General features: G+C 41.1%; 5 protein-coding genes, 1 long non-coding RNA gene and 1 other non-coding gene across 9 annotated transcripts in view; 5 read left to right on the forward strand and 2 right to left on the reverse strand.

Moving 5' to 3' along the window:
* Nucleotides 1-7,771: 7,771 nt before the first annotated feature.
* On the forward strand, nucleotides 7,772-20,003 carry INA (internexin neuronal intermediate filament protein alpha). Its single transcript, XM_065920101.1, has 3 exons — nucleotides 7,772-8,880; nucleotides 16,515-16,639; nucleotides 18,014-20,003. The coding sequence occupies exons 1-3, from the start codon at nucleotides 7,816-7,818 to the stop codon at nucleotides 18,321-18,323; spliced, it is 1,500 nt and encodes a 499-aa protein (XP_065776173.1). The 5' UTR covers nucleotides 7,772-7,815; the 3' UTR covers nucleotides 18,324-20,003.
* A 7,721-nt stretch (nucleotides 20,004-27,724) lies between these two features.
* PCGF6 (polycomb group ring finger 6) lies at nucleotides 27,725-54,459 on the reverse strand. The gene is made up of 10 exons (XM_065923249.1): nucleotides 54,007-54,459; nucleotides 53,173-53,272; nucleotides 52,984-53,080; nucleotides 52,152-52,207; nucleotides 51,992-52,051; nucleotides 50,964-51,072; nucleotides 46,441-46,468; nucleotides 38,399-38,497; nucleotides 32,278-32,364; nucleotides 27,725-28,972 (listed from the first exon to the last, which is right to left on the reverse strand). Exons 1-10 carry the CDS (start codon nucleotides 54,367-54,369, stop codon nucleotides 28,916-28,918), a joined length of 1,056 nt encoding a protein of 351 aa, XP_065779321.1. The 5' UTR covers nucleotides 54,370-54,459; the 3' UTR covers nucleotides 27,725-28,915.
* Nucleotides 54,406-57,919, forward strand: LOC136160099 (uncharacterized). Its single transcript, XR_010661555.1, has 3 exons — nucleotides 54,406-54,536; nucleotides 54,680-54,814; nucleotides 56,467-57,919. It is a non-coding gene; the product is annotated as an uncharacterized lncRNA (long non-coding RNA).
* A 26,642-nt stretch (nucleotides 57,920-84,561) lies between these two features.
* On the forward strand, nucleotides 84,562-99,624 carry TAF5 (TATA-box binding protein associated factor 5). The gene is made up of 11 exons (XM_065923250.1): nucleotides 84,562-85,123; nucleotides 87,384-87,621; nucleotides 91,666-91,981; nucleotides 92,737-92,900; nucleotides 93,012-93,147; nucleotides 93,875-93,995; nucleotides 94,736-94,865; nucleotides 96,011-96,175; nucleotides 97,738-97,915; nucleotides 98,102-98,279; nucleotides 98,587-99,624. Exons 1-11 carry the CDS (start codon nucleotides 84,565-84,567, stop codon nucleotides 98,802-98,804), a joined length of 2,403 nt encoding a protein of 800 aa, XP_065779322.1. The 5' UTR covers nucleotides 84,562-84,564; the 3' UTR covers nucleotides 98,805-99,624.
* On the forward strand, nucleotides 96,855-96,957 carry LOC136162110 (U6 spliceosomal RNA). The gene has a single exon (XR_010661958.1). It is a non-coding gene; the product is annotated as a U6 spliceosomal RNA (small nuclear RNA).
* ATP5MK (ATP synthase membrane subunit k) lies at nucleotides 99,619-105,036 on the reverse strand. Of its 2 annotated transcripts, none has more exons than XM_065923251.1 (4): nucleotides 104,907-105,036; nucleotides 101,517-101,612; nucleotides 101,337-101,429; nucleotides 99,619-99,730 (listed from the first exon to the last, which is right to left on the reverse strand). In XM_065923251.1, the coding sequence occupies exons 2-3, from the start codon at nucleotides 101,601-101,603 to the stop codon at nucleotides 101,340-101,342; spliced, it is 177 nt and encodes a 58-aa protein (XP_065779323.1). In that variant the 5' UTR covers nucleotides 101,604-101,612; nucleotides 104,907-105,036; the 3' UTR covers nucleotides 99,619-99,730; nucleotides 101,337-101,339. The 2 variants fall into 2 exon arrangements, with proteins under 2 accessions (XP_065779323.1, XP_065779324.1); XM_065923252.1 differs by lacking the exon at nucleotides 99,619-99,730 and adding an exon at nucleotides 99,752-100,281.
* A 113-nt stretch (nucleotides 105,037-105,149) lies between these two features.
* Nucleotides 105,150-142,788, forward strand: part of PDCD11 (programmed cell death 11) — a 43,109-nt gene continuing 5,470 nt past the window's right edge. For both annotated transcript variants that reach the window (XM_065923253.1, XM_065923254.1), the window contains exons 1-28: nucleotides 105,150-105,247; nucleotides 107,021-107,133; nucleotides 108,091-108,222; nucleotides 109,188-109,355; nucleotides 110,805-110,966; nucleotides 112,471-112,594; nucleotides 113,009-113,190; nucleotides 116,484-116,591; nucleotides 117,733-117,939; nucleotides 118,586-118,710; nucleotides 118,895-118,955; nucleotides 119,605-119,751; nucleotides 121,449-121,700; nucleotides 122,237-122,371; nucleotides 122,866-123,060; nucleotides 123,998-124,168; nucleotides 124,951-125,170; nucleotides 125,962-126,111; nucleotides 126,533-126,648; nucleotides 128,334-128,875; nucleotides 129,823-129,885; nucleotides 135,791-135,899; nucleotides 137,483-137,572; nucleotides 137,750-137,855; nucleotides 138,276-138,453; nucleotides 141,168-141,224; nucleotides 142,020-142,142; nucleotides 142,701-142,788. The exon at nucleotides 142,701-142,788 is cut by the window's right edge and continues 35 nt beyond it. In XM_065923253.1, the coding sequence (XP_065779325.1) occupies nucleotides 107,032-107,133; nucleotides 108,091-108,222; nucleotides 109,188-109,355; nucleotides 110,805-110,966; nucleotides 112,471-112,594; nucleotides 113,009-113,190; nucleotides 116,484-116,591; nucleotides 117,733-117,939; nucleotides 118,586-118,710; nucleotides 118,895-118,955; nucleotides 119,605-119,751; nucleotides 121,449-121,700; nucleotides 122,237-122,371; nucleotides 122,866-123,060; nucleotides 123,998-124,168; nucleotides 124,951-125,170; nucleotides 125,962-126,111; nucleotides 126,533-126,648; nucleotides 128,334-128,875; nucleotides 129,823-129,885; nucleotides 135,791-135,899; nucleotides 137,483-137,572; nucleotides 137,750-137,855; nucleotides 138,276-138,453; nucleotides 141,168-141,224; nucleotides 142,020-142,142; nucleotides 142,701-142,788 (4,113 nt within the window). In that variant the 5' untranslated portion in view covers nucleotides 105,150-105,247; nucleotides 107,021-107,031. The remainder of the gene's footprint in view (nucleotides 105,248-107,020; nucleotides 107,134-108,090; nucleotides 108,223-109,187; nucleotides 109,356-110,804; nucleotides 110,967-112,470; nucleotides 112,595-113,008; nucleotides 113,191-116,483; nucleotides 116,592-117,732; nucleotides 117,940-118,585; nucleotides 118,711-118,894; nucleotides 118,956-119,604; nucleotides 119,752-121,448; nucleotides 121,701-122,236; nucleotides 122,372-122,865; nucleotides 123,061-123,997; nucleotides 124,169-124,950; nucleotides 125,171-125,961; nucleotides 126,112-126,532; nucleotides 126,649-128,333; nucleotides 128,876-129,822; nucleotides 129,886-135,790; nucleotides 135,900-137,482; nucleotides 137,573-137,749; nucleotides 137,856-138,275; nucleotides 138,454-141,167; nucleotides 141,225-142,019; nucleotides 142,143-142,700) is intronic.

The following is a 142,788-nucleotide window of genomic DNA, read 5'->3' on the forward strand; positions in this document are numbered from 1 at the left end:
AGGCCAAAACATAGAAACTTTGGTTTTATTTTATTTTTAAATAAGAAAGGTCACCAAGAAACCCCTAATCAAAAATATAGAAGAAATGCAAGGGGACAAAAAACTGTGCATCAAACAATGCAATAAAAATCTGCATAAATATCAATTTGTGAGCAATACTACATCCACATAGATTGATGTGTCACCATCAACTGAGCCATACCAAAGGACTCACAGGTATTTTTTATCTTTTCCTGTAGATAGAAACAGTTTAATTTTTATAGATAGAGGACAAATAGGTGTGTATGACTTAGCTTGATGTCATGTTCTTTCACATGTCTTTGTTATTTAAAAAAAAAATAATCACACCTCTCCAGAAAGTTTGAGGCATAATCCTCCCTACTTGTCTTAATGATATGCTCATGCAAGCATCTTTTCACGGAGGCTAAAGAAACTCAGCTGAACAAATATGACTGTATAAAGTCAGATACAGGAAGGAGATGGGCTGAAGTACACAGCACATATGGCCTGCAGTCAAATACATAGTGTCTTATGTATTTATGTCTGTAAGTTACGACCTCAAATTAGCCATAACTCCTAAACTAATTGCAAGTTCCTCAGAGGTAATGACCACATCTCATGTCTTCTCCTACACAAACAGTACAAACATGCAGCTGGACACACAACAGGTGTTCAATAAATATTGGATGGCTGACTGTTTAAGGAAAGTAGAGGTGGAGGCTGGATTTCACTTGGGTAATACGTATTTTTTTCTTTCAGGTAATGTATTTTCTTTTTTTTTTTTTAAAGTATTTTGTTTTTTAAAAAATTAGTGTAAAAATTAGTGTATTGTTAATAGGGGAAAAACTAAAAACAATGTAAAAGTCCAACAAGAGACTGATGAAACAACTTATGGCACATCTATCTAACCAAACACCATACTGAATTATAAAAAGAAGTAAGCAAATCTATATAACCAATGTGGGTAAATGGCTACAATTTATGAAGTAAAAAATTAAAGATGTAGAACATCTATAAAACACATACGAGTCTATATTTACTTTAAAAATTAATCTGAGAAAAGGATACTTTTTATCACTTGTAGCTATATTCATTGCTATAATTCCAGCAGCTGGCACACAGCCAGGGTTCAGTAAATATTTAATTGTCTATGGTAACGCCAGGCTTCCCTGGTGGCTCAGATGGTAAAGAATTCGCCTGCAATGAGGGAGACCCAGGTTTGGTCCTGGTCCGGAAGATCCCCTGGAGAAGGAAATGGCAACCCACTCCTATATTCCTACCTGGAAATTTCCATGGACAGAGGAGCCTGGAGGGCTACAGTCCATGGGGTCACAAAAGAGTCGGACACGACTTAGTGACTAAGCACACACATGGTAACACCGAGGTTTCAGTATAGCACTTAAAATACTCCCAACAGAATGTCAATTCTGACATTTTGTTGTTGTAGTTGTTACTTCAGAATAAGCAGGATTTTCCTGTTGTTGAGCAGGAGGGCAAGGGGTGGGGAAGAGCACTCAGTAATTAAATGAAGGTGGTGGAGCACTAGAGTGGAGGTCATTAGTTCAATCTCAGATTTGGAAATACATTCTTTTTTGCTTACTTTATCTTTCTACCTATCTATGCTTACTTTATCTTTCTACCTACCTACATATTAATAAATCTTCACAACTTTTTATTTTGAAAATTTCCAAACCTACAGAAAAACTGCACGACTAATACGATAAACATCTGCATTCACCAATTGTTAACTTCTTGCCATATTTGCTTTACTTCCCCTGCATCTGTGTGTGTGTGTACTATTTTTGCCAAACCATCTAAGAGTAAGTTATATAAATCATGACAATGCAAACCTAAATACTTCATCAAATATCTCCAAAGAACATTTGCCTGTTTTTTTACATATTAATTATCTTCAAAGAACTATTTCTTATTTTGAAGTAGTTTAAGGACCCATAAGAAGTTGCAAAGACAGTTCAGAAAGTTCCCAGGTACCATGCATCCAGCCAGCTTATTCTTCAAGATAACATCTTACATAACCTTAGTACATTATTAAAACCAGGAAAGTGAAACTGACGAAACAAATTAATTCAAACACAGACCTTATTTGGATTTCACAGGGTTTCTCTCTCTCTTCTTTCATTCTATGAATTTTTATCATGCATATAACCTTAAGTGACAAAACTGTTCCCCCACCACAAAACAACCTTCATGTTACCCCTTTACAGCCGCATCCTCCCCACAACCCTAATCCATCAACCACTGATTTGTTCTCCATCACTACAAGTTTGTCATTTCAAGAATGTTATAGAAATGAGTCACGTAATACAGAGCACTTTTTCACTCAGCATAATGCCCCTGTGATTCATCCAAGTTGCTGAGAATTATTTATCAAGAGTTGATTCTTTTTAATACTGAATAGCATTCCATTAGATGGATGTATCACAGTTTATCTATTCACCTATTGAAGGACATTTGGGTTGTGTTCTGGTTTTGTCTATTATAAAGAAACCTGCTGTGAACATTCATAAAATTTTTCTGTGAACACAGGTTTTCATTTTTCTAGGCTAAATACTCAGGAGTGAGATTGCTGAGTCATACAGTCAATGTATTTTTAACTTTATAAGAAACTGCCAAAGTGTTTCCAGAGTGACTGTACCATTTAACAGCCCCACCAGCAGTGAATAAGAGAGCCAGATGTTCTGATCTTTGCAGGCACTTGATATTGTCAGTATTTTGTCTCAGCCACTTTAGTAAGTATATATCATTGTGGTTTCAATTTGCATTTCCCCAAAGGCTAGTGATGCTGAACTTATTTTTCATGTGCTTATTTGCCATCTGTATATTCCCTTTGGTAAAACGTCTGCTCAAGTCTTTTGTCCATTTTCCAACTGGAATGTTCATTTTCTTACTGCTGTGTTTAGAGTTCCTTATATACTATGGATACAAATTCTTTGTTGGATACATGACTTGCAAATACTTTCTTCCAATCTTTGGTTTGTCTTTTTATCTTCTTAAATGGGTCTTTTGCAGAGCAAATGATTTTTTAAAAATTTTATGAAGCCAAGTTTCTTTCTTTTATGAATTGCACCCTTGGTATCATGCCAGAGTTTTCCCAAGTGGTTGTACAGGAGAAAAAAATCAACCATTTTTTTCTCCTCACATGTGTTTAGTGCTGTGACAAATGCTGAGAGATACATAGATATAGAAGGGTTGTGCTCAAGAAGCTTCTAGTTCAGTTTAGACAAATACACAAATAATTAGAGCAGAAGATGGGAGGTGACTGTGAGTCATGTGAGTATTGCAAAGACTGAGTAGCCGGAGGAGAGTTCATGAGAAGGAAGGATCATTTTACATTGGAAATATCAGGGAAGGCTTCATGGAGGAGGCAGTACTGGGGCCTTAAGGATTTCTTTTTTTTTCCCATTTATTTTTATTAGTTGGAGGCTAATTACTTTACGATATTGTAGTGGTTTTTGCCATACACTGACATGAATCAGCCATGGATTTACATGTGTTCCCCATCCCGATCCCCCCTCCCATCTCCCTCTCCATCCCATCCCTCTGGGTCTTCCCAGTGCACCAGCCCTGAGTACTTGTCTCATGCATCCAACCTGGGCTGGTGATCTGTTTCACCCTTGAGAGTATACTTGTTTCAATGCTGTTCTCTCTGAACATCCCACCCTCGGACCTTAAGGATTTCAACAGTTGAAGTCAGGGCAAGAATTGCACAAGCAGTGGAACAGATGGGACAGAAAAATTAAGATCAAAAAGTGGTCTGAGGGGGAGAGGCTAGAGGGAAAGAAAAAATTAACTTTTAAATAACAGCACTTAAAGGGTAACAAGCATTCATGAAGAGATGCCCAAAAGGCAGTCGGATATGTGAGTCTGGAGTTGAAAACTGGAAATAGGGATTTGAGAATCAACAACATAGGTCAGGTCTTTTATTAATACATGCCCCATAGCATCTTGTATTCTCCTCTAGATCACCAGTCACAGTTTAGAGCACCAGTCACAGTTACAATTAACAATTAACTGTGTAATTAGTTGCTTAATCTCTATCTCTCTTGCTAAAATTCCAGTCTCAAGGAAGCAGAGTCCCAGTACCTAGTCCAGTGCCTTGTACTCAGTAAATATTTGCTGAATGAATGAACAAAAGAAGTTGCTACTTCTAATAGCCATCATTTATTGAGCATGCACATGGAGGCACTGTCATACACACTTTGTACACACAACCTCATTTAAGCCTCACAGTAATCTCATGAAAAGGAGGTCAAGGATTCTCAAACCTAAATTCAATGGGTTGGAGGCAATGCCTAGGAATCTGAATTTAAGTTCCCAGGTATTTCTAAAGAGCAGTCAGGTTTGGAGGCTCCTCAGGTCGATGGTTTTGTTGAGATTTTACAGATGAAGAGACTAAGGTTCAGCAAATTTTGTTTAACAAAATTTTGCTGTTGTGTCTCTCTCTCTGTGACCCCATGAACTGCAGCACGCCAGGCTTCCCTGTCCTTCACTGTCTTCCAGAGTTTGCTCAAACTCATGTCCATTGAGTCAGTGATAACATCCAGTCATCTTATCCTCTGTCACCCCCTTCTCCTCTTGCTCTCAATCGTTCCCAGCATCAGGGTCTTTTCCGATGAGTATGCTCTTCTCATCAGCTGGCCAAAGTATTGGAGCTTCAGCACCAGTCCTTCCAATGAATATTCGGGACCGATTTCCTTTAGGATTGACTGGTTTGATCTCCTTGCAGTCCAAGGAACTCTCAAGAGTCTCCTCCAGCACCACAGTTTGAAAGCATCAGTGACTTGTTCAAAGTCCCATGGTTAGGAAGAACCGTGATGCAAAACTAGAGCTCTGTGCCACAAGCATCCCTGCCTCTGGGAGATATCATACCTAAAAATGAGTTTATGAAGGAACAGCAGAAGGCCAAAGACTGAGTCCTTGAAATCCGAGTAGTGAGCACTGCCAAATGCCACAGAGAGGCCACAGAGGATGTGGCAGGAGGGAAAATCTGGGGATAACTGAACAATGTGTCTGCAGTGCCCAAATCTGCCATTATAGTAAAATGAATACACACCCCCTTGCATAGGGCAAGGCACTCGCTTAGGAGACCTGGCCAGCTGGAAGGAGATGTGGCTTGTGACTCAGCCAAGATTACTCTTTGGTAGTACAACTCTGTGCTAAAATAATTAAAGCCAAATATTTGGGTCTATGGAGTGGTATGCCAAAAAAGAGGAGGCAGGGAGGCCCTCTCTGAAATGCTAAGCTATTCAGCAATTGCAAAATGCAGCTCACTTTAGATTTTCCAGGGCCACTACCCCTTTGATGGATGATTCGGGTTTTTGCCTCACCCTCTTCTGCTCTATGTGATTTGCCTTTGGATTACTGCTTCTATTGGAGAATGGAAAAGAAAGGCAAGGACCTCCCTGGTGGTCCAGTGGTTAAAAATCAGGTTAAAATTGCCTGCCTCGCAGGGGATATGGGTTTGATCCCTGCTCCTGGACTCTTCCACATGCCATGGAGGAATGAAGCCTGTGCAACACAACTACTGAAGCCCACATTCTCTGGAGTCTGTGCTTTGTAACAAAAGAAGCCACTGCAATGAGAAGCTCATGCACTGCAATGAAAACCCAGCAAAGCCAAAAATAAATAAATAACAATTTTAAAAAGAAAGGTGATTTTGCTTTTGGTAGTACATTAAAGTGAAATTAGAGCCACAGCCCAGAAAATCTTCTAATTAAATGTGCTTGTTTCCACTTAGCCACAGTCACGTTAAGCCCTGGTAGCACAGTCAAGAGGGCTATACTCTCACTCCCAAGGGGCAGCCTGGAGGTCTGTGCAAGGATGCTGCGGGCAGTCTCATCACAAAACCTGACTCATTTGCTGTTGATGGTAGACGCAAAGCAATACCTATTTGAAAGAGGCCATGATGTTCATGATGACATGAACCCCTTACATCTGTACAAAGCACCTTCACATGCACCAACTGTCTTTCATGACCTTGGGGTAGGTGTTGCTATCCCCTCATGCTTAGTAAGTGGCAGGAGACACAATTCAAACCCATCACCTCTGATTCTTTGAATTACAAACAAGCCGGCTATTTTGTTATTGGCCCAAATCTTTCTGAAGCTCACTTACCCTTATTCTGGCTACATGGAGAGAGAGTCTCATTGCTCTAAGTAGAATTATGCAGTGAGGAAAGAAAATGTGTTTGCTTGCTAGTAACCTTATGTAGGGTGCTGTAGCTAAGCCTGCTTCTTATCAGTAAGATGGGGATAAAGGTCACCTTGAAGAGTAGCCAGAAGGAACTAAACCTATGCAAAATTCCTGGCACAATGGCTGGCAGAGAACATTCAGTGATGCCGACACTCTTCCATCCTTCACATTACCAGGTCTTTCTGAGTCCACTGAACTCAGAATTGAGTCCCTGCAGGTCAGGTCTTAGCTTCTGAGGAGGAACCAAGGACCAGGCTGTGGTAGGGCCTGGCCATCTTACATGACATAAAGCACAAAGACAAGAATACACTCCAAAGTCTCATAGGACTCTATACCCCCTCCCCTTTTTAGTGGCCTGTCTCAGGTAATATTTCTTCCACGAAAGTAAAATTTATCCTAGAACTACATCCTTGAGATTCCAAGATCAAGAAAGGCCTTCAGTTTGGAATTCTGGAATCTACTAAAAATTCCTCCCCTTCCCTCTTCAAAGTCATAGCCACATCCTGAGAGATTACAAGTTTGAAGACCCCACGCTGCTTCCTCCCAGCCTTCATCTTTACAGATCCCATTCTTGGAAATCCACCCATGCAGAGAAGCAGGCCAGCTCAGGCAACAGCACTCTTCTGCACTTTCGGAACTTAATGTTTGCAGGGACCTCTTTTGTCCAAACCAGATGAAGATATTCACAGACTGAAATCTCAAACGCCTACGGGCCAGACAGGTAAAGTAGATGAATTAAGAAGGCGGACATTAATCAGTGGAGAGTAGTGGGGGACTGTGGTAAACAGGAGGGCACACTTAACACGTAAAAGGCAGGGGCACCTCAGCTCCGCCCATCATGGCCATCCCAGCTTTTCCCTCTGCTTCTCTCCACTCCCTGCAACTCAGGTTCTCGCGCCGAACCTCCCTCCCCTCTCTTCCCTGGGGCGTTGCAGGCTTTCGGTGCAGCCACCCAACTCGGGCGCCCCCGAGAGCCGCAGAGGAACAGCTGATGCGATGCTCTCTGACGTAGACCCACTTTTCCCCTGGGAACCCCGAGCGGGCTGAAGGCGGGGACAAAGCCGCGCCCTGAGGGTCTACACGCTAACTGGAGAAACAGAGCCTCACGCCCAGGAGCTCCGGGGTGGGCGTGAGAGTACAACACACCTCTCAGAAAACACTAACCTCCCGGTGGATTAAAGCGGGCAAGGAGGGCAGGGTCAAGGGACGCGATAGAACCGCGCAGTGTCTAGATGGGGACGTCCCATCGTTCAGGCACCCCTCCACACAAGTCACTTCCAAACCAGACGATCCTCGGCGAGGGGCTCATCAGACAGGCGGTGACTCCTGCACAAATGACTCTGTCCCCTCGCCCTCGGTCCGGGGCGCGCGCAGCTGCAGGAGCCACTGCGCCTCCCCGCCCCCGCTCCTGGAGGCCCCCCTCTCCCCTCTCCGCCAGACCCGAGCAGGAGCTCCGCCCCCAACGCGCCGCCCCAGTCGTCCCCCCCACCCCCCACGCCTTAAAACCCGGTGCACGCCGCCCCACCGCGCCCCGCCCGGCGCACCTCTCCTCTCCTCGCCAGCGCCAGCCGCAGCCGCTCTCCCGGCCCTGGTCCCGGCACCATGAGCTTCGGCTCGGAGCACTACCTGTGCGCCTCCTCCTCTTACCGCAAGGTGTTCGGGGACGGCTCGCGCCTGTCCTCGCGCCTCTCCGGGGCTGGCGGCGCGGGGAGCTTCCGCTCGCAGTCGCTGTCCCGCTGCAATGTGGCCTCCTCGGCCGCCTGCTCCTCGGCCTCGTCACTCGGCCTGGGCCTGGCCTACCGCCGGTCCGCGGCGTCCGACGGGCTGGACCTGAGTCAGGCGGCGGCGCGCACCAATGAGTATAAGATCATCCGCACCAACGAGAAGGAGCAGCTGCAGGGCCTCAACGACCGCTTCGCCGTGTTCATCGAGAAGGTGCACCAGCTGGAAACGCAGAACCGCGCGCTCGAGGCCGAGCTGGCCGCGCTGCGGCAGCGCCACGCCGAGCCGTCGCGCGTCGGCGAGCTCTTCCAGCGCGAGCTGCGCGATCTGCGCGCGCAGCTGGAGGAGGCGAGTTCGGCGCGCGCGCAGGCCCTGCTGGAGCGCGACGGGCTGGCCGAGGAGGTGCAGCGGCTGCGGGCGCGCTGCGAGGAGGAGAGCCGGGGGCGCGAAGGGGCCGAGCGCGCCCTGAAGGCGCAGCAGCGCGACGTGGACGGCGCCACGCTGGCCCGCCTGGATCTGGAGAAGAAGGTAGAGTCGCTGCTGGACGAGCTGGCCTTCGTGCGCCAGGTGCACGACGAGGAGGTGGCCGAGCTGCTGGCCACGCTGCAGGCGTCTTCGCAGGCCGCGGCTGAGGTGGACGTGACTGTGGCTAAACCAGACCTGAGTTCGGCGCTGAGGGAGATCCGCGCCCAGTATGAGTCGCTGGCCGCCAAGAACTTGCAGTCGGCCGAGGAGTGGTACAAGTCCAAGTTTGCCAACCTGAATGAGCAGGCGGCGCGCAGCACCGAGGCCATCCGGGCCAGCCGCGAGGAGATTCACGAGTACCGGCGCCAGCTGCAAGCACGCACCATCGAGATCGAGGGCCTGCGCGGGGCCAATGAGTCCCTGGAGAGGCAGATCCTGGAGCTGGAGGAGCGACACAGCGCCGAGGTGGCCAGCTACCAGGTAAAGGTCGGGGCGCTGCGTAGAGAGGGGAGTCCTGTTTTCTCCGGCGCATATTTCTCGCACAGTTGGGGCCCTCGAAATCAAGGGGAGGATAAAGGAGGGGACGGAAAGCGCCCCGCCCAGAGGCACCGGCAAACAAAAAGCCCTGGAGCCTCTCTCGCTAATTTTAGGGGCCTGGACCCCCTCTTTCTCTGCCCCTCACTTGCGTCCCTGTCTGAGCCCTTCTAACAAAGAAGCCCTCAAGCTTCTATTCTTCAGCAAGTGGGCAAAAACACGCTGGCGACCTGAAGAACAACCTCCTCCCAAAGAGGGAGTGAGCGCAATAGGGGTGGGTCACAGCCTTCCGTGGTTGGCCGTGCTGTTTCCGCTGTCTGGCTTGTTTGATTGAAATGCTTTGAAATGCTTTCTGGGCGTCCTGGGAGTATTTCTGCCATTGGGTTGGGGGAAGAATGCGAGACTATACTGGCAAGAGTTATATTCCATTGTCTTGACTTTTGCCCTCAAAGGAGTAGAGACTGGCAGCCAAGGAGATGAGTGATTGGGCTAGTTATAACCGCCCTGCTCTATTCTCTCCCAGCACACACTCAGTTCCCTCGGCGACTAACGGTATTTCTTCCTAAAGAAAGTATTACAGACGTTAGCAAAGGAGGATGGTCGGGCGCTGTCCTCGGTGCTGATATCGAGTTCTTCCCATCTCAGAATTTCCCTCCTGTCTCATGTCCTAGTTATGACTCTCTAGGCAATTAACTGCTTCGATTTTTTTTTTCCTTTCTGCAACACCAACACATCAGTCTTGGCTACCTGCAATCAAGGGTCACCTCGTGGACAGCCTCAATTTTCACTTTCATGGATGGCTTAGCATTTAACAAAAACCACTTAGTCTGCCCCGCAGCAGTGAAGTCCTACTTGAAAATGACCATTTCCTTAACATTTTTCCATCCTAAGTGCATGTGATAAATCACAGAGATGAGTGCATCTTTGTTATAGGTCACTTATTTTTTTCCTGTCTTTGCCTGTCCTCTAAGCTCCTGTGAAGGTATCGATTGGCTCTTTCCTTCTTTTCTCTCCAAACAAAGGCCACTGTATCTTCAGTTTTACTACATGGAACATTCTGGGCTTATGACCACAAAGGACACAGAAGTAGGTGAAAAGTGTGGAAAAGAATCTAAATAGTGTGGTTCAGTTTCAAGGTGCCATAAAAGTTCCGTTGGATAGAATGCTAATAGTTCAGAAACTTGCAATAATTCATTATACCAAGCTCAAAGTTTCCATTTGATAAAATTAATAATGTTTAGGAACGTTAAGAAAATACAATCCAGAAAGCAGTGAATCCTCAAATTGCTATTTTTGTCTGGAGCCAGAGAATTATTATGGGTGTGCAGTATTTGCTGTTCATTATAAATAACTCCCTTTGATAAAGGAAGAAAGCTTGCTGGGGCTATTTGTTTTGGTGTTTATAATTACAGTAATATTCAAATAAATACTTTTATTCCACTTCAAAATCTTTAACTTGAACTTTTCGCTATGTGGCCTAGCTCTCAATGGCCTGAACTAATTATATTTATTTAATTGAGACTTCATGTTTTCTTCAAAGCTTCAAAGGATGGGCTTCGTGATCTTCTGAAGGGCTAACCCAGTATTTCTCTAAAAAGGATAACTTACCCATAATCACCATCTGAATTGGGCTTTGCCATGTCGTCTGTTTGCTTGGTGTAGCCCCTACATTCTAAGAAGTAGTGACAGTATTGTCTGGTTTGTTTTGTTTGCTTTAAAAGGCTTCCAGTGTTAGACAATAGTAGGGTCATCCAGACTAGCCTGCAGAAAACAAAAAACAACAGAAACTGCGGCATCTGCAGCTCTGCAGTGCTGCCCCCATCAGCCATAGACTCAGTGGACCTGCTGTGAATGGAAGAGGAGATCAGACAACAGATATATATGTATATATATACGAGGAGGGTAAAAGCTGAGGAGGGGCTCACATCTTTACCTGCAGATCCTGAAGTCCTGAAGCCACAAGGGTGTCATCAGGCTATTCTGATAATCTTAGCAGCGATGATTGATATGAAAAGCCTCCTTCCCCACAGTGAGATTCAGCCATTGTTTTCTTGCCCTCTAACCCCTCCCCCTCCCCTTTCTCTGCAGTGATGGGAGGCTGTTCTCTTTCTTTTGCTTCAGAGATTAGTGGTAGACCCATTTTCCTTTGCAGGTTTGCCACCCTCTTAGAGGCAGAGGAAGGCCCCATTAAAGTCACGTTTTCCCTGCCCCAGAGAGCTGACAGCCTATTTGAGGAAAGAAAGCTTATCACACTTTTGAAAGGGTGAAGAATGAGTCAAGGTGACATATTAATAGTGAGTATACAGTGGTGTATGCAAGAGCTTGAATCAGGCGACACGAAAAATTAAGAGGCACTAGGACTTTTGTCCTCAGAAGCCAAACAGAGCCATCCTCTTTAACTAAAGGCTTTCCATTTCTGACACAAGGTGATTCTGGTTCCTGCCTCACCACCATTAGAGTCCCTGTTCTACCAAAGATGTCTAAGGACATTTTTGAACATTACTGGGGGCCCTGGCCTTATACGACGGTCAATCTTGGAAAGCTGAAGCTTTCCTTGAAAGACCTTGCGGAACAATCAGGATCACACCATCAGTTAATGCTCTCCAGGGAGATGAGCCAAGTCTGCCCTCTTCTCTCCAGTATGAGATTGAAATGTAGCCTAATTAAATAGCAGGAAGGGGCTGGCCCCTTGGAGATTGGGGGTGGCAGTGGCTGCATATAAATCTATAACCTGATAGATCCATTTCTGAAATTAGAATTCAAGAAAAAGGTCTTCGTTTGGTCCCCTTCTCTCTTTTTTTTCCTACTCTTCCATATGCTTTTTGCTTTCTTTTGTTCTGTTTTTGCCCCCTCTCCCTCAGTATATTAGGGCTTCCCTGGTGGCTCAGTGGTCAAGAATCTGCCTGCCAATGCAGGAGATGCACGTTTGATCCCTGGGGATCAGGAAGATTCCCCTGGAGGAGGAAATGGCAACCCTCTAATATTCTTGCCTGGGAAATCCCATGGACAAAGGAGCCTGGTGAGCTCAAGTCCATGGGGTCACAAAGAGTCGGACATGACTTAGCAACTAAACACCAAACATACCACCTCACTGTATTATTGTCACCTGGGCCACCCTTTAGAGCCTTTACAGAAAAACTAGTGGTTCCTAAACCCATTGACCCACCAAGATTACTTGGGGGCTTAACAGAAAGAGTCTCAGGCTTACTCCCAAAGATATGGATTCAATAGTTTGCAGGTGGGGCCCAGGAATATGTAGTTTCAATAAAAGCACTGCAGCCTGTCAATTCCTCAGACTGATTTGGGGGTGCACTGACTTAAACCACCTTTCCCAGTGTAAACCAGCCTATAGAACATTTTTAAAGTATTGTAGAAAAATCATGGGATGAAACAGATAGGAGAAGAAAAGGCAGCAGAGTGACCTGTGAGTGCACCACATACAGAAATCCCCTCCCCACCTGCGTTATCAGGCAGAGCAGTCATTCTGAACAGTCTCCTTCAATCAGATGGCGCCGCCCTCACTAGTGTTTCCCTGGGTGAGGGCCCCGAAAAGTGATGAGCCCACAGCTCCGTCTGTTGTCCTTTGCTCCGTGGAAGAGGCTCTGGTGGCCTGTTCTTTCTCTTACTTCCAGTCCACACCCTTCCGGCCCTGAGGAGGATGCTCAGCCATTCCAGGAGAGACCCCTGGAATGGGAGTGCCTCTCTCCTCGGTCTAAGCCAGCAGCTGCTGCGTGGTTGGGGGAGGGGGCAGACTGCAGCGCTCCGCTCAGATTTCCAGCTGGAGGCCATCTTTGCAGGGCTTTTGAAGGGCAATGCAAGACAGCCTGGGGTGGGGAAGAAAGCGCAGACAAAGAGACTACATGTTGAAGAGCAGTGGTCAGCAGTCAGCATAGTTCCTTCTAAAAAGAGCAAAGTCATGCTTTATGTCTACACTGATCCATGAAATAGACCTGTGAAATGTGTGGCAGAAAAGTTCAAGGAAATCTCATCTATCTAGAACTCAGGTCCCCAGCAACCTCTTATTCAGAAAACAGCTGTGAAACAAAAATAATTTTTTAAAAGGAACTAATTAACCTACTGATGTGACACATCTATCTCTAAATCACATATTAGGAAGTTGGCCCCTCTGTTGCTTCCCAGCTTATTTGTTACATTACTTTGTGATTCTAAAGCATTTTGCTATTTGGATTTCAAGCCTGCTGCAAGATAGAGAAGAGGAACCACAGGAGTCAGGTATTGTCAGGAGTGGGTAGCAACAGATTAGTTCAACTTTCAGGACAAAGAAAACCACTAGCAGCAAACACTAGTTCAAATACTGCTCTCAGGGGCCATTTAGGGTAGAAATACACAGCCTTATATATATCTTATATGTACCTTAGTTGACCTAAAAGATAAAACACATCACAGAATTATAGAGAAATAATTGATCATTATCTTAATCCTTAGTTGCTGAGAAAGGTTGCATTTTGTTTAGTATCCTAGGAAAGAGTAGTACAAAGCACTTTAGAAAAGTTTTTATTTAGATTTGTTATTAAAAACTGTTATGGAAACCTGGGTGTCCAGAGCTGAAAAGCCTATGGCTGTTTTGAAGAATGAAGTATTAAATTCTGATATTTAAGGTTTTAACTTTGTACCTTCCTATCTGGAGAAAGAAAATAATATCCTTTAAATGAAAAAAAAACAAAAAACAAAAAACCAACTGTTATAGAGATGTACATCTTCATGAAAAACAAAAAATAATCCAGTGCTTCATGGGATTTGCCTCCAACTCTCCAATGTTAAAGTTTTATTATACGTTGCTTTCTTTAGTTATCTAAGCCAGGGGTTGCCTATCGCTTGGATCTAATGCCTGATGATCTGAGGTGGAGCTGATGTAATAATAGAAATAAAGTGCACAACAAATGCAGTGTGATTGAATGATTCCAAAACCATCCCCTCCCCTCAATCCATGGAAAAATTGTTTTCCACAAAACCAGTCCCCGGTGCCACAAAGGGTGGGGACCGCTGATCTAAGAGGTTGTAGGGAGGGCTTGTGATCAATTTGTCCATATCATTAAAAGAGTAGAGTCACACGGTATGATAGTAACAATAATAAAAATTACTAACATTTATTAAGCAGTTCCTAGGTACCAAATGCTGTTCTAATGACTATTATCTAATTGAACAGATAATGGACTCATCACATAATAATATGAGGTGCATTAAATTGAAATCCTCACTTGAAGATCTCGGAATACCTTAGAAAAGAATAAACATTATAATTTCCCATATAGAGAAGTGGAAGTTTCAAAGAAAGTAAAGTATAGAAAACTGAGGTATATTAGATGTTTGTGGCAGGGCAAGAAATGCAATCCAAAGATCTTGATGAAATCCTCTGTTTTCCCTCCTTTAACATTTCTCCTGCCCCTCTGCATAATCAGAATACTTTCTCCCCTTTCTCCTTTTTCCTTCACCTTAGATTCTTTTCCCCTTACCACAGTATGTTGATTCTCTTACTCCTAGGGAATCACTAGAAGATTTGCTTATAGCTCAGATGGTGGAGTCTGCCTACAGTTCGGGACAACCGGGTTCAATCCCTGGGTCAGGAAGATCCCCTGGATAAGGAAATGGCAACTCACTCCAGTATTCTTGTCTGGAAAATCCCATGAACAGAGGAGCCTGGCAGGCTACAGTCCATGGGGCTGCAAAGAGTCGGACATGACTGAGCAATTAACACTAATTTAACCTCACATATAGCAACCATCAAGTAAAATTTCTTGGCAAAAATCCCTTTAAAATCTTATGATCTCTTAACACACTTTGGAATATTTCCACCACTGTTCAGTGTATTATATATTTTCCTCACTGCTTATCATTCCTTGCTCTGTACCCATCAGTTAATTGGGTTTTTTCTTTGCAGTATTCCTGTCAATATTTATAGAACAGGTAGGTGGTATGAATTTTAATTCTTTCTGCAGATTCTTTTGATTTGGAAGTTTGCACCCCCTGACATATCAGCCCCGCCTTTTACCAGCATATTATCATCCCTACAAGGGAAGTTCAAAGGATTCCTCAGCACTTTCTTGAGGTTTCTGATATATTTATCTGCATGACTGTTTCATAAAAATAACTCTCAGCCACTGTACTCTCCATGTTGAGAATTGCAACTGAATTATATGAGTTATTTGCTCAGAATAAGAAAAGAAATTCATTCAACAGTCATTCGTTGAGCATCTCCAGTTTTCACTGTGCTGGGCTCTGGGCTTCCAGGGGTGAACTAACAGACGGCTTCCATGTAGATTACGTCCCAGGACAGTAGATTTCTAACAGTGATCTACCCTCCCAGGGCCATTGTTATGTCTGGAGACAGTGCTGGTTATCACAGCTGGGAGAGAAGGTGCCGCTGGTATCTAGTCCAGAGACCAGGAATGCTGCTAAAAATCCTACATTCACAGTGACATTCCCCCTCAACAAAGAATTACCCATATAATAAGAACTAAAAAGCAGAGTGGCCACTTTCAAGTGGGGGCTTTTTTCTGAAGATACTTTTTTTAAAGTTTTCACGAATTTCCTTCATGGGCTAGCAGCTGCCCTGGCTTAAGGTAAAAGTACATGCTAGATCAGTGTGGAGAGGGTACTTAAGTGGATGCCCAAGACCTGAGTAAAGGGTATTTGAACTGAATCTTGTGTGACATGAAGTCAGCCATGTGAAGACCCACCACAGAGCATTCCAAACAGAAGAAAGAGCTAGTCTAATGGGCCTGCGATAGCAATGAACTTGGTCAGTTTAAGGAGCAAAAGAGAAGGCCACCGTAACTAAAACATACTGAGCAAGGTGAAAAGTATATAGGCTCTGCTGAGAAGTTTGCACTTAATTCCAAAGCTGTTGGAGGGTTTTAAGTAGATGAGCAGATCTGCTGTGTTTTTAAAATACTCCTCTCGTTTCTCAAGAATCACAGATTTAAACCTTTTTTTCTTCTGTGCCTGGTTTTGCACCTGGAGGAACTTAAAGCACAATTATTATATGAACTTAAGTTTCTTATTTTAAAAAATTGTAATTTCAATCTGCTATTTGGATTAAAAAAAAAAAAATTCCTTGAAGTGTTTATGCTTCCTCCCTATCTGTCATGTAAAATTTGGTCAGTGAAGTGATAGAGTAGCAGACTTCCATGAAACCATTACAATGAATGGAGGAAGAGGAGACTTGCAATCCTCTCTGTGCTCTCCACAGTTGGAATTTTCTGAATCTAAGCTCCTAACCTGAGCCTTTGGTTTTGAAAAGGACATTCAACAACTGAGTGATTCAGCAATAATACAATAGCAAGGGAGGGACAGTAAGTGAGTAAAAAATAAATATCTTCCTGGTGTTTAGTTGAGAACCCTGTGCCCTGTGGTAGAAATGTATCCAGATCTCCTGGGACCTTTATGGAAAAATTAAAATGTTGGGACCCCATCCTGGGACAATTGAATCAGAATCTGGGCTGAGGGACAGGTATGGATTTTTAATGTGTAGGCAGAGTTGAGAATCCTTGCTTTCTCAATCTCGATGAATGTCAGCCGGTTTGGCCTACGTATATTGGATTTATGTTGCTGCTTTTCAGGATAACATTGGGCAGCTGGAGAATGATCTGAGGAACACCAAGAGTGAGATGGCCCGCCACCTTCGGGAATACCAGGACTTGCTCAATGTCAAAATGGCTCTTGACATTGAGATAGCAGCTTACAGGTACATCACAGGGCATGCTCACCTAGGCAGATCCCATCACCTAGGGCATCGCTACCCAGATAAGTGGTTTTAGGCTCCGATTTCTGATGGGTGAAGTGGGGGGTGAGGAAAGGCCTCACTGGCTCCTTCCAGGTGAGCTGACCCTTACGTCCCTCATCTTGGTTAGGTCCCAGTTCCACGCTGCTAGTACCTGGAGGCCTGGAGTAGTCTACCTACCTCTGCAGAGATTTAAGGGAATAATGTGAGTGCACAGAGGTTGAAAGAAAACCCATCAGACTCTAAAAACAGGGTTCATATAACTTAGGAAGTCCTCATAGGTGAGGTATCCCCCTGGATTCCCACTTAAACAATGTGTAAGTAAACATTTACCTTAAAAAAAAAAAGACAGCAGCTACTACTTTTTGAATGACTACTGTGTGCTAGGCACTATTTTAGGTTCTGCATATAAATTATCTAGGTATCAGGTTATATTATCATTTTGCAGATGAAGAAACTTGAAACATAGGCTGATTGTGTAACTTGCTGAAAGTCACAGTGTTTGTAAATGAAAGTTCAGACTCAACCTCAGATCTGTCTGAGAACTTTTTCTTTTTTTCTGACACTTTGTATACTACTTCAGAGCTCCCAGAGGATTTGACAGTGTTTTGAGTTTATGACTTTTTTTTTAAATGATAAAAGTTACTGGAATTATGAGAGGAAAAGAAAGATATTGGGGCCATTCTATTATGATGCTGTTTAGGCCAGGCTGGAAAAAAGCTTGGTATCTGAAACAGTTTAATTCCTTGGTTTCTGTTGTTGCTGATTCCATTTTGTTTGTATCCTGACATGCTGAAAAAATACAGATCTCAAGTTCAAGCTGAATTAGGCAGTTCCTTTATGGCTTTCTTACCTTCTTACCCCTGTTGCACTTAAGGTGTTAATTAGTAAATTACTTCTCCTTAGAGCTTTGTAGACTCTAAGTGCCAAAAATGAAACCAAGGGGAGTTGAAGGGTTTTTTTTTTTTTAATGTATTTGCAAATAGGATAGGTTTCCCCTTGACAATGCTTTAAACATAGCTGGTGCTAAAGGTGTGTGTGTGTGTGTGTGTGTGTGTGTGTGTGCGTGCTAGATGAAAAGGTGTGTGTGTGTGTGTGTGTGTGTGCTAGATGAAAAGGTGTGTGTGTGTGTGTGTGTGTGTGTGTGTGTGTGTGTGTGTGTGTGTGCTGGATAAAGTCCAAGTCATTGGCCTTGAAATTCAATATTTATTGGTCTAATGAAGAAACTGTGAAATCTGGAATCTGGAGTCTTTCTGAAATGAATAGGGGATAGAGGGTTAAGTTGTTTAAAAAGTTGCAAGTTGACTTCCTAAGAGTTTTTCTCTGTTGGATTTACAGGAAACTGCTGGAAGGCGAAGAGACACGTTTCAGCACCAGTGGATTAAGCATTTCAGGGCTGAATCCACTTCCCAACCCAAGCTATCTGCTCCCACCTAGAATCCTCAGTTCTACCACCTCCAAAGGGTCAGCCACTGGGCTGTCTCTTAAGAAAGAGGAGGAGGAAGAGGAGGCTTCTAAGGTAGCCTCAAAGAAAACCTCCCAGATAGGAGAAAGTTTTGAAGAAATATTGGAGGAGACAGTGATATCTACTAAGAAAACCGAGAAATCAAATATAGAAGAAAACACCATTTCAAGCCAAAAAATATAATTCTCTCGCTTAAAAAAAGTTAATGCTTAGGAGGGGATAATATACACTTGACTTGTTAAACAGCCTATTCCTGATCCAAAACACCTGTCACCACTCTACATTGTCTTCAAGGCTTCAGTCTCATATTTAGCATTGAATACATACTTTCTCTAATAAGAAAACCACACCTTAGATTGGAACAAACCGTAGTCCTAGAGCAATCACAGAGGAGTTATCTAAGAATGCAGCTTTCTCACCTAAAGCTCAGACTTCACAGCGATAGATGATTCAGGTACAGAGGAAGTACAAACTAAGGTGCTAAATCTGTGATCATTACCATCTTGCTGTGAATTGAAATTAAAACCTATATTCACTCACCATACCCAGCCTTTACCCAGCTATGTAATCTCACTCTAGATATCTAAAACATAAGATCACTGCCAGAGATAAACCCACAGTCCACACCCAACACCACTCAGATAGAATTGTTTCACAAATGATAGGTGTTTGTTTAATGGGTATTTTCCCTCTCACCCCCCTGCAATTCCATGTATCCTTTATTCCATTCAGGAAAAAAAAAAGGCTAGTGTAGTATTTGTCCCTTTAAAACACATCTAGGTTCTTCTCAAAAGAACTTAACCCCTTTAGCTCTCTCTGCTCAGTAAGTAGAATTAGATGCATGTTGACCATTTCTGTGATTCGTGTAATGACTTCTCCATGTCCATTTCATGTCCTTTTAATTATATACTTAAAAAAAAATGGCAGTGATAAGTTTGTGGGTTGTCCCCAAGAAACAATGAAAAGAGTCCCTAGGTTTTAGACTTTTAGCTTATTCAAATCCATTTAATTAGGAAAAAGTAATAGTTTATTAAGAATGTAGCTTTTCACCTTAACTTTAGAAGCACAGTCATAGTTAATCCCAAACTGTGATTAAGCTGACCTTAGATTTAGTAGTGCAAGCTAGAAGAGGTGAGTATTTGTATGAAGGGGAAAAGACAAAGTCTCATTTATCCGTGGCAGTTCATTTGTGGTGATAGAGAATTAGCTGTTTCATGCCTTTTCCCTTAAAATCCCCGTATTTCCCTCCCTAGTCTAGGTTCTAAAAAGGCCTTGTCTTACACCTATGCCTTTTAAGAGTATAAGTGCAGATTATTTTATCACCAGGACACAATACTCCTGCCCAAAAGTAAAAAGTCCCTTCTGGTCAATCAACACCACCAGCAAATAAATAAAAGAAATCTTGGTCTTCTAACAGAGTTTTGCCCAACAGATTTCCCATTGCTGCATAGTTGGTGGGGTCTTGCTTCCCTGCTGCAGAGACACTCAGACCAGAGAAGGGACACGGTTGTCCTGATCGAACGCTAGGAAATAGGTTCTGAGAAGTCCAGTTTTCATTTGCCCAGCTGTGTAGCAGCTGCATTGCCCAGTCTTCCACATGTGCCAAGTTTGATGCAGAATTAATTCTCTGTCAGAGTCACTTCCACAGATCTGACAAGTTGCCATATCTGTGTTACACATCTCCATTTCCGTGGTGAAAAGGACATGATGCTTTTACTCAACTTTCTGATCCTAGCACGTCCTTCAGCTGTTCAAGGAACTTGAAAGAATACTTTTCTCTTCTTCCTTTCCCTCACTCCATTCCTGTCTTTACTCCTTACACTTACTGTAAAACATTAGTAAAATCAGAATTAAAAGTCACACGAATCCCACCAACATAACTTGTGTTTTGTGGTTTCTGCTGCTTTAACTGAGAGAAGCACTGTTTTGGTTCAGTGAACAGTTGCACCCCCTGATAATTCAGAAATCATATGTTCTCTGTTCTGTGCATCCTTGTTTAGCGTTTCATTTTTTTTTTTCCCTGTCGAAGCCTTAGGGCTATAGTCTGCAGACTGTCTGGTCTGAAACATAATGCACTAAGTGGACAGTTCATGGCAGGAAGTGGAGAAATCAAATCAATCAAATGATGAAAGACAATGTATTCTGTGCCTGGATAATGATTTAACTAGCTTAGCTTGCTGAAGATTTCTGAGAATGAACTGGCAGAAGGCACATGATAAAAAAGTTCTTCAAAACAGTAAGAATCTTTTCCTTCTTCGAAAATGAGGCTCTGCTTTTGCAGAACCCACGTACCTAGGTAGAACATGGGCAGCAGTAATAGAATCTTCCTCTACTGTAGTGATTCTTAACCTTTTTTGGGATTAAAAAGACTTCTCTCCCTTGGAGAAAGCTATGGATCCTTTCCCCCAAGAAAATACATGCACAAAACCACACAGGTCAAGGGACCTGTGACTCCTTTAGAACTATCTACTTCTGGTATACAGAAGTCCATGGATGCCAAGTTGAGATTTCCTAATGCCATGCCAGTTTCCAGGATGGGGGCTGCCAATGAGGGGATATATGGATGCAACTCACAGCTGATGGTTGAAGCTGGAGCTTGCTGAATCCTGAACAATGTTGTCATTTTCAGTCCATCTGTCTAAAGGCACTTTCAGGCCACTTGAAGATACATTAGTGGTGCAGCTAGTGAAAGATGTTAGTTGCATACTGAGAGTTTTGAAATAAAACATCTTTTAGGAACTTCCATGGTGGTTCATTGGTTAACACTCCTCACTTCTAATGCAGAGGATACAGGTCCAATCCCTGGTCAGGGAACTATAATCCGACATACTGAGTGGCACAATCAGAAAGTAAAACACACACACACAAACATCTTTTAGGGCCTATTAAAGAACAGTAGACTCATCAGTACATGGGCTTGCAATGTAGACATTTGTTGCCACTTCTAAGAATAGTAGTATGTGGTTACTAGATCCTTCTCTATGCAAGGCCAGAGTTCTTTCCTTAATTTATAGAATTGCTCACTCTTACTAATCTGTATCTCCTATTTTCAGTGAGTTGCCACTAATTACCATGAGCTCGGTTATAAAAGAAAGACATTAAAAGCATATTATGAAGTTGATAAATTATTAAACCAGAACAGTTATAGTAACAGGGAAACATGGCATTCAGCATCACCAGGCAGGGAGGAGACGGAAAGGGGAGCAGCAATATCGACTGTTTGGACAGGACAGGACAACAGACTGAGTCTGTGAGACTATGGGGAAGCCTGTCCATGAAGCATACTAGTGATAGACTCAGTCACTAGGCAATGTGATCCTCCACATCCTGAAATGTATTAGTAACAGCTTATTTATTCAGTACCTACTTACCATATGCCAGTCACTCTACTAGGCAATAAACATAGAATGATCTCAATTAAGCCTCACAACCCTCTCTAGGTATAGTATTTGTATACCCATTTGACAAATGAAGGAAGAGAGTCTTGGAATGACAAAGTTAAACCCTTGTCTGATGCCCCATAGTGAGTAACAGAGCTGGTTTTCTGACTCTTCAGTGCCTGCTTTTCATTCCTATGTTGCCTTTCTATGTAAAAGAAAGTCCCCCCAACTTGAGGAAGTAAACATCTTTCTTTTCATCTTCCTTTTCACTCCTTCCTCCCAGGGTTTAACGTTAAGGTTTCTCTGCCCCAGAAACCCTTGGCAACATTGAGTCCCAAAGGCAAACTGGTACACATTGCAGATTTCCTGAGCCTACTGCCTTCCTGCACTGCAGTGAGGTGGTGGCAGCCCAAAACTGGGCCTGGGCCCATCCAACCATGATCCTCTGCATGCTCCTGCTAAACATTATAGAGAAGTGGATGCTATTTACCTATTTTTTTTAAAAGGAGCTTTAAAAATATTTTTGTAAAGGAATTCTATAGCTCAGTATCAAAGAGCTGGAATTAAGGGGCTGTTACAGAGGGGCCCATTCCTCAAGAGGTAATAAATCCAAGACCATACCACCACTCATGGATCTAAAGGCAAACATGAGATAGTTTTTTAAATGTATTTAAAATCCATTAGAACAGAAAGCACATTGGCAGTTGCTAGGTCTGGAAAAGAGGGGTATAGAAGAGGGGCTTTATTGTGGAATGATGGAAATGTTTTGGAACTAGATACAGACGGTGACTGCACAACACTGCAAATGTACTAAATGCCACTGAACTATTCACTTTAAAATAATTAATTTTATGTCATCTAAATTCACCTCAATTTTAAGAATTCACTGATAGAGAATTTATGAGTCTATCAGAAAGATAATTATGATGTCTACCATACCTTCTGCTCCAGCTGATACCATTATGTACAGCCACCTGGGTCAACCCAGTAGAAGGAATTCCATTTGGACAACATTAAGCGGATCTAATAAGAGTAGTATTGATTTCAAAATAGAGCCTGGAGAAAAAGCCAGAAATCTCCCTGGATGTAAATGAAAGAAAGAATAGCTAGAAATGTTGCTTGCTTATGAGTAGTTATCACTGATTTCCAGCTAATTTTATTTTTATTATCATATCATCAGAAATCTGTAAGTTCCTTAAAAACATCCAAATTTTAAGAACACATTTTGTTTCTTAGAACCAAATAAATTTATATACCTGAAAGCACAGTGCTAATTTAAAATGGAAATAACTGAAAGGAGCTTTGCAAACACAGTTCCTATGTGAAATTTTATTTTTCTTTCTAGACAGTACATTACTGGCTTTGCTGCATGTTCAGATTTAAATGTACAGGTTAGTTGCTGTCATCATGCCTTTTGCTATTTTCAAATATCTCACATGGCTATGCCATTTGCAAATGGAGTGAGTGCTCCTGAATCCAGTCAAACAAAGGGCTGTTTTTATTATATTACCAACCCTTGCTGCATACACTTAAAGGGAGAAAAGAATGGTTACTATGTGGATCAAAAGGCTGCTCTCCTCCTCTATCGATCTCTTAGAAGTTGATTGGATTGCCCTCATGTTTTATGCTATTTCACAAGCTTACTAGGTGGGGGTGGGAACTAGCTAAAATTTATCAATTCTTCCTTAAAATCCCTTGAAACACACACACACATACACACCCCAAGATTATAATAAAACAGAGTGAGTCATACCACAGATATTTAAAGAATTATGTTTCTACAGTGCTTCAATGATTCTGAATAAAACAAAACAGAGAGCGCTCAGGCTACAAAGAAAATGAAGACTGATCCTGGAAGGGTCTCCAGGCTTGCTTCCTCATTGATTAATTACTGTAGATCACCACATGGCTACCCTCTTCCCTGATGAGACAAGTGGTCTCTGTTCTGAGACTTTTCATTCCAGTTTTATCACATTCTCCTAGGGGTTAGAGAATGCTCAGCAGACTGTAACCAAAATCATTAGTATAAGGGCTGGAGTTTTAGAATATAATCAGCAGCAGTCTGGTTAATTGCTGATTATTACACAGGACAAAAAAGCAGCTCTTTCCTTAGAAGTGCTTATTAAAACAAACTTAACTCAGATTTGTCTGCTATGCCATATGTGTGAATAAATGAGAGGGGTAACTTCCATTCCTCATGATTTCTGGGCATACATAAGAATTTATACATGACATATAGAATTCCTGATGTCCTTTAGGACTAGACAATCTTCTATCTTAAGTCAGACATAAGCTCAGCAAAAGGAACCTGTCTCTGGCAACTGAAGTTGTCTGTCCATGGCCTAACCTAGTCTGTAAAGTAGAAACAGCAAAGTTAAGATTATAACTAAAATGAAAGCAGAATTCAGGCCTAGCTCCAGGGCCTGTATCCCTACACTTGGTCTGGTCATTAATAGAAGGAAGTGAATATAGACAATATACAGGACAGAAAATGGGGAGGGGGGTACATGGTTTAACTTTGATCTTTTAATATTAACAGGCCTACTTATTCATTGGAAACTAATTCAGCAAAGTAATCTAAGAAGTGACTACCAAGGAACCATAACTGAATTTGAAAACAGACTATATGCCAACCACTATTCTGAGTGCTTAACACATTCATTAATTATTGTAACAAGTCTTTGAGTTAGGTACCACTGTCCCAATTTACTGATATGGAAAACTAAAGCTCAGAGAAATTATATAAAAGTTCAAGATCACACAGCTTGCAAATAGCAAAGCTGGAGGTCAAATTTGTGAGTCTGGGCTTCAAAATTCATGTCCTTAACCAATGTGAAATACTGCCTCTAGGCCTACTGGGGGGAAAAAGTCTATTCCTGGCAAACATCTTCACTTTCTGATTTAAAATGTTGTTCAACCAGCTTTTCTTTTGGAAAAACATTTTCTTTTTTTTCTTTTTTTTCTTTTTTTGGAAAAACATTTTCTTAGAAACATTAGAAGAAAAAAATTTCTCTCACTTAAAAGAAAAAATAGTATCACTATAATAACCTGTGTAAAACCACTCAGTCATGTCCGACTCTTTGCAACCCCATGGACTATAGACTGCCAGGCTCCTCTGTCCATGGGGATTCTCCATGCAAGAATACTGGAGTGGGTTGCTATGCCCTCCTCTATGCAAATTTACCAAACTAGGGATCAAACCCAGGTCTCCCACATTGCCTATGGATTCTTTTAACATCTGAGCCACCTAGGAAGCCCTGTAAAACCACTGGTACCATCAAAATGAAACAAATATGCAGTAAAGATCAAACCATAATATCCATTCTATGTAAATAAATACTTGTCAAGCTTTCTGAAGATCAATATGGCATTTCATTTATGCATTGACTATTAATCTCAATAAACAATAAAAATTTAGATATCATCTGTCCAGTTTTGAAGAGAGGCCAATAATCAAACTCACGTACACAACAATATTATTGAAAAGGGTTAAAAATGAGGACCTACCCTTTGGCCATGATCTACTGAAGACAGCAAAAATTAACATTCAGAGTCAGCTTGATTATTCTCTATTAACAGAGCCTTCTAAGATAACAAAATACACCAGAGAGGTTGCCAACTATTAGAACTTGAAAAGGAAAAAATAATTTTTTATAATTAGTCACATACACATCTAATAAGAAATTATGATCTGGTCATCCTACAAGAATATTCACCTAGGATCGAATCACCAAGATTATACTCTGCATGGGCTGAACAGGAAAAGTAAACTGGTCAGTGGCATCACTTCCAAGAATTCAAAGCCACAGTTGCTGTCGTCACTGTGTGAGTGTGTGCAAGAAGTCTGAATCCAGAGGAGAGATTATCAGGAACTAGATAAGAATGTATCTGACTCAATCAGGAGGGAAGGGCAATGCAGTAGAAGCGGAGGGAAGCTCAGTGAAGCCCAAGGTCAGAGGAAATGATGACACCAGAGAGAAAAGACTGGGATGGCATTTAGGGAGGAACTGAGAAACCTGCCAAGCTCACATTCTGTCTGACTACTATTATCACAAATTAGCCCCCTGGATATCTTTGCTTAGAGAGGGCTTAAGCAAAAACAGAGAACCTACCAGCTGTGCCAAAGAAATCTTTCTCTAGCCATTGAAGCTAGACTCTGGAATCTGTACTTCATGTAGTCTTATTTGTGCAAATTTGAGGATTTAGTTTTGCTTCTGCTTTTTTTCCTAGCAAAAATCCCTCTTGAAACAGTAAAGCTAACCCAAGGCAACAAGACAGTGCATTTGTCTTGTTTTTGCTCGTGCTTTTTCCTCATCTAAGTCTTTGACCCTCTGGTTATTTGAAGACAGCTACCATATATGGCCTCTCACCACTAAGTTTTTTGCTTCTCCAAGACAGAAGCAATTGGTCAATGCTTGCTCTTGTTTCCTGAGTCTCTCCTTCTGAGTGTTCCCTATCCCACTGCCTTCCCATCTGTCGATATTTCTAAGGTATGCTGCACAGAACTGGATAAAAGATGCATTGGAGATTAGAAGTATTAACTCCCTTGATCTGAAACTGTATTTCTACTGATGTACCCAAGGTCACATTGCCTTTGGAAGTACCGATTTTTAAACCAGTCAATCAGTGTTTTTACTTAGTTTACTGTCTAACAGTAAATAGTAAACTCTCTAACAGTAGTAACAACAGGCCAAATAAAAATAACCAGATAAAATTCATTCTTTGGGTTTCCTGGAGGTCAAGTTCAAGAGGGAGGGAAAAAAGAAGGGGTGGAACTCTTTGTGACTAACATAGTATTTACTAGTATCTGCCTTTGGTAAAATTCTGAGATGTGAGTAATCCATAGGCTGCAAATTCCTTAAAAGGCAGACCACCTTCCTCTAATTTTAATTTTGTTGTCCACACAAGTGATATTCTTTTGACTTATTGCAAAAATATTTATCAAATAATTACATTTAATGTTGATGTTCAGTCGCTCTGTTGTGTCCAACTCAGTGCGACCTCATGGACTACAGCACATCAGGCTTCTGTCCTTCACCACCTCCCGGAGCTTGCTCAAACTCATGTCCGTTGAATCAGTGATGCCATCCAACCATTTTGTCCTCTGTCGTCCCCTTCTCCTTCTGCCTTCAATTTTTCCCAGCATCATGTCTTTTCCAATGAGTCGGAAAAGGTGGCCAAAGAACTGGGGCTTCTGCTTCAGCATCAGTCCTTCCAATGAATATTCAGGGTTGATTTCCTTTAGGATTGACTGGTTTGATCTCCTTTTAGTCCAAGAGACTCTTGGGAATCTTCTCCAACACCACAGTTCAAAAGTATCAATTCTCTGGTGCTCAGACTTCTTTACGGTCCAACTCTCACATTCACAAATGACTACTGGAAAAATCATAGCTTTGACAAGACGGACCTTTAATTAATTACATATAATACTCTGCTTTAAAAAAATAAGTGTCTCCCCATGCTACTATAAACCATTATTTCTGAGCCCTTGGAATAACCTTAGTATGCCTGAGAACTTGGTCACACCAGATAGTTTATGCTGACAATGTGATTTATGGTGAATGCCTATTTTTATGTACCTGGGACATGCCGTATCAGGTTGTCTACTGAGAGGGTGCTGGGATATCAAGGCTGCATGCCTATGTGACTGAATTCCAATAAAAACTCTGGATTCTAGGGCTCATGTGAGCTTCCCTGGTTGGCAACACTTCACATATCATGTTGGGAAAATTAAACACTCTCCTTGCACCTCCAATGGAAGAGGACAAATGGAAGCTTGTGACTGGTTTCTCCTGGACTCTACCCTATACATTTTTCCCTGTTGCTCATTTTAATCTGTATCCTTTTATAGTAATAAGCTATAACCAAGGGCATAATAACTTTTTGGGTCCCATGAGTCCTTCTTGTGAACTATTAAACCTGAGAACGGTATTGGAGATCCCCAACACAGATGTTAACACCAGGTAAGAACAAAAATAGTAAGTAATTTGTGCAAGAGACATTTACGAGGCAATGAACTCCATAGCTGTTACTTTGTCCACTGTCAAATAAACGCATCTGGTATAACCAGGGAACGTAAAGATGTTTATAAAATATTTATTTGATGGCACAGTTTAACTTTACTTTGGATGTCTTGTTCCTTAAAGAGTTTTAGTTATTTTTTAAAAATCCTCAATAAACACAAGCATTTCAAAATAGGTTAAAATAAATTTTTATTAAAAAATTGTATTAAATGTTAGAAGAAATTTATACAGAATTCATAAGTTCTTTATAAAACAATCACCAATCTTCCTCCAATTATAATTGCTTTTATGCAGATTCAGAAATTTTACAGTGAAATAAGGTCTACAAAACATTTCTTTTAAAGCATCACAATGCTAATTTTAGGCAAAATAATCTCTAAAATGGAAATTTTTGCATGCAACTGAGTGAGCTCTCAAACACCCGTATTCTTTATCACAGCAACAAATGGGAAAATGAACATTAAACTGACTTACTGAGGACACAATGAACAAGTATTCTGTAAACCTTAAATTCATTCAAATTTTTAAATTACTTTCAAAAGCAGTACCATTACAAGGTACTGACAATCATACTATGTACTCAAAATTAATGCTAATCAAACAAACAATCAAAAAAATGTTGCAAAGAGGCACCCCTTTGTTGTAAGGAATGTTAAATGTGCCTTCATTACACTGAAGACCTAAACCCTACAAGGGACAGCCTCCTCACACAAAAAAAATTATAATTCATCCCTTTTAGAAGTGGATAATATTTCTTTAGTAGTGTTGCTGGTTTGAAAAAAAAGACATAAGTTCAAAATATGATGGCAACATACAAAAGTGGCCCATAGTTTTGGTCTTTGTCTGAGAGGTACATTCTGTAATTTAACAAACAAAGTCTGGTTTTAAATTTTCAGTTCAAAAGCACACTCCTTTTCCAATTGGATGACTGCCCAACCGATGCCATTCCAAAGAGCAGAATCCCAATCACCAACTTGAAAGGGGTATGGCTCAATGAAGACAAAAACAACGACTGATTTACCTCAAAGATTAGGAAACAAAATCTATATCAAAGTATCTGAAATCATAAAAAGTAAATGCTTTAAAAAATTTCCCCCTGAGCTATGGATGCTTTTTATATAGTCACTTACTAGAGAGACTTTTTACTAAACAGATCTTTCACTAAACAGATGCATTCTATCGTTCCGAATTATACTTAAAAATCCTATGATTTATAAGACTCCTATGATTCTTGGTGCTGAAAATAGATAAGTTACATCCCAAACAGCACAAAATGATAGCAATTACATGTTTCATGGAAATCTTTGGTGAGAATGCAATCCTGCAGAAGCCTCCTTATTTTGTTCACCCACTCCTAATAATCTTACAATCTTCAAGTAATTTTCAAAGGAGAAACCACAAGTCCATAATGAAGAACCAGCAGACCATCCTGAAAAAAAAAAGTGTTCTGCAGTTACTTGAAAACCACTTACACATATGATCAAGTCAAAGATAGTTTATTTTTCATAACCCAACGCTAATGTGAAATTCTTTGATTTAAAGAGAATAAAGGTCCAAGATAAAGAAACTTGCTAATCTACTCACCTCATAACCAAACACTCCCTGCTAGTGTGCCTTTTTAATGACTCTTAGAAGAAAATCCTGAAACTACCAGTATCCACAGTTTGTCAAGGTTGTTTATGGCTAAACAGTTCTCCAAAAAGAACTAAAACTTTTCCTTTTGCAGATTGCTTAATATATCACCCAACTTTGGATTTCTCTAAGAAAGACTCAATTATCATAGAGTATCATGGGTCTGCTAGGAAATAAAATATTTATTTCCCATATAAATGCAGCTTACAACTAAAATAAGTGAGAAAACTTCAGAACTCTTACCCATTTAATACATGATACATTTTACTTCCTCCTTGAAGAATGTTCAGTACAATTCACCCTTCCTTTGATACCCAGAGTCATCATTATGAACTGTAACTATACTGAGCTATATAACACAGTGATGTCCTTTGGGGTTGTTGGGAAACTTAACTCAACACTAAATGACTCCAGATACCATGTTTATGAGTCTCTCTATGTCTCCTTCCTTGGTATCAGGTCTTGATTCTTTGTGCTCTCACCAAAGCTGCACCCAGCAAGCAACCTACCTTTTTAAGGTGCTATTTGTAATCTACTATGAAGGAAATGGCAACCCACTCCAGTATTCTTGCCTGGAAAACGCCATGGATGGAGAAGCCTGGTGAGCTACAGTCCATGGACTCACAAAAGAGTCGGACATGACTGAGTGACTTCACTTTATGAACTGAAAAACTAGCTTAAAAAGAAGACTCATTGAGAAAGTATGCCATGGGCAATGGGCCTACTTTGAGCAACGTTTAGCGGGAGTGGTGGCATACACGCCTTGCATTTCCAACCCTGCTCTAGCTATCACCCTTTCTTTCTTCTTTATTAAGTTTTTTCATGGCTCCACTTCCTCATTTCTCATTCACTATTCAACTCACTGCAATCTGGCTTCTGTTACTGGCAACTCTAGTGAAAACTCATCAGAATTCTAGAAAGGGGTTCACAAATTCAAATACCCACAAAAGCCAGAGAAGTACCATAAATGAATATGTGAGTCAGTTAAGTAGTCAAATACGATATGTTGAAACCAGTGGTAAATCATAGCAGATGCTTAGCTAAAGGAATTTAAACTCAAAAAATAATTAAAACACAGAATAAGCCAAATAAAGTATAATCAATCCCACACCATGTTTGGCCTACAGATCATCAGATCTCTTCTAGACTAATTAGTCTAATCAAAGTAAATGAATTTGTATTCTAACACACACAGAAGGATCCTATTAACACATTTACATGAATACAAAGTACATTTTACAGAATGTCAATTTTTTGCATATAGTTATGCTTCAGAATTACAAGGTGTTTAAAATCTCAAAACAACTTCAATACATGTATAAAATTACATTTTATGAAATGAGAAAATCTTTATAATTCAAATTTATATCTATATTTATTATGTTTATATTCTGATAAATATACAGGAATATATAAATATTATTTATATTTTATATTTAGATGTCTCCATTCATGGTCTTCTTAAACAATCGAACCAGAGTAAATCCTCTAAAAGATAAATCAGATTATGTCTTTTCTGTCCTTGGCTCAAATCTCTCCAATCTATAGTTTCCCACCTCATTCAATTAAAATCCAAAGTTCATACTACAGCCTATAAAGTCCTGCATGGTTTTATTCTAACTGTCAGATCTGAGCTCCTCCCACTCTCTCCCTCACTTGCTACATCCTAGCTTTCCCACTGCAGAGATGTATTATTCATTTAGCTAAGAGGTCCTGAGATTACATGACACTTACAGTTATCAATGAGGACTTTAATTAAAAATATTCTTTAAATTGAAGTCATACTTTCTACCCACTCCATTGACTTTGGGATTTTATGCCTAGCTTTTTATATTTCTAATCAAGCTTAACTTTAAAAAAGACAATATTTTCTAAGATTTCTGAAGTCTGATTTTATAAAAATCTTAGGAAATGTCTTGTTTATACCTCTAAGTATGCTTTACTTAGCCAACAATTTTACTTTTGTATTTTATGCAGATCTTTTGAATTATTTGTTACTAAAATGTAAACAATTAGTACAGTGCTATATTTCTAAAAGCATGTAAGAATAATCAAATAATTACCCAAATATTCAGCCACCCCTTCATTAAGACCCTAAGCTTTAAGTTCAACTTTTTCGACAGGTGAACCTTGATTCTACTGCTAACTAACCAAGTGATCTTGGGCAAGGTACTTAATCTCCATACACCAGTCATCTATTGGATTCCCCAATGGATTTCAGAACCAGAGGGCAAAATTCCAAAAGAAACTGGATTTTTGTCTTCATTAAAATCGTAGGTCTTATCTTGCTTTCATTTATCCTTATTAGATTTCACACTATACTTCCCACTCATATTATAGGCTACTTAAAACACCGTAACAGTTACCATGGCTTCTCACCAACTGAGCTAGGAATGGTATGTGAAATCTCTACAGACTAGTGAGTATCTGCAAATTTTTCTTAAAGACACGTCCTTGCAGGTACATTTGCCCAGCAGCCTTCAAAGCTCTACTGCAGAATGGGACAAAGAAGAAAAGGCTCTAGAGTCAAACTGCCTGGGGTTTGAGCCTGGCTCACACACTCACTCACTGTGGATGAGTTACAGGTCCTCTCTGTACCTTACCTGTGCGTGCTCAGTCACTTCAGTCACGTCCGACCCTGTGCTACCCTATGGGCCGCAGCCCGCCAGGCTCCTCTGTCCATGGGATTCTCCAGGCAAAAATACTGGAGTGGGGTGCCATGCCCTCCTCCAGGGGATCTTCCCAACCCAGGGATCAAACCCAGGTCTCCCACATTGCAGGCAGATTCTTCACCATCTGAGCTCCAAGGAAATTCACTTTACCTGTACCTTTCCTTATCTTTAAAACTGGGGATAAAAGAATACCTATCTCAAAAAAAAAAAAAAAAGAATACCTATCTCATAAAACTATGATGAGTAAGAGAGCTCATCATTACAAATCATTTAGAAAAGTACCTGACACACAGTAAGCATCCAGCAAACATTAGCTTTATTATAGTCCAGATAATTTTAATTATAGAATGTTTATTAAAACCCTGATAACATGGAACACTCTTCTTTCATTAAATAACTTAACCGTTGGGCATAAATATGGTAGACCTACCTGCATTGCTGCATCACCTATTGCACGTCGAATTTCCCTTAGAGTTTGATACCGTTCTAACAAATGATCACCACAGATGATGTCTACCTACAGGCAAATAAGAGTATAAGTTTGCTTTCCTGCTTCAAAAAACCATATTAAAAAAGAGGAAGATCGACGTAATTATTTTTAGACTAGACTTTGCTATTTTTATTTATTTATTTATTTTTTATTTTGGCCATGGCATGTGAGCTCTTAGCTCACCAATCAGGGATTGAACCCATATCCCCTGCACTGGAAGCGCAAAGTCTTAACCACTGGACTGCCAGCGAGGTTCTGACTTAACTATTTTAGACTGATTAATGCTCTCATGAAAGAGTTTATTTACAAATAAAATGGAATGAGCATAGAGGACATGGCACAACACAGAACACAGCAGATATTTCAAATGGTTTCCTTGAATCTCTCAGAACAAGTTAAATCATACTTGATATGTTCAGCATAAGATGGCACAGAAAATTACATTTTTAAACAGTTCCATGACACAATGACTAAGGGCTTATAATGCTTCAAAAGGCAATCTTTAGTTGTTTGAATGATTTTCTTATTAAGGAATATCTCATTTTCCAACAATGAAAAGTCTAACACTGATATAAAGTACACAATAAGGCATTGTGTTTTATGGGCAGAACAATCTTAACAAGGTCTTTTCAGCCTTTTCAGTAATGTGAAAGCTCTAAGATAAATCTACTTTTATACTGAATGCTCTAGACAGGACAATATGGTTGTACAGTCATATACTATATTGTATATGATTCCAGTATATTCACTTGTTAGAAACAGAAATGAAGTTCTTATATACTCTTTCACTGAGTACTTCTTTTCCACTGCTTTAAAATGGGAACAGGTCCTCAACACCTTATTAACACGTATCACTTAAGAGACTCCGTCTCCTAAGATTCCTATTTAGCTTATGGCACGAGATTCTTCCCTGCTCCAAACCAGAGTATCACCTCTTAACTCCTATTTTTCCTTTTCCTTTCTTCTCGCATGCAATCAGCTACACATGCAATCTCACATGCAAAAAGCTACAGGTGTAGCTTCTTTCTTCATAATACCTTTTACATTCATATCATTTTTTCAAGTGCTGCCTTCAGGCTTAAACCATTGAACTCATCTCCTAACCAGATTCCTAACTTCAAATTCTGTTTACTCTAAAAATCCTACACAATGCCAACATGTTAATCCCTCTAAAACCTTTAGCATGCTTGGGTAAGAATAAAAAAGCACCTGCATTTAACTGAGCAGCCACTATGCATAGCATACATTACATTTATTTATTTTACATATGTTATCTCATATTATTTTCACATTCCTGTGAGTTAGGTATTGTAATTCCCACTTTGCAGATAGGGATGCTAAGAAGTAAAGACATTAAATTTTCCTAAAATCACAAAGCCAGTAAGCAGCAAAGTTCAGATCTGAACCCAGGTCTATTTCCAGGTCTATCTTTCTCCAAAAATCAGTGCATGTCGGGGATTGGCAAACTTTCTAAAAAGGGCTAGATAATAAATATTTTAGGCTTGTAGGCCACAAGATCACTGTTACATGTGCTCAATTCTATCACTGTAGTATAAAAGCAGCCACAGAATGGCTGTTAGAATAAAACACTGTTTATAAAAAGATGGCAGGCTAGATTTGGCCTGTGGGTCAGTTTGTCAAGCCCTGTGCTATTTCACAATGAATAACCTCCAATTAGTAACAACTCTTGTTTTATGCTTACCAGTTTTAAAGTTGGTAGAGCAATATCTGTTTGCAAAGGACTTGAAGGCAGTAACAGCTGATGATGTGCACAGAACTTAGATCCAAGAAAAATTACAGAACTTAGAAACTAACATTATGTTTTTACTAAGTATCCACCAGTCCAGAGACCACCACTCTTAGTGGGCTTCACCATATGGTATACATTTATGACTTGGTTACTACAAATTTTCAACTTCATCCCAAGAGGTTAGCCAGTTACTAACAGTTTGATGCACATGGTCCTAGATGCTACGTGTACATGCAGGGATTTTATTTTTATAGAAATGGGACCATGTCACATATTTTGTTCTACATATTCTTAAAACATACACACACACAAACACCAAAACCTTAATATACCACAGACATCTTTTGGAACGCATAGTTAACTCTCCGACTTTAATAACTGCATAGTGTTCCATTTTATGAAATATATATCCGTTCTCCTCAGAAACATTTAAACTGCTTCTCACTTTACCTGTTGATTAACTTAGTTCATTCAAACAGAGTCATATCTTTGAGGATGTCACAAATATGACCCAAATTATTTGATAATTTGGTGGAAGGACTCAGCATATTCACAGTTATGATTTACTACAGCAACACAGCAAGGATAAAGTCAGATCATCAGCAAGGTAAAAAGATATAGGGAGAGTCTGCAGAAATCCATGCACAGGCTTTCTTTGCTCTTCCCTCCCAGTCCAGGAAGCAATACTCCCACAGTACTCTTTTCTCTAGCAGTAGAAATGAAGCCAATTTGTGCGGTGTCTCTGCCAGGGAAGCCCACTCGAGGCTCAGAGTTTAGGGTTTTTACTGAGGCCTGGTCATGCTGGCATTCTCTGTCTAGCAACTACCAAATTCCAGGCTCCCAGAAGCAAAGCAGGTATTCACTGTTTGTTCAGTCCAGGCACAGGGAAACATGCAATCGTTAGGTAAGTTTTCATAATAGTGCAGGGAGCTTTTTATAAGCCAGCTCCCTAGAGGCTAGGCAAGGGCCAACCTTGTAAGCCAGACCTTCTACAGACAGCAGCCTCGGCTCTGCTTTGTTAACTCTTTTCGGCATAATCTTTCTAACCTTTGGAGTATTAAGTCTTAGACAGGAAGGATGACGACAATATTTCTGAATCTCAGAGCAGAAATCAGAATGTGAAGATAGTCTTAAGGGAAAAAAAAAATCCTTAACTTTTTAAAAGCAAGATCACACTAAAGCTTCCAAGACAGAATTTTTCACTGAATGAGCCAGTGCCGCACTCATCCCTCTTTGTTCATATATACTCTTTTCTTTGATAGAAAGTTCTTTATCTGGCCAAAAAAATAAAAAAATCCATTCTGCAAATCCTCTGACAAATTCAGAGCTAAATCATTCACTCTGTGCTCCTGTTGCACTCATCATAGCCTATTGTCATTTTATATCTTTCCCACACAAGTCTGAGTTGCCTAACAGCATGAATTTTCTGTCTCATGTCTGTACTGGATGCCAAGCACATAGATTGCTCAATTTAATATTAACAAATAGTAAATGAATGGTAGGGATATACCATATGACACATTGGAATCTCCGTAAGATGAATGATTTGGAAACAATTCAGTGGTATGGTTAAGGGTTAAGGTAATATACTAAATAAATAATAATAAAAAGGAACTTATCAGGACGTCCCTGGTGGTCCAGTGACTAAGAATCCCCCTGCCAATGCAGGGGACACAGGTTCTATCCCTGGTCCAGGAAGATCCCACATACGTGAGGCAGCTGAGCCTGTGCACAGCCTCAATTACTGAGCCCGTGTGTCACAATTACTGAGTCCATGCGCCTAAAGCCCATGCTCTGCAACAAGAGAAGCCACCACAGTGAGAGGCCCGAGCACTGCAAGGAAGAGCAGCTCCTGCTCAGGGCAGCTGGAGAACGTCTGCGCACAGCAACAAAGACCCAGCACAGCCAAAAAGTAAAGTAAACAAATAAATCTTAAGGAAAAAAACCTATCTTACAAGATGGAATTCAAAATTTACTCCTACATTTTTTACATAGAAAATATTTAGTGATAAATGTGATAAGCATTTTATAAAACCAAAAATAAGATCAAATGATGTACAAAGGAATATCCCACAAGAGTTGGTTTAAAAAAAACACACGAAAAACAAGAAGATACAGTAAGACATGAATAAATTCAAAATACCACTAAATCAACCATGATAATTCAAAGACACTGGGGTCTCTATATGAAAAAAAATCCACTCAGATAATTATTGATTTCTGATTTGAATTAACTTAAATCTCTTAAGAACACATGATCTATATATATTTTTTTATCTTTCAGAACTATCTTCCTTTTTTATTTTTATCTGCCACAAATAAATAATATCTTTAAAGGTATTTTATCATTTAACAATCCCTTAGTAATCATTCATTCCTGCTAGTAAATAACCATTCATGAAGGTCACATATCTGTAAACAAAGCATACATTTTCTATTTGGAACTAAATGGTTTTAAAGAAGGTCAGCACAGAAGACTCAAGTGACTGGGTTGATCAAGAATTGTTTAATGGTTAACTATTTTGTCTAATGGTTAACTATTAACCATTGGTGTGCTCAGTCCATGGGGTCTCAAAGAATTGGACATGACTGAGTGACTAAACTGAACTGAATAGTTAACTAGCTCAATGTTTCATTCATATTAGAATTAACTCTTGTTTATTTTCTCTTGGATTTAGAAAGCTTCAACAATTTTAGTCACAAATGGGTCTGCATAATTATCTGTTCTATTATTTTAACATTTTGGTGAGATAGTAATTTATGAATGTTACCAGCTATATAGTACCTGAATTAGAAAAAAATATTTACCTAGAGAACCAAGAGCTGAGAGAGAAAATTAAAGACTGAAACAAATTTCAAAGTGTTAAAAGCCTTGAATTCTATGAAATGAGGAAAAAAATAAACCCACATTTTTATACAATAGAGTCAATTTAGAGTTTTGGCAACCAAATTTCTTAAAACACCAAATGTGAAATTTATCAATGGCTCCAATCAATATCTAGCCACAGAGGAAGTAATCTATACCCTAAAGAAAGCCTCTTGGGTGCCACTTCTTATTCTATATAATCAGGTGCAACTCTTCTGATTTCTGCTCTTAGAAATAATAGACTATTATGGGGTCACTCACAATTCTTTGTTCAGGAGTCTGCAAACAGCTATCTATTTCTCACCAAAAGACTAAGAATAAAGGTAATAAATAAGTCATTTCCAGTTTTCAGCTACCATGAGATATAGCTAGCATTATGTCAAAGTCAGTAAGGGAAGTCACATCTTACTGCATTTAACATATATTTGGAGGAAGGCACAGCAACCCACTCCAGTATTTTTGCCTGGAGAATCCCTACGGACTGAGGAGCCTGGCGGGCTACAGTCCATGGGGTTGCAAAGAGTTGGACATGACTGAACAATATGTATTTAGGACCAACAGATATTGATACTAAAAGCATAGCAAAATTTCAGCTAGTTTTAAAATATTTACTAACTTAATCTATAGTAAGTAGACATTTTAGAAAAAAGTTATTCTGTGAAATTTTACACATGATGAAGAATAACAAAAAATCCCTTTTAAATTTGACTAATGAAACAGCAAAACTATATAAATGTGCATTTTCACTGGCCCACATTACTAAACTATGAGTATATTTACACTTTATATTCAATAATACATGTTGTTTGAGATTTTCATCTTACAAAAGAAAGCATTATACAACTACAATGGAAGATCTTTTTCAATCCTTAGAAAAATAAGAGTCTATACTAGATAGATATTTCACTTTTCTAGGTGTCCTGAGCTAGATACTGATACAAGGATGGCCTCTGAAGAGACTGAATGGATAGAAAAGTATACTTTTGCTCTACTATCAAAAAGAAAAAAGCTGGAGCTGAGGCTCTAGAAGCTGTTTAATCATTCTCATATCCTCAGCTTTTCTTTGACACCCAGAGATGGTAATCAATGGCAGCAAGAGACAGCCAGTAAGTCAAATATGATTAAAATTTGGGGGTAGGGATCACTGTGTGCCAATATTCAATTACTACTTACAATATTTACAATGTCATAAAAACAAAAGCCACTGCATGAAATCCTGGAGACAGTTCCTTCTTCAATATGCTAAAGGTAATCTCACAACTTCCCCTGTCTTTTAATATTTATTTTTATTTGGCTGTGCCAGGTCTTAGTTGCAGCATGTGGGATCTAGTTCCCAGACCAAGGACTGAACCCAGGCCTTCTGCATTGAGAGTGTGAAGTCCCAGCCACTGGACCACCAGGGAAGTCAGTCCCTTCTCCTGACTTCTTATATACATATACTCTACCTGACAAGCTGGATCAAGACCCATTTTTCTTCTGAGGAATTTTTCTACATGTCCAATAGTTGCTTCTCCTGAAACTCGGACAAACTTCTTTTCCAATGGCTACAAAAGTAAACAAACCAACCAATTTCAGGTGAAAAATACATAAAATGCACAAACCTTAAAACACATTTTATAGCAAAGATGATTCAAAAGATTTACAAAAGAAAGTTTGAGTTAATCTATCTATCCCATACAAAAAAAGAATTTTTGCTTAGCTTCTCCTCTCTAAAAAATGTCAACAATTTTTTTTAATAGAAAGGCTTTAAAACTTAGAGCAAAATTTATTGCAGTGAATACCCAGGATTCAATGTCTAAAAGAACGTAGCCTCCTCAACAAAAAAACTGCAAGAAAAAAAAAACCAGTCAATCAAAGAGTATGAGGAATCCATAGACTAAAAAAGATATAAGGCCTATAAATAAGAGATATCAACCAATTATAATATATGGATCTTATTTGGATCCTGATTTTAAAAAATCTATAAAACAACTTTCATAGGAAATTTAAATAGCATGTGGATATTTGATTAGGAATTACTGTTAATTTTTAAAACTATAGCATCATTATTATATTTTTATAAAAAGTCCTCATCTTTCAGAAATAAACTGAATTATTTACTGATAAAACGATAGTCTTGGATTTGCTTGAAGATTATATAGGAGAAGTGATAAAGGTAAAGATGAACTGAGATTGGCCATGATTTTATAATTATTGACATTAAGTAATACACGTACACAGGCATTCATTTTACTATCATCTACTTTGTATGAGTTTGAAATTTTCTTGCAGTAGTGGAAAATAAAAAGATTAACATCTAAACACAAATGGCTGGAATCTGATCCAATGGTCTAAGGTGATGGGTAGAGAGACCATAGGGTTTTAAAGTAGAAACAAACTAAATGCTTATCCTGCTATTCTCTCTCTGAGGCAATTAAAAGGATATTACTATTTTTTTTCCATTTATTTTTATTAGTTGGAGGCTAATTACTTTACAATATTGTAGTGGTTTTTGCCATACATTGACATGAATCAGCCATGGATTTACATGTGTTCCCCATCCCAATTCTCCCTCCCACCTCCCTCTCCACCCAATCCCTCTGGGTCTTCCCAGTGCACCAGCCCCGAGCACTTGTCTCATGCATAAAAGGATATTACTATTAACAAAAATGAAAAGCTGGGGTAGTAAGAACTAAAAGGCATCTTTTAGGAAAACATAAAGTATTTTTCTAGAACTAGCAAAAAGGAATCCTAGAATTGTTACCAAAAGGACTCAGGCAGGTTAAGTACGTATTTGTCCCATGTAACAGCACTCAGCTCTCTTCTCTGTAATTTGGTTTCTTAAGAAATTTCCTAACGATAGCCTTATCCCTAAATATCATAGTGCAACAGATAGCATATTAAGTGCAAATATTCCAGAGGCAGACTGCCTGGGTTTAAACCCTGGTTTTGTAATTTTCTAGCTGCAAGTCTTCGGACAACTTGCTAGAGCTTTCTGTGTCTCCATTTCCCCATTTGTAAAGCAGAGATACTAGCAGCCCCTACCTCACAGAATTATCATGAGGAAAGGGTGTTAAAAAAGTAAGTGTGTGTGTGTGTGTGTGTGTGTGTTGGTTGCTCAGTTGTGTCCGACTCTTTTTGAGCCCGTGGACTGTAGCCCACCAGGCTCCCCAGTCCATGGAATTCCTTAGGCAAGAATACTGAAGTGGGTTGCCAATTCCTCCTCCAGAGGATCTTCCTGACCCAGGGATTGAACCTAGGTCTCCTGTATTACAGGTGGATTCTTTACCGTCTGAGCCACCAGAGAAGCCCTAATATATGTAAATAACTATAAATAATTCCTGGCACACAGTATGTACTTAGTTACTACTAGTGCATTGATTTATTGTGCTCCTTTATGTGAAGGAATGTAATTAGAGGGCCTAGTTGTCATCATGGATACTGATATAATGCAGACAAAAATGGTAAAGGTTCATGTTTTTTTAACACAGGTGTAAGAATCATCCTGAAAATCTACGGCAGTCTTTCTCACTAAGGAGCAGAAACAGCAGTGCTCCAAGTGCAATCTTGATGAAGGTACTGCACTGTAGGTACCACTGCCTGAACAGCCTGAATCCCATCAAGTGCCTTGAAGAGCTGCAATTCTGGGTCATCTAGCTAGATGCCTGCCTGGCAACAACTGCATTTCTGAAGGTCAATTTCTCATTACCATCTTAATAGTAGGCTTCTGGTATACCAACAGAGGATAGTTCAATATTCCTCATTTCTAGTTCTTGATGAGCACTTCACCCCTATGTGTTTGTTAAGATTAATCCAACTTAGTTGAGGTTATCGATACTGTACTTTTTAGATTATCCAGAACAGAATTATGAAATCTCCAACATCTGAAAGAAAACATTGGCCTTAGCTTTCAAAGTTGGGTTCTCACATGGTTACCTTTAGTCTTCATACTCCAGGCTCACAAGGTAACGCTTTTTTCTGCTATAATTTTCAGATCCAGCTTTTTTAGAAGAAAATGTACCTTCTGATTTTTGCTTTTTTTTCTTAAGGCTATATATAACCCAGTTTTCACCTAAATGGTCAACTTAGTTTTTTTTCCTGCTACATCTAATAGCCTCCTACCATCTGCACATAAACAGAAAAGTAAAATTTCTCAGAAGAATTATTTCTTTGAAATTAAGCACAATAATTTTCCCTACCACCTGTTAACACAGAAGGTCAATTTGATAAGAAAGCTGGAGTAATGAGATAAAATATATAGGGAGATTTAAGAGACATTCAGTTATTTCCTGGCTATAGAAAATGCATACTACTAAAAATATCTTTTAAAAAGATCAACTCATTTTACCTTGAAAAAATTCCTGCCTCTGTCAACTGAAAATAGTTACCAACCCAGTAGCAAGGTAAATCCCTAGCAACCAGATTGTAATTCTGAAATACCACTCAAGGATACCTTGGAGAAATGACCGATTCTGTGTCTGGGGCAAGAGATGTACGAGTTGAGTATGAAATATCTTGTTCTTACAGTCATGATTATCTTAAGATATAACAATTTGAAGATCAAAATAGATAATTAAGATGGATTTAAACCACAAATATATTTAAATGAAAAGTAAAACAAAAACACTGATTATGACTGGAGCATGCTAAAGAATCAACTCATTATTTTGAACCTGGTAAGTAAAGAGAAAGAATCAGCATTTATCCTTTCTTTCCTATATGAATGGTATTGCTGGCTAACCAAACAGAAGTTTCCCTTATAGAAGTATCTCAATAAACAGAGGAGGAATAACAACATCATTTTCCAAACCCTATTAAGTTAACGGACTTGACACTGACTACCAATACTTGTTAGCATTAAAACACACACACACACACACACACACACACACACAACCAGACATCATGTGCCTCCAGGTGGACAAAACACCCCCACCTATAAGTATTCTTAGTTCCCTCAAGTCACACCTGTATGATCAACACTCAGACTTAACTACCAGTTTATGAGCAAGACAGAAGAACTTGTTAAATTACAGAGATGCAACATCAAAACCCAATCTGTAGGAAACCATATAGCACAAATGACTCAGTTTTGTCAACAATGAACTGCAAGAAAAAAGAAACAGAGATGAACTGCGAGAAAAAAGAAACAAAACTTACAGATTTAAAGATCTATCAACCAATCACAATGTATGAACATTATGTGGATTTTGATTTAAAATAAAACACTCACTGCAACTAAGATAAAAATTTGTACACTGACTAGATACCTGGTAAGAAACATCTTTTTTTGTTCCCCACTTTCAATCTTCTGAAAAATCACAAACTTACAAAGAGGTTATAAGACTAGTAAAATGAAGATCCAGATAGACTTCACCTACTTAATGAACTAGAATATTAACATATTGCTATATTTGCTTTATCTCTTCCAACATATATGTATGTGTGCGTATATATATGGACACTTATTATTTCTTAAGTTGCTGCTGCTTAGTCACTCAGTGTGTCTGACTCTTTACAATCACATGGATTGTAGCCCACCAGGCTCCTCTGTCCATGGGGATTCTCCAGGCAAGAATACTGGAGTGGATTGACATGCCCTCCTCCAGGGGATCTTCCCAACCCAGGGATCAAACCCAGGCCTCCCGCATCGCAGGTGGATTCTTTTCCTGTCTGAGCCACTAGGGAAGCCCATTTTTTAAGTTACCTGCAGACATTGAGATATTTTACCCCTAAATATACCTGCAGCTATCTTCTCAGAATAAAGGGACTTTCCTTCATAACTACAATATAATTATTAGGAAATTTAGAGACACATTCAGGAAATTTATAACAATACAATGCAATTATCTAAATGGGTCCAAATTCAAATTTTTCCAATGTCCTAATAATGTCCTTTGTATGTTGTTCTTAGTTCAATCCAGAATCTAATGAAAGAATGCACACTGCATTTTGTTGTCATGCCTCTCTAATTTCCTTTAATCTAGAATAGGTCTGTCACTTTATTTTTATCTTTCACAACACTGACATTTTTGTAACTTGGTTTTTTTGGTATGATACATGGTCACTAAAAAAAAGGGACTCATCTTTTAAGAGTACTGAAATACTTTACAGAGGAAGTGGCAAAATGCCAGGGATTTGTTTCAGAAAAACATCAGAAAGAAGGGAAGTGTGGGGAGTCCCTGGTGGCCTAGTGGTTAGGATTCAGAGTTTTCATTGCCATAGCACGGGTTCAATATCTGCTTCGGAAACTGAGATCCCATAAGCCCGTGGCAAAGTCCCCCCAAAAAGAAGGGAAGTGGATGGAATTATAAAAGAAATTCAACTGGTCATTAGTTAAGTGGTAAAACTGTGTGATGGATGCATGGAGGTTCTATTCTGTCTACTTTTCAGTATGTTCAAATATTTTCATAATTAAAAGTTAAAGAAAAGAAGATTCCTGGGAAAAATTTTCTGACATGTATTACTGCTTGGTGAAATATTTTTAAAGTGAATGCAGCAAACAGACTTTATGATTGTCATGCCATAAGTGTATGTGGTGAAAAGTTTAACTAAGCATTATCCTAGCCAGACATATTTATTTGAACTTCAAATAAGAAATAAAAGCAGCTTTTTAAGCAGTAGATTATACTCAGCTATAATATAAAAAACTGTAACTAGAACTCCCCTATAAATGCAGAATTAAAAGAAAAATGATAAGATTGCCAAAGTGTTAGCTAAGAAAGTATTTTTTAAAAAGACTGTTTTAGCAAAGTAAAAACAGTCAAAAAATGCAAAAATAGGATCATTTGTTTCTAAAACAATACATTCATTACCTCATACAGACATATTCCTGCAAATTAACACGGGAATCTTTAGTTAACACTGAAAACTTAATGCTTCAAAAGTTTAATAATAGTATAAATAAACTCCTATAAACTTAGCTTTATCAACTCAAAGTCAATCTTGTTTTAAATAAATCCCACCCTTTTCCTAACCCAACTGCTTCCTGGCCCCCATTCCCCAGGCTTGCTTTGAAACAAACCCCTTACATATCGTTTCCTTTGTAAATACTTCAGCATGCATCTCTAAAAAATAAGAACTCTTTTTAAAAACATAATACTACCACCATACTTTAAAATTCCTTAATATCAGAAAATAGACAGTAAGTGTACAAATTTCACCAACTGTCTCAATTTTTTCACCTAGTAGAAAATAATTTTATTTTTAGGGTTGTCATTACAGGGAGAATAAAAATTTTAATTTATGTATCTATTATTTTTATCAGATATATTTTTGTTTTCTCAAAATGTATGCACTAAATTTATACAAACAATGCTTCTATTCGAAGTTTTCTTGGCCTTGGCTTGTTTTTTAACAGATTTACTGAGATATAATTCACTTATCATTAAATTCACCACATTTTAAGTATACAATTCAATGGTTTTTAGTATATTTATGTAGTTGTGCATCTATCACCATTACCTAATTTCCGAACATCACCCAAAAAGAAATGCATACCAATTAGCAGTCACTCCCAAGCTCCTCTCACCCCCAAGTGTCTGGCAACCACTAATCTACTCCCTATCTCTATAATTTTGCCTACACTGGACATTTCATATAAGTGGAATCAAAAAACACGTGGTTTTTTGTGCCTGGTTTCTTTCACTTAAATATCTTCAAGGTTCATCCATGTTGTAGCACGTATCACTACTTCATTCCTTTGTAAGGCCAAATACTGTTCCATTACATGAATATATCATATTTGGTTTATCCATTCATCAGTTGATGGATATTCATGTTACTTACAGCTGGGGGCGATTGTCTCATAAATTTTTTAGTTTTCAAATCCTATCCAAATAAACACTATACACTGATGTCCCTTGAGTCTCTTCTAATCAATATATTCTATCTACATGTTCCCTCTTTATGTCTTTCCCTTTTATTTGTTGAAGAAACAGAACTGTTTATCCTTGTCCTGCAGTCTTCCAGTATCTAGATTTGGCTTATTATATTCCTACAGAGTAATTAAATAAGTTCCTGTATCCCCTGGATTTCCTGTAAATTAGTAATCCAGGGATATGATCAGCTTCACATTTGTTTCGGCAAGAACATTTCATAGGTGGCAGGCAATGTCATATTTCTTTGATGTGTGAGGCTCTGAATTACATACATATTCTAAGTGCACATGTGCTTTTGTGGAATAGGTTAATATTCCAACTTAATTTTTAGTTCTTTCTTCATGAGATTTTTATATTCTGTTGGCTCACCTGGCTATTACAGGTCACTACACAGATGTCTTCAGTGAACTCTAGGAGCCTATGACTATACTTGTCCCATATAGAAACTTTTATGCTACTTTCCCACCCACCACACTATGAAAGGACTTCCTAAAGTTTATCACCGTAAGTTTGGTACTTTACAACTTAGAAGAGGTTAAAAGTTACTAAACCTAACACTGCATCCCCTCCATCACAATGATCTCTGGGGAAAACCTATAATATACTTCGCCCAAAAAAGTACTCATCTATTCCTGTGCGTCAACTCATGTCCTTTAAGCCACTACAGTCACAAAACAAAACACTATGTCCAACGAGGTATAATTCACCCATATTTTCATGCAGACTTTGACAAAGTCACTGAAAATCTAAGCAGATCACAGTCAGTTATTTTTTTATATTTTTATAATCCCAAGTAACTGTAAGGCCTGATTTACCCCCTTTAAGAAAGTCTCCTTTTCCTGAATGACTCATACAACAGGAGCTACAGTGTGCAATGGCACCTGTGATACCGAAGCCTTTAAGACAACTCTGAACTGAAGAATGGAGAAGGCAATGGCACCCCACTCCAGTACTCTTGCCTGGAAAATTCCATAGACGGAGGAGCCTGCAGTCCATGGGGTCGCTAAGAGTCGGACACCACTGAGCGACCTCACTTTCATTTTTGACTTTCATGCATTGGAGAAGGAAATGGCAATCCGCTCCAGTGTTCTTGCCTGGAGAATCCCAGGGATGGGGGAGCCTGGTGGGCTGCCGTCTATGGGGTCACACAGAGTTGGACACGACTGAAGTGACTTAGCAGTAGCAGAACTGAAGAATTCATTCTTACTGCTAAAGTTTCACTAAATGATTGAAGTAAAAAGTTGAGGCAAGTTAATCTGAACCAAAGGTGTTACATGAAAATGAAATTATAAGTTCATATTTAACTCTAAATGCCAACTATGCAAAAAATGCTTTGAAATATTTTTTAATCATCAAATCAGCACAGCATTTGGCTTCACTTTTAAAAATTACTCACTTATTTTTCCTTAGACCGTTGTTGTGAAATAATAATAAACCCCTACTTAATAACTCTTTTCTCAAAAATCTATTATAAGAAAGCATTATTGAATATACTCCAAATTTCAACAAGTTTTATTTCTAAAACACTTTTTATTGTTATCAAAGAGAGTCTCCACATGATTGTTAATCTTAAATTTGTGTCTTATAGAGCCCTCTTGTAAAGCAAATGAAAAATAAGAGTAAAATACCTTAAAATGTCCTGTGCCTTCATTAGCACTGAAAAATGAAAGCAAAATTAATCAATTGTAAACTACATCTTTAATTGTATAACACAGAAAAATAACATAATATAAATATTTGAGAAACATCAATTTAATCTTAAAACACAGTCACCTAACCCTTTATGAAATGAACAGATACAATTAATTGTCATATCTGCCACCTAGTGGTAAGGTAAAGGCAGTTTTATACCATAGTTTATTTTGCTTTGTATATTTTCTTCCAGGAATCAAAAGCAGTCTTAATATTTAGATTTCCTCCACATATAGCATTCTAACATTTTCCAGTTTAAAGTAAAACATCTTTTTCTTTATCATAATTAATGTGTTTTTTTCTCGACAGTAATATTTACAAGATAGAGTCCTTACAAGAAAGCTGCTACATTTCCTCTTGTTTTACTTGTAGCATAATCACCTGGGCATGATTTACTCAATTTGTCTTTCCCCTACAAGAACAAAGACTTTTGATTAAATCAATTACTCATATCATGAACAGACAAGGAACAAACTTTTTTGAGCATCTACCATGCACCAGGAGTTATATTAAGTCTTCATATATTATGAATGTTTTTCATTCAGTCCTCACAGTAGCCCTGTAAATCAGGCACTAGAATCTCCAGTATATAGATAAGGAAAACTAAGCTCAGAGATGATGAATAACTTACTTAGGGTTATAGAGCCAGGAAGTAATAAAGCTGGGTTTCAAACACAGGTGTACATATCAAGGCCCACATTCCTCTTTTTTTTTTGCCATGCTGCCCAGGATCATAGTTCCCTGAACAGAGATTAAACCTGGGCCATGGGTCACGGCAGTGAGAGTTGCAGAGTCCTAACCACTGGACCACCAGGGAATTCTTAAAGCCCACATGCTTTCTTTCCTATCATGTGAAGAATAGGAAAGGTCACAATAGCATCATCTAGAGTATTCTTATAATACAAATATAAAGACATTAAAATATACATGTTTTAACTATTTATAAAGTATGTTATATTGACATAAATATAAAACATAATTTATGTATACATATTATATATACACACTTAAACCTAAGATTATAACATAATCTTAAGAGTTACAAAATATTCTCAGGAATTCCCTGGTGGTCCAGTGGCTAGTACTCTGTGCTTTCACTGCCAAGGGTGTGGGTTCAATCCTTGGTCGAAGAACTAAGATCCAGCAAGCCATGCAGCCAAAAGATAAATAACATCAAATAAAGTAAAACATCCTCTTCTTTATCATAAGAATTATTTCTATAGAATCCATGATGCATGGGCATCTGGCTTCTGCTTAAATGTCTAAAGAGATAGCTTCTTATTGACATGTTAGTTCATTCCATTTGTGGGCAACTTTAGAAAACGTTTGCACTGAATCAAATGTTTCTCCCTGTAACATACCTACTGGCCCTAGTCTCACCTTTTGGTGCTCTTGTGAATTAGATTCAGTTTTTCTGCCACCACACATGACATGGTTTTCACACCTTTTACTATTCTGATTACACCTCCATTGACCAACAGCTCTTTTAAAATGTAGTGCCCAGAGCTGAACATGAGACCCTAGTTGGCTAGCATAGCATACAGTGGAATAGCAACTCTCTGGTTTACTAAACACCACTGAGCTTAAGATTACATTAAATTTTTGCTGTATCTTCTCTCATACACTCTCATGTGAGTCTATTTTCTTTACCAGGCAGATGCTGTACATATTACAGCACCAGACTAACCTTTATTTCTGAATGAGCCTGCATTATTTCAATATGCATATATTATAGTAATTTAGACATGTGAGGAATACCACATGTAGATTTTTATGACAATCCTGTGAGTTGGTATTATAATCTCCAATTTAGAAATATGGAAACTGATGACCAGAGAAGTTAAGCTACATCCTAAGGGTTACATACCTTGAGTTATGCTTTTCCTGTATACACTATACTGCCCGTCTAAGATTATTTCTTTTTATAATTTTCTACCTTGCACATAGAAACTGAAAAACAAAAAGCAGCACTGTACAAGACTACTTTAAGATCACAAAAGATGCATACCAAATTTGGAGGTGGAGTAGGGAATCTCACTTCATGCTCATTTCAGCAGTTGAAAAATCACTGTCCACAGGCTGAACCCAGCTAAGTATTTTTTGCTCCTCCAATTCAAGCAGGATCATTAGCTGGATCAAATTTACCCTTGTACTTGCATCAGGTTAAAAATCTCATCTGCAATTTGTCCTACCATGAAAGAGCTTCCTATGGGTTACCCTCAGTAGCCTGATTTCAGGGGTAACACCAAGCTTTTCAATGTAATAAACATGGGGATTTAACTCTGAGGACTGGTGACTTCAAAAGGACTTCTTGCCACATTAGAAGCTTTCTTCCCCATAACCATTTGAAAACAGATAAAAGGCTATTTTCTGATGTACACAGATTACCCATCATAATCAACAACATACAAGGGTCAGTTCTCTCGTTTTAGACAGGGAAGCTGAAGAAGCTAAAAACTACAAGTTACATGAGGGCAAGGGCCATGGCTGACTTATTTAAATTACATTCCCAACAGTTAGCAGACTGCTGCGCTGGCACACAGCAGCACCTTAATAAGCATCTAATGCATTAACTGAAAGTGGTTAGTTCAATTTTACAAAGCTATATAACAAAGAAGTTAGGACTTAAATAGAGATCTTATTCCAAGTGAGGGCTTCTTTTTTCCTACAGCAGGGAATGTGTTAAAAATGGAACAGCCCTGGTAAGTGGTAATGACTACTTTGAGTACTGTAGTCAAGCATGTCATGATTAAGTACTAATTTGTGCTGCTGGCAGAGGCAGAGATAATGTAGCACACTTGGAACATATTTGCCATCTTTACATTACTGTCACTTTTCCAAAAAGGTTTAAAAAAAAGTTCCTATTGTGCATTAGTGGAAAAGGTTACATTTCCCCAAAATAATGTTTCAGAAATACAAATTCCTTTCAATTTTCAATTTTAATGAACTAAACTTATTAAAAATCAAGTTACACAGTAAAAAGTCAAATACAATGAAAAGTAAGACTTTTTCTGATCCTAAATTCATAAACTCCAGTGCCCTTTTATAGAACTAACTACTATCAACATTTTCTTAAATGTCCTTTCAGAAATGGTCTATCCTTGTTGTGGGGGGGAATATATACACATACACACACATATGTCCACCACCCCCTTTTAAAAAAACATAAATGAGCACATGCTATATATTCTCTTCTACATCTTATTTTTTTTCACTTAAGAAAGTGAATTTTGGCAATTGTTCCATACTAGCACATATGTTACTAGCACATGCTCATATTCCACATACCATTAACTTACTAGTTCATTTTTTGGTCATTTAGGCTGAACACATTCTTTAATAACAGAAAGTGTTGTTTTAAAGTTTGATATTATATGATTTCTTATTCTTCTCAAGAATCTGTATTTTATTTATCATAAAACACTACTAAGTGGGCTCAGTGGAGGCATAAGGAAGGTTTCTCACCTCTCAGGGATCCATAATATTTGAGAACACAGGATGAATACATAAAGAGATAAATACAACATAGTACAAGCTAGATACTAAATAAATAATACAGGCAGCCTAGAGTTACAAGGCGGAAATGACTGAGAAGTCAAATAGTCATCAGGGACATAAAATGGAAGATCTACATTTTCCAAGAAAGGCATTTTAGTTTATCCTGCAAACCATGTAATTATTTCAAAAACTACAGTTTGATACAGGCCAACTCTATGATGACAGTTGGTCTAACAATGCTGTAATATAATGGAGTACATTATATGTTACAGCATTGGAAAGAAGCAACTTATATGAATTAGGGAGATATCCAATATTTGGAAAATAATTTGGCAAAACCAAGTGAAGTTGAAGTTGAACATATCCTAAGACTCAAGAAACCTACACTCTTAGAGAACTATCTCACAAAGACACAAGGAGATCTGTAAAAAAATGTTTAAAGCAACACTGTGTACAATAGCAAAAAAAATTGGAAACAACCTAAGTGCTCCAAAGTACAAGTAAAGATAAATTATGGTATGTTTATTTTAAGGGAACACCCAGTGAAAATGAGTGAACTAGTTATACATTTTAACATGGATGAATCATACAGTGCTAAGTGAAAAAAGTTGGAAAACATAGTATGACACCAGTTAAGGTTTTTAAATAGACAAAAACAATTCTACATATTGTTTAGTAATACATACACACGTGGTAAACACATAAAAAAATGCATGGGAATGACAATCAGTACTTTTAGTAGAGTAATTATTAACCTCTAAGGGAAGCAGGGAATAAATAGGGAAAGGTAGCCAAGTGCCTTCTACCATAATAGCAAGGCTGACTTTGAAAGCCAGATGATAGAGATATAAGTAGTTATTGTGATACTCTCTAGTACCTTAGATCAGTATGATTTTCTAACTGTTGGGACTTTAAAATTTCTTTATTTTAAAGTTCAGAGGTAGAGGTTTAGGGTACTCACCCAATAAACTCTAGTAATAAAGACATGTCAAGTTCAGGTGGAATACGAAACACTGATTCTAAGGCTTTCTTAGTTCTTCCTTTGCTTGAAGGGACTGGCTGTGGAACAGCTATTTGATAGCCAAACAAAAAAGTTGAGTTAGAATAAACACTTCATAAATTGAGATCTCTGAAAAATAATTGTACAGATTTAACTATGTTGACTATTTAAAAATCATAAAGCACTCACTCTCCTTTTTTAAAATAACATTAGCTAATCTGTCAAAGCCAGTGAAACTAGAGACAAGCCTGGGGAGCACTCCACAGTGGAAGGCAAACATATGTGGCTAGTTTATCAGGGCCACAGAGAAAGCTCAGCATAAAAGCAACAATAACTGCGAGTAATCCTTAATAAGCACTACTATATGCCAGGGCTCATGCTCAGCACTTTTTATATGCACTATCATATTTAACCCTGATTATAATTCCATGGCATAGGTACTACTGCTTTTCTTTTTAATTGAAGTACTTGTTATGTACTTTAACTGTAAAGAAAATGAGATTCAACTTAATGAGATTAGGCAATTTGCCTGTAGTCACCCACCTGTAAGTGGAAGAATGAGGATTTAAACTCAAATCTAACTTCCATACTGTGACATTACCATCACCATAAAAACTAGCATTTGAGCAGTTACTATGTTCCAGGCACTGTTTTAAGTGCTTTGCATTACTCAGTGAGTCCTTACAACAACTTTATAAAGTGCTATAATTATCCCTGCTTTATAGAAGAAGAAACTGAAACAATGAGGTCATCTGCCCAAGTTAAACACCTAATAAGGTGGCAGAACCAGGATCACAATCCAGCTCCAGAGCCTCTACTCATTAAGCCTTACAAATTGGATTACAGTAAGTCACTGCATTCAAAATCTTTCTCTCTCTTTGATCAAAAAATAACCAGCTATCACCAAAAAAGAACCTCAAAGGGAGTGAATTTTATTAAGTTAGTATTCTTTAATCTATAAATTCATTATGATATACACCCAAACTTACCAGGTTTAGGTACTTCTAGACCTCTTTCTTTATAGAAATCATGCATTTGCTTTTTTTCTCCTAAAAAATGATAAAACACAGACTAAATTACACTTAAAATGTAACTAGTAGAGTCAGAAGAGATATTGGGACTTACAACTAGGTAATAAAATAAACTTACTTTCCTCTAGATTGATCACTAATTTGTACACTATGTCTTGTAACTGTCGGTCCAACCTAATAAAAGGAAAGGATGGAGAATACCTCAGAATTCAGAAAAGACGCATTTGGTACAGAGTGAATGACGCTGTTTGTAAGTTAACTGTTTTCTCTTAGGAGTGAATATCTCCTTTCTCAGAGGTGCGTTACTTTTAGGTAGCACTAATGGTTCTCTTCTAAGAGAACTTCAAGTAATTACATGTAGTCATAATTACAAGTAATTATAGACTCTTGAACAGTTTGCTAAATTGTTCCATGTGAACTGGTCTTATTTCCTAAATAGGAATGTGAGTTTGAGGGCAGAGAAAGTACTTAAAAATTCTGTGTATCATCTGCAAAATACTCTTCTATGAAGTAGTAAAAACATAATAGCATTTGCTAAACAAATGAAAGCAGTCCACTTTCAGTGCTTTTCTTCCCTTAGCAAACTGAGCATGAACTGAAAATTTGATTAATAAGCCACAATGACCTATGACAGATAGGCTTTTCTAAAGAGGCCAGTTATTTGTTATTACTTTTAAAAACAGAGTTCTAGATACACATAAAATGACAAGCCTAAACTAGCTTCATCAACTTTAGTGATGGAATTAAAATTCTCAAGAAAAGAGGTCTGTACCTTTTTCTTTTCTTTTAAGGTTTACAGCAGATGTCACAGTGCCTGGTACACAGTAAGTGCTCTATATGTATTTCTTTAAAGAATATGCATTTCCCTTTCTCCATTTACTACCAACTACACAATTTCAATGTTTCAGAAAAAGTATACTTAAAATATAAATGTTACTTATTTTTCTTACCTTATGTTGTAAAGAGGTTGTGTCTGATGTACTACTATGTTGCATTTTGGACATCTGTTGCTATAGTAAAAGTGTCTGACAATGCAGCTTTTACAAACTGTTGGGGAAAAAATGTTGGAATTAGAATGTTTTCAAGACATTTCAAAAACTTAATATATTATTTGGAAATGTAATGAACTATACACTTACATGTATGAAGACATTCTGTAATGGTAGTTGCATCTATTAAATAACCTTTGCAAATGGAACACAAGATGTAGGGAGTCAGCTCAGAGAGATTGATCAGGCGCTGCAAATGCAATGGAAACAAGTTACAAGTCCTTGCCAAAAAAAAAAAAAGTCCTCGCCAAGTCATAATTCCTAAATTTCTTTATTAACAATGTGTAGTCTACTTTGCAACATGGAAACAAGTTGTAACACCTCAGACCCTTCAAATACTCTCAAAGTTACAATAATACAATATGAACCAATGTTTCAAAAAGATCTCATTCTTTTTGGAGCTACTGTATATTGCCAGATGAAGGGCATCTTACTTTATGAATTATCACAAAATGGACAAACTTTCCAGATACTGGTGTTTAATACACAAATTCTGACTGGCTCGGTATACTGTCTGAATTAATGAAGTAGGCGCTGCCCCAATTTAAAAAAAAAAAATCTTCCCAATTAGAGATTGATTAGGTGGGGAAGGGTTTCCCGCACACTCTCAACATCCCGTAGAACTGGACTGTACTCCCGGCCACTGTAAGCTCCTAGGAGGCAGGAGAACAGTACCGTTGGCGCCTACAGTCCTGGCACGTAGTAGCTTCAATAATGAGTGAGTCGGACCGAGGGAGCTTAAGTGACTGCCGGAATCTTACAAAATGAGTTGGCAGGGACAGAAGGCCAGTCCGCGCCACAAGCAAGCGGCGCAAGGAGAGGTGAGGGTGGACTCCAATGCCAAAGGATGCAGCGGCGAGCGGGGACATCCGGCCCGGCCCTAACGGAGGAGGGCCAGCGTGGTCAAACAAGGGCTATCAATACCTCCTCCTCGTCCTCGGAGTCCGGCCGGCCCCCCTCCAGCCTCAGCGAGAAGTGGCTCATCTCTTCCTCCTCTTCCTCCTCTTCTTCTTCCTCCAGGTCCTCATCTTCTTCCAACTCCTCGTCCTCGTCCTCGAAGGGGCCCCTCAAGCGGCCCAGGCTGCGCTCCGGCTCCAGCTCAGGGGGCCTGGAGCCCGAGCAGCCGGGATCCCCCGCCTCGGGTAGGGGCGGCGGGCCCTCCTCACCCGCTGCGGGCGCCGGAGTGAGGGCAGGCGGGGAGACGGGAGGCGGCGGCGGCATGGCTGCGGCTTCCTCGGCCTTGGCAGCGCCCGCGCTGCCTACGGTTACCGCCGGGACCCCCTCCATGCCGTAGGTAGAGAACAGACGAGGCGAGACCAGGTGGCTGGATAGCGCGGGAGTTCCGTCCGCCTGCCTGAGCTGCCAACGCGCAGGCGCTAGAGGCCTGCAGGGCCCGCTGGGAAATGTGGTTCACCGCCCCTCACCTAAGCCGGGCCGTAGGCGGAGCCACTCAGGTATATGGGGCGGGGCTTGCAGGTCACAACTTAGAATAACCTCACCCATTTTCTACTTCGAAAGACTGATGCCCTCCAAACTGCTTACTAAAAACGACGTAATTGGTTCCTTGTAGACAACAATATTCTGTTTGCATTGACAGATGCGCGGAGCCCTGAAATAGTTGCTATAACGATGTTGCATTATGAATAATAATGATTTCAACTTGAGTACCAGTGATGTTGTTCTATGCAAGAATATTTCCATTAGGAAGTATGAAATTTCTACTTGGAAATATGTAAGTTTATTTGGAGGAATTAATGCTGGTATTGCCGCACGGTGGGAATTTAATCATAATCCAAAGGCCATTTGTGATTCCCCATCACATAAAGGAATGTCCATTCTATTTAATTCAGCAAATATTTATTGAGGGCCTGCTGAAGCAGGAACTGAGACCTACCAATGCATCCCAACCCCCTAATCTTATTAGAAGAGAGATTTGGAGCTGGTGTTCTTTATTCTTGGTAAGATATTGGCAACTAATGTCGTGAAGTTTGGAAGCCAGATTCAGAGAGGAGTCAAATGTCCCTTAACGAAATAATGCTATGGGAAATGACATCTGTGAGAGAATGTGTTGTCACCGAGTAAAATTAATGCTGTCTTGGGAGTGGTGTACATACTTCTCAGGGAACAGGTGAAGATATCAAGTTCCTATGCTCATTTGGGTAAAACTGAGCTGGATTTGATGCTGAAGCCAAAAAACTTAGATTGGAACTCAAACCCCTATGTTAGAACTTCAAATGCTGCCAAAACTCAGATTGAGACTTGAATCTGTGGTGTTTTAACTGAGATCACACATCTGGTCTCAGGATTTAGTGAAGCTCAATTTCTTCTTTTTTAAAAAACGTATTCATTTATTTTTGGCTGTGCTGGGTTTTTGTTGCTACACTGACTTTTCTCTAGGTGTGGCGGGCAGGTCTACTCTTTAGTTAAGGGATGCAGGTTTCTCATTGCAGTAGGTTCTCTTGTTGCAGAGCATGGGCTCTAGGGTGAGGGTTTCAACAGTTGTGGCACATGGGTTCAGTAATTGTGGTGCACAGGCTTGGTTGCTCCATGGTGTGTGGGATCTTCCTGGACCAGGGATTGAATCTGTGTCTCCTGCATTGGCAGGTGAATTCTTTACCACTGAGCCACAAAGGAAGCCCTGAAGCTCAGGCTTTTTATGTCTCAATGCAGAAAGAATTAAGTGAAAGACAAAGTGATAGATAAGAGGTGAATTTATTTAGAGAGAAACACACTCTATTACCGGAGAAGGCAATGGCACCCCACTCCAGTACTCTTGCCTGGAAAATCCCATGGATGGAGGAGCCTGGTAGGCTGCAGTCCATGGGGTCGCTAAGAGTTAGACACGACTGAGCGACTTCGCTTTCACTTTTCACTTTCATGCACTGGAGAAGGAAATGGCAACCCACTCCAGTGTTCTTGCCTGGAGAATCCCAGGGACGGGGGAGCCTGGTGGGCTGCCATCTATGGGGTCGCACAGAGTCAGACACGACTGAAGCGACTTAGCAGCAGCAGCAGCAGCAGCACACTCTATAATGAGACTGTGGGCCATCTCAGAAGGCAAAATATGGGGTGGTTGTTTTTATGGACTGAGTAACTTCATAGGCTAATGAATAGGAGGAATTTTCCAACTATCAATATTTTGGAGAAGGGGTAGAGATTTCCAGGAATTGGGCCACCACCCAGTTACGGTCAACCTCGAAACAGACATAGTATATGTGGGTGTGTCATTTAGCATGCTAATGTATTGCAATGAGTGTGTGATGAGGTTCAAGGCCTACTGGAAGTCTAATCTACTCTCTTGGACCTACTTTCGTTATATATATAATGAAATATATATATAACCACTTTCGTTATATCTTCAAGGGCTGTGTCATTCCTTTACAGGTTGTGCCTTGCCCCGTTCCATCCTGTTTCAGTCCGCATCCATGGCTCCTGAACTCGGCCTCACCTCTCTTTGAAGTCCCCAAAGTCTGATCAAGCCTGAGATATGGAAGTTTGCAAGATCCAAGAAGACATGGAAGGAAGGAAGAAAATGTCTCCTCCTATAAGGAGTGTAGAGTCTCAAGGGAGTAGGATGGGAACTGGACTATAACACTGAAAGAGGATGGTTGAAGAAACTGAAAGAGGCAGACCTAGATATCCAAGGCGCTCTCCTTAAAAGGCCTAAAACTGCAAAAGCCTCCACATAATTACGTTAAAAGCCATAGTTTCTAACCTTGATTGACATTGTAAAAGCTATCTGACAAAAGAATTGCTTGTACTGTGCATTTCAATTATTTTAAATTAGTATTATATAAAAATATGAATAACAACATTAATGAAGTTTTACTTTATGTAAAAAATATGAAATATTGAAAACCTTAAAATTTTTAAAAATACAATCAAGAATTGCAGTATTTTCAAAGCTGATAAGCTGAGTAAATTATGAACTTGCATTACTGCCACAAGGGCATGTCAGTATAGTTGGTAAACTAAAGTATCTGCAGCCTTTGTCAGTCTTTTGGTATGATAGCTAGTTTTTTTAATTTAAATCACTTATTTATTTGTTGGCCACACCATGCAGCATGTGGGATCTTATTCCCGAACCAGGGGTTGAAGCAGTGTCCCTTGCAGTGGAGTGGCAGAGTCTTAATCACTGGACCATCATGGAAGTCCCATGATGGCTCATTTTATGTGACAACTTGGCTAGGCTATAGTATAGTTATTCAAAAGCTTATGTATGTGTTACTGTGAAAGTATTTTGTACATGTGATTAACATTATAATCAGTAACTAAGTAAAAGATACTATCCTTCATAATTTGAATGGACTGCATCCAATAAGTTAAAGAGCCTTAGAAGCAAAACTAAGATTTCTCTGAGGAAGAGATTCTTTCTATAGACTGCATTATCAGCCCATGCACAGGAGTTTCCATTCTGTTGGCCTGCCCCACAAATTTCAGACCCTGCTTAGCAAGCACTCACCATCATATAAGGGAATTCCTTGTAATAATAAATCTCATATATATATATATATATCTCCTACTGATTATATCTCTTTGGTAGAACCCTGACTTATACATATGGCTCAATGGCTCAATTATGTGATATTTGTAATATGCAGGCCTTCCACAATGTATCTGTTTTGTCAAATGAGAATTACTTGTACTTCATTGTGATCATGTGTGTTACCACATCGAAGTTATATTTGGAGCACTTATCTGGGATCTTTACATTTTGATAAGGTGCCACCACTGAGTCATGCCCTAGATTGAGCCAGAACTTCACTCTCACCCTGGATGCTATCTTGTTAGAACGGTATAAATGTAAAACAGCAAAAATGGATCTAGCACAACCAGTAATTCTAGTCCATATATCATGATTAGTTGTAGAAAATATAAAATATCAATATCAGAAGGTGTTTTTGTTTGTTTGTTTTGTCGGGGGAGAGAGGTTTGCCTTGTTATTTCAAACAGAAAGCCATATCTAGGGGGTTCCCGGTGGCTCCGTGGTTAAGAATCCACCCGCCAATGCAGGAGACTTGGATTCAGCCCCTAATTCGGGAAGATCCCACATGCCATAGAGCAACTAAGGCCATGCATCACAACTGTTGAGCCTGTACTCTAGAGCCTGGGAGCCACAACTACTGAGTCCATACGCCGCAACTATGAGCCACAGCTAGTGAAGCTCGTGCACTCTAGAGCCTGTGCTCCACAATAGGAGAAGCCACTGCAAGGAGAAGCTCTCACATCACAACTAGAAAGGAGCCCTTGCTCTTCACAAGTAGAGAAAAGCCCGCGCAGCAACAAAGACCCAGCACAGCCCAAAACAAATAAATAAAAGCAAAGACATATCTAAAAATCATTGGGAATCCCCTAGTAGTCCAGTTGTTAGGATTTCCAGCTTTTACTGCTGAGGGCCAGGGTTCAATCCCTGGTTGAGAAACTAAGATCCTGGAAACGACTTGGCATGGCCAAAAAATAAAAATTGATATTAGTTCATGCACTAATTCACTATGTCCTTTACGAGATAGCAGAGTCTGGTGGTCTGTAAAGAATGATGGGTCTCTGGGAACAAATTTTTTTTCTTGTGAATTTGTTTTTATTGGGATAAGAAGAGTGGACTGGGAAATATCTCCATGGGCTAAGGCACATCTGGGAAATGTCCATTCTAATCTTCCTGGTACAGCTTTTGGAACTCTCTGTTGGAGCTGCTGTTCTTGCTGCCAGATGCCTTCAGGTCTACTCCTGAGCACCAAAATTTTAAAGCAGATCCATGACCAACATGGAAGGACTGGTTGGGGGTCAAAAAATCCATAAATGCTCCTTGGAACTTGGAGTGATTTCTTTTGTTACAAAATGAATAATTCACCAAAGACTTTAATCAGCCTGACAGTTCTCAAAAGGCTAAACTAAGAGTTACCATACAGGGATTCCCTGGCAGTCCAGTGGTTAGGACTCCACACTTCCATTTCAGGGAACATGGGTTTGATCTCTGGTCAGGCAACTAAAAATCCCTCATGCCTGCATGGCCAAAAAATAAGGTTACTATATAACCCAGCAATTCCACTCCTAGGTATATATTCAAGAGAAATGAAAATATATGCCCACTCAACAGCTTTTACGTGAGTGTTCATAGCAGCATAATTTATAGTAGCAAGAAAGAATTCCAATAGTCAACAAGATAATGCATAAACACAATGTAGCCTATCTATTCAGTGGGATATTATTTAACCACAAAGTGAAACAAAGTACTGAAATATGCTACAACATGAGTGAACTTTGAAAACATTTTTCTAAGTGAAAGAAGCCAGTCATAAAGGATCACATATGGTATGGCTTTGTTTATATGAAATGTCCAGAAGAAGCAAATCCATAGAGACAGGAAATAGAATAGTGATTGCCTTTGACTGACGTGTCTGGGGTGAATGGGGTATGTATGTTTAACAGGTACAGAGTTTCTTCTGGGAGTGATGAAAGGCATGAAAATTTAATGTGGTGATGATTGCAAAAACCCACTGGACTGTACACTATAAATGGGTGAATTGTATGATATGTGAATGATTCTCAATAAAGATAGTTAAAAGTAAAATGGCAAATACGAAAATGGTATATTATGATTACATTAAACTTTCTCTTCAAAATTATGTTCAAAGACTTTGAAGACAAAAAAGAGGTCATAAAAATTGTGTAATAGAAATAACTCTTGAATTTAAAAAAAAGTCCTCAAACTTTTGTTCATCAAAAATTCCCCCCCCCCCAAAAAAATTATCCATAGAAAATAAGATGACACTGAATCAAAGAAACAGACTAAATAAGATTAAACAGTTTTTCTAATATGCTTTCATGAACCCACAGATATATGTCAGGTACACATCATCACGTGTTAAGGAATGTTAGATAGCTCCTTCCTGTCCTTAAAAAATAAATAGTTTAAAAGGGGTTTGTGTATGTGTGTGTGTGTGTGTGTGTGTGTGTGTGTACGCACGCATGCGAGTTAATGAAATGTCTCCAACTGATAGTTTTAAGATCCAAATATTTTAAAGTGTATAAGGCAGAGTTTTGTCATTAGAGGTGAGGGTATGGCTACATTGGTAAACACTCAATGTAGGTTTAGCTTAATTCAGACCAGATATTCTGCAAGATAAGGCAACCCATGGCTTCTTGGGCTTCCCTGGTAGCTCAGCTGTTAAAGAATCTGCCTGCAATGCAGGAGACCCAGGTTCAATTCCTGGATCAGGAAGATCCACTGGAGAAGGGATAGGCTACCCACTCCAGTATTCTTGGGCTTCCCTGGTGGCTCAGATGGTCAAGAAGCCACCTGCAATATGGGAAACCTGGGTTCAATCCCTGGGTTGGGAAGATCCCCTGGAGAAGGGAACAGCTACCCAGTCCAGTATTCTGACCTGGAGAAACCCATGGACTGTATAGTCGGATACAACTGAGCAACTTTCATTTTCACTTCTCACATGGCTTCTTGGTTGAGACTACAATCAGAAGGGCCCATTGAGGAAAGAAAAAGAGCCAGTTTGTGGCAAACCACTGGAAGATATTTAAGCAAAGCAACAATCTCCTTCAGATCAATTTGGGTCCAGATAGGTAGAGAATACTTTAACTAAGCAATTGAAAGTGAATACTTTTGCATATGCTGTATAAATCATCCAGCAGCAATTTCTTGGGTTTGGGAGTTTGTTTTTTCTTTATTTTCTCCTTGTAAGAGGATATGATGCTCTTCCACTAGAAATATTGGAATTCTAAGGCAAAACCTCTACTCGGCAGGAGTGAGAGAAGACTGGAAAAGCTGATAGCCTCCTTTCAGACAGGATTTTATCCAGATCTTATGAATGTTTGTAAGTGACAGAAGAGCTTGCAATTTGGAGATAGTGGTTCATGCCCTGCAGGATAATCAGGTAGGAGTGGACAAAGCATCAATTAGTCACACACTCCAGTAAGAACAGGCTCCCACAGTAGAGCCAGGTCAGGACTCCAGTGTTATAGGAGAACCGGGTCATGCTCATCTTGCTCCATGAATAACAGTGTATTTGAACAGAGATAGAGACAGTTTGATGTAACAAGTACCCAGTTTGTAGAGCAGTAACATTGGCATTGACATAGGCACCTGCTGCATGCATGCATGCTCAGTTGCTTCAGTAATGTCTGACTCTTTGTGACCCCATGGACTGTAGCCCACCAGGCTCCTATGTCAATGGAATTTCCCAGGCAATCTTCCTGACCTAGGGATTGAACCTGTGTCCCCCATTGCAGGTGGATTCTTTACCGCTGAGCTATGGGGGAAGCCCATGCACTTTGCTAGGCATAGTAAATAAGACCATTCGCATTTGTAAGTCAGAGCCTGTTACAGACCCAGGCACAGGAGCTGGAGAAGTGCAGAAATGGTCACTCTTTTATAAAATAAAAGTGTGCTAGTCATTTAAATTCCCTCAAGATGGGCAAGATCACTCCTTCTCTTCATTAGGAAGGGCTCAGTTGGCATGGACAAAGGTCAGTGGTTGCCTGATGTCAACTGCCTGTTCCACAAGTCACACCATGTTCTGTTAATAGACCAAGCAACACAATCTACAATAATACAAGTTATTGAAAATTTAGAGAATTTACTAGAGGAGAGAGCAATAGCCCTTGGAAAGAAGTTAAATATTTGGAGAAAAGAGGAAACCAAATAATGGACCTGATAGCACTAAATAGGAAACCAATATCCTAGAACAGAGACTGGGAAAATTTTTTTCTGTAAAGGTCCATAGAGTGAATATGTTTGGCTTTGTGGGCCACATAGTCCCTGTGGCAGCCACTCAGCTCTGCTGCTGTAGCTCAGAAGCAGCCATAAATAATATGTAAACAAAGAATTATGTGTGCTTATAAAACTTTATTTATAAAGAAAGACAGGTTTGAGAATTCCCAGGCTGTCCAGTGGTTAAGTTAGGACTCCACACCTTTCCACACCCCCTCACATTGACAGCAGATTCAAGCCCTGATCAGGGAACTAAGGTCCTGCAAGCTATGTGGTGCAGCTGAGAAAAAAAGAAAGAAGAAGGTTTTCTGACCACTACTGTACCAGGTAGGTTGTGTACCAGGAGGCTCAGTGATAAAGAATCCACCTGCCAGTGCAGGAGATGCAGGTTCGATCCCTGGGTTGGGAGGACCCCCTAGAGGAGGAAATGTCAACCACTTTAGTATTCTTGCCTGAAAAATCCCAGACAGAGAAGCCTGGTGGGCTACAGTTCATGGGGTCACAAAGAGTTGGATATGACTGAGCAATTGAGCACATAAAGCACTGTAGAACAACTAATATCCTAGAATTAGATGTGAACTCCCACACCTTGATAGGCTAACCTGTGGAGAGAGAAGATATAGTAAGAGTTAACTGTATGAAAATGGGGACAGTGAGGGGGAGAGCTGCCTAGGTGACGTGGGGAGCAGATGAATGGAAGATGAGTTTGGAGAGATAGGCTTTAGATCAGACAGGAAGGAGCCTGGGGATCAAGGAAAGGAATTTGTATATTATTAAAACTGGGGTGGGAAGACATTGAAGGGTTATAGACACATAAAATTTTAAATAAAGTTACATTTCAAAAAATCACTCTAGTTACTAGGTGAAAAAGAAGGGATGTGGTAAGCTGAAAAAAGGCCCACAAGAAGATATCCACATTGAATCCCGTGAACCTGTGAATGTTATCTTATTTGCAAAAAGGATCTTTGCAGATGCAATTAAAATCTTGAGATGAGGATCTAACCCTGGATTATCTAGGTGGGCACTAAATCCAATGATGTGTTCTTATAAGGGAAAGGTAGAATGAGATTTGAGAGACAGAAGGTGAAAAGAGATGGACACATAGAGAAAGTGATATGAAAACAGAGATTGATATTGGAGTAGCATGGTCACAAGTCAAGGAATATCAAGGAAAGGGAGTAAACACCAGGAGCTAGAAGAATTCAGGATTGAATACATTTCACAGAGCCTCTAAAGGGAACTGGGCCCTGACCACACCTTGATTTCAGACTTCTGGTATCCAGAGCCATGAGAGAATAAATTTCTGTTGTTTAAAGCCACCAAGTTTGTGATAATTTGGGTTTTTCTGGTCACACTGTGTGGCTTGTGGGATCTTAGTTTCCTGACAAGGGATCAGCAGTGATAGCTCTGAGTCCTAACCACTGGACTGCCAGGGAATTCCCCTGTGATAATTTGTTATAGGATCCTCAGGAAAACTATGACAGAGGGTAAGAAAAGTAAAGAGATCATTTAGGAGCCTCCTGGAGTAATCCACATGACAGCTGCCAATTAATGGTCTGGTCTAGGATGATGGCAGTGAAGAGGGAAATACATTGTCAGAATAGAGATCTATTTCAAACTAGGACTTGGAGATGATTGATATGTCTTAATGAGTACAAGCCTGAGAAACCTGGATGATGGCCATGCCCATTACTGACATAGGGAGGGAGTAGGTGTGCAGCTCAGCTTTGAATATATTGTGTTTAAAATGCTGGATAGTCATCAAGAAGATATATAGAACAAAGTATTAGAGATACTGGAGAAGGCAATGGCACCCCACTCCAGTACTCTTGCCTGGAAAATCCCATGGACGGAGGAGCCTGGTGGGCTGCCGTCTATGGGGTCGCACAGAGTCAGACACGACTGAAGAAATTTAGCAGCAGCAGCATTAGAAATACAGGAGGGAGGTATGGGCTAGAGATAAAACCTGGATAGTCCTTGGTATTTATATTTCATGCAAATCAGTGAGATAATGTAAGGGGAAAACACACAGAGAGAAGAGCGTCTCAACTCTAGCCCTGAAGAACATCAAAGTATAAGAGCCAGATAGATCCAGCACGTGTGGGTGCACACCCAAAATGATTGAAAGTAGGATCCTGAAGAGACATTTGTAGGTCCATATTCTTAGCAGCATTATTCACAAATCCAAGAGGTGGAAGCAACCCGAGTGTCCTTTGATAGATGATGGATAAAGAAAATGTAGTATATACATACAATGGAGCATTATTTAGCCTCAAAAAGGAAAGAATATTTTTTAAACATTTCTTCAATGTGCTCCATGCCACAACAAGATGAACCCTGAGAACATTATACTAAGTGGAAATAGCTAGACACAAAAGGACAAATATTAAAGGATTCTACTAATTTGAGGTATCTAGAGTACTTTGGCCACCTCATGCGAAGAGTTGACTCATTGGAAAAGACCCTGAGGCTGGGAGGGATTGGGAGCAGGAGGAGAAGGGGATGACAGAGGATGAGATGGCCTGGATGGCATTGCCGACTCGATGGGCATGAGTTTGAGTGGACCCTGGGAGTTGGTGATGGACAGGGAGGCCTGGCTGCTGCGATTCACGGGGTCGCAAAGAATCGGACATGAGTGAACGACTGAACTGAACTGAACTGAACTGAAGAGTAGTCACATTTCTAGATACAGAAAGTAGAAAGGTGTTTCCATGGACTGGGGAGGAGGGAATAATGGGCCACTATCATTTAATTGGTATAGAGCTTCATTTGGGGAAGATGAAAAAAATCACGGAGATGGTTGCACAACAATGTGAATGAACTAAATGCCACTGTACTGTGCACTTAAAAATAGTTAAAATGGTAGATTTCATGTTAGGTATATTATCAAAAATTTTTTAAAAAGTAATACATTCTCATTGTGAAGACTTAAAACAACGTGAAAATTTATAAAGCAAAATACGGAAGTCTTTCCCCATGGTCACCCTTTACATGGACTTTAACACACTTATGTTTGTAAGATACCTGATATCACACTGACATCCTTGCACCTGCATATCAGATGGTTATTTCCATAATTCTAGAGGTGGAATTGGTGAGTCAGAAGGTCTAAACCTTTGCGTTTTGGCCAAATGTTGAAATGGATAAGTTTTGATTATATTTTAAGCCAGGGTTTACAATGAAAGGTAAGAAAGTGGTGAAAATAGGTAGTAGTAGTTTAATTAGTACAACCATAAAGAAAGCAATTTATTAACATTTATCAGGAAACTTAAAAATGCTCACACCTTTTACCTTACAGCAATTCCACTCTAGGAGTCTCTACCTCAAAGAAATAAATAAATGGATACATAATATTTAGCATTGTTTATAACAGCCAAAATTTAGGCATAATGAATACTTTTTAATAAGAGAATAATCAAATAGGTTATGAAAAAAATTATGACTATCTCTTTATTTATTTTTATTTTTTCCCATTTATTTTTATAAGTTGTAGGCTAATTACTTTGCAATATTGTAGTATCTCCTTGTTTAACTACTACAGCCATTGGGATCGGGTTGGGGAATACATGTAAATCCATGGCTGATTCATGTCAATGTATGACAAAAACCACTACAATATTGTAAAGTAATTAGCCTCCAACTAATTAAAATAAATGGGAAAAAAATGATGGTTATAAGATTCTAATAACATAATCAAAATTGTGTACAAAGAAATGATAACAAAGTGATATCAATGTTATGTTTGGGATAAATGTGGTTTTTCTTTGTCATTTTTGCTGTAATGTGGCTTATTTTTGCAGAAAAAATGTTTGTTTAAAGATTGGAAAATCGATAAAAATTATCAAAAGAAAAGAAGCCAGGTAGAAACAAGTTTCTTCATGGAAATAGATATGCTGATGCTATACTTCCTATGGAAAAACAAACACACAAGAATAACCAGGAAAACACTAGGAATGGACAATTTCTATAAACATTAAACACTCTATAAAGTCTTTCTAATGAAAACATTGTGGGGAATCCTGTGGCGGTCCAGGGGTTAGGACTCTTCATTGCCTAGGATGCGTGTTCAATTTCTGATCTGGGAACTAAAATCCCACAAGCTGTGAGGTGGGGCCAAAACTAAACAAATGAAAAACACATTATGTGTACTATTGTGTGAGTAAATAGACAAGACAGGAACAGAATAGAAAATCCAGAAATAGATGTCAGTACATATAGAACTTCATTATATGATATAAGTGGCATCTCAAAACACTAGGGCAAAGAAAGACTTTTTCTTAAAGTCCTTAGGAAACCTGGTTAGCCATTTTCTCAAGGAAAGAGTTAAAATAGCAGATCTGGTTGCATAGGTCTTCCTGTCTTCAAGGGAACCTAGAACCACAATTGACCTTTGATAAATATCTTGGAATGTGACCCTCAGAGTGTTTGTGTCAGAAATTGATGGTTTTGCTGTGTACACCTGGAGCAATGGGCCATACCGTCCCAGCTTGTCAGATTGCTTTGCATAAATAGTAAGATTGATGATTTGCATGCACTTGATTTAATTGCTGGGGTCCAGCCTGTTGCCATGGTTGGTTGTGTAGCAGGATATGCCTACTATATGACCAGCTCCCCTCCACAAAAGACTCAGATTCTAAAACTCAAACAAGATTCCTTTGGCAGAGATATACCACATATGTCTGTAGTTTGATGTGTGTGTACGAGAGAGAGAGCATGTCCTGTGTAGTTGTGGAAGGAATAGATGCAAAAGCCAGCATTTGTCCTTTGGAATCTGCCAATGTACATCTTTTTCCTGCTTGCTTTTGCTCTGCATATTTTACTGTCATAAACATTAGCCTTAACTAGAAACTGCAACTGAATCTTGTGACTATGTTTTATGAGTTGCCAAACTTGAGGAGGCTGCTGGAGTTCTGAAACATTGTTAAAAAAATTTTATTCAGCTGTGCTGGGTCTTAGTTGTGGCACCTTCAATGTTTCTTGTGGCATGTGGGATCTCTAGTTGTGGCATGTAGGATCTAGTTCCCTGACCAGGAATTGGGAGCATGGAGTCTTAGCCACTGGACCATTAGGAAAGTTCCATGAAACACTTTTGAAAAAGATAAAGTTAGATCTATATCTCACACCATATATAAGATTCAGTCTCAAACTGATTAGAGAGCTACTTGGAAACTATACAGGCTCTAGTCACCTATGTTAACTCTAGAAAAACATAGGTGAGTTCTTCTTTAACTTAGATGAAAGAAAAGGATTTCTATCTTGATTTAAAATCCAGATGCAATAAAATATTGTAAATATGACTTTATTAAAAACAAAACTTTTGCATGGCCCCCAAAATATAAACAGTATTAGAAGACAATGGTCAAACTGGGAGAAAATATTTGCAACACTTCTTGGATAAAGAGCTAATAAACCTAACAGATCTTAAATAGAGAAAAAAAAAAGAAAACTTCATTCCCCAAAGTAATATAAAAACAGCTCCCCAAATATAGAAAGATGTTTAAACTCTCTAACGAGAGAAAACAAATTAAAATAACACTGAAAAAAAAGAAAAGAAAAAAAGAATAATTAAAAAAATAAATAAAGGAAACAAACAAAAAAGAAATAAATAAAAAGAAAAAAAAGTAAAATAACAATGAGATTACTGGGTTCTGGTCAGGACAATAAGAACTTTATTTACACTGCATTTCCACATTAGTTAGTTAGTTAGTTCAGTCGCTCAGTCATGTCTGACTCTTTGCGGCCCCATGAATCGCAGCACGCCAGGCCTCCCTGTCCATCACCAACTCCCGGAGTTTACTCAAACTCGTGGCCATAGAGGCGGTGATACCATCCAGCCATCTCATCGTCTGTCGTCCCCTTCTCCTCCTGCCCCCAATCCTTCCCAGCATCAGGGTCTTTTCCAACGAATCAACTCTTCGCATCAGGTGGCCAAAGTATTGGAATTTCAGCTTCAGCATCAGTCCTTCCAATGAACACCCAGAACTGATCTCCTTTAGGATGGACAGGTTGGATCTCCTTGCAGTCCAAGGGACTCTCAAGAGTCTTCTCCAACACCACAATTCAAAAGCATCAATTCTTTGGTGCTCAGCTCTCTTCATAGTCCAACTCTCATATCCATACATGACCACTGGAAAAACCATAGCCTTGACTAGACAGACCTTTGTTGGCAAAGTAACGTCTCTGCTTTTTAATATGCTATCTAGGTTGGTTATCACTTTCCTTCCAAGGAGTAAGCATCTTTTAATTTCATGGCTGCAATCACCATCTGCAGTGATTTTGGAGCCCCCAAAATAAAGTCTGACACTGCTTTTACTGTTTCCCCATATATTTCCCATGAAGTGTTGGGACCAGATGTCATGATCTTAGTCTAAATACAGGTAAAACCTCTAGACAGAATACATAGAACAGCTATCTCAAACGTCAACAAACAGGTTAGGGAAGGAAACAAGAACTCAAAGTACCCCTGAACATCACTGCATTTCCCATTTTGTTTTTCCTCTGGTATCTCCTGGCCTGAACTCAAAAACAAGCTAAAACTCAGAACTTTGCACCAGGAACAAACAGCTAAAACTCTAAGAGAAATTCTCTAGTACAGTCTGAGTGTCAGGAAAAGGGGCCTCCATAGGTCATAGAGAGTGAGGGGAATCCAAAATGCCCTTTGTTTTTGCTTTCCCATTTTGTCCCACACCAGTCCTTAGGCAAATCCACAGTTGCAATGGAGCAGCTAACAGAAGAGGCCAAGCCAGCACCTTAAACTCTGAGACAACACTGACCCCAAGAGCAAGGGAGCACTCCTAGGGCTCTTCTCACTATATATACTCTTGCTGGGCCCCAAGGCAGTTTCAGTTGCAAGGAGAGCACAGAACAGCAAGGAAGCTAAAGGACTTTAGCTTAAAGGGAGCTTAGCTTAAAGGGAGCTTAAAGGACCCTTAGCTAAAGGGAGATTAAAGCAGTCAATAAAATGTTCTCATAGAGTTGTAAATGTTTTTCTGGGCTCCTCTTCAAGCTGCATATGTGAAAACAAGCAGGACACTGTGGGGCTCCTAAAACTGAGCTAGACCCTGTGGGGTTGTTACTGAGTCCAAGCTACCTCTGCTTGCCCGATGACAGGCCAGTGAATCCAAGAGACAAGGAGTTGAGTTAAGGAATATGACTTTATTGAGAAAGCCAGCTGACCGAGAAGATGGCAGACTAATGTCTCAAAATAACCATTTTGTCAGGGTCTGCATGCCAGGTTCTTTTGTAGAGTCAGAGAGAGAATCAATGAGAAACTAAAGTCAAAAGCCAGGAAAGGTAAAGTAAAGTAAAGTAGTAAAGTAAAAAAGTCTTCGGTCTTGCAAAACATCTCCTGAAGGGTCAGCCTTTGGAAGTGGTGTGTTAAACTCTTCTTTTTGTTGTACCTATTCACATATTCTGTGGAAAAGGTCAGTATTAATTCCAACTGCAAAGAAAGGCAATGCCAAAGAATGTTCCAACTACCGCACAATTGCACTCATCTCATACACTAGTAATTCTCAAAATTCTCCAAGTGAGGCTTCAACAGTACATGAACCGAGAACTTACAGATGTTCAAGTTGGTTTTAGAAAAGGCAGAGAACCAGAGATCAAATTGCCAACATCCATTGGATCATTGAAAAAGCAACAGAGTTCCAGAAAAACATCTACTTCTGCTTCATTGACTATGCAAAAGCCTTTGACTTTGTGAATCACAACAAAATGTGGAAAATTCTTAAAGAGATGGGAATACCAGACTACCTTACCTACCTCCTGGGAAGTCTGTATGCAGGTCAGGAAGCAACAGTTAGAACCAGACAAGGAACAACGGACAGGTTCTAAACTGGGAAAGAGGTAAGTCAAGGCTGTATATTGTCACCCTGCTTATTTAACTTGTATGCAGAGGACATCATGTGAAATGCCAGGCTGGATGAAGCACAAGCTGGAATCAAGATTGCCAGGAGAAATAGCAATAACTGCAGATATGCAGATACCATTACCTTAAAGGAAGAAAGCGAAGAAGAACTGAAGAGCTTCTTGATGAAAGTGAAAGAGAAGAGTGAAAAAGCTGGCTTAATACTCAACATTCAAAAAACTAAGATCATGGTATCCGGTCCCATCACTCCATGGCAAATGGATGTGGAAACAATGGAAACAGTGACAGACTTAATTTGTTTGGGCTCCAAAATCACTGCAGATGGTGACTGCAGCCATGAAATTAAAAGATGCTTGTTTCTTGGGGAAAAAAAGCTATGACAAACCTGGACAGCTTATTAAAAAGCAGAGACATTACTTTGCCGACAAAGTCCATCTAGTCAAAGCTATGGTTTTTCTAGTAGTCACCTATGGATGTGAGAGTTGGACTATAAAGAAAGCTGAACACCAAAGAATTGATGTTTTTCAACTCTGGTGTTGAAGACTCTTGAGAGTCCCTTGGACTGCAAGCAGATCAAACCAGTCCATCCTAAAGGAAATCAATGCTGAATATTCGCTGGAAGGAGTGATGCTGAAGCTGAAACGCCAATACTTTGGCCCCGTGATGAGAAGAACTGACTCACTGGAAAAGACCCTGATGATGGGAATGATTGAAGGCAGGAGGAGAAGGGGATGACAGAGGATGAGATGGTTGGATGGCATCACCAACTCAATGGACATGAGTTTGAGCAAACTCCAGGAGTTGGTGATGGACAGGTAAGCCTGGCATGCTGCAGTCCATGGGGTCACAGAGTCAGACACAACTGAGCGATTGAACCAACTGATTCACAGATTATCTCTGTATGAGCTGAACAAAGCCTCTTTAACAGTCAGGCAGAGGGGGCAGGGTCCTCTGGGGGCAGGCCATTTTGTATGATTGTAATAAGAAAAGCAGCAGCAGCAATAAGAAAAGCAATGAAAAGTAAGCCAAAGAAAGTTTCCCATATGAAGTCAAAATTTGCTTTTCCCTGCAACACCTGGGCACAGAAGCCTTTCTGTGTTCCCATTCCTTGTTTATAGGAAACAGACTCAATGCCCCATGAACTTCTCTGAGTTCAAAAGAACAGATTCAAACAGTTGCTAATCAGGGAGGGAGTGGGATGCAGAGACAAGGGATGAACAGTCAAGAAACAATAGTGCAGCCTTGAGGCAGGGTCCTGTTTTGCCTCAGTTCAGTTCAGTCCAGTCACTCAGTGTCTGAATCTTTGTGACCCCACAAACTGAAGCATTCCAGGCTTCTCTGTCCATCAGCAACTCCCAGAGTTTGCTCAAACTCATGCCCATCGACTCAAAGATGCCATCCAACCATCTCATCCTCTGTCATCTCTTCTCCTCCTGCCTTCAATCTTTTGTAGCATCAGGGTCTTTTCCAATGTGTCACGTCAGTGCATCAGGTGGCCGAAGTATTGGAGATTCACCTTCAGCATCAGCCACTCCAATGAAAATTCAGGACGGATTTCCTTTAGGATGGACTGGTTTAATTCCTTTGCAGTCCAAGGGACTCTCAAGAGTCTTCTCCAACACCACGGTTTGAAAGCATCACTTCTTCAGTGTTCAGCTTTCTTTATGGTCCAGCTCTCACATCCATACATGACTACTGGAAAAACCATAGCTTTGATGAGATTAGTTTGTTGGCAAAGTAATGTCTCTGCTCTTTAATATGTTGTCTAGGTTGGTCATAGTTTTCTTCTAAGGAACAAACATCTTTCAATTTCATGGCTGCAGTCACCATCTGCAGTGATTCTGGAGCCTAAAAAGTCTCTCACTGTTTCCATTTCTTCCCCATCTATTTGCAATGAAGTGGTGGGACCAGATGCCATGATCTTAGTTTCTTGAATGTTGAGTATTAAGCCGGCTTTTTCACTCTCCTCTTTAACTTTCATCAAGAGGCTCTTTAGTTCTTCTTCACTTTCTGCCATAAGGGTGGTGTCATCTGCATATCTGAGGTTATTTATATTTCTTACAGGAATCTTGATTCCAACTTGTGCTTCATCCAGACTGGCAATTTGCATGATGTAATCTGCATATAAGTTGAATAAGCAGGGTGACAATATACAGCCTTGATGTACTCCTTTCCCAATTTGGAATCAGTCTGTTTTTCAATGTCTGGTTCTAACTGTTGGTTCTTGACCGGCATACAGATTTCTTAGGTAGCAGGTAAAGTGGTCTGGTATTCCCATCTCTTTAAGCATTTTCCACATTTTGTTGTGATCCACACAGTCAAAGTCTTTGGCATAGTCAATGAAGCAGAAGTAGATTTTTTCTGGAACTCTCTTGCTTTTTCGATGATCCAACAGATGTTGGCAATTTGATCTGGGTCCTCTCTCTTTTCTAAATTCAGCTTGAACATCTGGAAGTTCTTGGTTCATGCAGTGTTGAATCTTGGCTTGGAGAATTTTGAGCATTACTTTGCCAGAGTGTGAGGTGAGTGCAATTGTGTGGTAGTTTGAATACTCTTTGGCATTCTTTGGGATTGGAATGAAAACTGACCTTTTCCAGTCCTGTGGCCACTGATGAGTTTTCCAAATTTGCTGGCATATTGAATGCAGCACTTTCACAGCATTATCTTTCAGGATTTGAAGTAGCTCGACTGGAATTCCATCACCTCCACTAGTTTTGTTCATAGTGATGCTTCCTAAGGTCCACTTGACTTCACATTCCAGGATGTCTGGCTCTAGGTGAGTGATCACACCATGGTTATCTGGTTATCGTGGTTATCTGGGTCATTAAGATATTTTTTGTATAGTTCTTCTGTGTATTCTTGCCATTTCTTCTTAATATATTCTGCTTCTGTTAGGTCCATACCATTTCTGTCCCTTATTGTGTCCATCTTTGCATGAAATGTTCCCTTGATATCTCTAATTTTCTTGAAGAGATCGCTAGTCTTTCCCATTCTGCTGTTTTCCTCTATTTCTTCACATTGAACACTTAGGAAGGCTTTCTTATCTCACCTTGCTATTCTTTGGAACACTGCATTCAGATGGGTATATCTTTCGTTTTCTCCTTTGCCTTTAGCTTCTATTCTTTTCTTAGCTATTTGTAAGGTCTCCTCAGACAACCATTTAGCCTTTGGCATTTCTTTTTCTTGGGGATGGTCTTGATCACTGCCTCTTGTACAATGTTACAAACCACCATCCATAGTTCTTCAGGCACTCTGTCTATCAGATCAAATCCCTTGAATCTGTTTGTCACTTTCACTGTATAATTGTAAGGGATTTGATTTAGATCATACCTGAATGGTCTAGTGGTTTTCCCTACTTTTCTACAATTTAAGTCTGAATTTGGCAATAAGGAGTTCATGATCTGAGCCAGTCAGCTCCCAGTCTTGTTTTTGCTGACTGTATAAAGCTTCTCCATCTTTGGCCACAAAAAATATAATCAATCTGATTTTGATATTGACCATCTGGTGATGTTCATGTGTAGAGTCTTCTCTTGTGTTGTTGGAAGAGGGTATTTGCTATGACCAGTGCGTTCTCTTGGCAAACTCTGTTAGCCTTTGCCCTGCTTCATTTTGTACTCGAAGGTCAAATTTGCCTGTTACTCCAGGTATCTCTTGACTTCCTCCTTTTGCATTCCAGTCCCTTATTATGAAAAGAACATCTTTTTTGGGTGTTGATTCTAGAAGGTCTTGTAAGTCTTCATAGAACTGTTTAACTTCAGCTTCTTCAGCATTACTGTTGGAGCATAGACTTGGATTACTGTGTTATTGAATGGTTTGCCTTGGAAACGAACAGAGATCATGCTGTCATTTTTGAGATTGCATCCAAGTACTGTATTTTGGACTCTTTTGTTGACTATGAGAGCTACTCCATTTCTTCTAAGGGATTCTTGCCCACAGTAGCAGATATAATGGTCATCTGAGTTAAATTCACCCATTCCAGTCCATTTTAGTTCACTGATTTGTAAAACATCGATGTTCACTCTTGCCATCTCCTATTTGGCCACTTCCAATTTATCTTGATTCATGTATCTAACATTCCAGGTTCCTATACAATATTGTTCTTTACAGCATCAGACTTGACTTCCATCACCAGGCACATCCACAACTGGGTGCTGTTTTAGCTTTGGCTCCATCTCTTCATTTTTTCTGGAGTTATTTCTCCACGGTTCTCCAGTAGCATATTGGGCACCTACCGGCCTGGGGAGTTCATCTTTCAGTATTCTATCTTTTTGCCTTTTCATACTGCTCATGGGGTTCTCAAGGCAAGAATACTGAAGAGATTTGTCATTCCCTTCTCCAGTGGACCACATTTTGTCAGAACTCTCCACCATGATGCGCCCATGTTGGCTGGCCCTACACGGCATGGCTCATAGTTTCATTGAATTAGACAAAGCTGTGGTCCATGTGATCAGATTGGTTAGTTTTCTGTGATTGTGGATTTCAGTCTGTCTGCCCTCTTAGGGAGAAGGATAAGAGGCTTATGGAAGCTTCCTGATGGGAGAGACTGACTAAGGGGGAAACTGGGTCTTGTTCTGATGGGTGGGGTCATGCTCAGTAAATCTTTAATCCAATTTTCTGTTGATGGGCGGGGCTGTGTTCCCTCCCTGTTATTTGACCTGAGCCAAACTATGGTGGAGGTGATGAAGATAATGCTGCTACTGCTGCCGCTAAGTGGAAGTAGCTTCAGTCTGTCTGACTCTGTGTGACCCATAGACTGCAACCCACCAGACTCCTCTGTCCCTGGGATTCTCTAGGCAAGAATACTGGAGTGGGTTGCCATTTCCTTCTCCAATGCATGCAGGCTTGCTGAGTTGCTTCAGTCCTGTTCGACTCTGTGCGACCCCATGGACAGTAGCCCACCAGGCTCCTCTGTCCAAGGGAATTCTCTAGGCAAGAATACTGGAGTGGATTGCCATTGCCTTCTCTGAATGAAGATAATGACCTCCTTCAAAAGGTCCTGTGCAGGCACTGCTGAACTCAGTGTCCCCCTACCTTGCAGCAGGCCACCGTCGACCCATGCCTCTTTCAAAGACTCCTCGACACTCACAGGCAAGTCTGGGTCAGCCTCTTGTGGGGTCACTGCTTCTTTCTCCTGGGTCCTGGTGCAGAGAAGGTTTTGTTTGTGCCCTCCAAGAGTCTGTTTCCCCAGTCCTTTGTAAGTTCTGACCATTCTACAGCAGAGTTAATGGCAATCTCCTCTATGAGGGCTTATGCCATACCCAGGTTTGCTGCACCCAGAGCCCCTCCCCTGCAGCAGGCCACTGTTGACCCATACCCCTGCAGAAGACACTCAAACACTCAATGGCAGGTCTGTCTCAATCTCTGTGGGGTCTCCTGTTGCTCACAAAGGTTTTGTTTGAGCCCTCTGAGCATCTCTGGCAGGTATGGGGTTTGATTCTAAATGTGATTTCGCCCCTCCTACCATCTTGTTGGGGCTTCTCTTTTGCCCTTGGATGTGGAGTATCTTTTTTTGGTGGAATCCAACATTCTCCTATCAACGGTTGTTCAACAGCAAGTTGTAATTTTGGAATTCTTGCAGGACAAGATGAGGGCATGTCAGGCCCTGCACACACCTTATTCTTCTAAGCAGCCCTGCTCCTGAACTATTGTTATAAAACTCCTCACCGTATCCTCCTGGGTTGGGACACACATCTTTTGAGGTTAGCAGTTTCTGTGTCCCCCTTTCCCTGGCAAAGAAATAGAGCTATTCTTTTCTACTTCAACCAAAATTCGCTCTCTGAAATTTGATTCAGCCCTGGTGCCCAGAGGCTGAGCTTTCAGCATCACTTCTGGGTATTGAAGCCTTTCTGTGTCCCTGTTTCTTGTTTGTAGGAAACAGGCTTCAGCTTCCATGACTTCCTCTGAGCTTCACAGGAAAGGTTCTAACAGTTGTTAATCAGGGAAGGGAAGGGATGTAGAAACAAGGGAGGGGCAGACAAGAAACAATACTGCAGGCTTGGGCAGGGTCCGGTTCTACCTCAAGGGATATACATAAAAATATTTTTTAGCAAAAGGAAGATGTTAACAACCCATGAAGCATTCTTTATTCCAGAGAGAAAGTCACAGTTTGATAACCTCAAGAATCACAGGAGCTAGTCAGAAGATCACCTGAGGCCAGATTAAAGGAATGCAGGCCCTACATACACCCTGATCCCTATCAGCAACCCCTGATAGGGGTTATATAGGGGTTATAGGGTTTAAAGACTGCTATAAAACACCTCACCAAATGCCCCCTAGGTTGGGACACACAGTTTTTGAGGGCATGACCCTACCATGTCCCCCTTTGCCTGGCAAAGCAATAGAGCTATTCTTTTCTGCAGTTCAGTAGTTCAGTCACTCGGTCGTGTCCGACTCTTTGCGACCCCATGAATTGCAGCACGCTAGGCCTCCCTGTCCATCACCAACTCCCGGAGTTTACTCAAACTCGTGGCCATAGAGGCGGTGATACCATCCAGCCATCTCATCGTCTGTCGTCCCCTTCTCCTCCTGCCCCCAATCCCTCCCAGCATCAGGGTCTTTTCCAATGAGTCAACTCTTCGCATCAGGTGGCCAAAGTATTGGAGTTTCAGCTTCAGTATCAGTCCTTCCAATGAACACCCAGGACTGATCTCCTTTAGGATGGACAGGTTGGATCTACTTGCAATCCAAGACACTCTCAAGAGTCTTCTCCAACACCACAGTTCAAAAGCATCAATTTTTTGGCACTCAGCTTTCTTCATAGTCCAACTCTCACATCCATACATGACCACTGGAAAAACCATAGCCTTGACTAGACGGATCTTTGTTGGCAAAGTAATGTCTCTGCTTTTTAATATGCTGTCTAGGTTGGTCATGACCTTCCTTCCAAGGAGTAAGCGTCTTTTAATTTCATGGCTGCAATCACCATATGCAGGGATTTTGGAGCCCCCCAAAAATAAAGTCTGACACTGCTTCTACTGTTTCCCCATATATTTCCCATGAAGTGATGGGACCAGATGCCATGATACTTCACTCTAAACTCTGTCTCTGAGACTCAATTTGGCACTGGTGCACAGAGGCAGAGTTTTGGGCATCATACACATGAATCTGAATCTAATCAATGTTTCACAGGTTTTGAGAACTAATATACAAGGTATACCACTATCCAGGAATTTCCTTATTTTGATTAAGGGAATTTACAATAACCCTACAGTAAACCATCATATTTAATAGTTAACAACTAAGCATGTCTACTTCCAGTCATCACTCATATTCAACACTATATTGTAAATTTTGGCCAGTGCAATAAAATAAGAAAAAGAAATAATAAGAGGTAAACAGATTGGAAAGGATATAATAAAAACTGTGATATAATAAGAAATATGTATTTGGTTTCTACTTACCCCTCATTTCCTGACATATAACTCCTAAACACTTTGGAATCCCTGAAGTAATAAGTGCCTGTTTGTATGCTAATAAGATGACTAAGGACTGAGGACTCCTGGATAGCTTCAGGATGAAGTCTAGTTGCCAAAAAATGCCAACCATGTGATTAGAAGGTTGGAAATTTCAGCTCCACCCTCCTGACTTCTGGGAAGGGAAGATGGGTTGGAAGCTGAGTCATCATTAACAGCCAATGTTTTAAAAAGTCAAGTCTACATAATTCAGGATTGCAGGCAGATTCTTTATCATCTGAACCACCAGAGAAGCCCCCTATATAATGAAATGGGTTATGTTTCATTAGGTAGGGTTCAGAGAGCTTCTGGGTTGCCGAACACATCGAGGTGCTGGGATGGTGTTGCACCTGGTTAGGGCATGGAAGCTTGATTCTCCTTTACCCATACCTTGTCCTGTGTACCTTTTCCATCTGAATGTTCCTGAGTTGAATTCTTTAATAATAAACTAGTAATCTAGTATGTAAACTATTTGAGTTCTGTGAATTGTTCTAGCAAATTATCAAACAGGAGGAGAGGGTTATGAGGACCCCAATTTATAGCAGGTTGGTTAGAAATACGGAAGGGCCATACTTATGACTGGCATTTGATCGGGGGGTGGGGGCATATACTAACTACAGATTGATAGTATCAGAATTAAAATGTAGAACACCTAAGCTAGTGTCAGATAATTGGGAAGTATGGGAAGCAACCCACACACCTGGTGCCACAAGTGTTGAGAATAGAGAAGAATGAAACAGGTGAGTTAAAGTATGTTTTCCTTTTTATTGTCCCTATTCAGAGAGGACACGATTGTCACTACTGAATACACACAAAACTTCTACAACAATTAAATGATTTAAGAAGGTCACAGGATACCAGGTCAACATGTCAAAATCACTATTATTCTTATACACTAGCAATGAATATCGGAGAAGGCCATGGCACCCCACTTCAGTACTCACGCCTGGAAAATCCTATGGTCAGAGGAGCCTGGTAGGCTACAGTCCATGGGGTCGCTGAGAGTTGGACACAACTGAGCGACTTCACTTTCACTTTTCACTTTCATGCACTGGAGAAGGAAATGGCAACCCACTCCAGTGTTCTTGCCTGGAGAATTCCAGGGACGGGGGAGCCTGGTGGGCTGCCATCTGTGGGGTTGCATAGAGTCAGACACAACTGAAGCGACTTAGCGGCAGCAGCAATGAATATACTGCTATATCCAAGGTATCCACAAGAAAATATAAGAGAAACTCTTAACTGAAAATCATTCTACAAATTAATTAGCCCATAGTCTTCAAAAATGTCAAAGTTACGAAATATAACCAAAGATTCAAATTAAATGAGGCTATAGAGATATGACAACTGCATGCAGTAAATAATCTTGGATTTTCTTTTGCTAGAAAGGATGTTATTTGGACAACGGGGAAAAAAAAATAAGATGTGCAGACAATTATTGAGCAATATTGTAGGAACACTTATTTATTAACTGTGGTAATTGTCCTGTGGTTATGTAAGAGAATGCCTTGTTTTGAGAAAATATACGTTGAAATATTTAAAGGGCAAAAGAACATTTTTTTTGTGTGTACACACACACACACACACACACACACACACACACACATATTGAATCATAAAGAGTAAATTGAACTGAACCACTCTATTTGTATATAGAGAGATGGATCTATCTATCTACCTACCCACCTATTGAAGGACAAAGTATTTGTAGGAAATGTTAATATTTGGGGAATGTGGGTGGAGGGTAATTGGGAATTCTTTGTACTACTTTTGAACTTTTCTGTAAATCTGAAATTATTTATTTTCGAAGTTTTAAAAACAGATCTGGAAAAAAAAGTAAAGTGAAGTAGAAGAGGCAGTGAATAACAAGGAAAAGGTCAAGGAGTGGTCAGAAGAAGGAGGAAAACATACAAAGCTTTGGGTTTCTAAACACAGAAAACAATTTCAAGAACATGTGAGCTGGGGGTGAGTAGGAGGGAAATTCAAGGAGGAGGGGATATACATATACTTATATATCTGATTTACACTGTTGTACAGCAGAAACCAACAAACATTTTAAAGCAATTATCCTCCAGTTAAAAATTAAAAAGAACATGTTATGGAGTGGTCCCGGGATTTGTCTTTAAGTATGAATCTTCCTCTCTCATCCTCCTGTCAGGAGTTAGATGTTGAAGAGGGAACAGAGTGCAATTCCTGAAAATTAGGTCCGCCTCCCTCTTCTTCCCTTGGGGCTTCCCTTGTAGCTCAGCTGGGAAATACACCTGCAATGCAGGAGGCCCCCGTTTGATTCCTGGGTCGGGAAGGTCCCCTGGAAAAGGGATGGGCTACCCACTGCAGTGTTCTTGGGCTTCCCTGATGACTCAGACCCAAAGATTCTGCCTGAAATGTGGGAGACCTGGGTTCGATCCCTGGGTTGGGAAGATCCCCCGGAGGAGGGCATGGCAACCCACTCCAGTGTTCTTGCCTGGAGAATCCCATGGACAGAGGAGCCTGGCAGGCTACAGTCCATGGGGTCGCAATCAGACACAAGTGAGCGACTCAGCACACATGAGTGTTCCTCAGAATTCCGTGCTGGATCTTCTTCATTTCTTGCCCTATGCACTATTTGGGGTAATCTTACTCACTCATATGACTTCAATTACCACCTATTTGCTGATTTCTAAATCTGTATCTCTTGTCCAGGTTTTTTTCCTTCCTTACCTCTAAACCATATGTGCTTCTATCTACTGGCTAGTTTCCATGTACACCTCCAGTGATCTCAAATTCAAGTTAAACACTGAGTTCATAATCTTCCTCCCCAATCAGGTCAGTTCTCAGGGAATTGTATCTCCGTCCTTTCAGACACCCAAGCCAAATGCCAAGATGTCTGCCATGGATTTCTTTGCCCTCCTCTCCCAAATCCAACTATGAAGTCCTGCGTCTACAAAATCTATATATTTTATGAATTTATTCACATTTCCTCCAATATTTATACTTTTAATAAAAACTAGTCTATCTGGAAGAGGGTGTTTTCTATGACCAGTGCATTCCCTTGGCAAAACTCTGTTAGCCTTTGCCCTGCTTCATTTTGTATTCCAAGGCCAAATTTGCCTGTTACTCCAAGTATCTCTTGACTTCCTACTTTTGCATGCCAGTCCCCTATAATGAAAACGACATCTTTTTTGTGTGTTAGTTCTAGAAGGTCTTGAGGGTCTTCACAGAACCATTTAAATTTAGCCTCTTCAGCATTCCTGATTGGGGCATAGACTTGGATTACTGTGATATTGAATGGTTTGCCTTGGAAACGAACAGAGATCATGCTGTCATTTTTGAGATTGCACCCAAGAACTGCATTTTGGACTCTTTTGTTGACTATGAGGGCTACTCCATTTCTTTGATTCTTGCCCACAGTGGTAGATATGGTAGTAGTAGTAGATATAATGGTCATCTGAATTAAATTCGCCTATTTCAGTTCACACATTTCAGTCCACAGAAGAACTATACAAAAAAGATGTTCATGACCCAGATAACCATTATGGTGTGATCACTCACCACAAAGCTAGTGGAGGTGATGGAATTCCAGCTGAAGTATTTCAAATCCTAAAAGATGATACTGTGAAAGTGCTGCACCCAATACGCCAGCAAATTTGGAAAAGTCAACCAAGAACGCAGGACTGGACAGTGTCAGTTTTCGTTCCAATCCCAAAGAAGGGCAATGCCAAATATTGTTCAAACTACCGCAAATTGCACTCATCTCACATGCTGGCAAAGTAATGCTCAAAATTCTCCAAGCTGGGCTTCAACAGTATGTGAATCATGAACTTCCAGATGTTCAAGATGGATTTAGAAAAGGCAGAGGAGCCAGAGATCAAATTGCCAACATCCGTTGGATCATGGAAAAAGCAAGAGAATTCCAGAAAAACACCTACTTCAGCTTTATTGATTATGCCAAAGTCTTTGACTGTGTAGATCACAACAAAATGTGGAAAATTCTTAGAGAGATGAGAATACCAGACCACTTTACCTGCCTCCTGAGAAATCTATATGCAGGTCAAGAAGCAACAGTTAGAACTGGACAGGGAACAACAGACTGGTTCCAAATTGGAAAAGGAGTACGTTAAGGCTGCATATTGTTACCCTGTTTATTTAACTTATATGCAGAGTACGCCATGCAAAATGCCAGGCTGGATGAAGCACAAGCTGGAATCAAGATTGCCAGGAGAAATATCAATAACCACAGATATGCAGATGACACCACCCTTAAGGCAGAAAGGAAGAGGAACTAAAGAGCCTCTTGAAGAAAGTGAAAGAGGAGAGTGAAAAAGCTGGCTTAATGCTCAACATTTAAAGAACTAAGATCATGATATCTGGTCCTGTAATTCCATAGAAAATAGATGGAGAAACAATGCAAACAGTGACAGACTTAATTTTCTTGGGCTCCAAAATCACTGCAGATGGTGACTGCAACCACGAAATTAAAAGACACTTGCTCCTTGGAAGAAAAGCTATGACCAACCTGAACAGTATATTAAAAAGCAGAGACATTACTTTGTCGACAAAGGTCCGTCTCATCAAAGCTATGGTTTTTCCAGTTTTTTCACCTATGGATGTGAGAGTTGGACTATAAAGAAAGCTGAGCACCGAAGAATTGATGCCTTTGAACTGTGATGTTGGAGAAGATTCTTGAGAGTCCCTTGGACTGCAAGCAGATCCAACCAGTCCATCCAAAAGGAAATCAATTCTGAATATTCAATGGAAGGACTGATCCTGAAGCTGAAACGCCAATACTTTGACCACCTGATGCAAAGAACTGACTCACTGGAAAAGACCCTGATGCTGAGAAAGATTGAAGGCAGGAGGAAAAGGGGACAACAGAGGATGAGATGGTATCCAATGGATGGCATCATTGGATGCCATCATTGACTCAATGGACATGAGTTTGAGTAAGCTCCAGGAGTTGGTGATGGACAGGGAAGCCTGGCGTGCTGCTATCCATGGGGTCGCAAAGAGTCACATACAACTGAGTGAATGAACTGAACTGAACTGAGTCTATCTGGGGTTTTCAAACTGCAGATCATTTTAAAATTAAATTAAAATAAATTTAATCAGTCATACTGAACATTTTATTTAAAGAACAGAATATCAAATATCAGAGTGTATTTCATATGATAATTATACATATTATTGTTAAAACTTGTCTCAGTTATAAAAATCCACATACATATGTGAGTCCTGGGTTCTGGTGTTAAACATATTTCTTATTGTGAATCACGGCCAAAAAAATGGAAAGCTCCTGGTCTAGATCAGTGCTGTCCAACAGAAATATAAGGAGAGCCAGGTACATAAATAAAAGTTTCCAGAAGCCACACACAAAAAAGTAAAAAGAAACAGGAAATTAATTTTACTATTTAACTCATATAAAAACACCTTTCAACATGATACCAATAAAAAGCTTATTGAGCCATTTTATATTCTTTTTGACTTTAAAATCCAGTGCATATCTCACACTTAGAGAACACCTTAGCTCAGACTAGGTATATTGAGTGGCAGTAGTCAATAGCCACACTACAGGTCACTCCTGGAGTAGTGCAGATCAGTTTTGCAATTATCTACCTTAGGAGGCAAACTCTAAATTCACTCTTAGCAGTGTGAATTTAAACTTAGGAACTGAACAAGATTGTAAACTCACACCAGTGGCTACCTCTCCCATCACACTCAACCCTAGAGACGGCACTGAAATTGATAGATCAGTAAAAACTGAAAACTCTGAGGATATGTGTGTGTGCACGTGTGCATTATGTTGATAAATAGGGAGTGATGGGGCCAACACATCACAGGCTTTCTTGTTTTTGGTGCATCCTTTACCTTTTACCAATGCTGGGCTTTAGCCTCTCCCTCTGGGTATACAAGGTAGTTGATACCTTCCAGGAAATACAAATTCATAGAGAAAAGTAATGAGATGCAGAGGGAGGTGCAACTGCTAGTAAAGCAAGAAACTGATCAACTTAAACCAGATGAAACAGATTAAACGCATCAGATGCTAACCAGTTCTCACTCATCTCTTCCCCACTCTCTGCCCTTGCCCCTGCCCATGTTTCATAATCTTCAGTTCAGTTCAGTCACTCAGTCGTGTCCTACTCTTTGTGTGTGTGTGTGTGTGTGTCCTACTCTTTGCGACCCCATGAATCGCAGCATGCCAGGCCTCCCTGTCCATCACCAACTCCCGGAGTTTACTCAAACTCATGTCCATCGAGTCGGTGATGCCATCCAGCCATCTCATCTTCTGTCGTCCCCTTCTGCCTCCAATCCCTCCCAGCATCAGGGTCTTCATAATCTTACATTATGTTAAATTCCATTAGTTTTATATTTCAGTCTTGAGATCACCATGAACGTCATGATTAGACTTTCTAACCAAACATTTTGCAGAACACCGCTTAAAGTTCAGTAAAAATAACCAAGTTATTTATTATGTGTTTAGTTCAGTTCAGTAGCCCAGTGGTGACCGACTCTTTGCAACCACATGGACTCTAACTATTGTGTACTAATTATAATATATACATGATCTTATTTAATCCTCACATAACTCGATCTTCCCCACGTCCCAGGTTCACTTTTCTTGTCTGCACCTATCTCATAACGTTGTGAGGTTCAAAGGAAATCAAATATGCAGCGCAGATTCTTTACCGTCTGGGCCACAACGGAAGTCCTTAAACATGCAGCAGGGCTTTTAAACCTAGGAAGCATGTTGCAAAAGGGCACATACTGTTTTAAAATATACAATTAAAATGCGGCCTACTTGTAATAAGAGATAACATAGCATGAATACAGCATATACCCATTTCACAATCACAAAATTCAGGTCCTTAAAAACTTTTTATTGAAATATAACATATATGCTGTAAGGTTCACAAAACGTGAGCTTGCAGCCCAATTAATTTTTAACAAGGCATAAATGGGAAAAAGAAAAGTAACCGCCATCCAGAAAAAAATATAAACATTACCAATAACTCAGAAGCTTCCGTATGGTAAATGATATATGCTTTCAAGTTAAAGACCTGGTTTCGTATCTTGACACATTCCTCCTGCGTGACTTTGGCATTTTTAAAATGTCTTTAGGTCTGGATTGAGTCATCTGTATCGTGAGAATAACGGTACCTTATATGACCGCTGAATTAAAGGTCACATAATGTAAAACGTCCATCGCAGTGCCTGAAAAATAGCTGGTCTGCAACAAACGTAACTATTATCCGGCAAATGCAAGAGGCTGTCCCCACGTTCCACTTCCTGCCTTTTTGTCGCTCACTTTTGAATGTTGCTCTTGCTGCGATTCCTTTTTCTCCTTCTTTATCGCCCCTCCTACTGCCGTAAATTGCCTTCCAGAGATGTCGTAAAATGCTCCTCCCCGCCCTCCATGTGGCGAAAACGCAATCACGCTTGACGGCGCGAGGTGGCTCAGCCGCAAGATGGCGGCGCTGGCAGAGGAGCAGACGGAGGTGGCGGTCAAGTTAGAGCCTGAGGGACCGCCGACGCTGCTACCTCCGCAGGCGGGGGACGGCGCTGGCGAGGGTGGCGGCGGCACAACCAACAGCGGCCCCAACGGCGGCGGCGGGAACGTTGCGGCGGCGTCGTCGGCCGGCGGGGATGGTGGGACCCCCAAACCCTCGGTGGCTGTCTCCGCCGTTGCACCGGCGGGGGCGGCCCCGGTGCCCGCCGCTGCTCCGGAGGCCAGCGCTCCCCACGACCGACAGACTCTGCTCGCCGTGCTGCAGTTTCTACGGCAGAGCAACCTCCGCGAGGCCGAAGAAGCGCTGCGCCGTGAGGCCCGGCTGCTGGAGGAGGCAGTGGCGGGCTCCGGAGCCCCGGGAGAGGCGGACAGCGCCGGCGCTGAGACGGCTAGCGCGCTTCTTAGCCGGGTCACTGCCTCGGCGCCCGGCCCTTCGGCCCCGGATCCTCCGGTCAGCTGCGCTTCTGGGTCCGCCGCCGTCTCGGGCTTAGCGACAGGTTCTGTGGCTCCGGGTAAAGGTGAGCCGCTGGGTCCGGGTAGGCAGGACCGGCACGGCGGGGAGTGAGCCGGGAAGGCAGAGGCTGGCAGGCCTGCACCTCTGCGGGCTTGTTTTGAATTTCCTGGGCCCGCCTCTAGGGCCACATGCCCGCCCCTTTCCCTAGTGCGCCGGCTGCGCAGTCAAACCCTCTTCCGAGCTGTCAATTCCAGCGAGAGGCTGTGGAGAGCTATTGAGCCCAAGGATGTATGGGGACGGTGGGCGAGGAGAGGCGGGAACTTTCAGGCTTTTGATTTTTCTTATTTGTGCTCTTGCGCTTTGGGCAGGGATGCAGCAACATTATTTGTACTAGCGTACTTTTACTATAAATATTTTATGTTGTTTATCTTAATTTTCACAGCTCCACTGTGAGGTAGACAGTACTTCTATTTTAGAGATGAGAAACCAGACCGAGAAAGGCCAAGGTATTTGCTTTGGACCACACAGCCAGAGAGTGATGGTACATAGTGTAGCCAGTCTTTCTCAAAATATAGGCTAAATACCATAGGTGTTAAATCTTTTAGAGGAATGCAAATTCCTGGGCATCACTTCAGACTTAGTGAATCAGATCCTGTGCAGGTGGAGTCTGGGAATCTGCATTTTCAAATAAATGCTTCAGGGACTTCCCTGGTGGTCCAGTGGTTAAGAATCTGCCTTCCAACACAGGGGACGTGGGAACGTGGTAGGGAACCAAGATCCCTCAAGCGTGGGGCAACTAGGCCCGCGCACTTTGCAACTACTGGGCCCGCATGCGGCAAGGAAATATCCTCGGAGCCGCTGCTAAGATCCAACGCAGCCAAAGATAACTAAATATTGTAAGGATTTAAAAAAATAAATGCTTCCAAGAGATATTGATGTATGGCAAGGTTTGAGAGCCATTCATTTAGGAACAGGTATTGGACTTCAGTTTCTGTCTCTGTTGCTTTTACTTGTGTGATGCTGATTGTTACTCTTCCTAAGCTTGAGAGTTTTTTTTCTTCTATTAAATGGGTTATCGTGAGATTCATATATATGTAAAATGTCTGGCACTGACAAGTTTATGCCAGGTACCTATCCCTGACACCTGAGGCTGCTTCTTCCCCTTCCCCCCCTTTTTTTTTCAGCAGCTCTTGTCACAAAGTCCATGCAGTAAAAGCCATACACAACATAAAGTTTCAAAGGTGATCCTGAGCCAGTAAAAAATATTTATTGAATTAAATTACCCATTGTAGAGCCTCTTGCCAAATTAACCTGTGTTTATGTGACCTAATCTTGGCAGCATTGCCAGGAGTGAAGTATGACTAGGAAGCACTGTAACCCATAAGTAGAAATGTGTACAAATGTGATTGAGAGGAATCTTTTTTGAATCTGAATTTTGTGAGTGAACTGTAAGATGGATGAATTATGTTGTTGATTATTTTATTATAATCTTTCATCTCTTTAGAAACTTGACCTTCAGATTGTAACTCAGAAACCAGTAGAAAGGAAAGGAGGCCATCATAGTAACCAAAATAACTGAAAATTTGTGCAGTAAAGAGCATAACAGTACTGTAATCGCAACTTAAAAAAATTTCCCACAAACCCTCATTTGATTGACAGATGTATCATTGTTTGGTATTGAAATATTATAAATAAATACTCATGCTTTTTGCCTTGAAATGGTGGTTATGGAAATTGTTTTATGCATATAAAATAGATTTATCTTTTGGAAATATAAAAGGCAAGTTCTTCCCACCATTTACATGATTGTATTTTATAGGGAGTGATAGATGTACATATGTGAAGGTAACACAGGATAGGATGTGTTGCTGAAAAGTTATAAAGTACTCAGGTAAATTAAAAAAAAAATACTCAGGTAGCTCAGAGAGCTGGGAATGTTACTCCAGGGCATGGCTTGGTGGTGGTGGGTGCCATTTGCACTGAGCCTTGAAAGAAGAGTAATACCGTTGTTTGATTTGCACACACCATGTTTTATAAAATTTGTTTTAAAAATAGGGTATCTCTAGGAAAAATGCTGAATCGTCCTGCTGTTGATTTGAAAATTTTTATTTTAAGATGTGGACAAACTGCAGGCGTGTTGGTTGGGTAACTGAACCAAACTGAATCCCATTAAAAGATTTTGTGATTGTGTCAGGGAAGAGTATTTGAGAGGAGAGGGACAAACATCTGAGAAACAGTTCACCTCTGGACCTTAACAGAACAGCCTTAGTCTCTTGGTGCTTGTCAGGTCATTTTCTTGAAGTTATTTTTCATTTTTTAAACAGTTGGAAGTGTAGCTGTGGAAGACCAGCCGGATGTCAGTGCGGTGCTGTCGGCCTACAGCCAACAGGGAGACCCCACGATGTATGAAGAATACTATAGCGGACTGAAACACTTCATTGAATGTTCCTTGGACTGCCATCGGGCAGAACTATCCCAACTCTTTTACCCCCTATTTGTACACATGTATTTGGAACTAGTCTACAATCAACATGAGAATGAAGCAAAATCATTCTTTGAGAAGTATGTGAATTTATATGTGTTTATAAAAAAATATGTATATATAGCTATATATATATATATACACACACACACATGCAGAATGTGTATACACATCTGTAACTACACAAATGTCAGATTGCAACTCGAAAAATACTTTATGAAGGAGAGGTTACCTGGTGCCTCTCCTAAACCTAAGACGGAGGGTTTGATCTTGTTGAAGTCAGGAAAGGCTCCTAGAGGTGATGCTTGAGATAGGATCTGAAGGTTGGAGAGGCGTTAACCAGAGGAAGAGAAAAGGGAGAAACTTGTGTGACAGTCCTGTAGCAGGAAGGATCATGGTAGGCACCGAGATGAAAGAAGGCTCGTGTGGCTGGAGTGGAGCATGGGGAGTGGGGTTTGGTACTACACGCAGCTTGACGGTTAGTTAGCAGCTGGAACAGGCAGGTTCTTAGGCCGTGTTGAGGGTCTTTGTTTACCCTAAGATCAGTAGTCGGTCATATTGGATAGGATTAGATTTGGCTGAGAGTCACTGAAAAATCCAACAATAGCTGCCTAAATAAAAATTTATTTTTGTTTTTATTTTAAGAGCAGTAAAGAATTCACCTGCAATGCAGGAGACACAGGTGACACAGGTTTAATCCCTGGGTTGGGAGGATCTCCTGGAGGAGGAAATGGCAACCCACTCCAGTATTTTTGCCTGGAAAATCATATGGACAGAGGTCCTGGTGTGCTATAGTCCACAGGCTTGCAAAGAGTTGGACATGACTGAGCATGCACACACTGCTACTACTACCAGGAGCAGTATGAAGCTGTGCTAAGATTAGATTACATGGAGAGTGACTAGAACCCAAAACAATAGAGACTTGAGTATAATAAAAGTCTATTTCTCTCTAATGAAGAAAGGCACTGTAGGACTGGTATGGAGTCCTTGATTATTTCTTGATCATGTAGCACTGACAACCTTGTCATGCAGTTTCCACCTGTGGTGCAAGGTGACTCTCCAGCTCTAAGAAATCATATCAGTGTTAGAGTCGGCAGGGTGGGCACACATCCCTCCTGGAAGTTGCATGTATTTCTCCCTTTTTTATGGCATTAGTCTTGGCCAAGGGAGGTAGGAAATATGGTCTTTACCTAGATGTCTGTGTGCTCAGCTGGTATTCCAGTGTTTTATTGTGGAGGAAGAAAGAAAAAAATGAATATCTAGGGACAGACATTTTTGCTACAGAAGTTGTTGAAGGACCATACTTTTATTAGATTTTACATTTTGAAAGGACCTTTATTCGGGGGGAGAACAGGTGATTGGGGGGATGAAGTGATTATCAAGCGATCATTTTGGAAGTTATTGTAGTGGTTCTCAACTGAGGGTAATATTATTCCTCCTTCCTGGCTATTTGAAACTGGAGGTATTTTTTTGGTTGTTGTGTCGACTTGACTGGAGGTTCAGGTGTCTTAGGGATACCAGAAGTTCCAGTATGTACAGGTAGTCACACTTAGCAAAGAATTGTTCTGCCCCCAATACTAGTAGCACCCATGTTGAGAAACACTGGACTGGGTGTGATAGTGTTGGTGAAGGGCAGTAGACATATTTGTGAAGCACTTGGTGAAGAATTAGATACAGGTGTAAGGGGGATAAAAGTGTAATTGATAATCCCTGGGTATCTGGCTCCCTTAGCTGGATAGGGACGCTCTTCACTTAGATAGAAAACCCTGGAAGAAGGCAGGGTTTGTCAGGTTGTGGAATAATCTTGAGTTCAGATTTGTTTATGCCTTTGGCTCATTTAAGAGATGTCAGGTTGATAGATGGAGGATATATAAGTCTCTGGGCTTAGGGGAGAGGTAGGGGCTAGAGCCATAAATTGGAGTCGTGTGCAATATTGGTGGATAGGGATAAGATTGTTTGAAAGTGTTAGTCGCTCAGTCATGTCCGACTCTTTGCAACCCCAGGGACTATAGCCTGCCAGACTCCTCTGTCTATGGGATTTCCCAGGCAAGAATACTGGAGTGGGTTGCCATTTCCTTTTCCAGGGGATCTTTCTGACCCAGGGATCGAACCTGGGTTTCCCACATTGCAGATTCTTTACTGTCTGTGCCACCACGGAATCCAAGATTGTCTAGGAAGGAGTATGAAATAGAAATAAGTCAATGGGAGGGCTAGACCTGCACCTCAGGGAACTGCCAGCATTTGGAGGAGAAGATTAATAAAAAGAGTAGAAGAGACTACCATGTAGAAGAGAGATGAAAGGAGAGGCCAGAGAAGCAGAAAGAAAACCAGGAGAGTGCCGAGTTATGGAAGCCAGAGAAAAGGAGTGTTTAAGGTGGAGGTGTGCTCAACAGTTTGAATGAGAGCTCTTTATTTCAAGCAGTAGACCCAGAAGCTAGGACTTGTCAGGTATTACAGGTAGTGGTAATAGAGGAATAATAGAAGCTAGGATTTCTGGCTTCTGTGCGTTATGTTCATTCTTATTCTACAATGCCTAATAGAAGGTATAGAAAGCAAATGTTTGATAGCTCAGTGTTTTGGTTTTTTTTTTAACTTTTTATTTTGTATTGGGGTATAGTTGATTAGCAAACAATGTTGTGATAGTTTCAGGTGAACAGTGAAGGGATTCAGTTATGTGTATACATGTATCCAAACTCCCCTCCCATCCAGGCTGTCACATGACATTGTGTAGCTCCGTGTTTTTGAAAGAAAATATTAAGGCTGATGGTGACAGAATCTCTAAGGTAATTTTTCTTACAGTACTGTCATCAGAAGGGCTTCCCAGGTGGTGCTAGTGGTAAAGAACCCATCTTGCCAGTGCAGGAGATATGAGATGCTGGTTCGATCCCTGGGTAGGGAAGATACCCTGGAGGAGGGCATGGCAACCCACTCTGGTATTCTTGCTTGGGGAATCCCATGAACAGAGGAGCCTGGCGGGTGGCAGTCCATAGCGTTGCAGAGAGTTGGACATGACTGAAGCGGCTTGGCAGGCGTGCGTGAACTGTCCTCAAAAAGCCTTGTCCTCTTCCAGTGTAGCCATCTCCTCACATAGGGAGCTGGGATGTCATAGGGACTGACTCCGTGTGTCCTTGTCATGAACAATCGCAGCCCTTGCCAGCACCCCGTGCTCAGATGAGGTTATCGGCAGAGACTAATACAAAAATTAAGAGGCTGAGATTTCTAATTTTGTTCACATCTTAGAAACTCATAATTCATATTTTGATGAGTCATGCTAGGCTAACACAGGTAACAGATTAGGAATCTATTGGCTATGTGTCAGAGCTAAAGTCCTAATATCTTTAATCGTTTGTTTTCTAAATGTTTTTGCAATGTTTGCTGCTCTTTGTGAATGTTACTATATGATTTTTACATTTTATGTTATTAGAATAATTAAGATTTGTAGAAACAAAAGTAAATTTAAATTTAGCAGTTGGTACCAAAGCTGAAAGCTTTATATAATTGTCTTGGTAATGGTGAGTAAATGGGAGTGCTCACTCTTTGATATCAACATATTCTTGTTCTTTAGTCATGTTATTAAAGTACTAATGTTTAATATTTATATCTAATGTTAAGAATATAAGGAATCACTAAAAATGATGAGTTTTGTGAGAATGTCATGCACTGATTATTGTTGAGAGGCTGAGTGATAGGTATGTTGAGTTTATTATATTAGTTTCTACTTTAGTATGTGTTTGAAATTTCCCATAATAAAAAGTTTTAAAAAGTGGGTTTTGAGAGAACATAAGATTCTAACATTTTCAAATCTCTGCCAATGGTGGCATTCAAATGTGACTGTCCACCAGTGGTGGATATCTTATCTTTCATTCGTCTATGGTGTTTATTTCAAATTCCCTTAAAATGTTTATGATGCATTTCACTAGAGAATTAACTTGATCATTTTTAGGATGAATTCAGAGCTGAATTGTAATCATTTTGAATTGTGTTGCTTCTGATTCTACAACTTAGTCCAGGATTATTCAAACTACTACGTTGAAAGTATTCTGGGATGTTTATAAATATATGGGGGAGAGGCAGATCCCTTAATGATTACATTGAAAAATGCCTTTTTAAAATCACTGAAACAGGTTCCATGGAGATCAGGAATGTTATTACCAGGATGACCTACGAGTATTATCTAGTCTTACCAAAAAGGAACACATGAAAGGGAATGAGACCATGTTGGATTTTCGAACAAGTAAATTTGTTCTGCGTATTTCCCGAGACTCGTACCAACTCTTGAAGAGGCATCTTCAGGAGAAACAGAACAATCAGATATGGAACATAGTTCAGGAGCACCTCTACATTGACATCTTTGATGGGATGCCGCGTAGTAAGCAACAGATAGATGCGATGGTGGGAAGTTTGGCAGGAGAGGCTAAACGAGAGGCAAACAAATCAAAGGTATGGGAATAAGAACTATGTAATGCAGATTATGAAAACTTGTTGCATTTCCATCTACATAATTTACACGTTTTTCTTACAGCTAGTTTGGGGATAATTTTACACTGTATACTAAGTTTCATGTTCTAAGGATGATGTATATATTAGTGAGGATTTGAGAATGGTTGCATTTAACAGAACCCTGATTATACTGACTGAAACACATAAGGTTTTTTTTTCCTCACATAAAATGAATTAAAGAGGAAGGCCCTCCTAGGCTGGTGTGAGAACTCCACAATGCCAGCAAGGACCCTGGCTCCTTTTACTTTCTGCTATGCCACCTTCAGAATGTGGCTTTCTTCATTGTGTTCACAGGTGGCTATAGCAGCTCCAACTTTGCAGCTGTATTCCAGGAAGGTAGAAGGGGGAGGATATACCTGCTGAATCTCCCTTCTTATGATGAAAACAGTATTTCTAAAACACCACCCAGTATGTTTGTGTATACATCTATTGGCAAGAATGATACGATATGGCCATTCTCAGCTGCGAGGGAGCCTGAGAACAGAAATGATTTTAACTGAGCATTCTGCTGCTCCAACAAAATCAGGGTTCTGTCAGTAAAGAAGAAGGAGAGACTGGCTATTGGGTAGATAAGTACAGAATCGGTTTCAGGATATAAATGACCATATTATAATTGTAATTCCTATCAAGATATTAAAAAGATGTATCAATAAACAAAAAAGTAATTTAAAAAAATTGACTCTCTTGACTTGTAGGTATTTTTTGGCTTATTAAAAGAGCCAGAAATTGAGGTGCCTTTGGATGATGAGGATGAAGAAGGAGAAAATGAAGAAGGAAAACCTAAAAAAAAGAAGCCTAAAAAAGATAGTATTGGATCCAAAAGTAAAAAACAAGATCCCAATGCTCCACCTCAAAACAGGTGAGGGGAAAAAAACCTCAGGAACACGTGTGGAAGTGTAAGACGATGTTATAGATGGTTCCAGTTTTTTTTAATATTCAGAGTAATTTCTAGTTTGTTTTTCTTTCACAGAATCCCTCTTCCTGAGTTGAAAGATTCAGATAAATTGGATAAGATAATGAATATGAAAGAAACCACAAAACGAGTACGCCTGGGGCCAGATTGTTTACCTTCCATTTGTTTCTATACATTCCTCAATGCTTACCAGGTTGGTAAAATAATTGGGTAGTTTCTGGGAGAAAATTGGGAGAGTCATGGAAAATGGTGATTAATCATTAAAAGTAGCTTAGATGTCTTAACTAAAATGGAATTTTCTTATTTAAACTTTAAAGATGGCAGTTAGAAAAGGAGAATTGGACATTGATCAGAACAGATAGAAGACAGTGTTTAAAAGACCTTCAGCAACTTGTTGGTACCAGAATCTTGTTTGTATGTGTCCTTTGTTTCACTGACCAGAATTCTGCTAACCTTTGAAAAAGGAGGGAGCTATGTGGTTCATCTCTCTTGAACTTAAGTACTTACTTAAATTTTTTATTAAGAATTCTTTATATCCTTATAGACTTTTTATAATAGACTGCTGAAGATATATTTAGTAAATTACAAAAATAATTAGATATACTTTGTACTATAATTATGACTGATTTGCACTGTACGGCAGAAACCAACACAATATTGTAATTTCCCTCCAATTAAAAAATAAAACTAAAAAAAAAAAACACTTGATTTGTATATGCATTCCAGATTTGGAGGGCAAAAAGTAAATTATGACATGTTCTCAATATAAGTGTATTTGAACAGTGAATTTCAAAAGAGAATGAAATCTCAAATGATCTTTTATGTGAAGAAAAATACCTGTCATTGTATGTTCTCTCAGATGTGATTATAACTTTTTTCCCCTAAAACAGTATTGTTTAGTATGTATTTTTAATTGACAGGGCCTCACTGCAGTGGATGTCACTGATGATTCCAGTTTGATTGCTGGAGGTTTTGCAGATTCAACTGTCAGAGTGTGGTCTGTGACACCCAAAAAGCTTCGCAGTGTCAAACAAGCCGCAGGTAACTGAGATGACCTGTCAGGATACAAACTCATTAGTTTACACCAATCTTTATTCTATGGAATATACCAGGACATTGTGATCTTAGCAGAATTTCACTTGACTTTAAGTCAAATTGTTAACAACATTCCCAACAGTTAAAAGTGTATTGGAGTGGCAATCAGGAGACTGGGGTACTAGACTGACTTAATTTCTCTGGTCCTTAGTTTTATCATCTGTAGAATGAGGGCATTAGGCTAGAAAACTCCCTGAAGTTAAAAATCTAACATTTTATGATTGTTTGTAAATTAAAAAAAAAAGAAGTCTTCAAATACTGGGAGAGTACTTTTCTGTTTTAGCCATAAAAATGGCTAAAATGAACTAAGAGCAGGGTTACATTTTAAAGTTTCTTGCTAGTTGTTTTGTTTAAACAAGATAACACATTCTCAATAATTTATTTTAATATTTCTGTAGTTTTATTTTGTGAAACATTGTGATATAGTGGATAAATTGAGTTTCAGCCCTAGTTCCAAGACTAAATAGCTGTGTACACTTTGGTATGTTATTAACTGTCCTGAGCCTCACTTTCTTCTCTTATACACTGAAATGATAGCACCTAATTTGAAGATATTAGCATAGTGGTTGATAAGTAGGAGGAACAGTTCAAATGTTAGTTCTCCTAAACTCTGATAAATGAAATAATTGCCTTAAATTGTTTTAATGAATATATTTTTAAAAAGTAATATTTCTGGATCATTTTAGATCTTAGCCTCATAGATAAAGAATCTGATGATGTCTTAGAAAGAATCATGGATGAGAAAACAGCAAGTGAGTTGAAGATCTTGTATGGTCACAGTGGTCCCGTGTATGGAGCCAGCTTCAGTCCAGATAGGTAAAAGACAAACTATAAGAATTAAATACTGCTGTATTACATTGAGATTAAATGAAAATTATATGAAATATATATATGTTATGTGAAAGTTAACAACTAGAAACATTATGCAAATGTTGGGGAAAATACTTTTAGAAAAATCCCATGGTTGCCTGTCATTCATTATCTTTTAGAATTTTGCCCTCTGCTAATTCATCTTGGGGTACTGGTGTATAGTAGCTAAATTTACAAAATCAGGATGCATAACTTCAGGGTTTGCTGGTTATAAAAACTAGCTTTAGTTTTGTGTAATTCCAGTAGGGGTTGAATTGCTTCTTTGGGTTCCTGCTATGTGTTTGGTGGCTATTGCTGTCTTCTGTCATCTCCAAATTCACAACAGATTCCTGATATTAAAGGCATGTTACCTATCAACTGAAGATTTATCTTTGTATAATCAAAAGAACTAATACTGATAAGGGAATTGGAAACCCACAAAAATGTTTGTCTATTTTTCATGATCTCTTAACATTCTATAGCAATGTGGGGAGGGTATTTTTTTGTTTTTTGTAATACCATCTATATCTTACTGCTTTCAGTCCAAAATCTTTCATAAAGATTTTCATCTTTATGAAACTTTGAAGAATTTTGTTTTTTATAGGGTTTAGTCAGATGGTACATTTATACTTGAGGGAAACTTCTCATTTCACTGAAAACCATAGTACTTTCTGAGTAGTTTACTTTTGAAAGCTTTTTACCCAGCTTTGTATAGGGTATGAAAATAGCAACTCCATTTTAAAGTAAAAAATTACTGATTTTAAGTGACATATTTCTTAGAAGCCTTTTTCAGGTGACCTTATTTAACGATACTTTTTGTCATTACCTCTTGGTTTTTTTTTGTTTTTCATTTTCCAAAGAACTGTGATTTTCTTAATAGATACTGTTAAAAAAAAAAAAAAACCTAAGCTTATTTAGTAGGTGCTCAGTAGATGTAGTGTCATGGCTAACAGTACTTTCCACTCTTGTTATTCACTGTGAATTTCAGGCATAAATTAAAACTGAGATGCAGTAGTCAGTTACCTATATTTAACATATACAAATGTGCAGAGAAACTGGACAGGTACCTAAGTTATTCTAGGAATCAAATATATTACCTTCTCTTTTCTCAGGAACTACCTGCTTTCCTCTTCAGAGGATGGAACTGTTAGATTGTGGAGTCTTCAAACATTTACTTGCTTGGTGGGATATAAAGGACACAACTATCCAGTGTGGGACACACAGTTTTCTCCATATGGATATTATTTTGTATCAGGGGGCCATGACAGAGTAGCTCGGTAAGAACATTATGAGCTTAGGACTGGGCCTATTCAACAAACAGAATGGTTTCTTGTTGGGAATTACAAACTCTCACTTATTTTCACTTCTGTTATTATCAGCTTTTTGAGAATGTCAGCATTTGTAGGTAATCTGAAAACTAATTTGGGACAGAAATATTTCTGTGTCTGCAATCATGTCTACACCAAGAGTCCATGCCTTCCCCTTCCCCAAGTGGATGCTAAACCTTGTCTTTTGCACCACTTTGAGCCCTTTTATTTCCCTGTCATATCTTTAAAAGTTCAGGATGAGGTATCTTGGGCTTGAAATTATTTGTGGTAGCCCCCCGACTAGGGGCTTCCCTGGTGGCTCAATCAGTAAAGATTCTGCCTGCAATGCCAGAGACCCGGGTTTGATCCCTGGGTTGGGAAGATCCCTTGGAGAAGGAAGTGGCAACCCACTCCAGTATTCTTGCTTGGGAAATCCCACGCAGAATAGCCTGGTGGCTCCAGTCTATGGGGCTGCAAAGAGTCGGACACAAAAGTTAGTGAGTAAACCATCACATGGTAGCCAAAACTAGGGAAAAATACTTTGAGTTAGACTAGGAATTGGATTGGAGAGTGTACATACAGAGAACTAAAGGATTATAGAGTTAAAAAATTTTTGGACCATGTTAAATTAGTTTTAAGAATGTTTAGGGTGCTCGCTTCGGCAGCACATATACTAAAATTGGAACGATACAGAGGTTAGCATGGCCCTGTGCAAGGATGACACGCAAATTAGTGAAGTGTTCCATATTTTTCAGTTCTAATGAGATGGATGAAACTAGAGCCCATCATACAGAGTGAAGCCAGAAAGATTAACACCAATACAGTATACTAACGCATATATATGGAATTTAGAAAGATGGTAACATAACCCTATATGCAAGACAGAAAAAGAGACACAGATGTATAGAACAGACTTTTGGACTCTATGGGAGAAGGCGAGGGTGGGATGATCTGAGAGAAGAGCATTGAAACATGTATATTATCAAGTGTGAAACAGATCGCCAGTCCAGGTTGGATGCATGAGACAAGTGCTCAGGGCTGGTGCACTGGGATGACCCAGAGGGATGGGATGGGGAGGGATGTGAAAGGGAGTTTCAGGATGAGGAACACATGTAAATCCATGGCTGATTCATGTCAGTGTATAGCAAAACCCACTACAATATTGTAAAGTAAGAAAATAACACACCATTGTAAAGCAACCATACCTCAAAAATTTTTTAATGAAAAAAAAAAAGAATGTTTAGGGAATTCCTGGTAGTCCAGTGGTTAGGACTTGGTGCTTTCACTGCTGAAGGCACCAGTTAAATCTCTGGTTGGGGAACTAAGATCCCGCAAGCTGCACGGCATAGCTTTAAAAAAAAAAAAAAGCTTAGTCTCTTGAGTCATTCCATCCTCCTTTCCCTCAGGTAAACTAGTGAGGGGGACCCACTTACAGCTAATATTTCACATAGTTGTTTTTGTATCTTGGGTAGAACTTGGTATTTCAGAGTTATCTACTAATTACCTTGTGTTTTCAACAATTTTTAAAAAAGGCTCTGGGCTACAGATCACTATCAGCCTTTACGGATATTTGCTGGCCATCTTGCTGATGTGAATTGTACCAGATTCCATCCAAATTCTAATTATGTTGCTACGGGCTCTGCAGACAGAACTGTGCGGCTCTGGGATGTCCTGAATGGGAACTGTGTAAGGATCTTCACTGGACACAAGGTATTTTAACTTTCATTATTCCAGCACACAAGGTTCTTTTGAGATTAAAAATAGTTTAAAAATTAACTAGTGACATACATTTTAGATACTGTCCACACCACTCCACTCTGTGTTAGAATTCTTTTTTCTCATTTTCTTGGGTATTTTTAACCTTACTTTTGATTCTTGCCATGTACTTTTTTTTAGGGACCAATTCATTCCTTGACATTTTCTCCCAATGGGCGATTCCTGGCTACAGGAGCAACAGATGGCAGAGTACTCCTTTGGGATATTGGACATGGCTTGATGGTTGGAGAATTAAAAGGACACACCGATACAGTCTGTTCACTTAGATTTAGTAGAGATGGTGAAATTTTGGCATCAGGTAAGTGACTAGAACTGGCTTTGTGGTTAAGGGTCAATTGTATATTTAAAGAAAGCACTGAATGTTGAGAATTGCAAAATTAAGTCCTATTTTGCATTTTGCTTCTCCTTAGCATGATTCAGGACTGCTACCTACCTGTATATTGACTTCTCAGATTAAGCTACTGCTTGAAATTCTTTAGAGGGAATAGAGTTGTTAAGTTCAGATTTCTTTTACCAGAAATGTAAATGCATAAAGCATACTTGACATGTCAGAAATTTAAATATGGCAGATTCTACTAAATGGTTTCCTTTTGATTTCCTCTTAGGTTCAATGGATAATACAGTACGGTTATGGGATGCTGTCAAAGCATTTGAAGATGTAGAGACTGATGACTTTACTACAGCCACAGGGCATATAAATTTACCCGAGAATTCACAGGAGTTGTTGTTGGGAACATATATGACCAAATCAACACCAGTTGTACACCTCCATTTTACTCGAAGAAACTTGGTTCTAGCTGCAGGAGCTTACAGTCCTCAATAAACCATCGGTATTAAAAGACCTTTGGAAACTACTGTTTGAAAAAGGGAGACTAAAAGCAAATACCTCAGTGATTAATATTTAAGCTACAAAGAATGTTTTGTCTATATGGATCTGGAAGTATGCTGCTTAGAAAATCTGTACAGGACAGTTCCACGTTTCTATAGCAACCACATTTAACTAATTTCCGTTAGTTGAATAAGAGGTATTATGTTTGTGGAGGGGACATTCATGGTGCTTTGGATTGTGTGGAAACTATGCATTTTCTGTTCAAATGCTATTTTAATTTATTATGTTTAAAAAAATCAATTGATTTCAATAATTCATCCTGCTTCAAGATTCAAATTGAGTAATATAATACCATATTGAATTTTAGCTGAAGAATTTCATGAGCATGTATGTTTCTGCTGTAAAAATGTAGTTACTGTATGGCACTCAAGTACTATGTTATATGATCCACTAACATTTTTGCTTGGCTCATGATTAGTGGAATGTACGTTAACTGGCTAAGATGAACTACAATTCCTTTCTGAGAAATAGATGAAGTACAACCATCCACTGACATCTGAATCTATACCTGTTGGATTGAGTGCACCCAAACACTCTATAAACCGGGTGAAATTAACTTCCATGTTCTACTTCAGCTAAAATGGCTACATACAACCTAGTACACTTGAAGTCAGACATTTCAGTTGCTTACCTCCAGTACTGAGCCTTGCTTTGGAAAACTAAAAGATTTAGACCAAGTTACTGCCAGTTTTTTGCCTTTGTTGCATTTTGTACAGTTTTTATATTTTTGATATCTTGTAAATAAAGACAACCAGCTTTTCCAGGTTCATAATTTATTGTACAAATTGAGTATCACATGATGAGTTGACATTAGCTTCTTCAGGCATGGGAACTTAACAGATAATGTACAGTTCAGAATCCTATAAACAAAGCAAAAATAGTTTAGACACAAACATGTTCAATTCTGCTTTTAAGACTCAGTAATTATTAGTAAAAGACTATCCATGAACCTCCCTGAAATTGAATGCAAATTCATTAGATTTTCAAAGAAGTCATTAACTCCCCCAAATTTAGCTGTCTCTCAGCTTTCAACAATTTAATCTAAAACTCCCACCTTTAACAAAAGAGCTGTCAATAATTCAGTATGATCCAAAATATACATTGTTGTAAAAGTCTAGTACATAAGATACTGGATTGACCAAAAAGTTTGTTCAGAGTTTTCTGGCTTATGGGGAAACCTGAATGAACTTTTTGCCAACCCAGTAGCATCCACCCCACCCCGGCCCCAATAAAGTAATAGTTTCAATAGTAGAAAGGAGGGAGGATGGTAGTATCCCCATTATAAAAACAGAGTAAGGAGGTACCTAATATGAAAAACTGGGGTTCCCTTGTAGCTCAGATGGAAAGAATCCACTCCAGTATCCTTGCCTGGAGAATCCCAGGAACAGAGGAGCCTGGTGGGCTACGGTCTCTGGGGTCGCAAAGAGTCGGACACAACTGAGTGACTAAGCGCACACATAGTATGAAAAACTGGGCAAAAAAACTACCTGTTTGTCAGGAAAAAACCATGGACCACTGCATTTTGGGCTATGCAGTCAGTCCACTACCGTCAATAATTCTGGGACTGGAAAAGGTCTTAAGAGCAGAGGAAAAAATTTTCTGTCATGGAAAGCTACAGTAGATAAAATCTAGGTTTTGGGTTTTCTGTACATTGTCTACTGCCAACAAAATACTTATACAAGCAAGGGCAAATGGGCGTTGGGTTATACTAAGAAGAAAATGAAGTCTAGGTGACAGAATTGCAAAAAAATTGGAAAGCAAGATGCATTTGCAACTGATTCAAAAGGCTGGTTAATAATTACTACCAAAAAAATAATTACTACCAAAAAATTACAAAAAGAGCTTATACAAGAAAGAGAGGATCTTTACAAAAAGAAAGTCCCAAATAAATAAAAACACAGAGAATGTTAAAAATACAAATGGTAATCAAATGGAAAAAATATACAACTTCACAAAAAAAAATTTTTACTCATCAAACTGTTAGAAACTGACATTATTTAACACTGCAGGGGGTGGGTGGGGGGAGAGAAAGCTAGGTGTCCCACAACCCTTTCAGAAGGCACTTAATTAAGAGAACAATCATGTATAAACACTTCTTGCTCAAAATCATTCATTGTAATGTTATTTATATTTTAAAAAATTCTAGTAAGAAACAGATCTGTATAAAATAAAATCATATATCCATGCGCACCCATGCATTCAAATTTATAGAGAACATACATATTATAAAGCAAAATTATAGATGGATCATAGCCATTGGAAACCAAACAAATACAATAAAAAAGAGCTAAACTGAGATATTAACGAAAATTGTCAGGGTGATGGAGACATGGACAATATTTTTCTTTTTTTTTGAATGTAATAAAATTTTGAACAAGGACAACAGTATAACTTTTATAGTGTGGGGGAGGGGAACCCTAACATCAAAATGGCAAAGTCATAAAGTTTTAAATGTTATCTCCTTACTGTTTATGTTGCTTTCACAGCTGGAGTTTTTTTAGACCTTAACTTGAAGTATAAGACTATCAAAGCAATACTTCCATATGTGGCCAGCACACACTAAAAAAGAAAGGAAAAAGCAAACAAGAGTTGTCACATCTATATTATTCCAAAACATAACTACTTAAAGGTATCATTAATACTTACATTCATTCTCCCTGTGAGAGTGTAAGAGTTGAAATATTTTTTGATACCAGTGAAATGGAACTGGGCATCAGCTTCTGGACCTGCCATGATTTCAATCTTTTAAAAGAAGAAAGAAGGCAACAAATTGGTTTGGATGCTATTTAAAAGAAAAAAAAATTTTTTTTTTAAATTAAAGTCATATAAGTATTATAAATTGCATATACATATTGCATATAAACATTGTAAATTTTAAGTATGCCTCACCCAACAAATCAGTAGCAAAATGGTGGAAAAAACACTGCTAAGAATTTGGAAGGAGGACTTTTGTCTTGGTCGCTATCACACAACATTCCAGAATGTACATCAAATAACACACAGAACACAGTAGTCTCTAACTCCATCTTCTGACCCAAAATAGGATGATGTTTTCATTCCTGGCTCTATCTATATATCATAGCACACTGTACATGGAATTCCATCAGTTTTAAGACTAGTTGAAAGTTAGAGCTTGTGACACTTTTCAAAGTCTCTCAGAGGGTTAACAACCAAAACAACTAACTGAATAGCTCACCTTGCAACACCACTTTTTAGAGTTTTTCCTATAAATAATTTAGGACCTCCATGGGAAGGAGGAGACAGGATTATTTATTACCAAATGGAATTAATACACACTAACTATTGGTGGTGGAGGGGAAGCTAAAATCCTTACTCCTTACACCAAAAATAGATGAAAACATGTAAAGGTAAAAAGTGAAACCAAAATATCTGAAGAATACATGGGCAAACATTTTAATCATCTTAAGGAAGGGAAAATACAAAGGTGGCTGAAGAAACACAGATAACCTCATGATCAGTGAAGGAAATATGAAATGAGACAAGTATTTAACCATCAGACTGCAAAGATAAATTTATCGTAATAAGCAGCAGTAGTGGGAATGTGGGAAAATAAGCAGTCTCTGCTGCCTGGAGGGAGTGTAAACTGGAGTGAGTACAACCTTCCTAAAATGCAATTCTGTAATATCTACTGAATTATGACAGGGTATAGTTTATCCTTTTATCTAGTTGGTTCAATTTGTTCACCAGGAATTTATCCTTATATAGAAACATTATAAAGTGGAAACATGTAGTATGGTTCAAGGATGGTAACTGAAATACAGTTTATGGAAATAACTACAAGTGCATTTACAGGAAACTGATAAATGATGTTCCCATGGGAGGAAACAATGCATGGAGATCTTTAAATACAGACATGAAAAGATGTTCCCTTGCAATATTAAAAGTTCCTATTTCTGGGCATTATAGAGCATATCAAAGGTTCTCAAAGTTTGGTCCCTACACTGTCAGCATCCATGGAAACTTATTGGAAATGCAAATTCTTAGGCCTTTTGAATCAGAAACTCTGGGGCCCAGCAATCTGTTTTAATATGCAGTCTAGGTGATTCCGATGTATGTTAAAGTTTGAAAAACATTGCAGTAACAGAAAACCAAACTCTTATTAGTAATTATATAGGGGGAAAAAACCCTTGAATATACAGCAGGCTTGAAAAGAGGATTACATCTATAGAGCCTATGTATTTCACAAAGGCATGTATTTCTTTTATAAAGGCACATCAAAGGTCACCAGAGCAACACTCGAAAACTCGTCTGTATGACCGCCTATCTACCACGACCGACGCCACGCCGAGTCGATTGGCAATATAGACGAGCCGGTCGAGGTCCGGTCGAGATTGGTAGGCAGTGGCAGTGACTCAGCCGACTCTTGATGATGAGACAGACTCAGGGGAAACCTGTGAGGAAGCTGCTGCTATGGAAACCGGCACTCTACAGTTTTCCATTCAAAGGCCTTCAGGGGCATTCACAAGCATAGAATTGGCAATGAAAACCTTGACAAATGACCTTAATTGTGAACAGTTTCAAGAAGGTTCTTGTAGCAATGGAGGATTCCAAACTTCCTTGGGTCACCTTAGAGGCCTAGGCCAGTCCAGCCCAAGTAGGAAAATCTCCATTAAAAGAAACTTTTATGATATGGCTTTTATAGTAAAGGTTTTAGTAAACTTATTAAAGACATGCTTTCCCATTCATCTTCAGGACTGATTTTTGGATCCTTAATAGTATCAAACAGGTTTCTAGGAAAAATCCTACAGGACTAACTTGTGTCTAACAAACATTTTCCGAAGAATGTGGTATCCAACTGAAACAATCTTAAGGTGCCTTAAATCTCCCTCTATACAATACAGAAGGAAGGCTGATGTCTGCAATATTCCACAGAGGACTAATTCTGACTGTAGGAAGGCACAGTTTACCAGTGGCAATTTAGTCGAGATTCGAAAAACACTGAGATGGAAGGGGAAGTGAGATGCTGCCGCTGAACAACTGCAGCAAACCCAGTAAGCACTTCGGTTAGTATCCTCAGCAAACTTCAGGTAACTTTTGGACAAAGATCAGGAATCCTTGTGTTAAGTGTACTTTGTGGAATAATTAAACCGAAACTTGCTTTCCTTTTGAGTTATATATACATCAGTTTAGAAAGACATGAATGAAAAATACCTAAGATTAAACAGAACCGTACAAATTGTTAAACTGTAGCCTATGGCAAAGTCTAAGCCATGGGTTCTTCGCTTGTTTCTAACTGCGCGGCGAACTACTTTTAAATATAATTAATCTTTACATGCCTCTCTTCACCTGTAAAATGGGCACTTCAGAAAAGGCCAAAAGTGACCCACTACCCTCGCTTTCTGTTTCTCGGTACTGCTGGTCGGTCTGACCGGACACCTACCCGAGATGGTGAGATCTCGCGGGAAAAGAGTCAAACACAAGAGACAGCCGCTCAGGTACCAGAAGCTGCCTCTGGTACAAGGAGTTTATAGCTCTCTGTTCTAGCTACTATTAGTGAAAGGGCTTCCCGCCGACCGAACACAGATAGATATCTAACCCGCTTACCCGGGGCCGGGCCACACTCACTCTCGCCGGACAAAGGCTGCAGCTCAGCTAAAGGAGACCTGGCTGGACAGCTTCCTACGCATAGCTCGGTGGAAACAAACTGCTTTGGGCATACAGTGGAAGAGAGGTTACTAAGACGAGAGCTGGGGTCGTAAGTCCGTTCTGATCCAATAATACGTCACTGAGTGACCTTGGAGGAGCCTCCCTTCCCTGCAGGCCTCCTTTTCTCCACTGGAAAATACATTCTAAGGGCCTTTAGGAGCCTCGCGCCCAGGCTTCCCAATCACTGTCCGAACCCTCACGACCGGCCTTCATTTTCTCTAATTCCTTTTCTATTTACCACCACTCTCCGCCAGCCCCCACCACAGCGAAGGCCTCGCGGTGTGCCTGGACCAGGAGACAGTCTGATTTCAGGCCGGCCCCACAGAGCGGAGGCGCGTGGTCTAAATCCATGTTCCCCTCCACACTCACCTTTCAGGGGGTTCAAACTCCACGGCCTATGTCCTTCACCGTACACCGCTGCCCCTCGACCCCGCCGGAAGACACCACCTCCCCCTCACACGTTAAACGGGCCTGAAGTGTTCGGCCCTCTGCGTTGATTGGCTACCTTTATAAGCCCCGCCCTTCCGTTTCCTGTCTCTAAATCTCCTCCCCCTCCCTGTAGAACTGGATCCAGTATGGTAACGGAAATAGGGCATTGAGCCCGCCCACGGTTCCGGAAGAGCAGCGTTAGCCTGCGGGTGTACCAGTCTCCGCGTGTGTGATTACAGTGGCGCGGCCTCTGAAGTGGAAGTGCTGGCGTCCCGGGGCTGGTGAGTGGGGGCAAAAGCGACAAGGGTGGAAACTTCGTGGTTTCCAGGTCTGTCCCAGGACTAGATGCTTTGGATCCCTGCCATGCACCCGCAGTGCCGGGTGAGTGGTTAGGCCACCGCATTCAACGTCAGAAGCCGGCTCTGCTGGAGTGGTCCCTGTAACGTCAGGTTATGTTCCTAGGAAGTAGCTCGGATCCCTTTGTCGCAGGGTCACTTTACTCTTTGAAGTTTCAGTTTCCCCTTCTGTGAAGTGAAATTAAGGGTCAAATTCCTAGTAAACTAGACCGCATTGCTTTGTCCTGTTTTTTTTTTTTTTTTAACGAAATATAGCCATTCTTTACTCCAACTCCTTCCTAGGCTCCCTCTAGGTCCTCACCTCTTCCACAGTATCAAGCCTTTTTAGATTCCTATTCCCAGGTGTCTCTCAGAACCTCCTCCTGTTCTCACTTAAACCTAGTTCTGGTTCTCGTTATTTCTCTGTTGTAGTGCAGTTGAACCCTACCCGGTATGTACCTTCCTTCAGTTCTATCTCCTTGTGGCGCTAACGGTAAAGAACCCGCCTGCCAATGCAGGAAACAGAAGAGAGGCAGGTTCGATCCCTGGGTTGGGAAGATTCCCTTGAAGGAAGAAATGGCAGCCCATTCCGGATTCTTGCCTGGAGAATCCCATGAACTGAGGAGCATAGCGGGCTACAGTCTGTAGAGTCGCGAAAAGTCGACAGAACCAAAGTGGCTTAGCACGCAGTCGGTTTACCTTCGAAGCTTCAGTCCTGTCTCCTTGTCCAGGCTATAGCCTGCAGTATATATTTGTTTTGGTTACTGTTCTGTCTTTTCCTTTTCTTAAGGATCTAACTTGCCCAAGTAAAAGTTAATTTACTCACACCCAATGAAAGATCTGACACAGAGAGCTCAACCTGTCTTTTAAAATTTAATTCCAATTATTATGCTTTATTCACCTTGTGATCTAGTTGAACAGTTCTTCAAAGAAAGACGAGCAAGCTTGTGAGCAGTTTTAAATATTTTTTAAATTATGTATTATTTGGCTGCACTGAGTCTTTGTTTCTGCAGGCTTTCTCTAGTTGTGGTGAGCAGGGGCTTCTCATTGTGGTGGCTTCTCTTGTTGTGGAGAACAGGCTCTGCAGTGCTGCGGCTTCAGTAGTTGTAGTGCATGGACTTAGTTGTTCATGGGATGTGGAATCTTCCTGGATCCAGGGCTCTAAATGGTGTCCCCTGCATTGCCAGGAGGATCGTTAACCACTAGACCAGCAGGGAAGTCTTTGTGAGCAATTTGACAGATGTATTGGTGCTCAGAATAATTGGTTTCATCTTTTAACATGCAGCTCAAACATGCAGCATCTTTTTAAGGAAGGCTTCCTCCTCTGCTGAAGTCTCATTTTTCTACCTCCTTTTTGATAGCTTATAACCTGATCTGTATTTTAGATTATTTGCAGAATTGTTTTATCTTAGAAGTGTGCGTATTCTTTGAAGGTAAGGGGTTATGTAGTCATTTGAGTATCTGTGACTTAACTGAAGCTGCTTAATGATGCTCCATTGAAAGTATAACTTACTGGAGAAAAATATGTGAATGTGTGGTTTTGAAGCAAAGACCTTCAGAAAGATGAATTATGGATTATCTGTTGCCTGGCATCAAACCATCCATTTCTTAGTCCTGAATGCTGTCTGGCACACTGGTGCTAGAAGGCTTTGTCTCTTGCCCATTGATCACAGCCTTGACACTAAAGTACATATTACCAACTTCTTGCATTGTTTTTAGGACACTCAAACATGGCAGCCATGGAAGAAAGCTTCCCCCGCGGAGGTACAAGAAAGACGCGCAAATCAGAAAAAACTTTGCAGCAATCAGTTGAACAAGACAACTTATTTGACGTAAGTGGTGTGCTTTTTTGGAAAGACTCACAGAACACTTTCTCTCTAGATCCTTCTGGAGAATGAGACTTGTTTTCCAGATAGGATTCTTGTTGAAGTCTATTTTTATAAATTTAACTTGTTAAAGAGTCCGTCCCACCACAAGGCTATATCTTTTGAAGCATGAGTGGCATATATTATACAAGTTTTCAATGCCGTTTTTTTCTTTCTTTTTTTGGCCACACCGGGAGGCCTGTGGGATTTTAGTGTCCTGACCAGGAATCGAATCTGCACCATCAGTAGTGAGCGTGCAAAGTCCTAACCACTGGACTGCCAGGGAATTCCCTGTTTCTCATTCTCAGAAACTTACCATGTTGATTAAGGATGGAGAGAAAACAGTTTGGATGAGGTTTGAATGAGGCTCTGTAAAATGATCATGATTTGCATTAGAATTTAAAATCTTCACCTAAAGTAGGTTGTGATCCAAATGCTAGGGGGACCAGAACTAACGTTCAATTGTATGAATAGGTCTATTTTGTGTAATCTTTCCAATTGTATTGTGAAGCAGAGATCACCATTCAATGGTGGGAAACTGAGGCATAGAGAGGTTATATAATTCAGCTGAAACCACACAGCTTGTTATGGTGGAGATCTTTGTGACTCTACCTTTTTTGTTTTCATGCACTCTTCCAAATTGCTTCTCCCAGTGGGGAACCCCCATGTCCATCCCTGTTAAGGGAGGAAGAACACAGAAGGGAAGAGACTTTTAGAATAGAGCTCAGATTTTCATCACAGGGCGATTTGGTGTCAGGATGGGAGACTGGCCATGAGACAGGAATTAAAGAATAGTTGGGAGTGGAGTGGAGTAGAGGGGTGACAAAACAGGGTGACAGATGAACTGAAATTGAAGGGAAAGGCCTGGATAAGCTACTTTTTTTTTTTTTTTTGGATCTTCTCCTCCTCCCTCCCCCGCTTTAGATTTCTACTGAAGAGGGATCTACCAAAAGGAAAAAGATCCAGAAAGAGCCAGCAAAAACAAAAAAGTTGAAAGTTGAAACCAGAGAAAGCAGCAAGTTTGTCAGAGAGAAGTTTGAAATCCTTAATGTGGAGGTTTGTCAATGTTTGGTTTTGAACAAACTCTGATGTGCTCTTCTTCCTTTCCTCTTTCCATTTTTCCTTCATTCTTTGCGTGTATATACATGTATATATATCTTATGTCTCTATTCCAGTTTTGTCAATGCCTGTGATCATGGATCGTGTGTTGTTTTTCTTTTTAGCGGCTAAGTCCCTCATCCTGCTGATGCTGTCACGGAACTTGTGTTTTAGTAAATTCATAGGTTAGAATTGGCAATACCCTTAACAGTCATTCTGATTCTCCCCTTTCATTTCACAGATGTGGAAACTTACCTCAGAGAAGTGAAGCAGCTTTTTTATGTCCCTTAAATTTTTAGGTAACTCTGACACTTTAGTTATAAAGAAAAAGCCAAATGATAGTGAAGGGAAAGATACACACGGATGTAGATAGTGAAGGGAAAGATACTTCCAGCCTGCAGAAGTATTTTGTTCCTCCTGTGTGCTACTTAAAAAAAAGTTGGTGCCAACATTAGAAAACTTAAAAATTTTACATTAAGAATGTGATTTCTGACTTCTTTAGGAACTTGAAAGTGCTGATAATACAAGTATGCACTCCCTCATATTTGTAGCCACACATTGCTGAATAGTGTTTGTGCCCTTTAGACCTGGCACACACATGCCTGACTTCCATAGTCTCCCCTGACCTGTGTTCTGCCTTGTGTTGCCTCCCAGGCATTTGAGCTTAGGTTGCTTGGAATAAAGGAAAAGGTGAGTGTGCCCTCCAACACCCTCATGCTGTAAACACAGTGGTATCATTTCAAACTTTGATGGTGCTCAGTCAGAAATATGATGGGTGTATGATATATACACGTATATCTTTCTTGTAGCTTTTTTATGTCAGAATTAGGACTAGAAGCTAGATTCCCCCACCTCCCCACCTCCCTACCTCCCTATTCATTGTTCTCTTCTCTGTTGTACATAATTCACTCTTTCTATTCTAGTCCCTGTGTGAGGGGATGCGGATTTTGGGTTGCGTGAAAGAGGTAAATGAACTAGAACTGGTGATTAGTCTCCCCAACGGCCTCCAAGGGTGTGTGCAAGTGACTGAAATCTGTGATGCTTACACTGAAAAGCTGAATGAGCAGGTGGCGCAAGAAGAACCCCTGCAGGTAAGGGAAACCTGGATGAAATCTGTAACTGGAGTAAGATATAAGATGACAGCTTTGCTAAGTGCTAAGAAAGAAAGGTACAAGATACCAAGAGAGTTTACCTAAAGAATTTATTTTTAGGTTTTTAAAATTTTTTTAATAAGGCGACTTTCACTTAGGCCGGGGAACCTAGAAGACTTGCCCAAGGAAGGGATACCTGAGCTGAATGTGAAGGATGAGGGTAGGCTGGAGAAGGAAGGAAGGGAGTTCAGGCAGAAGGAGCCTGATATGTAGCAGAAGACGGCCGGTGTGACTAGAACAGAGAGCAGGGAGAGTGGTGTGAGATGGGGCTAGAGGGCTGGGTGGAGACTAGACCTTGTTAAGGATTGGTTTTTCTGGAATCAATTGGAAGCCCTTGAAATGCTCTCGTTGAGGTGGGTGATATATAGACAGAAGACAGAATGAATCAAAGCAGCATGAGTAGTTGCTTAGCAACTAGTTCAGAGGCTATTGTTATAGTCCAGGCTCTGAGATTGATGGATTTACTGAGGGCTGAGGAGGTAAAGTCAGTGCCTAGTGATGGATTCCATATGGGTGGCAAGGCCAAGAGACATGTCAGAAATGAGTCCTAGGTTTCTGTTGAGCATGGTTAACAGTTGGCCAGGTCATCTTGAGATAAGAAACCCTGAAAGGGTACCAGGATTGGGAAAGATGATCATGATTTGATTTTTGGTTATGTTGAGTTTGAGGTACAATTGAGACGACCAGTAAATAGGTGATTCTAGAGCCCAGTGAGATTGCTTTGTGTAAGTAGGTGGTGGTTGAAGCTGTGGAGGAGGAAGAAATTGCTTATAGGGGGCACACAAAGGGAGAAGAGACTGAAAGACTGAACCAGGAGTAAACAGTGTATGTTAGTTGCTGAATAAAAGGAGAGTTGCAGTCAGAAGAAGGTGGGGCCAGTGAGGTAGAGGAAAAATCCGATGAAGAAAAGGTCGGAAGCCGTGAGGAAATGTTTCAGGAAGGAAGCAGCACCAGAGTAAAATGCCTCGTTAAGGTCGTGTGAGAGAAGTACTGCAAAGTGGGCTGTTGCATCTAGCCACGTGGAGGTCATTGGAGATTTTGTTGGGAGATCAAGTATGGAGTGAGGGGGTAGAATGCAGATTGCAGAAAACTGAGAAGTAAGTGGAAGATGAGGAAGTAAATGAGGAAGTACAGTAATTGTAGAAGATTGTTTTGACAAATCATTTTATATCTGCCTGTTGTGTGGAGATGTTTGGAGACCTTACCTGTAATCCAAGACTGTGACATGGCCACAAACCAATGCCTTTGTTGGGGAGGCAGTTACTCTCTTCAACTGCCTTTTGGGCTCTGGGAATCTAAGGATGAGAAACTACTGAATCAGGGTCGGGCAGTGAATTCTCAGTTTAGGGGAAAGGTATGTATCAGATTTTTCTCACTTGTATTATGCAGGACCTGGTTGGCTTGCCTGAGCTCTTCTCACCTGGAATGCTGGTGAGATGTGTGGTGAGCAGTCTGGATACCACAAAGGGGGGCAAAAAGAATGTCATCCTATCACTGAACCCCAAAAATGTCAACAAAGTGCTGAGTGCTGAGACCCTGAAACCTGGCATGGTACGTATCTGGGGCGAGGGAGGAGGAGCAGGCAACATGCCTTCTCCGTGTCCTGCCTTCTTGGGGTGTCTAGACTACCCTTCACTTTGAGCTTAACTGTTACACATGGGGGTGTGTCTTTTCCTGGGGGAAGATCTCCAAGGTGCTTTGGGTACTTAATGGAAGTTGAAGACTTGAACCTAATCACGTCATTCTGGATGGGAGAAAGGGAAAGCAAGCCCCACATTTGCTGGTAGGGGAAAAAAAGATGCCTCCAAGGCATCTTAGCAAGTGTGAGAAAGTAAGTTCTTGAAGTACCTTCTTTGCTGAGACTTCTTCACAGATGAAGTCCTTTTCAAAAGCCACTGAAATTTGTGGGGAAAGCTTGGGGGCTGCTGTCAGAGCAAGAGACAGGGTAGACAGAGCAGTTAGTCTGTCAGCCGTATTAATGGATACTCCACTGCTGAATCTCCCAAGTCCAGGGGTGGTTCAGGAGATGTGAGTCCCTGCTCAGCACCTCCAAGTTGAGTAGGTGTAAAACACACTTATGTAAACTGTACTCACTTAAGAGGAAGGAGATCAATGTGATCTTGAGACATTTGGTTAGAAGCAGTGAAGTTTGGGCCAAGCCCTGAACGTTGAGTAGAATGGGGAACACACCACACGTAAGTTGTTGGAAATTGACAAGTACTGAGAGGTGGCTGTTTGACAGTTGCTGTTTTAGACACTTTCTCTGAAGACATTTTCATAGCTACCTTGTGAGGCCAATAGGTATCACTCTTGTACATTTGAGAAAATAGACTGAAAAAGGTTTACCTGACTTAAGTGGCCAAAGGCCAAGTAGGTAGTGATTATTAGAGCCAGATTTGAATGCTACAGTGCTTCCAGTGAAATGTAAAGGAGGTTGGCAAGATTTTTTGGTGAAGTGAGGGGAGTGTTGGAGGTGCTTAGAAAAGACATGATGACAGCCAGAAGGGTGGCTCTGGATTCTCAGTTGTCTTGGCACTGGGGGTGCCAGCACTGCACCCCTTTCATGCATATGACATGAAAGACTTGCCTATCTTTTGAAAATCCTCTGGAAAGAGAACCCTGTTTGTCATTCCATTAGTCAGCTCCTCACTGTCTGGAAACCATAAGATCTTCAAACCCCAGGAGAGTTAAAGTTGATTGATGTGTTTCCCTCTTCTATCCTTTAGTGAGATTGAGGTTGTTTTCCTTTTCTTAAAAAAATTTCTTTCAGTATAGTTGTTGTATAGTATTATACAAGTTACAGTTGTACATTAGTGATTCGCAACTTTTGAAGGTTATATTCCATTTAGAGTTATAATCAAATATTGGCTGTATTCCCTGTGTTGTAGCAATTGAGGTTTAAATTTGAAAGTGGGAGGATGCTTGGGATTCTGGGATGATTTGTCGAGACCAGTGGTGGGGACAGTCATATTTGGCATGTTTGGTAGTGAATGTTGGTTATGTGTCCTATGACCGTAGACTTTTGAACTTTTGGGAATGTGTTCTCTTTCTCCAGCTGCTCACGGGCACTGTGTCCAGCCTGGAAGACCATGGCTACCTAGTGGACATCGGTGTTAGTGGGGCCAGAGCTTTTCTGCCACTGCAGAAAGCCCAGGAGTACATTCGGCAGAAGAACAAAGGTGAGGAGAAGGAGAAGGACAAGTGCATGGTTGTGAGGTGGTCTTTGTGGGGATTTGTTTAAATGCCACCATTTCAGTAAGGGTGGAGTGCCAGGCTCACTAAAATCTGATGATTCAGTTTCACTTTTTCCCACGTAGAAGATTCCACTGAAATTTGGACCCTCAGGGCCTCTGAACCAGCACTCTCCTGCCTTGTTGAGGTTTTTGTATTTTTTTGTGTGGTAGTTGATTCTAGATCAATTAGAGTCAGTTCACTCCCTTTTTTGTAGATGGTTTCTTGAAAATTGGGAATATGGGGAGTACTGCATGGTAACTGGACAAGTAGGCCATGGATCTTGAAGGTGTCACTTGAGCCCAAGTTAAAAGTTCTTCTCATAATAGATGTTTTTTCCTTTTGGGGGGCTGGACTTGCAGGTGCTAAATTGAAGGTGGGTCAGTACCTGAACTGCCTCATTGAAGAGGTAAAGGGCAGTGGAGGAGTGGTCACTCTGTCTATTGGTCACTCAGAAGTTTCTGCTGCCACTGCTACTGAGGAGCAGAGTTGGACCCTCAATAGTTTGCTACCAGGACTGGTGGTCAAAGCGCAGGTACAGAAGGTAAGCCATTCATTGTTACTATTATTTTCTAAAATAAAAATAATTTGTATTAAAGTAGAGTGTGCACACAGTCTAAAATTGTGCTGTCCAGTCGCGTAGCCCCTGGTCCCATATGGCCTTTAGTACTTGAAATATAGCCAGTATCACATGTTAAAATGATAATATTTTGCCTGTATTGGGTTAGATAAACTATTAAAACAAATCTCACCTCTTTCTTTGTAGTTTTTACAGTGTGACTGCTAGGAAACTGAAAATTACATATGTGACTTCAGTTACATATGTGCTGTGGACAGTGCTGACCTAAAGATTAAATGGTATTAATATTAAAAGGCTTCTGATGAAGAACTCTCACCCCATTGAACCTCCATCTTTAATTCTTTTAGCTTATCTTTTAAAGTTTACCTCTGTATTTCTAAGTAATACGCTTCTGCTAGATCTCATGGTTTAACACTTTGAGGCACTGAGTTTTAACCCTTTATCAAGGTAGATGAAATTTCAGCTCTTATTCCTCCCTTCTCCCAACTTTTGATTAAATCATTATTCAGTGTTAAGTCATTACAACCACATAAATATTGTTTACTCACTGAACTAGGTAATATAATGCATTTCTTGAACCATTTCCTCCCCCAACCCTGGAGTTGATGATCAGTTTTGTTTCTCTCATTTGCTGAATTCTCTTCCTATCATTGTTTCTTCATACATCCTGTAGTTATTTTTCCCTCATTATTTTTTATATTTTCAAACCCTTTAAAATAATCTTTGTTATTTTTCTTCCCATCTGGAGTCCTTCTACTGTCAGCTGGCTCCAGTCTGGTTGCTTTGTAAAGCTGCTGCATAGCTGATATCCAGAGGCTTCCGGTCTATCATTCTGGATCCTTCCCACTCTTCTGTATTGGATAGAACCTTCTTTGATTCCATGTACTTCTCTTTTTTGGTTTACTCACTTGTTTTAATGTGTCACATTCTCCAGAAACATCCTCAGAAAGGCACAAGCATTCATGCTAAGTTGCGTCCGACTCTTTGCAATCTCATGGACTGTAGCCCACCAGGCTCCTTTGTCCATGGAATTCTCTAGGCAAGAATACTGGAGTGGGTAGCAATTCTCTTTTCCCAGGGACTTTCCCAACCCAGAGATTGAGCCCAGGTCTCCCACATTGCAGGTGGATTCTTTACCATCTGAGCCACCAGGAAAGTCCCCTAAAAGCACATTGGAGGTTAATCTCGACTTAATGTGTCTTGAAATTCCCAAGACCGCTGCCAGGTTTGATGATTCCCCATGGAGACTCATAAGACTCACCATGTAGTGGTCCTCATAGCTGTGATCCCCTTCAGTGAAAGGAGGCAAAGCAAAATCAGCAAAGAGAAAAGGCCCATGGAGTGAAGTCTGAAAGAAACCAGGCATAAGCCTCTGAGAATCTTCTTCTAGTGGAGTCACAGGGGTGTATTTAATTCCTCTAGGAACAGGTTATGACAACACATATGAATGTTGTGAGGGCTTCTGAGGTGGTGCTAGTGGTAAAGAACCTGCCTGCCAATGCAGGAGATTTAAGAGATGTGGGTTCGATCCCTGGGTCGGGAAGATCTCTTGGAGGGGGGTGGAGACATGGCAACCCACTCCAGTATGCTTGCCTGGGAAGTCTCATGGACAGAGGAGCTTGGTGTTCTACAGTGCATGGGGCCGCAAAGAGTTGGACACGACTGAAGCGACTTAGCATGCACACATGCACGTGAGTGTTGTCTACCGGCAAAGTTCATTGAGGGTTTTTATTTTTATGACTGAATATGAAGTTCATGGACGTTCAGTTGTTTCCACTTTTGGCTCTTAGTAATGCTGCTGTGAAATTTGTGTACAGGTTTTTGTGGGGACACATGTTTTCATTTCTAGGAGTGGACTTGCTGGGTCATGTGGTAACTCTGTGTTTAACTTTTTGAGGAACAGCCAAAGTGGCTTCAATGTTCCATATCCTCACCAGCAATTTAAGGGTTCTAGTTCTTCATATTCTCATTAACACTTCTTCTTCTTTTTATTATGGCTCTCCTAGAAGGGGTGGGTGTGAAGTGGTATTGTTATTGTGATATGCATTTCTCTAATGATTAGTGATGTTGAGCATCTTTTCATGTTGCGAATTGGCCATTTATAAATTTTTTGGAGAAATATTGAATCAGAAGTCCTTTATCCATTGTTTTTTATTGTTATGGTAAAAAGAATTCTTTGTATATTCTAGATACACGCCCCTTATCAGGCATTTTAAAGTATTTAATTTTCTTTTTCTGGAACTCCTATTAGTATGATGTTGGACTTAATGGATCAGTTCTAATTTTCTTACATTTTACACTCTGTTTTGATACATGCATGCATTTGCAGCCTACCTTAGGGAGAGGCTCTCAACTTAAACCTCCCATTCTCTATTGAGTTTTTGTTTTGACTGCCATCTTATGAGAGAGGCACTAAAAAACTGCTGGGAAGTCTGTGAGCCTGGGTGGACTTGCTGTCTGGCCGACTTCCCTGTCAGGGGCAGGAGCTAGCAGATCATCTTTAAGAAACCTCGAGGTGTCACTGTTAGAAATCTTCTCTGGCATGTTCGATTTCTCTAGAAAGGATCTAAGGATATAAACCTGGCTGCCTAAGAGCTGGATGGCTGAAAGGGGCTGGATGTCTTCATTTCAATATCTGTATGATATTCAGAATTTTTCTTAATTCACATTTTCATGGTTTGTGTACTATTCCTGTGTTTTGAATCTGATACAGTTTCCAAGAGAATAAGTCTCCCACTTTCGATGGAGATGGGAGAAGGGTGAACCCTATAGGACCTGGGGATCTGACTTAGTTTCCCTACCTCAGTGCTCTCTTTTGAGGGCCTTGTCACCCTGCTTTCTTGGCTTTGAGAGCCTCTGGTGGGCGAGTTGCTCATGGTCAGTAGCTCCCTCTTGCACGCATGTGGATTTTCCCATGTTAGCCTGAGCACATCACCAAGTTAGCAACAACTTGTCCAAGTTGTCAGGCTGGCGGTTCCTCAAGGATCTTTGTGTAAAGTGCCTTCCATCCCTTTGGGAAATCCTGAGAGTGGAGAATCTTCTCATGCTGGGGGATGTAGTGGTGATGGGTGAGGTTACTGATTATAGGAAGAGCCAGTGCCAGGGGTTGTGCTGCCCCTTTAAGAAAGATGATCAGGGTTGTGGGGGGTGGGGGAGAGTTATGGTAATGTGGCCTTGAATGTTTAGTATGAACAGTCTCTCTCATTCCTGATTCTTTCAGAGAGATGTTTTTCACAATTGGTTCTGTTTATTTCTAGGTGACTCCACTTGGCCTCACGCTTAAATTCCTCTCATTCTTCAGTGGCCTGGTTGACTTTATGCACCTGGATCCTAAGAAAGCCGGAACATATTTCTCGAATCAGCAGGTAAGAAATGTTTCATTTATCTTTTCTTGATTTCACTTGTGTTGCAACCAGTGTCACAGCTGCTACTGGCAGGTCCTGGGGCTTGGCTGTATGGGTGTTAGGGGTGGTGAGGAGAATGAAAGGTGTCTTGGAAGGACCATAGGAAACGGTCAGTGATTATTTCTGGGGATTGAGATTAGAATAGGAGCCTGTGAAGAAGAAAGCACCTTGGAATTTTTGTTTCATAGACACTGATTCTTTTTCTGTCTTGGTAGTGAAACTTTTGCCTTTATAATTTAAAGAAAGTGTTAATATAGGAGAATAAAATGTATGTTTAATATATATGTTTGTCTTCAAAATATGAAAGTGCTATATGAGATGAATGTGAATGTGAAAATGCTATGGTACACCTGGCTAAAATACTGCCTGATTATGCAGTCAAGTATTAGTGGTTAAGTCTAAGTGATTTTTCTTCCCTGATCGAAATATTCAAATTTTCTACAATGATTGTGGATATTTGGGAAGAAAATTCCAATATATTCTAACTGTGAGTTAGAATATATATAGTCACAAGTGTAGAATTTAATTTTTATTAAAAATTCCAAAATAATTTATTTATTTTTTACCAGTAACTCATGCTAATGGAAGCTATAGAGACCTTGTTGGTTTTTTGTTTTTGTTGTTTTATTTTTTAAAGTAGATTTTCCCAGCACCTGGTGATAATATTATTGATTTTTTAGTGAACCTCTTTCTAGTGACTTTTTTTCTCCTTGTAGTCATACATGTGTACAGAGTTGAGACATTTTACATGCTATGACCTTGTGATCAGAGCAGCCTATTTCTGGTGTTTCAGATGAGCTTCTGGATACAGTGATGCCAGTGCATGGCTCCTGTTGCATATGCATTATTAGACTCATGGTGTTGAGGGGACCCTGATACCCATGATACCCATGTTCCTGCCCTTGCGTAAGCATTGATTCAGTCAGACGTAGTTCCTCTGGGGTGTTCTGTGTGAATTTTCCACATGCCGTTTGATTGTACAAGCTGATTTTAGTACTTCCACCTATAACTTGGCCAGCACAGGGAGAGTCTTAACCCCTGAAAGTCGGCTCAGGGTGTCTTGTCTCCAGTGTGCGTTATCCTCATTGTGTCCCTTGTCTAGGTACGGGCCTGTGTCCTCTGCGTGCATCCTCGGACCAGAGCTGTGCGGCTGAGCCTGCGCCCCGTCTTCCTGCAGCCTGGGCGCCCACTCACCCGGCTCTTGTGCCCACAGCTAGGAGCTGTGCTGGATGACGTGCCTGTCCAGGGCTTTTTTGGCAATGCCGGGGCCACCTTTAAGCTGAAGGATGGTGCTCTGGCCTATGCTCGGGTAAGGAGTCTCTTTGTTTCATCAGGTTCTCGTCACCAGAAGGACTTTGGGGACATGCGTTCTTTTTGCTTCCTTCATCCCTGAGTATTAGTTTTCTATTTTTGAATTTCCCAAACGTGGCAGACAGTTAATAAGAACTTGAACAAAATCTGTTGTATTAGAGTACCTTAAAATTGGCTTGCCTTAATTGATACCAGGTTGATGATTGGAACAGGAATGAGTTAGGATCTACACCAGGGCTTGGCGAAGTTGTTTTAAAAGGGCCAGATAGTAAATATTTTAGACTCATGTACCATATGGACTCTGTCCTAACTACTCATCTTTGTTGTAGCCTGAAAGCAACAAGGACAGTATGTGAATGAAACAGCATAGCTATGTTCCAGGCAAACTTTTACTTACAAAAATAGGCATTTCATTGTGAACCGTGATTTATTGACCCATGATCTAGACTGTTCTCTTACTTTATAGAGATTCTGTGGTAGTAAAAAACAGTTTTTTAGTTAGAGCAGTTATTTTAACATGTAATCAGAGTGCTGTTTTTATGGTAGGTGATAAATGTTCTGAGTCATTTGCACATCTGATTTAATGTCTGATTGTCTCCAATATCTTGCCTATGACTTGTCCTTATTCACTTGGTACTCTGTAGCGCAACCACCTCTCCAATTCAAAGAAAACTTTCAAACCTGAGGCCTTCAAGCCAGGCAACACTCACAAGTGTAGAATCATCGACTACAGCCAAATGGATGAACTAGCCTTGCTCTCTCTGCGGACGTAAGTCTGTCCACTCACTGTGTGGGGTATAGAGGTGTGCGTCTTTGTCTGTGGTGCACGCTCACAGCGTTTCCTGTTCTTACTTGGTAAGAGTTCTTTTCCTGCCAGTGTGATTTTGGTAGCCCTGAATTTTAGACAGCCTCTGCCCTAATGTATTTAATCTTGTATTTGCCTTTTGTTCTAGGTCTATTATTGAAGCTCAGTTCCTTTGGTATCATGATATCAAACCTGGGGCTTTGGTTAAGGTAAGACCTCAAGCATGTAATTAGACACTCTCCCACCTTCAGTCTTTAGTTCACAGGTTAACTGGCAGCTCATTAGTCCTTAGATGAACACATTTAAAGGCATGCTCCTTCCCTCTGCCTGCTAACTGGGATTTGTTTTTCTTCTCTTGGGTGACTTGAAATTAATTTCACGGTTAAGTCTTGCTAGCACCGTGCCACTACACAGAGGCAGTAGATCGTCAGTCTTGAGAATTGATGGTGTTTATTAGACCAGGTCAAAAGTTAGTTCTTTGGTAATTTAGCCACCTGGGATATTAGTAAGGAGTCAGTTCCAGTTGCCTCTCCTGTCTATAGCCACTTAACCCCAGTGGAGCAGCTCCTCTTTATACGTAGAGTTCATTCCTTAGCAGACATAGTCCTCTCCATTGGAGATGGAACTGGTAAGACAGACAGAAAGATGCTCACACAAAAAACTGTGAAAGTTCTCATAAATAAACCCTACTGCATCCAGCCCAGTGTGGGGCATGTGCTTTTCCCCTATGAAATCTGGAACAACAGGTAGTTAGCCTAGGAAGCTAAACTTTGAAAGACAGGTGTGAGATGCTTTGTTATAAGAAGTGTAGGAAAAACATTCTTGAGGCATCATGGCATCTTTTCCTTGGATTCTTAGGGCAAAGTGTTGACCATAAAGCCACACGGAATGGTGGTGAAGATGGGCAGGCAGATCAGGGGCCTGGTACCTACCATGCACCTGGCCGACATCCTTATGAAGAATCCGGAGAAGAAATACCACGTTGGGGATGAGGTCAAGTGCCGGGTGAGCCTCCCGAAGCGTTGCTGGTGGGGTTGGCCAGATAGGAAGAGAGCAGTGCTTCGCAGGTGGAGTTTCTGCCTTTTTCCACAAAGTGACCACATAATGTCTGCAGTGCTGTGCCTGGCACTGGGAAGAGAAAAATGGGTCCCTGCCTTTGATAATTGTATGGTATAATTGAGAGTTAAAATATTCATTCCTGAAGAGTGCAGGCCATGTGGCTTGATGCAGGCTGTATGCTGTGGCCATATCTCAGAACAGGGAGATGAGGGTAGGCTGGGGCAGCAAGAATCATTGAGAATCAGTGATGATCAATAACAGCTACCATGTAACATGTATTCTGTGCCAGTTGCTGAGCTCGGCACATCATAACATTTCATTTCATCCTTAAAATGGCCATAAGAAGGAAGTGCTGTTTTCCTCCTCTTAAATGAAAGGCTAGGAATGCCAAGTGTCTTGCCCAGAGTCATATGGCTAATAAATGGCAGAACCACTTTTCAAGTTGAGCTCTAGATGATAATAATGTCTTCTAGATCTCTGACAGAGGCGGGGCTTGAGCTGGAAGGGATCAGTAGGATTTGGAAGGTTTAGGAAGATCAGGGGGTGTGTCAGGTACAGAAGTAGCCCAAACAAAGCTGTCCAAACTTGAGTGTTTTACAACATAGACCTGAGAGAAATTGCACAGAGTTGTAAAGAGTACACATGATAATGCACAGTGCTTAGGGCCTGGTGTATGCACAGTCAAGTGTTAGGTTTTCCTATTTTCATGTAATTTCGTTATTGAGTCAGCAAAGATATTGGTTAGCCATTGGTACAAAATTTTACAGTAATGGGATTAGGAAGTTAAAGGAATTTCTCTGCCTTCAAGGAGATGACCTTTTGAGGAATAAGAGGTGGTTGGGTCTCTCAGTCATAGTTTATAGCTAGTACACAGCTGTATTGAGGTGGGGTGAACACACAGCAGTACTGAGGACTGAGGGGTTGAACAGATTCCGTCATTCATTCTGTTAGACAAGATGCAGCGCTCCAGGAGAGAGAGGGAGCGGAGGCCAAGTAGGAGTAACTGACACAGGCCTCCCTGGAAGTGTGATGGCATGATGAGCGTTGCTCTAGGCCCAGGGGGTCACTTACAGGAGGAGATACATTTGAAATAGAGATGAACGCTCGCTGGATTATTATCCAGCAGGAAGCAGGGAGGATATACAGTTAAGATTTTTCTCAGAGAGAGAGAGAGAGCAGGTTTTTAGGGACTGATCATGGCCCAGGTCAGGGCTTCCCAGATAGCTTGGCTGGTAAAGAATCTACCTGCAATACAGGAGACCCCGGTTCAATTCCTGAGTCAGGAAGTTCCCCTAGAGATGGGATAGGCCACCCACTCCAGTATTCTTAGGCTTCCCTGGGAGCTCAGATGGTAAAGAATAAGAATCTTCCTGCAATGCAGGAAGCCTGGGTTTGATCCTTGGGTTGAGAAGATCCCTGGAGAAGAGCATGGCAATCCATTCCTGTATTCTTGCCTGAGAATCCCCATGGATGGAGGAGCCTGGTGGGCTACAGTCCATGGGGTTGCAAAGAGTCAGACATGACTGAGCGACTAAGCACAGCACAGCACATGGCCCTCGGGCTCAGGGGGTGGCAGAGACTCCCTCTTGCAGTGGCTCCCTCAATAACGGATGACTTGGTGACAGCCAGTATCCTGTCCCTAGGTTTTGCTTTGTGACCCTAAAGCCAAGAAGCTCATGATGACCCTGAAGAATACCTTGGTTGAGTCCAAACTTCCTGCCATTACCTGCTATGATGATGCCAAGCCTGGTCTGCAGACGCACGGCTTTATCCTCCGGGTCAAGGACTACGGCTGCATCGTGAAGTTCTACAATGACGTGCAGGGACTGGTGCCCAGGCACGAGCTCAGTGCCGAGTACATCCCTGACCCAGAGAGTGTCTTTTACATGGGCCAGGTAACCCTTCCCCTGGACAGGCTCCTCTCCTCGATGACCCTGGGAACACAGATTTGAAGGAGTAGGAGGGCTGCTTTTTAAGGGATCTGGAAGAGAGCATGAGGGTAGTGGGCCTGAGCCAGCTAAGTGGAGATGGAGTGGAACAGAGAGAAACCCTCACAAGGGCTTACTGGTAAACTTAATGGACCTTAGGCCGTCAACCTGGAAGGTGTTGGTCTTCACCACAATACACCCGAGTCACTCCTATCAGCAGTTGTTCTGAGGCCACTGTCACCACAAGGGGGCACTGTCCTAAATCTAGTGAGTGTGCTGCTATCTAGGAAAAGTTTTTTAAAACTTGGGATTATACCCCAAAATTCATTCATGTCTGTTTCTCACCCAGAAGGCTGATTCATGGGGATTCTGTGTAACTCTCAGTACGCTTGTTTTCACTGCCTTCTGATCTGATCCAGAGTCTTGGGGGCTCTCCCAAGGCCTGTGCGGCACTGGTGGGGGGTACCTCTCTCCAGGGCCAAGCAGGTGTGGTTTCTCACCAGGTGGTGAAGGTTGCGGTGCTGAACTGTGAGCCGTCCAAGGAGAGGATGCTCTTGTCCTTCAGGCTGTCGAGGGATCCCAAGCAAGAGTGTGAAGGACAGAGTCAGAAGAAAAAGAAAGCCGTTAGTGCTGGGCAGGTACCTGACTTCTCCAGACAAATTATTTTAGATACAGAAGCAGAGAGCAGGGTGCCACTGACACTGGGGTCCTGGCACCCTTGGAGGGGGGAGCTCAAAGGAGCTAGTTACAATTCTGGGGCCGTGTGTCAGAGCACAGGGATGCTGTTTAGGAAAGGATAATGCTGCTGCAGCTTGGCTTGGTCTCGGCATGCTGCTGTCCTCTTCCTCTGTGGGCTCTGGGCCAGCGTGCAAGGCTGTCTTTCCCTTGGGACGGAGGGACTTGGGAGAGGAGCGACCTGAGCAGCAGATGGGTCCTGCTGTGTGTGTGATGTGTGTGCCTGCCGGGTCTTTGGGAGCATGGGGTAGGAGTGGGAGAAAGCTGCTTCTCTGATCCCGACCTCTCAGTCATCCCTGGTGCTGGAATTTGATGCCTCTGATCTCCGCCTGACCCACACAGGCTACTCTCTTCCCAAGACAAGTGCTGTATTTTTGTCTTTCTCCTCCCTGAGTAGTTGGTGGATGTGAAGGTTTTAGAGAAGACCAAAGATGGGCTGAAGGTGGCTGTCCTGCCCTACAACATCCCTGGCTTCCTCCCCACGGCTCATCTATCGGACCATGTCACCAACGGCCCACTGTTGTATCACTGGCTCCAGACAGGCGACACCCTGCACCGGGTCCTGTGTCTGAGCGCGAGTGAGGAGCGGATTGTATCCTTTACTGGGCTGTAGGGGTGACGGAAGTGGAGGTGGGGGAGCGCTGCGCCTCTGGGGAGGGGCACAGGGGACCTCCGGGTCAGGTTCTGCTCTTAGTTGGAAACTCATGGGAAAGAAGTGGGTTCTGCCTTCACAGGTACACCCATCCATTGAACCACAGCAGTGGGCAAGCCTGCACTTTGCCTCTGTTTCCCTGGTGGTAATTAGAGCAAGACGAGGTGCTGCTTGCAGATGCTAGTGGTCAGCGCAGAGTGGGAGTCCAGGGTGTTGGGGAGGGGGCCGCGTGGCATACTGGGCCCGGCGGGACACCCCCAGTGGCACACCCAGCCTTCTCAGGGCACTTAGTGCTTGTCCCCGAGTGGGAGCAGTTAGTCAGTACCTGCTGTCCTCTTTCCTTCCCTCTCCCTCTCCCCTACTGAGATACGGGTCTCAGAATATTCCTTTTGGTCTTAGTGTGGCAGCTTAGAAGGAAGACCCTGCCTTCTTTCTCACAGAATGTAAAATGAAATCTCCTCAGAATGAAGATGGACAGAGGAGGTGCAATAGGGTTGGTTGGTATAAGATGGAGGGAGGAGGGTGGTGTCATGGCTGATCCAGTTGCCAGGCCACCGGAGATGAGCCATTCCCTTCCGGTCCCTTCTGGTAATCTGGAGGTAAGTTGATAAGAAAAGGGATGAAGCAGTGATTCCCAGACTTCAGTGTGTATCAGAGTCACCTGGAGGATTTTGGTTCAACAGAGCCTGCTGTCCTCATTGCCCCCACCCCGTCTGATTCAGCCGGTCTGGGATGGTGCGTAAGGTTCCAGGCGATGCGGTGGCTGCTGGTCTGCACACTCAGAGAATCACTGTGGTAGAGAGAGTGGGGAAAGGAGACGGGAGAGGTGGACAGTGCATCTACCCTTTTTGGAACATTCCTTGATGAAGTCCACTAGCTGCTTTGCAGGAAGCCAGCCTTGGTCTCTGCAGTAGAAGGTGGCCAGAATCCCAAGAGCTTCTCAGAAATCCATCCCGGAATGCTGCTCATTGGTTTTGTGAAGAACATCAAGGACTACGGTGTGTTCGTCCAGTTCCCCTCAGGTCTTAGTGGACTGGCCCCCAAAGCTGTAAGTTCAGCTTCCTGCACAAGGGCCTTTGAGGGGAGACAACAGGATCACAGACCCGGACGGTTGGTGGGGAAGAGCAGGATACTCTATATTCTCTTGAAACACTCGCAGGGGCTTCACATAAAGGCGCTGGCTGAGGAGGAGCGGAGCTGGTATTCCATCTGCACACTCCTCTTGCCCATTGTGTATCCTGGCTCAGGGCTGTGTCCTGGAGGAAGGGGTAGCTTTTCCACTTCATGGTCTAGCATTGGGAAGGTCATTGGATGGCCAGCTTTTACAACTGGAGAGGATCCTAGAGATCCCATAGGATCACTTAGGCCTACTACATACACTGAGACCCAGAGGGCAAGGGAGTCTTATCAAAGCCCGTGTAAGATAATGGAGAACAAAGGGCGCATCGCTCATTCCTGTCATAGACAATTCATAAATCTCTCTTCCCTTCCCTCAGTGTGTTTACCTCATGTCTTACCTGGGCAGGTCTCATTTGCATCTCCTGCCAAAACAATCTTAAAGATGGGAGCAGAGGGGAGGGCCCCAGAAGCATGCATAGTGAGGGGCAGAGAGTTGCTCTGGGCCTTCTTAGCTGGGTGGCCTTAGAAGGCTGGGTTGGCAGCCAGGGGCGCCTCCTGTGTTTTTATGGAAGGGAATAGAGCTGTACTCAGAACTGGAGGTACTTTCTTGGGGTATACCTACTGCTTCACATACTTCTTTCTGGGTGTTTCAAGGGTTGTGTTCTAATAGAGGCTTCCTTTCCTTTGTTCATTTGTGCTTCTTCCCTTTAGTTCTTGAGTGACAAGTTTGTGACCTCCACAAGTGACCACTTTGTCGAGGGGCAGACGGTGGTCGCGAAAGTGACCAACGTGGACGAGGAGAAGCAGCGGATGTTGCTGTCACTGCGGCTGTCGGACTGTACCCTGGGGGACCTGGCCACAGCCAGCCTCCTCCTCCTGAGCCAGTGCCTGGAGGAGCGGCAGGGCGTCCGGAGCCTCATGAGCAACCGAGGTGGGGGCAGTAGGGCAGACAGTGAGGGCCAGGCTGGAGCATGTGGAGCCTCCATTAGGCCTCTCTGTTCCGATGAGTTGTTTGGCTCCCCCGATATTTAAAAAAACAAGGTTAAACTTTTAAAAACTGAGTAGGACCTCTGAAAAATGCACAAATCTGTTAGGTTACTGCTCAGTAAATGTTTATAAAGTGAACACCCCCATTTGACTGCCACCCAGATTCTGATAAAAGATCATCGCTGTTATCCCAGGAGTTGCTATGCTCCCTCCCAGTCCAGAATCCAGATTCCCCTGAGTTCTGTGGCCACAGGTTTGCATTTGTGTGAATCCATTCACCCCTTCACTTTCTGTTCCTTTTTTCATCACATGTGGTGAGTGATAAAATGGAACCAGGAGGACTTCGTGGGGGTTATTAGTCTGATCTTCCTAAGTGTTGAACATTGTGTAGAATTGTCGGAACCCTGATGGGATTTGGGAATAAGAAGCTTGAAAGGGTAGCTTCCAAACAGAAAGAATGAAAATTCCAAAGCCAAAACAAAGCATGTGTTCCTGACATTCATTGGCTATTTCCATGAATTGTGGCCAGGAGAGATTAGCAGGGGGCATAGGTCTCTCTGCCTGTGATGGGAGTGTTCATGGATATCAGACATTTTTACCAAGAGTGGTTTTATCTTCACAGTGTTTCCAATGCAGAGCATTGGAAATGTCCTCCATATGGCAGCATATTTCCAAAGGAAAAAGAATGGTGAGTGTTCATCTTATTAATCCCTGTTTCCTTTGGCTTTTTGTCAGACTCTGTGTTGATCCAGACTTTAGCTGAAATGACCCCTGGAATGGCCCTTGACCTCGAGGTGCAGGAGGTGTTGGAAGACGGCTCTGTGCTGTTCAGTGAGGGCCCCGTGCCCGGCCTGGTCCTGAGAGCCAGCAAGTATCATCGGGCAGGTGAGTACATCTCTCTCACCTGTCTCGGTTGGTAGGGGAACTGTTTGCCCATTGCTTCCTCTGCTGGGTACAGAATTTCCAAATATATAGGCTAGATGAGCTGATTCAGTAGAAGTTTTTGGCATGCTTATCTTGTGTAAATGCAAATGAAGACAGCAGCAATACTAAAGAAGGTTTAGGTATGAGTCCTTTTTTTGTTGTATTTGGGTGAATCTAGATTTTTATTTATCAGGTTGTATAAATTGACACACCTGAGTTATGGGAACTCAACCCCAGGCTTCCCTAACCCGTATAGACCCAGGACATAGGTCCTCTTCTGTTTTGTGCCTAAGGGCTGCAGGGCAGTTGGGGAGATGCTGTTGTCTTCCCCCCGCCCCCGCTCCAGGAGGGTGATCCCATTGTGTGTGGTTCTGCACTGCAGGGCAGGAGCTGGAACCTGGGCAGAAAAAGAAGGCTGTAATCTTAAACGTTGATATGCTGAAGTTGGAAGTACATGTTTCCCTCTGCCACGACTTGGTGAACAGAAAAGCTAAAAAGGTAAGCTTGTTGATTGTGGACTTCATTCCCATGATTTCAGAGGCACTAGCACCCCTTCAATCCCACGTGCTCTGCAGATGCTTGTAGACAGGGTAACCGTGCCCGAATTTGTTTGGGTCATTCCCAGGTGTACCTGTCGTTCTGGTGTGCTTGTTTTTTTTTTTTTTTTTGGTTTTTTGACCAAGCTGCGTGGCTTGCAGGATCTTGGCTCCCTGACCAGGAATTGAACCCAGGCCCTGGCAGTGACATCATCAGGTCACGACCATGGGACAGCCTGGGAATTGCCCTGGTGTGCTCGTTAGTAGCAGTGACTTTCGCTTTAGTTCAGGAGGATGAATCACATGGTCACCCTGATTAGGGCCAAGCTGGTGTCGTAGAGGAGAGCAGCAGGCAAGGGTGGTAACTGTAGGACTCTGACGGATTGAGGAGTCCACGCCAAGGAGTGGAGACCTCTGTCTGCTTGTTGCCACGTGAGAGCATCTGGGTTAGTGTTGCTTAGGCATTGAATTTTAAGAAAAGGCAAAATTTAATTTTTTTTTTTTTTAAATAGGTGTGGGAAATGTTAGAAACTCTTTCTTAAACATCATATGAACCAAACAGAACTACTGTGGGTCTTACTCCACGGTAGTGGAGTAGTCTGACTCCAGGCTATTCATTTGCACCCGCTCTGTCCACTTTGTGTGGGCAAATAATAGCTTCAAGAAAGCTCTCAAAATGAATGGTATTTTCTCTTCAGATGGCACATATATTTCATCATTTTCTGAAGTACTTATTAAGCTCCTCATTGCACAGGGTATGCTACCGAGGATTATATAGATGTAATCCTTAACCTCTAGTTGCTTCTAATTTTGAGACTTTGAGACACAAAGAGAAATCGCAAACAGTATTAACCCCTCACTAAGCTTTCTAACAGGGCTTCCCAGGTGGCACTAGTGGTAGAGACCCTCCCTGCCAACGCAGGAGACATAAGAGGCGCAGGTTCGATCCTTGGGTCAGGAAGATCCCCTGGAGGAGGGCACAGCAACCCTCCTCAGTATTCTTGCCTGGAGCATCCCCATGGACAGAGGAAGGAGCCTGGTGGGCTACTGTCATAGGGTCGCAAAGAATCGGACATGACTGAAACAACTTAGTATGCATGCATACGAGCTTTCTAGTAGGCCCCTGTTCCATTTTATCATCTGAGTGAAGCTGGCGCTCGTGTAAAGGCATGAGCACAAGTTGGATGATGGGGAAGGATAGGCTACATCCTCGTATATAGTAAGCTGTCGGTAGCGACTCTCTTGTTGGCTGAGTGAAAACATTGGCTGGAGAGCTGCAGGACTAGGAGAGCAGGAACCACAGTGTTGTGTTAAAGCTGGAGAACTGTTAGCGTTCACCTGGCTGTACATCAGAGTCACCTGTAAAGTTCTGCTTTTGCCAGTTGTAGGATAGGACTGGGAATCTGAGTTCAAAACAGAAGCTAACTCCAGGCAATCCTGACATAGTTCCTTGAGTGTGATCATGTTGACAGCCTCAGAATAGAGGAGGGGAAATGGGTCCAGGGAGTGGAGGCTAATTTGTTCCAGTTCACGTGAGCCTTGGGTCCCAGGACTCAGAGGGCTTCCTCAGTTACACCCTGCCCAGTGGGTGAGGAACGAGTCCTTGTGCTCTGTAAGAAGCAGGGATGTTGGTTTTCTGTTTTCCAGCTGAAGAAAGGCAGTGACCTCAAGGCCATTGTGCAGCACTTGGAGGAGTCCTTTGCCGTCGCCTCCTTGGTAGAGACTGGCCACCTTGCAGCTTTCTCCCTGACCTCTCACCTGAACGACACCTTCCGCTTTGACTCAGAGAAATTGCAGGTGGGGCAAGGCGTCTCCCTAACCCTCCAGACCACAGAACCAGGAGTGACCGGTCTCCTTTTAGCCGTTGAGGGGCCAGCTGCTAAGAGGACCATGAGACAGACCCGGAAGGACTCAGAGACAGTCGACGAGGATGAGGAAGTGGATCCAGCTCTGGTCGTAGGGACTGTAAAGAAGCACACCCTGTCCATTGGGGACATGGTCACGGGGACTGTCAAGTCCATTAAGCCTACACATGTGGTTGTGACCCTGGAAGATGGCATCATTGGCTGCATCCATGCCTCCCACATTCTAGATGATGTTCCAGTGGGCTCATCTCCTACTGCCAAGCTGAAAGTTGGGAAGAAAGTCACTGCCCGAGTGATTGGTGGGAGAGACATGAAGACCTTCAAGTATGAAAGCTTCGGGCAAGGGGCTGGCTTTTTTTTTTTCAACTTTGTTTTTATTTATGCAGAGGGTCTGGCTTTGAGGAGAGCTTGTCATAATTGTGAGAGAAGAGATGGAAACTGGGGCAGGTTCCAAAAATTGTGCATATGTCAGATTTTCTTTTAGTTAACCAAAATATTCACCAGAGAGTCCCTTTGTCTCTCTTTATTTTTTTTAATGGTGTATAATGTAGTGGTAAGAGCATTCATTTAAAGTCAGATCTGGGTTGAATTCCAGATTTGCCACTTAAAATTACATGACCATGAGTTAAACAGTTCCTTAGCTCTCAGTTTTATTTTCCTAATTTATAAAGTGAGAGTAATAGTAGTGACATCACTACTAGGGCCATCGCAGTCATTGGAAAAAGAACACCTAGTGTGGAATGTTCCTGCTGGGTTGTCTGACACATAGTTATTGCTCAGTATGTATCAGCAGTTACTATAATCCACTCTCCAGTACATACCTTAATTGTATTCATCTACTTTAATTCGAGTCACAGTATGTTATTGATGCAGAAGTCCTTGCTATGAGAAAACCAAAAGAAGAAAAGTTCTAAGTCTAGCCAATAATTTGCATATTAATTTCAGCACCTGTGGGAACTTCAGTAGGTCATTTATTCTCTCTAGACCTCAGTTTCCTTCTTTTTAGAATGAAAGAGTTGGAGTATATTGTCTGGAAGGGAAATTCATTTCAGGGTTTAATATGATAATCCCAAAAGATCAGATGAGCTAATTTCTGAATGTTTACTCAGACACTGAGAATGGAAACCCTCAGGCCTGACATTACCAGTGGGTGGTGTGGCAGTGGAATGGTTGGTTTTTTAAGCTTGATTGAGTGGGAAGTTAGAAATTCTGATCTCCAGATTATAGTGACAGAGAAAAAGAGAATTAATCTGACTTTATTTCTTTTCCAGGTTTCTCCCAATAAGTCATCCCAGATTTATTCGAACCATCCCAGAGCTGAGTGTTCGGCCAAGGTAAGGGGAGCTCCAGTGGTCCCGTAGAAAGAACATGGGCTTTAGAGTCAGGAACCTGAATTCTTAGTCTTAATTCAGCCAGTGTTGTGACTTATTTTGCCTCTCTCTGTCCAGGTTGTCTTTTTTACTTCAGGAGGGATATTTGTCTGGTTTTTTAGTACAGCTGAATTAGAGAGATTATATGAAAATCAATGTGAAACTGTATTCAGAGTTTAAGTATCAATTTAAAGGCTGATTGCAGTTCTATTTGTTGATGTGTGACAAAAAGAAACATTTTTCTCTCAACCTAGTATTCTCAGTTCAGTTCAGTTGCTCAGTCGTGTCCAACTCTTTGTGACCCCATGAACTGCAGCACGCCAGGCTTCACTGTCCATCACCAACTCCCAGAGCTTACTCAAAAACTCATGTTCATTGCGTTGGTGATGCTATCCAATCATTTCATCCTCTGTTGTCCCCTTCTTCTCCAGCCTTCAATCATTCCCAGCATCAGGGTCTTTTCAAAGGAGTCAGTTCTTCACATCAGGTGGCCAAAGTATTGGAATTTCAGCTTCAGCATCAATCCTTCCAATGAATATTCAGGACTGATTTCCTTTAAGATGGACTGGTTTGATCTCCTTGCAGTCCAAGGGACTCTCAGGAATCTTCTAACACCATAGTTCAAAGGCGTCAGTTCTTCAGTGTTCAGCTTTCTTTATAGTCTGACTCTCACATCCATACATGACTCCTGGAAAAACCAGAGCCTTGATTAGACAGACCTTTGTTGACAAAGTAATGTCTCTGCTTTTTGATATGCTGTCTAGGTTGGTCATAGCTTTTCTTCCAAGGAGCCAAGTGTCTTTTAATTTCATGGTTGCAGTCACCATCTGCAGTGATTTTGGAGCCCCCAAAAATAAAGTCTGTCACTGTTTCCCTTCTTTTTGCCATGGAGTGATGGGACCGACTGTGTGGATCACAATAAACTGGAAAATTCTGAAGGAGATGGGAATACCATACCACCTGACCTGCCTCTTGAGAAACCTGTATGCAGGTCAGGAAGCAACAATTAGAACTGGACATGGAACAACAGACTGGTTCCAAATAGGAAAAGGAGTACGTCAAGGCTGTATATTGTCACCCTGCTTATTTAGCTTATATGCAGAGTACATCATGAGAAACGCTGGACTGGAAGAAGCGCAAGCTGGAATTAAGATTGCCGGGAGAAATATCAATAACCTCAGATAAGCAGAGGACACCATCCTTATGGCAGAAAGTGAAGAGGAACTAAAAAGCCTCTTGATGAAAGTAAAAGAACAGAGTGAAAAAGTTGGCTTAAAGCTTAACATTCAGAAAACTAAGATCATGGCATCTGGTCCCATCACCTCATGGGAAATAGGTGGGGAGACAGTGGAAACAGTGTCAGACTTTATTTTTATGGGCTCCAAAATCACTTCAGATGGTGATTGCAGTCATGAAATTAAAAGACGCTTACTCCTTGGAAGGAAAGTTATGACCAACCTAGATAGCATACTAAAAAGCAGAGACCTTACTTTGCCAACAAAGGTTCGTCTGGTCAAGGCTGTGGTTTTTCCAGTGGTCATGTATGGATGTGAGAGTTGGACTGTGAAGAAAGCTGAGTGCTGAAAAATTGATGCTTTTGAACTGTGGTGTTGGAGAAAACTCTTGAGAGTCCCTTGGACTGCAGGGAGATCCAACCAGTCTATCCTGAAGGATATAAGTCCTGGGTGTTCATTGAAGGACTGATGTTGAAGCTGAAACTCCAATACTTTGGCCACCTCATGTAAAGAGTTGACTCACTGGAAAAGACCCTGATGCTGGGAGGGATTGGGGGCAGGAGGAGAAGGGGATGACAGAGGATGAGATGACTGGATGGCATCACTGCCTCGATGGGCATGAGTTTGAGTAAACTCCGGGACTTTGTGATGGACAGGGAGGCCTAGCATGCTGCAATTCATGGGGTCTCGAAGAGTCGGACGCGACTGAGCGACTGAACTGAACTGAACTGAACCGATGGGACCGGATGCCATGATCTTAGTTTTCTGAATGTTGAGTTTTAAGCCAACTTTTTCACTCTCACTTTCAAGAGGCTCTTTACTACTTCTTCGCTTTCTGCCATAAGGGTGGTCATCTGCATATCTGAGATTATTGATATTTCTCCTGGCAAGCTTGATTCCAGCTTGTGCTTCATCCAGTCCAGCATTTCTCATGATGTACTCTGCATATAAGTTAAACAAGTAAGGTGACAGTATACAGCCTTGACGTACTCCTTTCCTGATTTGGAACCAGTCAGTTGCCATGTCCAGTTCTAACTGTTGCTTCTTGACTTTCATACAGATTTCTCAGGAGGCAGATAAAGTGGTCTGGTATTCCCATCTCTTTTAAGAATTTTCCACAGTTTGTTTTGATCCACACAGTCAAAGGCTTTGGCATAGTCAATAAAGCAGAAGTAGATGTTTTTCTGGAACTCTCTTGCTTTTTCAGTGATCCAACAGATGTTGGCAATTTGATCTCTGGTTCCTCTCCTTTCTCTAAAACCAGCTTGAACATCTGGAAGTTCATGGTTCACGTACTGTTGAAGCCTGGCTTGGAGAATTTTGAGCATTACTTTGCTAGCATGTGGTAGTTTGAGCATTCTTGGGCATTGCCTTTCTTTGGGACTGGAATGAAAACTGTCCTTTTCCAGTCCTGTGGACACTGCTGAGTTTTCCAAATTTGCTGGCATATTGAGTGCAGCACTTTCACAGTATCATCTTTTAGGATTTGAGATAGCTCAACTGGAATTCCATCACCTCCACTAGCTTTGTTCATAGTAATGCTTCCTAAGGCCCACTTGACTTTGCATTCCAGGATGTCTGGCTCTAGGTGAGTGATCATACCATCATGGTTATCTGGGTCATGAAGATCTTTTATAGTTCTTCTGTGTATTCTTGCCACCTCTTAATATCTTCTGCTTCCGTTAGGCCCATACCATTTCTGTCCTTTATTGTGCCCATCTTTGCATGAAATATTTCCTTGGTATCTCTAATATTCTTGAAGAGATCTCTAAAAGGAAAGTGAAGTCGCTCAGTCGTGTCCAACTCTTGGCGACCCCATGGACTGTAGCCTACCAGGCTTCTCCATCCATGGGATTCTCCAGGCAAGAGTACTGGAGTGGGTTGCCATTTCCTAGAAGAGATCTCTAGTCTTTCCCATTCTATTGTTTTCCTCTATTTCTTTGCATTGGTCACTGAGGAAGGCTTTATCTCTCCTTGCTGTTTGGAACTCTGCATTCAGATGGGTGTATTTTTTCTCCTTTGCCTTTCACTTCTGTTCTTTTCACTGCTATTTGTAAGGCTGCCTCAGACAACGTATTTGCCTTTTTGCATTTCCTTTTCTTGGGGATGGTCTTGATCACTGCCTCCTGTACAATGTCACGAACCTCTGTCCATAGTTCTTCAGGCACTCTGTCTATCAAATCTAATCCCTTGAATCTATTTGCACCTAGTATTCTAGAACTCAGTAATTCCCTAAACATACACCGTGTAGCCAAGCATACTTGTTCTTTGAGTGTGGACTACTGCTTGGTGACTGAAAATTTAGGTCATACTCTAGTGGATTATGCAAAGGGATGTTCACAAGGGATTCTGAGTGAACTTAGTAGAACTAGTAGTAGACTGGTAGAACTAGTAGTTCCGTGTAGTGGTGGATCCAATTTGTCTGGGGTCATTCTTTCAGAGAATCTTAAGCATGTTGATCTGTGGGCCTATCTGCTTCTCCTTCCCACATTAAAAAAAAACAACCCAGCCTCTTGGAACTGAATAGGCCATCTGTGAGTGAAGCTAGACCCACATTATTGCCAGTGCTTCTGGAGAGTCAGGTCCCCATCCATCTAGGCTGTAAGTCTTATGTGCCTAGGATGTCATGGAAGGACAGGACCACTTAAACAGCTTTCTGAGGTTAAGGTTTGATCAGCATCCCAAAGGGATCAGAACAGAAATGGAGTAGTTCTGAGAAGGCTTGTGTCTGAGATAGGAAAATACTTCTGGAACCTTGAGTACCAGATGCTGACAACGCTGTGGCAGTGTGGGTCACGCCGGGAAATGAGTGCATTCCATTGAGGAAATGTGGGATGGAGAGTTAGAATAACAGACAGATGGACAGGTAAAACTCTAGCACATCTTGCACCTTCTCCGTGCACCTGTGTTGTATTGTTAATTATTTTATTTTAATCAATGCCTCTGAGAAGCATAGTATAAATATATACTATATATATATACTATATAGTGGTATAACTGCTGTTTTTCTCAAATGCTTTTGTTTAAAATTACGTATCGAAGTCAGGAGGAAAAACATTTGTTTAATCAGTGGTGTTGACTTACTTGACAAAATGCCACCATATTTTCATTCCCGCTTGGATATGGAGATCTCCTGCACAAAAAGAATGTCCTGTATCTTGGAACAGAGTTCAGGGTAGGTGAGGGTCTCTCAAACTAGATGAGATGTTTCCTGATCAATTAATTACTCCTTTGGAGGGGCTGCAGTTAGGAGAGCAGACCGTTCAGGAGTCTTTACGTGTGTCTTTGGAATTCCTGTTAGTCGCTGAGTTTTCTCTTGGCATTAATGTAGTTATGGCTGCTTTTTATTTGAGAGAGAAAAGTAAATTAAAATAATTTGGGAAAAAGAAAAAAGATAACACATACTTGTAATGTGTGTTTGTGTTTTACTTTTTTTTTTTTTTTTAGCTTAAACAGCAGACATCTATTTTCTCATGATTTTGGAGACTTTTGGTCTGAGACAAAGGTATCAGCAGGGTTTGTGCTTCTGAGACCTGTCTCAGGTTGCAGATGCCTCTCTCCTCCCAGTGTCTTCATATGGGCTTTTCTTTGTATTTATCTGTATTTGAATCTTTTTTCAAAATTTTTTTTATTGTGGTGAAAACACAATGTAAATTTACGCTCTTACCATATTGTTAGCTATATGCACATTGTTGTAAACAGATTTCTAAACCTTTTCATCTTGCGTAACTGAAACTCTATACCCATTCATTTCCTGCTCACCTCCCAGCCTCTTGCAACCATCATTCTACTTTCTGTTTCTTTGAGTTTGAGTTTGATGTCTTTAGATGCCTCATAAGTGGAGTCATGCATAGTCCTTCTGTGACTGGCTTATTTTACATGTTCTTAAAGTTCATAGGATATCTGTATTTCAGCTTTACTTGTATATGAGTTGCCTGTGGTTTTTATATTCTCCAGTACTTGGCTGTTATGTTACATTTATACCAGTGTTACTTGTACCATTTTATTGACGAGTTCTATTTTGTTTTAGAAATTTGGATAGGTAAGCTGGGCTGGGTTGGAATGGTGGGAATTCTGTGCTTCCTTTGAAGTGATTTGTAGACTGATAATTTTCGGACCACGTTACCTTGTTGCTTTTCTGCATAGACAAAGATAATCAAGAAAGTGATAATACCAAGGTAGCATGGGACAGAGCCCTGAATTTTTGAATCAGAAGCTCTGACTTGAGTTCCTGGGTCTGTAGCATAAAATGAGTTTAATAGTATCTTTCCTGTTTGAATCACACATGAAAGTGTCACATTCATTTGTGAAAGCAGTTCTGCAAACAGTAAAGCAGTAGCTCAAGCATTGAAAGAAGTAAAGCGATTTCATTTTCTACACTTATGAAGATTATTGTTGGCTACCTACTTTGTAGTTTGTTCACACCTAGGTGAGTGAGTTGGAAAGGATTAACTTTCATGCAGGTATTATGAACATTCATTCCCCTAATGAACAGAAATTGGGGGGGTGCCTGGTTGGTGTGTATGTGTTGGGGGAGTCCAATAAAATTAATCCAAGGCCAGTTGGGGGAGATGGTCTCAAGCTAGAAGCTTATAGAGGTTTGTTTACTCTTTCCATTGCCTTTCTGCAAACAGTGAGCTGAAGGAGGATGGCCATACTGCTCTCAACACTCACTCTGTAAGCCCCTTGGAGAAGATTAAACAGTATCAGGCTGGTCAGACTGTGACTTGCTTCTTGAAGAAGGTGAGAAGTGCATGCCCTGCAATGCAATGCTATCTTTCTTATAGAAGAAAGGGGTGAGGAACTGACAATGACCATTTGCACTCGGCTTTGATTCTGTGCTTGCTGCCTTGCTGATTTGTGGGAGATAGTAGAACCCCTCTGCTCTTAGAAAACATCTGGTCTAGTCAAGGAGCTAAATTTACGGCTTCCAAACAGCAAGCAACTCACCGTTCTACGTGTTTGTAGGTTTTTTATACAAAATAGACAGGAAAATACATCATAGAGCAAGAATTTGAATCCAGTACTTTATTTTAAATAACATAAAAGTCACATTTCAGTGTCCACAAAGTTTATCAGAACATACAAGAAATAAAAAATTTTATTTAAAATAAAGTATTGGATTTTAGATTTTTGCCTTTCATAAAGTTCAGGAATAGTGTAAAACAATACGTAAATTGGGTGTCAGATTATGTGTTCAAACCCTAAGTGGAATAGTAGTTGAGTAAAGGGAAGAGATCAGTGAGAACTGTACTGGTTGGAATACATCAGAGAGACGGTCAGGGTCTGTCTGGGCTTGACCTTGAGGGATAACTCCTCTTCTGTGTGTGTCGTGTTGTCAGAGTCTTCTTGCATGAGCATCTGTCTAATTATGTCCATGATGCTTGATACCTTTAGTTACTTTTTGTCTATAGACATTCATAAACCCAAGATGCCTTAGAGTAATATTAAGGTTCTTCAGAGGGAATTCCCATTCCACTGCCAGGGCTATGGGTTTGATCCCTGGTCAGGAGCTAAGATCCATAAGTCACACGGTGTGGCCAAAAAGGACTCTTTATAATCTGACCTTGTGAATCTGGGGTACTGGTCATGCTGAAAGCCTCCCTTTTTTCCCTTCTTTATTTCTACAATGGGGTACTATCTGTTCCCATTGCCTATAATTCAGGGTCTAGCACAGATAACCTTCCCGTCTTACTAGTTCTCCTATAGAGTCTGTAGCATATTATATTCCTGTGTGTTGCTTTCTGCTCTAGTTATTTACATACTCATTCAACTTACTTTTTGCAGACTGTAATCTCTTTGAAGGCAGGGCCTGGCTGTTATCACTATCATGCCGTGTGTAGTGGCTACTTGATAAATGTTTTACTGAGTTGACTTGAAAATTGGGGTGTATATTTAGGGCAGAGCACTGTGTCAATAGAAAAATCTAAACTGATTTAGAAATGAGATGTTAGTCGCTGAAGGCTGTTAACTCACTGTGTACAACTGAGCTTGGAGGAGGCGATGAGGTCAGCAGGATTGGTGCTACTGCTTGAGGACATTGTCTCTGAGGCCTTTTCTGCCTCCTGATCAGCTGAGGCACCAGGAAGGATGTGTGTTCTGCTGGGCTGGTGGAGGCTCTGAGCTAGACTGAGTAAAGCCTGTGAGAAGTGGAGGGTGGTCAGGGGCATTGGGCCATGGGGGTAAGTTCCTGTTACTTGGGAAAAAGTAGGATTAGGGCCCTTTCAGCTGTGTGATTTTAGGAGTGTCTATTTTAGTGAAAGGAAAAGAAAAGATGCTTGTATCTGCCCCATTCCATTTCTCCTCTTGTTTTTTTTCTCTCCTAGTACAACATGGTTAAGAAATGGCTCGAGGTAGAGATTGCTCCAGACGTCCGAGGGAGAATTCCCTTGCTGCTCACTTCTCTTAGCTTCAAGGTCAGTGTGCCTGAGATGCCTGGAGAGGAGACCCCGGCTCCCTGAGCTCAACTTAATCCTTGGTGTGTGCTCACAGTGGGGACAGGGAACCATCCGAGGGGGATACATACTGTACTGTGGTTTTAGATAATGACAGGCCTTTCTTCAAACATCAAAGGAAATTTTTTGCCCTTCTAGGTTCTGAAACACCCAGATAAGAAGTTCCGGATTGGCCAGGCCCTGAAGGCCACCGTAGTTGGCCCAGCAGATTCCTCCAAGGCCTTCTTGTCTCTTTCACTCATAGGTGTGGTGATGAAACGGGACCTGGTCAAGGAAGGGAGGGGGTGGAAAGGGTTGGGAGGAGGTCTTAGTCATCGCTCAGGTTGAAGGATGCCATGGCTGTCGGCATCCTCAGAAAGTCTAGTGCAGGGGCTGTCCTTGGGACAGCTTTTCTCTTGGGGCTTTGCTCTGTGGCCGTGCCTGAGACACCTTTCCCTACAGTTGTTTTTCTTAGGTCTCTCAGAAAGGGTTGTCCAGCACTCGGCCTTGGCATCCTTGACCACATGGCACAGTGGTCTGGGTCTGTGTGATCATTCTGGCCCACGCAGTCTAGACACCCTGAGTCCAGACACCTCCACCTCCCCCCAGCCTCTGGTTGGCTACTGTCTCAGCTTCTTTCTTGGCTCATTTCTTCTTCCCTGAATCTGGTTCATTCTCCTGCCAGGTCCTCACAAGCTCAAGAAGGGGGAAGTGGCCATGGGCCGTGTGGTGAAGGTGACTCCCAAGGAGGGGCTGACTGTCTCCTTCCCCTTTGGGAGGCTTGGAAGAGTCAGTATGTTTCATGTGAGTGACTCCTACTCAGAAACGCACCTGGAAGACTTCGCCCCACAGCAGATTGTCAGGTAGGCTGAATTCTTTTCCTTTTTTCTGTTATCTGTGGGATTGGTGGGGATTTTTTGGGTTTTGGTTTTTTAAATTATAGGTGTGTGGTTTTGTACCAGAAAAAAAATAGTATATAAAATGGAAACTGAACATTGCTGTTGCTCCTGTTTCTCCATCACTTTTGCTTCGATTTCTTTCAAGACCTTAATATAGGTAGTTATAATTTTCCCTTATGTGATAGTAGAATTTAATTTTCTATACTGTTCTGCAACTTGCTTTTTCTTCATAGCAGTGACTCATGCACTTTTTCTTTCCTATGCTAGTATTTCGAAAACTTCCTTGTTCTTTTACCTTACTTTTATCATTTTTTTTGAGTTGCATTATGTGTTTTTTTTTTAAATCACAGTTTATGTAAATAATTCTGTTTATGGACAGTAATGTTGAAGTGAGTATATTTGCACGTTTGGATACTAGTGCAAGTATGTCTGTGAAATAAATTTCTAAAAGTAAAATTGATGGGTTAAATGATGTTATACATCTTGCCAAAGTGTCTTCCGAAAGGACTGTGCTAAATTTTATCTCTGTTAACTATTAATGTGTCTGTTCATTTTTCACACCTCTGTCAACACTGGGTATTTTTATTCTGACTGCTCTGTGTGGCATGTGGGATTTTACTTCCCCAACTAGGGATCAAAACCACGTTCCCTGCATTGGGAGCACAGAGTTTTAACCACTGGACCACCAGGAAAGTCTCGACACTGGAACTTAACTTTATCCAACACTGGATATTCTTAATTTTTAATCTTTGCCATTGACTAGGCCAAGATTGATCTCTTAATTTAATTTGAATTTCTTTTACTGGACATTTTTCATGGTTATTGGCTGTTTACATTTGTTCTATGCTTTGTTTGGTTAAGTTGCTTTATTAACTATTTTGGATGCATAGAAATGAACCTGCTTCAGAGTTTTGAAATCATTTTATAGCCTGAATAAACTAGCATTGGAGAGGCATATTTCAGCTTGGTACAATACATACTTTTCTGACAGTAGCACACAATTATCCAGCGATGGAGCAGGTGCCTTCCGGAGGCTGAGACTGGAAAGTAGTAATTGCCATTTCCCATCTCGAGTGTCCCAGCCACCAGCACCTGCTTTCATTCTCAACCACTTGCCAGAGCTCAACAGCACAAAAATGCCCAGGGCCTAGGAGAAGAAGAATGTCACAGAGAAATCCAGAATCATCTCTGTTTTCTTTAGCCTTACAAAATATGGATGTGATTTTTTTGTTTTTATTTATTTTTTATTTTTAGCAAAATATTTTTTTAAGTAACCTTATAGTTAAACATCTGGTCCCATCACTTCATGGCAAATAAATGGGGAAACAATGTCAGACTTTATTTTTTTGGGCTCCAAAATCACCGCAGATAGTGATTGCAGTCATGAAATTAAAAGACGCTTACGCCTTGGAAGGAAAGTTATGACCAACCTAGATAGCATATTAAAAAGCAGAGACATTACTTTGCCAACAAAGGTCCGTCTAGTCAAGGCTATGGTTTTCCCAGTGGTCATGTATGGATGTGAGAGTTGGACTGTGAAGAAAGCTGAGCAGCGAAGAATTAATGCTTTTGAACTGTGGTGTTGGAGAAGACTGTTGAGAGTCCCTTGGACTGCAAGGAGATCCAACCAGTCCATCCTAAAGGAGATCAGTCCTGGGTGTTCATTGGAAGGACTGATGTTGAAGCTGAAGCTCCAATACTTTGGCCACCTCATGCGAAGAGTTGACTCACTGGAAAAGACCCTGATGCTGGGAGGGATTGGGGGCAGGAGGAGAAGGGGATGACAGAGGATGAGATGGCTGGATGGCATCACTGCCTCGATGGGCATGAGTATGAGTAAACTCCGGGAGGTTGTGATAAACAGGGAGACCTGGTGTGCTGCGATTCATGGGGTCGCAAAGAGTTGGACATGACTGAGCGGCTGAACTGAACTGAACTGAATAGTTAAGCATATGAGTAGTGTTCAGTTGTAGTTCATTCGACTCTCAAATGTGGATAAGTTAACTCCCTAAAGGCAGACAGTCCCTTCAGTTCCTTGCCTGCGTTAAGGGCCGTGATACCCTGGTGGGGAACACAGATGCCATTGTGGGAGGATTTGGGCTGTATTGTTGCTGAGACCCTTCCTTCTGATGAGATTCCTGACCCTGTGACTTCCGGGCTATTATTTGCTATTTTCTGTGATGTGAGTGTGGAAGTACCCTAGCAAGAGTAAACCCTGCCTTCCCCCCAGAAGCCTTTTCTGCTTAGGTCTCATTCAGGGGGCCACCTCTGAACTGTGAATCTGCAGTGGTCCTGGACCATCCCTGCCACGGTTCCCTGGGTGAGTCTCTCCATGAGATCAAACCCTCCCAACCACTGACACGGGGCAGGTCTCGTCTCCTGAGTGTTCCCCATGTGGCTCTGCATGCCTTCCAGAGGGCTTGCGTGTCCTCTGGTTTCCTCCTGCCCACACTGTTCTTGGGTGAGAAGAGCAAGTAGCGCTGCTTTTACTTGCTGGACTAGTACACTGAAGCCCAGAGAAGGGCCTTGTCCCGAGTCCCTCAGCAGGTGGTCAGCAGGATGAAGAGCAGAGCCCTCACTCTGGCCTGTTGCTCAGCCTTGTGAGAGGAAGCCGAGGCCCTCTGCCATCTCCCAAGGTTCTGGGGTCTGCATTGCCTTCTCCTTTGCTCCCGTTCTAGGTGTTACGTCCTGTCTGCTGCGAGCCCTGTAGTGACTTTGTCGCTGAGATCGTCCAGGTGAGTGTCTGTGTCATCAGGATAAGAATCGGGGAAGTACCTCCCAGAGGACTGAGGAGAGGCTGCATGGATCTGACAGAGCTTTGGGCCTCCCAGTTTGCCTCACTGCTCACCTGCTTTATTCCCGGCCCTGTTTTTATCCAGAAAAGCTGAAGACATTCTAACTGTAGAACCTGTCTGCTCAGGCTCTTGTTTCCCAGGGAAGGGTGCAGACATCCAGAGTGGGGCTTGGGCTTGCCTGTTGGTGGTCCTGGTGAAGGGAGGTGATGTAGCCCCCAGGGTTACACAGCAGGGGCGAGTGCCATTAAGTGGATTGGCCTGGAGTCATGGTTTGAAATGGACATTTATGAGGCTTGACCTCCCTCTGGCTTGCTCATCCTCTGCTTGTTACTATTAGCATTGTCCAGAGCGGACAGGACTTCAGAAGAAGGTGGTGCTGGGCTCTGCAGGTGATGTCCTACTGACAGGTCCAGAGTCACGTTCTTACAAAGAGTTGTTACCAGAGGAGGTCTTCCCAGGTAGGGCAGCGGTCAAAGAGTCCTGCCAGTGAGGGAGATGCAGCAGATGTGGGCCTGATCCCTGGGTGGGGAAGATCCCCTAGAGTAGGAAATGGCAAGTGGTTCCAGGATTCTTGTCTGGGAGATTCCATGGACAGAGGAGCCTGGCGGGCTACAGTCCATGGGATGGCAAAGAGTCTGACATGACTGAGTGACTGAGCACATTATCATGGGAGAGTTAGGGGTGAGGGTGGGCAAAGGGTTAGAGGTATGTGTGTAAGCCTTTTTATTCCTTTAGGACAAACCCAGAGACGAAAAGCAAAATAACAGATCCAGAGATTAACTCCATCCAGGACCTTGAGGAAGGGCAGCTCTTGAGGGGCTTCGTGAAGTCCGTGCAGCCGTCCGGCGTGCTCGTAGGGTGAGTGAGGTAGAGCCTGGGCACGTGGACCAACCCCGAGTGTCCTCCAGGAGCCTGTCCTGGTTGGCCCCCACTGCTCCCTCAGTCACCATCTCTGAAGGAACGTGAAGGAAGAAGACTCTGAGTTCCCGCAGTGTTTTAAATTCCAAGTCTTTTCATACTTTTAAAAGAAGTTTTAAATTATTCTTCTGTTCTGTGTTTTGGACAAAGAATATGGCATGTCACAATTTGTGAGTATTCCGTGAACTACAGCACCAGACGTTGCAGGCTCCCCTGCTGTTATTATGTTTTCTTATTCTCTTCTGTCTTTCTAGCAGCTTTTGAGTTGTGTGTTGTGATGCTCTGATATGGGGTGAAAAATACCTTTCAATTATATCTCCATTATGCTGGATGATTTTTCCAGTCTACAGAGCCCTCTTCAGCTAGTTGAATGCCAAGAACCTTGTGTCTGTTGTAAATCCTTGTCCCACTGGGTCTCTGGGAGGGTGCGGGCGCTGACTTGGCTGGGACTCCGCTGCCATGTTTACGACCACGGGACGCTTGTCTCTCTCCTGTCAGCCTTGGCCCCTCAGTTACGGGTTTGGCCCAACACCCGCACGTCTCCCAGCACAACCAGTCCAAGAAAGCTCCTTATGACAGACACCTC

Source organism: Muntiacus reevesi, chromosome 2, assembly GCF_963930625.1.
Source record: "Muntiacus reevesi chromosome 2, mMunRee1.1, whole genome shotgun sequence".
Taxonomy (NCBI): domain Eukaryota; kingdom Metazoa; phylum Chordata; class Mammalia; order Artiodactyla; family Cervidae; genus Muntiacus; species Muntiacus reevesi.

Coding starts and splice junctions, on each gene's coding strand:
- INA (XM_065920101.1), top strand. CDS start 7,816: ATGAGCTTCGGCTCGGAGCACTACCTGTGCGCCTCCTCCTCTTACCGC. Junction 8,881..16,514: donor CCGAGGTGGCCAGCTACCAG/GTAAAGGTCGGG, acceptor GCTGCTTTTCAG/GATAACATTGGGCAGCTGGA. Junction 16,640..18,013: donor ATTGAGATAGCAGCTTACAG/GTACATCACAGG, acceptor TTGGATTTACAG/GAAACTGCTGGAAGGCGAAG.
- PCGF6 (XM_065923249.1), bottom strand. CDS start 54,369: ATGGAGGGGGTCCCGGCGGTAACCGTAGGCAGCGCGGGCGCTGCCAAG. Junction 53,081..53,172: donor TACAGAATGTCTTCATACAT/GTAAGTGTATAG, acceptor TTTCCCCAACAG/TTTGTAAAAGCTGCATTGTC. Junction 52,052..52,151: donor AGTGATCAATCTAGAGGAAA/GTAAGTTTATTT, acceptor ATCATTTTTTAG/GAGAAAAAAAGCAAATGCAT.
- ATP5MK (XM_065923251.1), bottom strand. CDS start 101,603: ATGGCAGGTCCAGAAGCTGATGCCCAGTTCCATTTCACTGGTATCAAA. Junction 101,430..101,516: donor CTCTCACAGGGAGAATGAAT/GTAAGTATTAAT, acceptor TTTCTTTTTTAG/TGTGTGCTGGCCACATATGG.
- TAF5 (XM_065923250.1), top strand. CDS start 84,565: ATGGCGGCGCTGGCAGAGGAGCAGACGGAGGTGGCGGTCAAGTTAGAG. Junction 85,124..87,383: donor TTCTGTGGCTCCGGGTAAAG/GTGAGCCGCTGG, acceptor TTTTTTAAACAG/TTGGAAGTGTAGCTGTGGAA. Junction 96,176..97,737: donor GGCCATGACAGAGTAGCTCG/GTAAGAACATTA, acceptor TTTTTAAAAAAG/GCTCTGGGCTACAGATCACT.